The sequence below is a fragment of the Anoplopoma fimbria genome, chromosome 11 (assembly GCF_027596085.1).
Source record: "Anoplopoma fimbria isolate UVic2021 breed Golden Eagle Sablefish chromosome 11, Afim_UVic_2022, whole genome shotgun sequence".
Taxonomy (NCBI): Eukaryota; Metazoa; Chordata; class Actinopteri; order Perciformes; family Anoplopomatidae; genus Anoplopoma; species Anoplopoma fimbria.
This window is the reverse complement of record NC_072459.1, coordinates 15,342,069-15,484,715: the sequence shown is the minus strand read 5'-3', so window position 1 is coordinate 15,484,715 and position 142,647 is coordinate 15,342,069. Positions and strand designations below refer to the sequence as shown.

Here is a 142,647-nt window from a genome sequence, read left to right as displayed (position 1 = left end):
CTTTATTAGTGGATTTTGCACTCACAGGACGATCCATGTCAGTGCATCATATGTGTGATGCAGAGTTGCAGTGCATGTATGTATCTGACAATACACCTTTAAAAGACTTATATTTTCTTCTTAATTACCATTCGTCCTTCAAAGCTATATCCGTGATGGCTGATTGTTGTTGAATGTGTTTTAACAAGCGGGACTTTTATGTGATTTTACATTAACATCCGTATTCCCATAACGCTCACACACTTGCTCTTACGCTCTCTTTCAAACATAAATGTGTGGCTCAGTTTCTGCGTTGCTATAAATAATCCCTATGATCAAATGATGATGGAAGTGTGTGGAGGAGAGAGAGAGAGCGGTAAGGGTGAAGGGATGGAGAGAGTGGGCCTGGCCTGATATGACCCAACAGAGATCTGACAACACACTGTTTTTCCTGTGTGTGGTTGTTTTTCTTGTGTTAATCTCCCTTTGCTTTGTGAGGAGGCAAAAATGTGTCATGTGTGGATGTGTTTTCTGTGAGAAACAGAAAGTGAGAAGGAGGAGAGGGAGATCATTTGCATTTCTTTTCATGGACTTCCATCTCTCATTTTCCTTTTGATTTGTGCATATTTTGTGTGTGTGTTTGTGTAAGTGTATGTTTGTGTAATGTGAGCCTCCTCTAGTCTCTTCATCATGGTCCCTGTCTGACTCCATCTCTCTGGCTCTGTTTTAATAAAGCGTGAGAGATTGGATTAAAGGCAAGGATTTTCTGCTTGAATGCATTTGCGCATATGCGTTTTATTTTTGTGCTGCCTCGCCGTTTTCCAATTTTCTTCCCCAGCGGAGTGAAATGACTTCCCCCTCCTTTGGACATACATGTGCATACGTTGACTGTGAGTGGTGTTATCACACAAGCGGCCTTATCTTGATCTTTGTAAATCATGGAATGTTTACTGCCTCAGGTTGGTCTATTTGGTCTGTTTTCATAATTTTTTTTTACGGAGAATTATTATGCAGCTTATGGTTTTCTGCTTTATCTAACTCCAGAAATCACTTTGGCAAACATTTAAATCCCCACAAACTAGTAAATTATCAAAACGATAAGAATAATAAAATGAATATGAACATGTACAGTAAATTAAAATCACAATGAGGACATACAGGTGATTTTAGTGGCATATTTTCTATCTGCATGAGTTAACCACACATTCAAATTATTTTAGAGAATTTTAGCAACTCTTTCCCTCTGTGTCTTTTCCTGCTGATGGCAATTGTGTAATCCTACGGACATGCTATGTGGCTGTGGAGTCTTGCACTTTGTTCTCACCCCTCCACCTCCGACCCCTCCACTCGCCGTCCTTCCCTCGTCCTCCTCTCTGTTTCGCCGCGGGGTGCGCCCCCTCCATGTGACGGCAGTTCAAACTCTGGAAAAAGGTCGGCGGGTATACCGGGTCAACACACAGGGCCCAGTGGAGCGAGAAACATGAGGAGCGGTGCTTATAAGGCCACGGGAAGAGGGGCGCATCTCTCAGAAATTATCCGACGTCTGTGTTTACCCGGGTTCTGACAGGTCGACCAGCTCTGTCTGCGGATAAGGCCAAACGAATCTGACTATGAGCCCTTATCTTGCCTGTCTGATACACAAACCCATATTGCGACATCTGCCACCGACATATCTGCTAAATTAATTGAACCGTTTGCCAGTTTGCTAAATGTCAGAAAATATCAGTCAGTTTCAACAGTATTTTGTCAATTCGGTCACCTTACACGACCCCATCTTTCTCTTCCTCACTCACTGTTGCCTTTGTTCCCTCTCACTGTGTCCTTTTTATTCTCAAGCTGCAAATATAGTTTTACTCATTTGGGCTTTTTATTGGCAACAAAGTGTTGTATCAGATCCTCCAACAGACACCGAGCCTCAGTAGATATGTTGTATATTTGATATAGACACAACAAAGGTACAATGTGACCTGATGAGCCTCTCTCTTTCTCCCTCGCTGTGTCTTTCTCTCTAGGCCAATTTTGCCCTCTTCCCTCAGTGGATCATTGTAAAAAAGACCCATGAAAGGCTTTCTTTCTGGGCAGAGACGAGTCCTTTTAACCCCCCCTCATCTCGCCCTCCACCTTAGCCTTCCTCTGAGCCCCATCATTACAGGCCTTTAGAAGGGCAAAATGACAGCAGAGTGACTTATTACCAGCTGCATCCAGGGACAGAGATGGAGGTTAGAGAGGGAGAAGGTAGGCATGAATTAAGGGGAGATGGAGAGTGATGAAGCAGATGAGGGAGAGGAACAAGGAAGATGGAAGTTCTGAGGGGGAAGGATCACATTGAAGAGATGGCGAGAAGGGGCATAGATTAGAAAGGAGATTGAGAGGCTGGCTCAAAGAGAGAGAGTAGGTGGTGTGTGGGAGAGAGTGCGAGTCGCAGACGTAAACAAACACTGTCATTTACCGAGCGAGGCAAAGCTGTCTGCTAATGGACACATGATATATAGCCCCTGAAAGTTTGCTATGCCTCATAGTTCAGAAAGTTCACACGAACCTCCCATCCCTCACATCCAGTGCCTTGCCAACGAAGCAATGCACTATGGGATGTAAGAACCAGCTTTGGGGCGTTAGAGCATAATTTTGGGAGAATTTGATCTGATCTCATGAGAGCGGTTGTTTCACATTTTGTTAGTGAAACCGGCGGCAAAGTAGTTTGACAGTGTCAGAGCATTTGTTAGCGCGTGGACCTCCAGAGACCCACGCTGTGTCGTACACGAAACTGAAGGAGACAAGCTTTAGTAAACAGATGTAAACTAGGTGGAATGGGATGCGAATTAAAGTGGGAGGGCATGTATGGTGCACTAACAAACACAGAAATAAGACATCTCACTGGTGTTCATGCACGTGGCTTTTTTGCCTAACAAAGCCACAAAGGAAAACACACTTGCATCCTCTTATCTTTATTTCACACCGACAAACAAACTCTTTTTTTAAAATCTGTGTTTGTACCTACATCAAATTGAATCACAGGATAACACTTACTTAACAAAGTGTGAACACATACCTTTTATGGAGTAGGATACACAGAGATGCATTAGGGAAGCCAAATGCTGTAAGCTAAAAAAATAGGCAGGTTTTTTGTAAGGCACAGTTTAAACTGAGCTACTGCAACACCCAAATTTCAATAAAGGAATATCTATATATCTAAACACAAGGGCAACTCAACTTTAGGTAAAGCATAGAAATATGTTAGAAAACCATTTAAACTGCGTGTATTTTATAAAATTTACTATTGACATTTTTAATGAATAAAGAGAAGAACAAAAAGGTATTTGAGGAAATATCAGACATTTTCCTCTTAGCTAGCAGGCTGACAAACAAACTAATCAAACTTGCACTGAAGCCTACATGGGCAGACAGTGTGTAGTTATTAGTGTTGAGGAGTAAGGACCTCACCAGCATCTAAATGGACTGCAGTGATATTTGCAGGTACTTTTACTTGATGTTTGATGTGGTGCAGCTGAACAGCTAATTAGCCCAATCCAGCCTTCCCCTGTGAGTGTTTGTTTGGATACCTGTTCAACAAGCTAAATTGTAGGACAAGATGCATGTTCATGTTTGTAAGTAAGAAGAAGGGGGCTTTAGCAGGAAAGCTAATGTGAGTAGTTCAAGGTCTGTGACTCTCGTGTTGCATACAAACTATCTACGTAGACAACTGCATTCCTACAAACTAATGCTAAGATAAGGACCTGCCAACATTACACCAAAAAATATTAGATATACCATTCTCCCTTTTTCTCAAAGGAGAACAAAGCAAATGTGATTTCAATGGCTGATATGTAAGGCTCAGCAGGATCATTTATATAATTTATCTCAGACAGTTTCCCAAAATCTTCAACATACAGCTAATATAGTAATCGTAATAGATTTGGAGAACAAAAAAACTGAAGAAATTCTTAAACAGGAGAAAAAAGTACAAAAATAAACAAATGAAATAGAAGAAATAGTTTTAGCTTAAGCGGTGCCTAATTTACACAATTACAGAAATTACAAAAAAATATGTAATTCCCTCAATAAATGCGCAGGGAACAGCAAGAGAGATTTAACAGAAAAGACACTCAACAAACTTTCTTGGAAAAAGCTGATTTTGGTTTGAATTGAATGATGATGATCTTAAACACTGCACAGGATGTGATGTTTCTAAGGACAGGACTGAACTCGACTCAGTTTTTCTCCCAACATTCATGCACCTGACTTGTGATCTGGGCTACTGTACTGTAGGTATGCCAGTTCTTAGAGGTTTTATGCAAATACCATAAGCTCCCTGGTGAGCATGACCAAAAGAGACAACTACAGCTCCTCCTGACTCCCACACACAAACATGCATTCACACACATGCAATGCCATTTAGAGAGCAAGCGAGGCAACTCATGGATGATTTTCATTGTTATTCATGTATTAATTTATTCGGTCATGGCAGATGTGAAACAGGGCTGTAATATGCAGATGTGGGTTTGTTTCTCGATGGGAATTTTCCGGTCCACTGCCTCTAGCTGCCACTAATAATAAAGACAGGCAAGGAAGGTGGAGGAGGAAATGGGGAGGGGGAGAGAGAGAGAGAGAGAGAGAGAGAGAGAGAGAGAGAGAGAGAGAGAGAGAGAGAGAGAGAGAGAGAGAGAGAGAGAGAGAGAGAGAGAGAGAGAGAGAGAGAGAGAGAGAGAGAGAGAGAGAGAGAGAGAGAGAAGGTTGGAGTTGTCAAGATGCCTCCAGTCATACACCAGCTCTCAAACAACTCGCCTACTCCCTTTTATACACACACACGCACGCACATGCACACACACAGTCACACACATGCAAGCAGTGACCAGGTGTGATCTAGCTGTGAATGGGCTTGTCCTTGACATGAAGGTGAGAATGTAGAGTTGTGCTCTCTATTGTTGACAAGACGCCTGAACAGCTGCACATTGTTACTCCTCTGTCTTTAGTTCAGCCGTAGAAACTGATGTTAAACTGGCAACGTTTAATGTAACAACACATTAAATAGGTTTTTATAGCCTGCTACGCTCAGGAAAATGAAGACTCAAGATGTGGCTGAAAAAAAACCCCACAGCCAACTTCTTTTCAACCCTCATCAACATCAACCTTTTTTTGCATTTTTATGTGCTGCTTTTGTTGAAATGTTTTCTGTGAGTAGTGCAAGTCTTTGTAAGAAAATAAGCAGTTGAATAAACTGACTGTGTCACTGCCTGAGACATAAATAGCCAAGGACTGTAAGACACCCTGTAGGCAATTGGCTGTGAGACACGTTGTTTTCCGCGTGTGTTGTTGTGGTATGGCATCGCAGTTAGTTCCTGCGGGAGGGTCATAAGCAGGGAACATTGCCACGCCGGAGAAGTAATGATGTCAAAGGCGAGATGCTAACAGGCAGCGAAGGATTCACTCTATTTTTCTCTTCCCTGCTGCATTTATTACAGATATTAACCCCCTACTGTCTGTGTGATTGAGTGGTGAATGGCACCTAGAGGAGAGGAACGAGAAAGAGGCCCTGGAAGAGTTCATGTGAAAATGGATGAAAGACAAAGCCAATCAAACAGCAGTATTACTCAGATGTTGAGCTATTAAGTATTAAAGAGGGACATGTGACTTCAAAAGTGACAGGCTAATGGAAGCACAGCTTAGACAAAAATAAAATATATACAGTGGGTACGGAAAGTATTCAGACCCCTTTAAATTTTTCACTCTTTGTTTCATTGCAGCCATTTGCTAAAATCGAAAAAGTTCATTTTTTTTCACATTAATGTACACTCAGCAACCCATCTTGACAGGAAAAAACAGAAATGTAGAAATTTTTGCAAATTTATTAAAAAAGAAAAACTGAAATATCACATGGTCATAAGTATTCAGACCCTTTGCTCAGTATTGAGGAGAAGCACCCTTTTGAGCTAGTACAGCCATGAGTCTTCTTGGGAATGATGCAACAAGTTTCTCACACCTGGATTTGGGGATCCTCTGCCATTCTTCCTTGCAGATCCTCTCCAGTTCTGTCAGGTTGGATGGTGAACGTTGGTGGACAGCCATTTTCAGGTCTCTCCAGAGATGCTCAATTGGGTTTAGGTCAGGGCTCTGGCTGGGCCAGTCAAGAATGGTCACAGACTTGTTCCGAAGCCACTCCTTTGTTATTTTAGCTGTGTGCTTCGGGTCATTGTCTTGTTGGAAGGTGAACCTTCGGCCCAGTCTGAGGTCCTGAGCACTCTGGAGGAGGTTTTCTTCCAGGATATCTCTGTACTTGGCCGCATTCATCTTTCCTTCAATTGCAACCAGTCGTCCTGTCCCTGCAGCTGAAAAACACCCCCATAGCATGATGCTGCCACCACCATGTTTCACTGTTGGGATTGTATTGGGCAGGTGATGAGCAGTGCCTGGTTTTCTCCACACATACCGCTTAGAATTAATGCCAAAAGTTCAATCTTGGTCTCATCAGACCAGAGAATCTTATTTCTCATAGTTTGGGAGTCCTCCATGTGTTTTTTGGCAAACTCTATGCGGGCTTTCATATGTCTTGCACTGAGGAGAGGCTTCCGTCGGGCCACTCTGCCATAAAGCCCCGACTGGTGGAGGGCTGCAGTGATAGTTGACTTTGTGGAACTTTCTCCCATCTCCCTACTGCATCTCTGGAGCTCAGCCACAGTGATCTTTGGGCTCTTCTCCCACGATTGCTCAGTTTGGCTGGACGGCCAGGTCTAGGAAGAGTTCTGGTCATCCCATACTTCTTCCATTTAAGGATTATGGAGGCCACTGTGCTCTTAGGAACCTTGAGTGCTGCAGAAATTCTTTTGTAACCTTGGCCAGATCTGTGCCTTGCCACAATTCTGTCTCTGAGCTCCTTGGGCAGTTCCTTCGACCTCATGATTCTCATTTGTTCTGACATGCACTGTGAGCTGTAAGGTCTTATATAGACAGGTGTGTGCCTTTCCTAATCAAGTCCAATCAGTTTAATTAAACACAGCTGGACTCCAATGAAGGAGTAGAACCATCTCAAGGAGGATCAGAAGAAATGGACAGCATGTGAGTTAAATATGAGTGTCACAGCAAAGGGTCTGAATACTTATGACCATGTGATATTTCAGTTTTTCTTTTTTAATAAATTTGCAAAAATTTCTACATTTCTGTTTTTTTCTGTCAAGATGGGTTGCTGAGTGTACATTAATGCGAAAAATGAACTTTTTCGATTTTAGCAAATGGCTGCAATGAAACAAAGAGTGAAAAATTTAAAGGGGTCTGAATACTTTCCGTACCCACTGTAAGCATCATGTTAATCAACAATGCAAATAAAATGCTTACAAAATTATTAATTTGTAACTATTTTTCTATATAATACTATCAAAAAAAAGATAATAATAAGTAATATATTTATACAGTTTTGATACAGGTACTTTTATCCATTCTGAATTTACAATGAAAAATAATAAAATACCAACTTCAATAAAAAGGGAAATAATGACAAATCTGTAGCAACACTGTCATGTCAAATTGATCAGCTAATCAACAGCATTGTCAGCTGTATTAGCCAACTGGCAATAGAAACGTTAACATGTGAGTTTTCAAAAATAGCATGAGACCACAAACAGCTTCAAAGAGGCTTAAAAAGCAAAATGCAAACAAATCAAAATGACTTATATGTCAAAAGAGATGAGAAATATCAAGAACACAGTCAATACATTTTGTTTATTATTTCTTTTATGTTTTGGCTTGCAAAATGTTTTGGTATATGGGTTGTAGATAGGTTTACTCTTATGCAGCTAATACAAATAAAATAAACCAGTAGTATTTAGATATTTTCCCGGTAGTTAGTGGCATGTAGCAGTCCTCTTCGTCAGTGTTGGGGCACTGATAGATTTTTTTTGTGCATTACCACTGCCAGTCAGGCTGCACAACCAGCTCTGCTCCCAGCAGACCACATGACACATGACAATAAAAACACTGTGCAATAATAGTTAAAATAGTTTTTTTCTGTCTGTAAATATTATATTTCAGTTATTGTGTTTTTCTACTGTTTTTATTGCTTATTTATAATACTTGTTTTTTGAGAAAATTAAAGGCTTTTAAGTATTTTTATTTTTATTTTTCATTTTTTTATTTTTATCTTGTCTTTCTTTACTATGTCTCTTGTGTGCACTTTAACTCTATGCTGCTGTAAGCCTGCAAATTTCCCCGCTGCGGGACTAATAAAGGATTATCTTATCTTATCTTATCTTATCTTAATTGTTGATCAGTAAAATAGCGTAAAACTGGCAGCAGGACTGTGTCCCAGGTGTTCATGTGTGTTCATGTTTGTCCTTGTGCATGTCTGTGGCAAATAAAATGGGTGGGGCCCACTGTAAAAACATCACTACTATCTTGAGCCTGACTGACCCACTACCAGGTCCTTCCCTGTGGTGTGGTGGTAACAAAAAGTTGCGATGGAAGACGTTCTATTTATAGAAGAAATATGCATATCTGCCATATGGTTGAGGAGCTATTCTTGATTCGTTTTGGATGTTATTTTTAGTTTTTTTTCCTAGGGCTATAGCACAAAAGGTTACCACAGGGTAACTTTTACATGAAAGTTGAAATGTATTAACAGTGTCAAAAGTAAATGTACTCATAATGTAGTCGACTGACCAATGTTGTCCTATATTATCATATATTACATTGGATAAGTTTTAGTAACGCATAAAAATGCAAGAGGCATTTTAATGTTGCAGCTGTTTTTGGATCAATCTGCAAAGTATCTATTAACTAAAGCTGCCAGATTTTGTTATGAAATACAAAAAATTTAATTTAATGGAATAGAAGTATACAGTGCCAGAAAATGGTTAGAATCAAGTTAAGTTCTTCAAAAATTGTACTTCATTACTTGTAAATGGACTTGGTTACATTCCACTGCTGCTATAAACACAAACCTCACAGCATCCATCATGCATGCTGACATCTTGTTCCCCTCTGATTTGTAGACACACACGCGCATGGCTATCTAGAGCTGAAGCCCACAGGCATGCACCCAGGCCGGAGTCCAAGCTGTGTCAAATCAGCGGAGTCTTCACCAGAGGCCAAATCTGTAGCGTATAATTAGCTTTTAATCAGCACCCTCATTCAGTCGGGCAGTAAAGATTAGCCCGGCTTGGGCTCTGCTTAAAATAAGCATTCATAAATGCGTGTGAAAGCCTCTGACCTATCGCATCCAATCATACACACACAATACCGAGCTCCCTCCCGGCTGTCCTCTCTCTTCCCGCTTGCCCTGCTCAAGCCTATAAAGCTTCTCTTTATTTTATTCCCTCTCTTCTCCTGACCCCCCATTAGAATTTGTTAACATTTTCTAGGGATGTTGGTCCGCCCGTCCTCTTTTCTTTTTTTATAGGAAATATACAGCAACCTCTGCCGCTGAAATACAGTTCATTGTTTGCCAATGTGCAAGGGCATGAAGACGCACACTTGCACACAAGCTATACGTAACACAGCAGGACTGACCTTCATGACACTTTCTGCGCCTGTAGGGTCTGTTTGGATAATCCAATATGGAGAATTTAAAGTGAGTGTCTTTATTTAAAAAGCTGCTGGGGTTCGAGAGCGTAACATTTTAGATGAGCTTGTCGCGTCTAATCCCTGCCTCTCTCTGGGGTGAGCCGCAGCATTTATGCCAGTAATGAAGTGCAGTGAGATGAAAGCCTTTTTAATGGGATTTAGTTAAACTGGGACACAAACCAGAAAGTCATGGAGAAGGGAGGAACACACTTCCTCATCATCACAGCCACCGTCATTGTTATTTCTGCTCTCATGCATTACTGGCTCACCCGCTGTGATTATTTAATGAATATGTGTGTCACCACTCATTTCTTTTAGCTATGATAAATGTCACTCACAGAGATCCTGTTGTAAAATTGTAATCATATTGCTCGTGTTTTTTGTTTTTTTTCCTCCTGTTAAATTTTCCAATCAACTCGGTAATTGTCCTCCGACTTTGCTCTTAAACCCGCACAACTCATCTTCTGTTGGTCAAAAGTGAACTAGGAGGGACTTCAGTATATGTCGCAGGATGAGTCGGCACATTGTGTGAGTATTTAAGTCTATGGATGACAGGTTCCGTCTCTAACAGCCACATTTACAGACACACAAGCACACAGCTTTAAGCACCAAATGACACAAATTAGCGTAAAAGTTACAACATTTTTTACACAAAATTACATAAATGTTGCTGTTCTAAAAATGGAAATGATTTTGGGAAAATACATTCGATTTTACAATACAATTTTAGTACATAAGATTTTGGGGCTGGTTATATTTAGGGCTGATTGCACCAAATATAACTTGAGTCCGTGGTGTGAGCCAGTTGCAGTGGATGGTTGGGAGAAAACCGTGTGTCATGTCCAAAGATTCAAATCATCTAGTCAACTCATTGCTGCTTGTTACAGTGTGATTGTTTGTGCGGAGCAGGATAAATAACAATTTAAAAAGCCTGAAATCTGAAAAAATGTGTTGTTGTGCCAAGAGAAGGGTTTTATAATCCATTTGATCTGGTTTGCAGTGCAGAAAAAAACTGCAGAGGTGAGATCTACCTTGGTCATACACAGTTCACTAACCTTCAGCTCTTTGCAGAGTTACAAACCTGGTTGCACACTTAAATCCATTTACCATTTCGCCTAAATTTGCCCTTTTCTATTGCTAATTCACATTTTCTTCACAATTTGCAATGTAAATGAGCAAACGTCTTTTTGTGTTTTGGTCAAGTATTACTCAAAATGTAATGTTTTGCAAGATTATGAGGATTGCCTAGATGCAGACTTGTAATTGTAGTCTAAAGTTGCTTGTATTTTCTAATGTAATTACCTTTTTGACCATCCAGACTATACGCATTGGTGGTTGTCAGTGGTTTTGTGTGGGACGTCTGGGCTTTCTACATATATTTTAGCATTCTTCAGCTCAGTTCACAGCTTAACAGTCTTTGCACAATAAGTCTGTATTTTTCATATCCTTTTATATCATTAGATCAAAATCGTTATGCAAGAAAACTTTGCACACTGAATCTGATGCATTTTCATTCGTTGCCAAAATTTGCAATTCAATACAAAACTGAATTAATTACACATGTGCAGTGGATTGCGCTAGTCCCAAAAAAGGCTAATGAGTGAATGACATTAGCAACACGTTATCGTTCAACTGCTTAGAGCACAGTCACTAGTGTGTCATACATAGTGTCGCTATTTTTCATACAACCTTTGTTTTGCATCCATCCATTAAATGTGTGCTTTTTGCTGGGAGATGAATGAACAAATTGAATCAGTTTATCAGATGCCATTTTGGATGAGGACGTTTGCACAACTTGCTTTGGCTCTAAATGGTCAAACAACTCTGACGGATACGAAAAAAAAAAAAAAAAATCCAAGTGAAACAAAATCGAATTTTATAGACGGACAAAAGAGTTGGAGTTGGTGTGTCGATGCTATTTAACACAACATGAGGTTGTATTTGTTTTTAAACAATCAACCATTTTTGAAGAAAATGACGGACTTGGTGTGCAAAGGCCTTCAGACGTGTTCATATACACCCTCTGACACTGCAGACAAAGCTAAACTGAATTTGTAGGAAACAAATCATTGTGAAATGGCTGTTGCGGTGAAGCGTTAAGCCTGGGAGAGCCAGTGTGTGTGACGAGGGGTGAGTCCAGCTCGCTCCAGCCAGCCAGCAATCCTGCTGCTGCTGTGATGAGTTTGGCTCATGACCTCTTCGGGGCCGCGCTGCCTTACTGGCCCCCTGCCTATTGTTCTGTCAACAGCATCTGTTGGGCCTGATAACAGGATTAGACCAGCCCCCTATAGGCCGGCTGGAGCTAGCCTGGATTAGCCAGCAAGGCCTATGTTTTCATACATGTGTGTCTGTGCTTGTGTGTGTGTGTGTGTGTGCGTGTGCGTGTGCGTGTGGATGTGATATTAACTCATTACAATCCCTTATATCCTGTCAGAGAACTTACACCACAGAAAAAGCCAGCTGAAACAGATTTCTCTCATCCAGCAGATAAAACCTGATTTCATTTTTCCTACCATATTGTTCCTATTATCAATATGATACCGTCCAGATCTCTTCCAGCACAGAGAGCATATATTTTATGGGTTCACTGCAAGGATGGACATTGGTATAAAGAATGGGCTCTGAAGTGCAAAGTAAATCGTGCATTATTATCCCAACCAATGGATTGAAGGTCGTGTCAAGGTCCAGGACTGTGTTGCTTATGAATATTACATGTTCCTCTCCAACATCATTACACGCCACCCTGGTTTTCCAGGTAAACGGTTTCCCAGCTGAGAGAAGCAGACGTACTAGTAAATCCCTGTATTTGAATCGCATGGAAGGTAAAGCAGTCTGATAATGATCTCTTTCAAACCATTGTCTTCTTTGTTGAGGCGTCTTCCAGAGTCATTTATCAGAAAATCGGTGCAAAAGACAAGCCAACAAAGGCTCTTAACGTCAGGGAGACAAACACACGGGTCGATAATGGCCTTGGCACCTTGTAGGGATGTGAGATTCACACAGGAAGGGTGCGATCACAGAGTACACAGTGGGAATCTCCCGGGAGCATGGCAACCACAGTCCCCAGGCTCCTCCACTTCCCCCCTGGGATACACAAATCCCACTTTACCCTCACCATGTTTTTGCCCCACTGAGGGTATACCTGCCATAGTGGTCGTGATCCTGTGACATTCCTGCAAAGACCCACAGCTGCTGAAATGTTTGGTTCCACTTGACGCAAGAATTTAGCTGTATTTTAGATTAAGGTGAAATAAAAGTTCCCAGTTGCTTGTAAGTCCTGGTTTACTGTGTGTGCTTTTTCCATGTCTGTGTGTTTCTGTGTCAAACAAACAGATGAAACATTTTGCGAAAAGACATCAGAGCAATACCCTCAGTGGCTCAGAACAGAGTAGTGACTATGCAAGAGAAGCTGAAGAGAAGAGTAAATAAAGTAGTTGTCAGTCACGTACCACTACGAATCCTCTCTTCTAAACTCTGTCTCTCTAATCTGCATGCCTCTCTCCTTCCAGAGCTGTAATCAGGGAAAGGACCTCCAGCTGCTAAAAAAGATGAAGCTATTGTGCGGCTTCGTGTCATGACACACAATACATATCCACAGTTGTTGCTCTCCTTTAACGCCATTTCTCTCCCTGCTCAGAATGACATGCACGTTGCCAGGAAAATGATGCCGGACACATTACACAGAAATATAGCTTTTATCTGTTTCCTCCTCCATCACAGCTCGTCAAGAACTGCATTTCAAAATGGCTGGCAGATGCCACGCTGCTGTGTGGTGATTATTGGCGTGTAGCCCATGTCACCGCGACTCGCTATGTCAGACTGCACCAATCATTTTTCCCACCAGTCAGATTAATCAGACACTCTTCAGAGGAGGCCACTGGTCACTGTGCAGAGCTGATGAATGAGCCTCAGAAGCTGCTGGAGAGATGCAGTTTAAATCTCTCCTGGCCGCCCGATTCCCCCTCAGGCCAACCGGTCGCTCCACACATCGCACATTCTCACACATTCTCAGTATACTGCTTGCACAATATACAGCATGTTTTTTTTTTTTTCATTTATAAAATATCAATCTTCAGTGTGATGAAAGATGCACAGTGTGTACATTCTGAGTTCACAGACATATTCAGGTCGAAACTCAAATAAATTCACATAGCTCATGTTTCAATGATGATATTCTGTCTGAAGGATCTCCAACTGAGAACATTGTTGTTGTGGAAACCCTTTTAATACACACCTTTGTTTAGGTCTAGGCTAGATATATCTTTGCAATTGCACTTCTGACAATTCTGCAGTTCACGATTTACGTCCACTGCCAACGTAAAGTGCCAATGCAGAAAGAATTTTGTGCAGAAGATCGCTGTTACAAATTAACTTAATTCAAGTGTTACCACAACCTCATCTCTTTACCAACGCATGAGTTGAGAAGCTCCAGTAGCTGCAACCCTGAGCAGGTTTGAGCCCTGCTTTAAATTTGCTGATATTAGTATTCAGGGCCCTTAAGCACTCATTGACATGGTGAAAACACTCAGAGTTTAGTAGTCACTCGGGGTGGGAAATTGTAAGGTGCCCTTTTAGACAACCTAGAGCTCCTAACACACTTAACTAGTTTTGACATTGCAAACTACCTTAGGCTAATTTAAATGCTGTGGTTTTTAGCATTGGACAATCCCTTTCTGAGTCAATTTTATTTGAATTAATAGAAAAGGGTTAACAGTGTATGAAATTAAGATATCGAGTGAGGGCCTAGGTCGTGGCCCGCCTACATAAGAAAATGATTTCTTCCTCAGCCTGAGAGGCTGTACTCAGGGCATGAAATGGTCTGAGGTGAGAGACGGAGAGAAAACTAATCAATCCAAACACTCCAACATCATTGTCTGACTGCCCTCTCTTCAAGCCCATTAATAAATAATCAAAAATAGTGAATTAATATTGTGAGAGGGTGGTGTGATTACAGACTAATCTGAGCCTGAGTATCTCCCTCTCCTTTCTGGTGTGAAGAGATAGAGGGAGAGCGCTGTGAGGGCAGGCAGAGAGCTTCAGACGCTCCGTTTTGCAGCGTTGAACAAAAAGGCGATGTTTCCCTCCGACTTCTACCCCCCCCCCGACAGAGCCCCGTCTATCTGTCTATTGTCTCGCCATCACATTGACTCCCTGTCACTGCCTCTATCTATTATTCGAACTCTTCTGTCTGTCAGTCTCTCCCGCGCTCTCTTCCTCTCCACACTGTTAGCCCGGTTCTGTCACTTTCTCATTCTGTGTCTTCTCCCCCCCCCACCTGCTCTTTATCCCGACACTTGCTACGTCTCATTTTAACAGTCATTTTATCATATGTAACGTCGTCTGTCTCTGTGTGTGCACACACCCCAGGCATGTGTCTGTCCTGGGCCTTCTAGATGAGAAAGTGCAAAGCGCACACACTAACACACACACGCACACACAGGTCCACGTCAGCGTGAACACACACACATGCTCGTAGTTACACACACATACAGATGGTGTGCAGGTGTAAGATGTGGTATAGTCCAGATAACAGGCCACTGCCTCCTCCAGTCCACATTGCAATATGATACAGATGAGGCTGGATTCCAATGAACCAGCTCATTCTCTCACTGTTTTTTCCCCTTGTCCTTCCTTCGATATATTTGATTTGTGTCTATCTGCTAGTGTGCATGTGTTGTCTAAGGTGACAGTCAGTTGTGTTTTATTGTTGTTTTTTTGACCCGTAGCAAGGCAACTAGACAGTCTGCACCATCCAAATAATGAAAATGAAATACAGTGCTTTTACCGGTTTTATGTTTGTTGGTTAGTCTGCAATTATATATGATTATTTTTATGATAACAGTCATAATTCATAACTCCTACCACAGAAATACAGCCAGCTTAATGCACCATTATGTTCTCTGATATGACTCATACTTGTACTGTAGTGACACAGTTACGCATGCATACACACTGGATTCGCACAGTGGTGCTCACACACCGTTGACGTGGTTTGTTCTCTACAGTATGTGTGTTAGTTTGTTTGTGTGTGTGTTCCACTGCGGAGGAGGGGGGTGGAGGGTTGCAGATTGTGCTCGGTCCAGTAGACCCCTCCCAGTCAGAGCGGAGCTGTCTCAGCTCGTCAGCATTAGACTCGCGTGGCACCCTCATCTGCCCCGACAGTCAGCCAAAGGAAATGATGGGACGTAAAGCAGCCCACAGCACCCATGTGACCCGGCTTGCAGGGACGAGCGGGCAGTTCGGAGGGGGGGAGGGGGGTGGTTGGATGTGATGGGGAAAAAACAGGAAGGCAGCAGTGTGATGTGTCCTCACAATAGCAGAGGCAGAAACCATCAGATAGGACGCACGACACCTTTGCACACACACATGCACAGACAGACAAATATCGCACATATGTACGCAAAGCCACACACATATACACACACACACACACACACACACACAGTGACATTGGGTGCAGGCCACGACTGCTGTGATATTTTATCCAGTTGAATGGCAATGAAATGAATCCCAGCATGCCTGGCTCTAGACCTTTAGGATCGTGCCGTTGTCTTTAACAACACATGCTTCTGCTGCCACGTCCACCAAACACAAGCACACACACAAACATGGACCCACACACAAATGCACACTGGTGGGTCCAATCAGATTATGGCACAGACAAAGAAAGCAGCCTCGACTGCAAGAAGACTGTAAATAAATAGACGGTGTAAAAAGCTGTTTAGTCTATTATTATGCCTACCAACTAAATTAGTAACTGTTGTTAGCGAATGCTTTATTGTTCGATGAATGCAGGCAATATTCTATTCAAAAGAAAAAATATCAAGACATATTGAAATGATTCAATACAAGAACAGACATTTTAATAAATGCGCTTATATGTGTGTATAAAAAGGCTTTTTATTAACACAATACTTAATTCAGTTTTGAATTAAAAAAAAACCTAATGCAGCTGGTCTGATTAACTGTTCAGTGATGTGTTTGATTATTTTTTCTGTATGTGTTATTGAGTTAAATCTCAAAACAAAATGTGCCAAACCAAGATTACATTTTTTACCAAAGGTGCCTCTCAGCCTGTACTGCAAAAATGAAGATTTATTGATTTATTAAGAGGGCTTCTTTTTTTGGTTCTCCACAGACAGGGCAGAGTGAGGTTACGATCCGGGTGGGGCTCTTGCACTGTCTTGGTGGGAAGGGAGGGAACAGGGCAGAAAGCACATACAGGGTTTTTCCAAGGCCCAAAACCCTATAGCCTCTCACATTTATGGCCCCTTTTTTACAGATTTTCCAGGCCTACTATCAGGTGCGTCAGACTTTGTAATATTTCCAGGGCAGAGTGAAACTCCAGTGTTTCCACTGGGCCATCCGTGGCTCAGTGCATACCTCCCCTCTCACCTTCAATCTCCCCTCTCATCGCTTTAAACTGAACCGCATCTCAAATCATAGCTGTTTCTCCTCTCTGTGCTTCTCTTTCCGTCAGCTGTCTGAAGGTCTGTTTCCATAATGTCACATTGTGTAAATCTGAAGGAAAATGCCTTTGCGTCATTTTTTGCAGCAGTTTTCATGTGGAGGCACACAGTACCCACACTACGACTGTGATGTCTCTCTGTGGCGGTTTCAAGTGTACAATGTTTGCACAGATGATCCTCTAAGGCACAAAGCTTTGATAAAAAAAACGGCACCTTCAAACCATGTCGATGTAACGCTCACCCTTACATTAAACAGATACACATGGTTAACACATGCAGGGGTTAAGCTGTCAATGTTTACTGTCTAAGTGGCCTCATATGGCCCCTTCTTTGCTTTCACTTTACCTAAATAAATGCTAAGTTGACCTTGCTGAATTTGAGGACGGTCACTAGCCAAATTTATTATGTCTGTCAACTCTGAATAGGCTTATCTTCAGTGTACAAAGCAGCATTCTGCCACTGCAACGACTCTGCTTTCCTTTATCTGAGTCAACGTGCACACTCGCTGCCTTATTGTATTATTTATTGGACCCGAAGACACCGGCTCTTCAAGGTGAATACCAAGAAATGTAAATATATGTTGGTGAGTCCTGTATATATTCACTAAATCTGACAACCAATGTGTATAAACCCAAATTATTAGCCCTTTGTTTTGACCTTGATTTTACTTCTTAACATATCAAAATTGAATTGAAAAATTGGTTAAGCAGTTTTTCATTTGTTGCCTTAAGGAAAGAAAAGCTACAAAATTTTAAGCATGTGAAGTCATTTACCTATTTTGTTTTCTTCTTGGTTATACTTTATAGACCAGGGAACACTCATCAGTATGTGTGAACATGAGTAAACCTGGAAAAAACTGAGAGAAAGAGTCTGTGGTAACTTACAGCCTGGAGCCATTCCACTGATAATAAATAAGAGATTGATCTTTGGCCTCATACAATGTTGCAACGTACTCTTTTCTGTATTTTCCAAATGACTCACATAGGAGCTCCACAGCAACCTGACAATACAGAGTAAAGCAGTCTTCCATTTCTGCCTTTAATAATTACTAATGAATGTACTCTAAGATAGTCTGAACCATACTAAAACAATAATGCATTTCAAGGCTAATATTTAAGAAAATAAAGGAAAACAAGGGACATACTTAAGGTGGATGTATAGTTGTGCATTTAAGGGCAGCAGCAAGGGACCCCTTACCACTTTAACTCAAAGAGTGACCGTGGCAGTGGTTAAAAAAGGGTCAAGAATAGGACAATGATATCCATGACACATGCCATGCCAAACTGACAAGTAGTTGTGTTGGACAGTGGGACTATCATTCTCTGAAAGAGCCTTGGAAAATTATAGAAATACTCATACTGTGTTACAGCTATGCAGAACTATAACGTTTCAGGCCGATATCAGCGATGATTTGTTTTCCTGCAACATTTCAGAGATGGCAAAGCAAGAGGGTCAGCTTCAACATCCATTTTTCACTGTGCAATACCTAATTTTGTGCGTGAGTTTTCACACGGATCTTCCATTCAGCCGAAGCGTCCGGTTATTCTTGGCAGCAGTTACGTCAGTATGAGTGAAGACGCCCTTGTGTTTCCTTTTCCACTTGAAGCACGAAGCAGACATTAGGATTCCCACCTGCCTTTCGTTCCCCTCAGCCAGCAGTTAACCCCCTCTCCACTTGATCTGTTTCGCTCTCCCTCACGTCCTCCTCCCGCTCCCCTCCTTCATCTTCTACTTGTGAAAGCCAGCCAAGGCAACGAACACATTGATGATTTATTTATGTTAGGGAATCCATCTTCCCCTCTTTCCTTACAACTTTCTCTCTCTCTCTCTCTCTCCACACTTTTGCTCTCTTCTCGTTGTTGTCTGTCTGTGAAACCATATGTGACAGTGATGCTAAATGGGGCATCCTCTCTCCTGTTGTGATCAGATGAGGAATGTGCAGGTGGAAGAGTACACAAACACACACACACACACACACACACACACACACACACACACACACACACCTCTCCTCTGCAGTGTCATGCTGAGATGACAGCTATGGCGTTAACTCACATGATCATGGTACTTGACACTATCCGTAGCACTTTTTATAAAGAAACCCTATGTGTAGGTGACAACATTTTAGTAACAGACATATGTTAGTGCTTAAAAGTGCATTAGATCAATACTTTCAAATATCATCAACTCAACATATCTGCTGTAGCCAGGGTTATTTTTAGAACAGTTTACTGCACAGCGACTGTTGGCAGCATACAGTCTCGCCAACTATCACCCACAACTTTCACGTCTAGTGTTAACAGGGGAAGCCTGGTGAATCACAACCTTATGTTAAGTATTCATATTAAATCTTACTCATGAGCCAAACTGACAGGCCTGGGCCTGGCCATGTATCATTTATGGTTCCTTACAATATTATGGTTTCCAAGTCAGCATACTTCACAAGGAGTTTAATAAGTTATATGTAACGCTTTCATTAATGGCTCATAAATAATTAATCTTTACTGCTTTATAGATCAAGCATTAGCCATATTAAAGAACAATGTCTGGGTTACCAGGTTGTTTAAAATGCCCAGCATAACTTTCCTTTTCATTTAATCCAGCTCTATAATTCAGCAGTCACATCACCACTTACATTCTATAAAACAACACAAGAGCATCACAACCAAATCCATGTATTAACAAGTTATTACTTGAACACTCCAGATGTGATGGATTATTACAACTTTCTAAAAAGACAAAAGAGGGAGTTGTACACCTGAGTTGTAAATGTTGCTTTAATAACTTTTTATTAAATGTGCTCTGCAGCACCTTTTACAGAAGGTAATGGAGGTGAATTAAATAATGGCGGAGGACAACAGCCAAATGGATTTTTCACAAACAAAAATCTGTTCTTAGAAATAGGCTGTTTCTAAATTATAAATCAATGATAAATTATTTATTGAACATTTTGAGTTTGTTTAGAGAGACTTTCTCTTGGGATCCAATTGACCTAAACCCTACATATTGTTACTTTGTAGGCTAACATACTGTATGTAGGGAGGGAGATACTCAGGCTCAAAATCCAAATATATATTTGAAAGATGCATTTTTTTTAATAATAACAAGGCTTTATGGTCAGCTATGTATTTTATAACCTTTTTTTCAAATGTGTCCCCTTTGTGGCACCGTTAAGGTAACAATTCAAAAATTGTCTACATATACAGTTTAAATAGGTTAAAAAGGTCAGAAGATGAGAAAAAATCTAGTTAAAGAAAAAAAAAAAACAATCTCGATAAAACACAGGGGTGAAGTGAACTCATTTTCTCTTCTGAAATAATGTTTGTTGCAACAGAGTAATACATATTTCAGGGGCACATGAATATCATTTTCATGTGCATGTTGACCAACAACGTAATCACCTAAAACACACACTGTTAGAGTTGCCCTCAGGTGCGGTTATATGACTGCGCATCTTACACTGTCAACCATAATCATCTGTCTTTCTTGTCCACCCATCTTCAAATTACTTTCGCTGCTCACAGTCACCCCTCTAAATCCTCCTCCAACCTCCTGTCAGTCTTTCTGTCACTTAGTTAGTTAGTCTCTCTGTCAGTCAGTCAGCGGGCCAAGCCGTTACGCTCCGAGGGTGTTCCCTCCCAATGCTCTTCAATTAATTTGTTTGTTTGTAGGAGAAAGATGGTGAGAGAAGTGTGTGGAGGTTTTGGTCTAGTGAGAGAGAAAAAATATGCCAATGAAGTAAGCAAATTGCTGGAGGGACAGAGAGAAAGGGAGATAGATGGAGAGAGATGTCAATTTAGAGAGTGAGAGCTCAGCCTAGTGTCAGATTTTAAAAAAGAAGAGTGTGAGAAAGCGAAGAAAGAATTTCCAGAGTTTACTTTAGACAAAGATGTTATATTACAGCGAGAGAGAAAGAGAGAGAGAGCTGATAGTTTCGATAGAAAGGGGGGAGACTGAAAGATGTTAGTTTAGAGAGGGGTGGGACTGAGAGAGCGAGAAAAGAAAGATTGTTAGTTTAGAGCAAGAGAGTCGGGGAGAAAGATAGATGGCTGTTCCCCTCATGCTGCTGCCAGTCATTACCTTGCCGGGCCTCAGCGGCAGGTTGGCAGCGCCAGCTCTAATTGAGGAGGCCGGTGGCTTGGAACAGCAGAGAAAGAGGCAGGGCGAGCTTTCTTGTTTGATGGCTCATAAATTAGCCTGTCACTCATTACACCCTGGCATGTGGCTGGGATCAGAAAACACCATTTCCAAAGACATTTGCATTTGTCACAAGTTCCTGTACATAAAGCCTGGCTGTGTGCACGTTGAATATTTTGTTGTATATATGGTGAACACCACGCTCGTACACTGTGAAATGTCCAGATGACATCTGTACAATGGGGGGAAAAAAAACCATAATCTTCAGCTTTACATCAATATCCATTAAACCCAGAGGAGTGGCAACAGCATGCGTCTTGTTTAGTGAACCACACAACTCCCAAACACACACTCCTGCACTCCCATACGCACAAGCTCATCAAACACAGCTGTGTCACTTTCATCACGCTCTTACTTTTCAAGCCGCATATTGGAAAACAAAAAAGGTGGACATTGGGAGGCTGTCACGGCATGACAGGTATTGATCAGGCTGCTCCTGAGAGACAGCGAGATGAACTGAACATCAGCGCCGGGGGACAGGGCTTCTCGGGATTTGTTGCCATCTGTTAATGACTAACGCAAGTTGGAATATGTGAGGAGAATGTGGACAAAAGAGGGAGGGGAGATGGGTGGGAGGATGTCGTAGAGATGCCCAGATGCCACCGCTAAAAAGATGTCACATGGCATTAGGCTCGCACGGCGCTGTCATCGTCTCAGGTGACAGCAGCTATCTCCATATTTCACGCTTCCTCTTCCTTCCTCCTCTCAGGTCTTGTGTCCTCGCTGTCATGCTGTAGCGGAGCACCCAACCAACACCCCCCGACCACCACACTCTCCCACCCATCTATAACCCACCGCACCCCACAGCCCATCCACCCCGAACCGACTGTGGTGACAGCGCCGGCACGCAACAGCGGACACACACACTGCATGATAATGACAAGACGCTCACCTCTTCTGTAGTTTCCACCTTACCCTCCCATCCTCAAAATCACACATGCAATGTAAACAGACATCTACATTTCTGTCACATTTATCACAAATCTTTCTCGTATTGAATCCAGCATTAAATCCTGTTGGTGTTTGCAGACATAAAAGAAAAAGCACAGTGTGGTTGAAAGAAGACACAATTTAGTAAGACTTGAGTGTGACTGCTTGACCTTCTCTACTCTCCAGGGTCTGGCCCTCGTCACCATAGATACTCTGCTCTCAGCAACTCAGTAAATACCATTAGTTATAACAAAGTTCACAAGCGTTAACTGAAGATTCGCTTTCAACATCCTCTCATGAAGAGAAACAATCAAGCTGAAGATTATTTGTGTTGACTTGACATGCATTACAGTACTTGCACCATGGCAACTTGAAATGAGGGAGTAAAGTAAAAACATCTATTTTACCATGACACAGTTTTAAAGTGTGTCAAACTATCACAGTCTCTCACCTGGCTGAACAGTGTGAACAATATGAACATTACTAAACAGTTTTCTTCCTTCTTGGCTCTGCAGTTTTAAGAAGAATACAATTTTAGTCTAAATTTTAGTTGGAAGTGGGACATTTATGCACTGCTTGTGAGTGGGACCAAGGTGCGCATGCAAAATGCAGGACTTTGACACCAGAGGCTTCCACTTGTGGCTAAGTTTAGGCAACAAAAGCACCTTTGGTTAAGGTTACAGAAAGATTGTGGTAACCCAGTTGCATTACGATTTACTCAAAACATATTTGCTGGAGGACACGTTTGTAAAATGAATAATGGTGTATAGACTTAAGAGATGTAGCCATGTATTCAGACTCCACTGGAGTATCCGTATTTTAACATAGGAGAAATCGGTTGTAACAAATCATCTTGGCTGAGGCTGACTGATATAAAGCTTGGAGCCAATCCCGTGTTTCTAATTAGCCACGGCTCTGGTGTGCCAGCCAGCAGACCGACGGTTGGCATGAGGCAGCAGGACAGCTGCACCAGTGTCCTCCACTCTATCCCAGGGGAGAGTCTCTGGGTCTCCTGCTGCCTCTGTGAATGGCAAGAAACAGAAACCTGGATCGGAGGGGAATGGTAGCTCACACCCCACATAACACTCTGTCAAGAGCAATATTTCCTGTTTAAAGGGAACTCTCCATCAGAAATCTGATCTCTACCACCCCTCACTGCCGCCACACTCCACTTCCACACTCGCAGTGTAACCCTGTGGAGCAGCACTTTCACTTCACAATAACAACCTGACTGATAAACAGCATAATGAGCAGGTTATTGGTATGCAAGTATGGAATTAGAACATTCCAATGCACAATAGAGACAGCAGATGAACCTGCATTAATTCTGCTTGCACAGTGCATGTCATGAACAATCGAGGCACATTTTTGAAGGCCTTTTTTTTCCCACAACGATAACATGAACACAGCAGCACCAGCAGGCGTTTTCGCCAAACCAGCGAGAGGGGGAAAGAGAGCAACAAGAGATAAAGGCCGAGAAAGGCAGATTGAGAGCCAAGTGTACGATTAGATGGATACGCAGTTTGAGGAGAGAGAGAGAGGAGGAAGAAGAAGAAATGGGGAAAGAAGGGGAAATAAACTAAGAGCTGGAGAGAGGCAGAGAGGGAGCAATTTAATGCTGTAATGAAGTTCCTGATAGCGCCCTGGGAGATGTGCTTTGGAGTAGCTCCAGGACAGCTTAGCATTGCACCAAGGCTCTTAAACCCACTATCTATGTTTCCACACACACAAACACGCACCGACACACACGAACCTTTCGAACAAACAGAAATTTAATACGAGCAGGCTCTCTGTACTCTCGAGCCAATTCTGAATCCCCGAATATGTGTCGGCTCCACCGAATTATGCATCGACAAGAAGAGACACAAAGGAGGAGCAGACTGGCAAGAGAGATGGCTGTGAGTAACCATCACTTGCAGTCACTCTCCCGTCGCTCTCGCTCACACACTGACGTGCACACGCGCAAGCTGCCTTGACAAGTGCACACAAATCATCCTTACGAGAGCACGGAAACGGAAACCTGTCTCAGAAAAATATTCTTTTCTCTCCCTTTATGTTTACAGTGCTGCTATCACGCTCCTGCCACCTGAAGCTGCTCGATGCTTCCCACTGCACCTGGTGTTTTTCTTTTCCCCACTCTCTTTCTTTGGGCTGCATGGCAGGACAAACATATGTTACAGTGCTGACCTGTGAGACAGTACGTTTGACAAGAGGGCTAACGTAGTGCCAAGTTGTACAGGTATGAAGACTGTGGGGGGGGGGGGGATTGCAGCTAATTTTCCCATCTGTGCATTCCTGTCAAGATAAAAAAAAAAGGTGCCCACTGAGAGTAGGAGGAAGAAGGAGGTAAGACTACAGAGAGGAAGGGATGACAAGGAGAGAGAGAGAGAGAGAGAGAGAGAGAGAGAGAGAGAGAGAGAGAGAGAGAGAGAGAGAGAGAGAATGAACAGGCAATTACACCCAGCCCCTCTCCAGCAGACCCATTCCTCGCCTCCTTCAGGCAAAGCGGAGCAGCAGCAGGAGCAATAGGATTTAACTGAGGATAACGCGCATCAATAGGAGCTGAGATTTCTCGGGGATTGGTCGCCAAAGACGGAGGGGGAAGAAAAAAAAAAGGATACAGTGTCGCAAACAAATAGTTGTCATTACAAGAGACAAGAGAGAGAGAGGGGAACAAGTCCAATCTGAATCAACTCCCATAGATTCCGTGGCTCTTTACAACTCCAGGACGCCTCCGGGTCGCACCTGTGCGTCGTGCATGTCCTCTCTCTCTCTCTCTGAGGATAAAAGTGCGTAAAATTGATCCCGTTGTTTACGCACGGTGACACGCCGAGCTGGAGAGACGCGTATTCGGACCTGGACTCGCGATGCTGATCGGTAAGTGTTCAGTTCTCCACTTCTTTACCGGTGATGATGTGGCTGCGCTGACTGTAGTTATCCCTGTGACAAATATATGAAGGGTTTCTAGAAATATCACGGCAGATGTCCATGTGGATGTTGAAGAAATGTTTCAGCGGTAGTATTTGAAGTAAAAAAAAATAAAAAAAAATAAATCCTATTCGGTCACCCAAAACTAAATAAAGTATCTGACATTAAAACACATCACTAAAAGGAACAGGCAGTCTGAAAGTCGTTGTGAGGAATATTAGAACTGATGATGATGATGAAGTAATTAATCGGACGCGCATGCTGAGTCGTTTTCTGATGGGATTTCGAGCGGAATGTATCAGTTGTTTCGGTCATGTAGTCGTTTACACGTCACTGTAATGGTCACTGCAGAATTGAAACTGTATCGATCAAGTTTTATGGAGCTCAAAATAGATCCCGAAATCCAAATGTGCGCGTCCTGACTGGTGCGGAGTTACGGACACCTGAGCCGCCTCATTCCTCCTTATTCCCCCACAGCTGGAAGTTTATCCTTATAAATGGGAAAATAGAGCACGTGGATTTTTGGCACATTTATAATAAGAATGTTGAATTTGTCTCCTCTGAAAAGTGAGAAAGTCCGAAAGCGTCCGGACTGTCCATAGTAGGCCTACATAAATCTGACCTGCATGTCGCCTGTTCTCTAAATGGAAATGAACGACTACCTCGATTAGCAAATAATCAGCAAATACATTTTCGTTAAAAACTGATAATTCTTCATTTATTGTCTATTTGTTAAGAAGAACTGATTTTTGTGAAACAGGGTTATGGGAGTTTATGTGCAGTGGATGACTGAACAGCACGGTGTATAAAGGATATTTCTTTACTGGAATATTTTTGCATCTTTCTTGATAATATACAGTCAAAGACATGCTTCTAAACTAATGGTTAAAGACTTACTTTCATATTTCACAGAGACACTTCAGACAATTACTTGTTCATTTGTTTTTATTAATTAGAATGATCGACATGCCTTGACTTATTAAAGTAATGAGATTTCCTAACGGTGGAAAAAAAAGTCTTGACTATATTTGATACTTTTAATTGGATTCATTGGGCATAGCTGACAATGAGAAAAAAACAAAACACTATATCCAGATAAGAGAACTTCTTCACTTTGTTTGCATAATTAACTCCACCTCATTTCTGGTTATATAAGAGAATGAAGGCATACATTAATTTACTTAACCTTATCTTTCTTTCTCCCAACCAAAATGTACCTATTCTCACATATCGGGCATTGAGCATTGAGCCGTTTCTTACATTTCAGAGTAGAAAAAAATAGAAGACAGAAAAGTATTTGAAAGTGAAAATTATGTGAATATTAAACAGGTCTCAAGGGAATATGCTGATAGTCTTGTTTACTGGTTTGAATGTAATGGGGTGTATACTGACTCGCACACAAACACACAAGTACACCAGGCCGCTGTGATGGATCTGGCTATAGGTGGGATTGAGGGGCGCTTTGAGAGATCTTGGTGCTCTTAAAATGGCTTCGGTACATGGGCCAATGACTCATGCAAATGGATGCCACATTAGCATTTCTCCAGATATTTACTCCTCCCAACACGCCACTTCCCAATCCCTCCGCCAGTGAGCATAGATGTACGCTGCTTACCAAAGCCTTCGGTGTCGAGGTGTTTCATGAAATGTCCTCATCCCTCTCATGTCAGTGTTTTCTCCCTTTCGCCTTTTTAGTCAGCTCATAAAAGTGCAGCGTTAATGTCAACTGGAGCCCAAACTACTCAGACCTTTGTCTTGTGCTGATTTCAGCTTGGCCATTATGTCGTCTTAAAAGGCACTTGGTGGCTCACAGGGGAGCTATGTGGCTGCATCAGCCTCTTCTCAGTACCAGATAACCGTTACTTGACGACGGCGGGCATGATAACCCACAGTGTTGTTGCCCTCTGATAGGCAGGGCTCCGTTCCTATTCAGTATTGACTTTAGGTGGAAAAAGAGCTTGTGGTCGGGGATCAACCTTGTCTCGCTTTACCCTTCCGTCCATGACCCCCCGCCGTCCCCCCAGGCAGGAGACAGGTTGTGGAGCTGTGGGAGGGCTGATTATAGCCCTGTCCCTCTGGGAGTGGGTGCCATTCTTCCTCTTCCACCCCTTTTTTTTATCTGCAGGATCTGAGGTGGGGGGTTGTGGGTGGGAATGCACGGGAGACAGGGTTAATCTCCGCTAAACAGGGTCCCGAGCTTGATGAGGACTAATTACAGGGGGTTAGGGTTACAGTCAGAGACCGTAGGGGGCTGGGCACATCCTGAAAGCAGGGAGAGAGATTGATGAAAATAACTAGAACGGCATTGAAAATCAGTGTCTTTTCTTAGAGATAGACAAGCGTAATGATAGCATACGTATAGCCCAAACGGGCAGTTTCTCGACCTTGTACCGTCTCTGTCCGCGTGCCCTTGGTTCCAGCTTTAATGTGTAGAAGCTGGAGGGGTTACCAAGCAGTGGGCAGCAATAGCTCGTCTGTTTGAAGTGGTTGTGCAGGTGGAGGGGGTGTAAATAAGGGGGTTAATTAAAAGGCCGTACTGTTGTACTGTGGGTTTTGCTCACATCTGCACCATCAGCCTCTCAGACGAGAAAGCTCTTCCTCGAGTGTGTGATTTGCTTGATCTCTCGGGTTAAAGCAGCTGTGGTTCCTGCTGTGTGTGTTTCTGTGTGTGTTTCTGTGCACATGCATGCAAAAGCAAAGTGTGAGAGGCAATGAGACATTATGATGAATGGATCTCCTGAGCCTCCTGTTTCTTTGTTCATCCCCTGTGAGCCAGAGGGATGAAGGTGGCAGCTCTCCAACTCCTGCTCAACCCATTTCAACCTTCTCCCTCTCGCTCAAACACACACGCATACACACACACACACACACACACACACACACACACACACACACACACACACACACACACACACACACACACACACACACACACACACACACACACACACACACACACACACACTCACAGCAGAGACAAATAACCCACTGCTCTATTAGCTCAGCAAACACCTCACCCCAAATGACAAATATGTAGTCACACTGACTTTTTTATTTTTCATTAGCTCTGCTCCTATTAGTCTGCGTCATCTCAGTAAAGACTCCTGTGAGAGGAATGCCTCGTACTAACACTAACTGTATAATATATTATTTCATATTTATTGTTTCTCATCTTCCTGCATTTTATATGCTGTCCCACTGGTGTATAGTTCTATCCCACTTTATGCAGTAGTCGATGCATGTGTGTGGCTCTTTTTCACTTTAATGTGCCAGTCAGCCAGTGGTTCCAGGAAACATGAACAGTGGGACGTGTTATCACTCCAAAAGTCCATTTTTTTTAAAAAAATCCTGCTGTAGTCACTGTTCTTGATCTTGTTTCATCTATCCCTGTAGAGATCAGTCGAGGAAGTAATGTGAGCTTAAAGGAGCATTCTATTCAAAGAAGCTCTCACAATGTTGCATATCATGAACCTCTGACGCTGAGTGATTTTCAGGAGTCGCTTTGTAATTAAGTGCTGGTATTAGAGCATGAGTCTAACCTTCTATACTCATAATACAAAGTGTCTTATGGAAGCACATTGTCTTTTGAGGATGTTGCGGAAAAATAACCATATCTGACTCTGTTCTGATTGATTTCTTTCTGTATGATTGCAGTATGTTAAATGGGAACTCCACCGATCTTACACATCCAAGTCTGTTTGCAGGTCTTGGGGAGTACCACTGCACATGATAAACAAAGTTGCCTGTAGCCTGCACAAAAGAGGAATCTGCACAAAAATCGAATGCATTTCGCCGAAGTATGAAAATGAAAGAAATCCGGGGGAGTGGAGTTAAAGAGAAACTTGCTTTCCAGACCTCTTTCGCATGCTCCTTATCTCGTTTGTAGGTGGCAGGTTTTGATAAGTGTCGAATAGAAAAAGGCAATATCTCTGGTTCTGCTGCATCAAATTGGCCAAAGCAACAATGTTACAGGAGTGAAATGCTAAGTTGGTGGAGTTTTATTTTAAATATGGAAAAATGTTTTACGTTTTAATTATTTCCATTATTTTAGTGTTTGGGTTTTATCCCTGAAAATGTGGAAATACCCTGAATGAGTTTCTGGACTTGGCTTTATCTTTTTACCAAACGCCGCTGTTACTGGTACAACATCTACGTTCAGCTGGATATCTACAGGAATAGAACATGAATATGTCAAGCTGAATGTGTTTGAGTGTTGAGGGTTGGCTTTTTTTGCATGATTTCTTTTTCCGAAGGGCTTGGAGAGCATTGTGAGTGGGTGGACTGATGCAGTGACAATAATTAGACCTGTCTTCATGGATCTGCAGGCGCTATTCAGACAGGTCAAAGGTCAGCAAAGAGTAAGGTCACAAGTTAATGAAATTACCGAAACATGACCTATTCCATGCTAGTTTTCCCTGACCACCATAGATATTCATGAAATCCTTTTCTTTGATTTCATTCACACATTTGTATATTCTTTGTAGTGGAGGCCATTGTTGTAGTCAAAACCACCTTAACAGAGACCAAGTCATGACCAGGACAAGAGTGTAGGAGACAGAGACAAGACCAAGACTCTAAGGGGTTGGGATCGAGTCAAGACCAAGAACAAGGCAGGGCAAGGCCGAGTCGCGACCAGACCAGACCAGACCAGACCAGACCAGACCAGTGCGAGTCCCACACTGCATGACACTAGGATAAATTTGTGTCATGTAGGAACTCCTCAAGTTGATCTTAAAAATCCACAATCCCATAAAGACACTCTTAGACAACACACTACCATTCCTCTTTATTTACCTCTTTATTTCCATATATACTATATATATATATTTGTGGAAGTATTACTGTACCATGAGGAATGTGTTGATAAAATAATCAAAAGGCATTGAAGGGGTGAATTTTGTGTTTGGTAATTTCCCTTTGTTCGAATGAACATCACTGTTATGATGTACCAAAATAATCAGACATTGCAGAGACAGTTAAGTGATATTACCACAGTTTTGGTCTTGACTGGTCTTGAAAAAAATACCTCACACATCCTCTTTGTCTAAGACAGAGACGAGACCAGGTAAAAATGCAGTTGATTCCAAGAATAGATCGAGTCCATGTCACGAGACCAAGACTGATTTTGAGTACTACAACACTGATGGAGGCTATTAATATGTAAGTGTGCAATTTGTATTTTGATAAAAATTACCTGCGTCTGCTTTTTGTATGCACAGTTTGTATGTGTCCCTTTCTGGCCTCGGGGGGGGGGCCCTGTGTGTGAGTGACAGTTCAAGTCATTTCACTGAAGTGACAGCGTGGGTTTGATTGGCCCGCCTGCTGGAGTGATGGCTTCTGGATGCTGAGAGCTGCAGGCATATGTGAGGCCCAGCAGGAGCTCTGACAACATGAGAAATGGTCCAGCGCTTCACTCGGCACCAAAACCTCACCACTTAGCCTCTTGTTCCTCGGGTGCTAAGGCTAAAGATGGAGACCTTGAAGGGTAGCAGCAGTGCTGCATGTGTTGTTTGTGTGTTTTTCTTGCACTTGTGCAGTCATTGGTCTTTAGCAGGTAAGGCAGCTTCTAACTGAAGTGGGCGACTTCTCCTCCACTGCATTCTCTGACCTCCACCTAAATGAGCGAGAGAAGAGTTAAAGGCTGTTGAGCGCTACATACCAGACAGAAGGATTAAAAGTAGCGCATAAAGAAAAGAGAGAGCCCGCTAGAAACTGAGACAGGTGGAAATAGAAAGGATTGAATCTTAAAGGGAATATAACTTGAAAAGGATTGCTCCTTCTTATTCTCTCTTGTAGTTTCTCAGTTCTCGCACCTTCTCAAGTGCATTTGTAAGTCATCATACCTGACTCTCTATGTAACCATTCTAGCTCTCCAAGCAGGAGGAGTATCAGCAGCTGAGAAAGTAGCAAACATCAATGATTTTACAGTCAGCTCTAGCCATCAGAACCTGGTGCCCTGACCAGCGCTCTGCTATACTCCAGGGTCCACTGTGCATAATAGAGTGCAGCTAGTGTGTAAATGGTGGTAAGTGTAAACAGAAGACTCGGTGATCCAGCTCTAATGGCTGTCTTTGCTGCAGCTCTTTGTTAGCCATCGGGATGCTGACCTACGCCTGTACTGCACACCATCTCAGGAGCGTTTAACAGCTCACTGCTCGCCGGATTAATTACACTGGCTGGGAATTAATGTCAGATCTTTGTAGTACTGCTGTACACACAAGCGAAATTAGATGGAAAGTATTGGAAACATACTAAAGGCTGTATTTACACATAAAAGACAAACTAAAGAGATGCTCTACCACCAGAAATCATAATTTGTTATCTATCATAAATTGATCAACAGCCCTTTTAATATACATATATATACTTAACAAATAAATGTAGGTTATTCATGTTTTCTGTAAAAAACAACAGTAAAAACATTTTTTTAAAAAGTCAAAAGATCCTAGGTCTTAAATAATGTATGTAATAAGACTTAACATTTTATATGGGCAAAGAAATTAAGGCTTGTACAAAATCTATAATTAATTGGAAAAACGCAATCACAATACATAAATTATAGTATACATTTTTTGGAGCCTAAACAAAAAATAAATATACATAAATCAATTGACAAATTGAAACCACCGAAACATATGGTTTGCATTTTGCAAGTCCCAATATAAATAGTAAGCATTTTCTGTAAACACACACACACACACACACACACACACACACACACACACACACACACACACACACACACACACACACACACACACACACACACACACAAATACACACACACACACACACACACAGACAAACACACGTACAGGGACACATACGAATTGGCAGAGCTTGTGCACAGCAGAATACTTTGCCAATTTATGATACACATAAATCAAATAAAAAAACACAAATGCAAATATAGAAATTCTGGCTGGCTTTTCTTTTTTGTTCACACAGACACACATTTAAATGCAATCAGTGGTATAAATTTGTAATGGGACTGCGATGAGTACACATAAACAGAATATGAATATACCTAAATGAGTTTGGTGGAAAATAAACCTGGTTGCAAGTACATAAATACGGTGGGTGTTTTTGGGTGTGCAAACATAATTATACATGAAACACGTCGAATATGTACAAGCTTTGTACATAAATACATCTCATGTCACCTGCTGTTTAGTTCAGCTGTCTTACTTCTTTTGCACTACAAAGGTGTGTGTGTGTGTGTGTGTGTGTGTGTGTGTGTGTGTGTGTGTGTGTGTGTGTGTGTGTGTGTGTGTGTGTGTGTGTGTGTGTGTGTGTGTGTGTGTGTGTGTGTGTGTGTGTGTGTGTGTGTTTCTGATTGTGTCTGTGTGTTGGCTTACATCTCCTTCAGAAATTGGCATTCGCTTCTTGTCGTTAGTACTGAGCCGTTGTGGAGAGAGCCTGACTGGGAATGATCAGCTCTAATGATTTTATGAGAGTCTACATGATTAATGTTGGCACAGCAGTGAGTTTGCGAACAAATCCTTTCTCTCTCTCTTTCTTTCTCTCTCTCTTTCTCTCTCTCTCTCCCTCCCTGCTCTTCATCCCCTCCCACGCCACTATTCCTCCCCCATCTCGGAGGGAATATCCAGTCTCAGTGTGTGCCGCTTTCCGTGGCGCTAGCTGCCGTTTGCCACATTAGTGTGTGACAATGGGTCTCTTTGAAGTGGGTTATTCTAGCGCGGCTCACAGCCCAGCACAGCAGAGAAGATGTGCCAGCTCTCTGTGCAGACTGGGCCAGCTATACGAGCACGGGGATAGACAGAAGGCACAGACGCACTCGTGCACGCCAACACAGACAAAATACCGGGGTCAACACAATAGCTTTCACTCCCACATCCTCTAAATACGCTTTATGAAAGCACTTCCATGGCAGACAAAAGCCACGCACTCCTCCTGTGTAGGCATGCATCCGCCTCAAAGCTCAGCACAGCAACAAATAAGAGCCGACACCATCCTCCCGTCACTTCATCAACAATCTACCCATCTTTCATTCCATCCATCCGTCCAGTTTGTTTTTTCCCCCCATCCTCCTCTGTTCCTTCTGCAGGCCCAGTCCAATCTGAAAGCTTAGTTGAGCTTGGTCTCTCTCGGCTTATCTCCAAAGGCTGCCTTTCATTTGAGTAAATGCCTTCATTCCCAGCTCCTCTATGAGGAAGCTGATAAGGGGATGTCTTTTATCCACAGCAGATAGCCCCCCCCACCACCAGCAGAGTGTGGGTGCTTAGCTATTTAAACACCTGCACATCATATGCAAAATTATGTGTGAGATTATATTTGTGAGTCTTGTGTGAATATACTGCGGTTAAATAAAGTATTGAACACGTCACCTTTTTTCTCAGTAAATATATTTCTAAAGGTGCTATTGACACGAAATTTTCACCAGATGTCGGTAACAACCCAAGTAATCCATACATACAAACAAAACAAAACAAATAAGTTCAGAAATGAAGTTATGTGTAATAAAATGGAATGACACAGGGGGAAAGTATTGAACACGCTTACTGAAATTTATTTAATACTCCGTACAAAAGCCTCTGTTGGTAATGACAGCTTCAAGACGCCTCCTGTATGGAGAAACTAGTCGCATGCATTGCTCAGGTGTGATTTTGGCCCATTCTTCCACACAAACAGTCTTCAAATCTTGAAGGTTCCGTGGGCCTCTTCTATGAACTCTGATCTTTAGTTCTTTCCATAGGTTTTCTATTGGATTCAAGTCAGGTGATTGGCTGGGCCATTTTAGCAGCTTTATTTTCTTTCTCTGAAACCAATTGAGAGTTTCCTTGGCTGTGTGTTTGGGATCATTGTCTTGCTGAAATGTCCACGCTCGTTTCATCTTCATCATCCTGGAAGATGGCAGCAGATTTTTATCAAGAATGTCTTGGTACATTTTTCCATTCATCCTTCCTTCAATTATATGAAGTTTGCCAGTGCCATATGCTGAAAAACAGCCCCACACCATGATGTTCCCACCTCCAAACTTCACTGTTGGTATGGTGTTTTTGGGGTGATGTGCAATGCCATTTGACCTCCAAACATGGTGTGTATTATGGCATCCAAAGAGTTCAATTTTGGTCTCATCTGACCAGACTATATTCTCCCAGTATTTCACAGGCTTGTCTAAATGTTGTGCAGCAAACTTTAAACGAGCTTCAACATGCTTTTTCTTCAGAAATGGAGTCTTGCGTGGTGAGCGTGCATACAGGCCACGGCGGTTGAGTGCATTACTTATTGTTTTCTTTGAAACAATTGTACCTGCTAATTCCAGGTCTTTCTGAAGCTCTCCACAAGTGGTCCTTGGCTCTTGGAAAACTCTTCTGATAATTATTTTCACTCCTCTGTCAGAAATCTTGCGAGGAGCACCTGGTCATGGCCGGTTTATGGTGAAATGATGTTCTTTCCACTTCTGGATTATGCCCCCAACAGTGCTCACTGGAACATTCAGAAGTTTAGAAATCCTTCTGTAACCAATGTCATCAGTATGTTTTGCAACAATAAGGTTGCGAAGGTCTTGAGAGAGCTCTTTGCTTTTACCCATCATGAGATGTTTCTTGAGTGACACCTTGGTAATGAGACACCTTTTTATAGGCCATCAGTTGGGACTGAACCAGCTGATATTAATTTGCACTGACAAGGGGCAGGATTGCTTTCTAATTACTGATGGATTTCAGCTGGTGTCTTGGCTTTCCATGCCTTTTTGCACCTCCCTTTCTTCATGTGTTCAATACTTTTTCCCTGTGTCATTCCATTTTATTACACATAACTTAATTACTGAACTTATTTGTTTGGTTTTCTTTGTATGTATGGATTACTTGGATTGTTACCGACATCTGGTGAAAAGAAATGGTGACGTGTTCAATACTTATTTTACCCGCTGTATATATATATATATATATATATATATATATATATATATATATATAAATATACTTAAATGAATAGTTTTTCCTATGCATGAGAATAGTCTGTGATTCTATGGTGTGCTTACAGCCGTCTTCCCGTGCTACTTATCATTCGAATGTGACATTTCTATGATTGCACATAATCACACAAGACTGCTGAAACCTTGCAGGTGTCTCTAATAGGAAGTGATTAAGTGGGACAAGCTAATCATCACAGTGCCTCACGCTTCTGTGTGTGTGTGTACGTGCTTGTATGTGTTCAAGAAGAGGCTGTCTGACGAATTGATTGGGGCTGCGGGGCGGATTCGTTGCCAGGCATGGAGAGATAAGTTTTGTCTGCGTTTGACTCGGTCTAAGTCGTTGCTCAATAAATGCTACTGTCCCGCTTTGACACAACAAATACATTGATTGGCCTTTGATGCCGCAAAGGACACGGCGTCATTGAAGACATTTTCAAGTGTTCAGAATGAGACTTGAGGCAGGAGTCTGTGTCCATCTCATTTTCTGGTTCGTTTAATTCTCATGTCTCCGATGAGAGTCCCAGTGGACAAACCCTGCTGTGTCTTGGACATTGGCAGTTGGTAGTAATGGTGTTACACTGCGTTTCTCTGATCTGGGTGAAACCTTCTCTTAGTTTGGGGCCAAAGGAGTGGCCCCTGTTCTCTTTTAGCCTCTGTGAAAGACACAGCTTGTCGTCTCAGATCTGCATTTTCCAACATCGCCCTGCCCGGTTGGAGCTCCTGCCCTCCCCTCAGGCATAAGCTCACTGCAGTCAGTTCTCTTGAGGGACATATGAATACAATTTGTAAAGCTGGCAAAAAAAAATAAAAAATACGCCTCATTGCTCCCCGCTGAACCCCAACTTCATTGATTTGGGTTTGTTTGCTTGGGGCCAACAATCGTGTTCAGGCTGATCTTAACGGAAAAGCGAGTCCTGCATCAATGAGAGCGACGCATTAGCAGCTCTGCATCTATTAAAGCTGCGTGCTTAGGTTGAAGCCACACACCACTTTGAAGGGATTTATCAAGCCGCTAACCAAAGAGAGGTGATTGAATTCATTTGCTTACTAATGAGGAGGGATTGCGAATTATACACTTCCCCAGCTACACTTCCACCTGTTAAAGCCATTTCCTCATCACTGCAATCAAATCCAACATTTGCTCTGTATTACAATCAGACCTTTTTGTCAGCTCATCAGCCGCCTTTGTGCAATTTTGGTACTCCAACTCGTTGTGCTGCTTTCTGTTGGCTCGTGTCATTAAGGGTGAGAGCTACCTTCTGGGGATGGCTGAGCAGCAGAATTTGAACCTTGTGCAAATCTATCAGTATCAACCCACGTTTTGGGTCAACAATACTGATTTATGTTGTTTGAAATAAGAATTAGCTCATGTCAGGGTCATATTTTTAAACTCCAAGATACTTTCAATCTTTTTTTTTGTTCTTATGTGTTATCCTACAAAAACACTCAAGTGTAATCAAATCTAATCAAATAACTGTCTGCTCTGGATCTCTCTCTGGTTCTCTCAGTCAATCAGCAAAATTGATTTTATTAGTGGTAATTGTTCCCACTTGATAATCATGATTAGCTCTATTCTCTGGAGTGTTGTCGTGGAGAATGCTCTACTGCTGTTGTTAAGGCCAGATTAGCGGTAAATCCTCTTTGTCTCAGCAGACAGACACAGACAGACTGAAGTGGGTTAGCTTAAACGGGTTTACAGTGTTATAGCCTAAGATCAACAAATCTCTCCAGAGTTTTGTCAACTTAATAGAGATGACTCCCTTCGATGCTGCCTTGTAAATATGGGATTGATCCCCATGATGTTAGGGCTGATCAAACTGTGTGGTAAGATCTCTTCCCAGACCACTCCACCATGGTAACATGCCAACCTGATGTTATATCTGCAACTCAAATTTTATGTTACATTCATTTCTGTTCAAAGTCTTTTTTAAATACACATTTATAAGAGGTTAAAAAAATGATATTATAAATTTGATAGATTTGTATTACTAACAAGATTTCTTTTTTTATTATTTAAAATGTATTTAAAATGGACTAATTAATCATTACAAAGACAATAGATGTATACATTAAATAATGCCTTTTAAAAAAGTAGCATAACCAATACAAATAAACAAATGTATAGTTTTCAAAACTGAAAAACATCTTGTCAATGAGAAATTAATAATATTTTCACATCATAAAGGATACTAACAGGAAAAAAAATAACCAAGATGACAACAATCACAAATAATATTAATTTTTATATTAACTAATGATGAGATTAAAAAAATGTATTTAGCAGCAAACAACTATTTAAAGATATAGTGGATTAACGTATACCTCTGCAGAGAATGAAGTCACAATCTTAAACCTGGCAAGCCGCATGTCAATCCCTCCTTTTGAAACGGTTGGCGCCCTCATTTGTGACTTCTCACACAGCTTTGCTAAGTGCAGTTTGAGGCATTCAGCTAAAGGCAGCCCTTCAGATGATCCTTTAGAAAGAATACACATTCTTTGGCTAAAAAGGCCTCTGACAAAGAGAGAGTTAAGACCAGAGTCGACATTGGTCTGGCGATAGAGAGTCCTACGAGCTGCTAAAGGTCTCCAACTCTCACATTTGTTTTGGTCAGAGATGCTGCTGCTTTAGTGCTACAACTCGTGATTCTCAATGGTGTGAACCTGTAAATATTAAAATGCCACTTGCTGCAGTAATATTTTGGCTCATTTTAAAGGCCCTGTAAATTATCAAAAAGATTCTAAATGTGAGTGATGGGATCCACATGATGAGCACATGCACTATTATGTCCTATTCTCACTGCTTTGAAGTGGGTGGCAATCAGTTAGACAAGGGTGATGTCATGAACTTCTGTGCACCAATCAGGATTCAATATTTGAATCAGAATCTGTTGACAGTTGGTGGGTTGATCAAACCACACCCACACAGTCTTCATGAAGCACATTAGTTGAGGATTGAACTCTGCTATAAATAATCCCTAAAAACATTTTCATCAACAGCTGGAGGCATTTAGTTTTTTGCTTTGTCCATCCGCCTGTCTTGTGAATGCAATATCACTGCCACTGTTAGCTCTGTCAGCACTTTTGCCGTAGTTTGTACTGTTAGATCTGTTACAACTGTTAGCTGCAAGCCGCCAGCTCAGCCGCTAATAAAATGCTCCCAATCCTGTATATTGCACTTACAGTATATACGATTTTACGCCAATCTTTCTGAGGCTTTATACTTAAATGATATAGATTGCGGGCATAACATATCAAACACTCAAGTTGCTGTTAAAAAAGCTATCCTCAAGTTGCTGGTTCAACTTCAAAACAAGTTTTCCTGCTGCCTTAAAATAATGTTTAAAGTCATATCATACTGTGAGTCATGATGATGTAAAACCAGCGGAGTTAATTGTACTAAGTCTGCTACTATGCTAATTATGTGTTTTTCATCTACCGAATAGAACATTCACTGAAGTCATTACTTAAAAGTCAAAAGACTTCAAAAATATAAAATCTATTATCACTAAGTAAATGACAAGATATTAGTAGATTCCACTAAATATGGTGTTTTACAGTGTGGTGTTTCAAAAATAAACATCTACTCATCGCTCTGTTTCCCTCTAGTGACCCCTGACCCCACGATTTCATGTGAGAGTAAGAGTTTTCTTTAGCAGCCCGAACTGTGGTACTAATGCTGGACTGCGTGGTGGAAACATGAAATCCATGCAGTTCCAACAGCAGCAGTCCAAGGCTTTCCCCAGACAGACTGTCCGCTAGATCAAAATTTCACACGATGAGGGCTTAATCTGGTCTGTTCGCACTTTACAGTACTGCTCGCTTTGTGGGTGTTCGTCCATCCCAAATGACCTCAGAGCTTATTTTCAGTCTTTTCATTTGATCGTCTCCACTATGCTCTCCCGCGATAAGTAGCAACGCTTTGACGCTTGAGGACACTTCAGCAACTTTTCAATCGAGATTAATCTGTCTTTGAGATCTGCCAAGGTCTCTGTGGATGCACAGCTGAGAGAACAAGAGAGAGAAAGAGAAGGCGGTTATAGAGACGGGCCATTTGTAGCTGCCGTCTCGGAGATGTGGTTCCTTTTCCCACTTTGCAACCAGAAGGGACAGCTCACTATATCATTCAGCCGTTTGTTATTTTTGTCTGAAGAAGTAGAGGGCCGAATGGGAGAAATGTCTGTCTCTTTCCCCAGTTGCCTGAAGGTGAAACCTATGTATCATACAGAGAGCAGGTGTTTGCTTTCGAATGCATTCTTTTGTGTGTGTGTGTGTGTGTGTGTGTGTGTGTGTGTGTGTGTGTGTGTGTGTGTGTGTGTGTGTGTGTGTGTGTGTGTGTGTGTGTGTGTGTGTGTGTGTGTGTGTGTGTGTGTGTGTGTGTGTGTGTGTGTGTGTGTGTCCATGCAGATGTCCACATCAATACATGTGAATAAAGGGGAGGCTTATTCTTGAGCTATCAGGTGTCAGATACTATTGTTCAGGCTGAGTGAACCAGATTGAATTCCTGATTCAGTTTGGTATTTCTTTGGTGTTAACCTAAACAAACCAGACGGGTTGCCTGTGTTTTTTGACAGCATCCGCTTATTTCCAGGCTCTACCCTCTTTGTCTATCTATCTATCTCTGTTTCTTTGGCTTTCAGCGGTGCTCCTTTTCTTTTCGTATCTGCCATACCTTTATTACATCTCATTTGTGCTCGCATACTGATAATAAAGTTTTCATTGAGCAGAAAGCGGGTTAGTTTTCGACTTCATGGTCCTCTCTGGGTGTCTATTGGGTCCGTGTGGCCACAGCAGCGGGAGGTACGTTCGCAATTCCCAGGCGTCCACTGTGAATCGCAGTGATCCGTGTTTCTGCTGTTTCTGCGACAGTTATTAAAAGCCAGGGGAAAGGTTACAGTAAATGCCACTCAGCTTATGTGCAGCTCAAGCTTGGCAGACCTCCTCAACTCCCCCGCCACCCTTGGTTTCACTCTAACATTTTAGGGGAAATTCACCTTACTTGCTTTTTTACCCCCTGCTACAACCCCCATCAAAAAAGCTTCCATGCAGCCAAAGCTAAAAGGCTGCTAAAGCTGTATTTCCTGCCACAGAATTAAAATGAAAAACATGAAAATGAAAGCAAAAGTAGCCCCAAGGCTAAACCGAGAACCTAAGTCTGACAAATTGTCAGTTTCCTCTGAATCTTCCCCCTTCTCCTCCACGTCTCCAGTACTGTCCCTCCGAGGCTTCCTCCCCCCTCCTCCCCTTCCCTTGTCACCACTTCTCCCAGACACCCTGGGCACTCATCACAGAGGTCACGCACCTGTCGCCTGCCGTAAACAGGAAATGAATAATTCAGGAGCCGGCGCTGGTTGACTGCAACAGCTGATGGTCCCTCCGTGACGAGCGAAGATTTATCCCAAGGATTCGCATAATAATCCTGAGCGGGAATCACACTAATGAGAAACGCTCTCTAGAGAGTCTGAGGACCCACTCGCAGCCAGACCACATGTCCTTGACCTCTGTGGGTAATGAAGTTAGTTTGAAATGGCAGCCTGTAGTTGAACGAAGAACTTCCTCAACACACACTGCTTTGCATTTTTTAGATTTGCAGGAGGATCGTGCTGATACAGTTGGACCACATACACTCTTAACTGGTACAACTTCTCATCTCCTCTCGCAGAGGGAGCTGACCTATAACAGAAAGGCAGTTATGTATGAGAGAAATACCCAAGTAGCAGGTTGAGAGGCAGCAAGATGCCAGTCGTGGCTGCCGGCTAGCTGGAGTGATTGCTTTTCGCTCCTTATCGCCACACCAGCAGGTGTCGGAGACGCGCTGTACTGCGGCACTCTCAGGGGATTCACAATTATAGCACCCTGGCCAACAGCTCACCCGCAACACCACACACACACACAACTCCCATCCCCACTTTCACCCATTCATCCCTCTGCTCTTACTCTCTTCACATCGAGTGAAATCCTGCTGGCCAATAGCAATCCTGTTATGGCCTCACTCCTTCAAACACCTGCACAGGCTCTGATAAAAATCCTTATCTGCTTAGCCCCATGTCTCTTCTCTGCACCCCGGCAGAGCAGGAGGGCCTTACAGCTGGAGTGGAGGGTATATGATATAACAACACCATGGGTGGTCACATATTGTGTCTGGTGCGTCATTTCGGAAGCACGACGAAGTAAACAGCTGCAGACCGACGTGTTAAATGTTTAAATCATTTGCTGTGGTGAAGTTTTCCTATTTAAAGACATGCCGGCTGCCTGGCTCGGGTGTGCCGCCTACAGTACAATGTCTCATATGTAGACTGATCCCTTCATGCCGTTCTCCCATCTTTGTAATTACTCATGAGGAATGAGAGGAGACATCTGCATGCCAGCACTGTGAGGAGAGGAGGAAGGAGATAACAAAGGGCTGAGCGGCTTCTCTCAAAGACTTTCCAATTTGCAGCTTGCAGCTGTTTCTCTTCAGAGAGCTTGTCGAACGGCCCGTCCTCTCTCAGCCTGAAAGTGGCTCACAATCCAAATTTCTTAGCCGCCGCTGATTAGGGACCAGCGTTTGGCAAATGATGACACTTTTCCTCCTGGTGTAAAAATGTCTTCTCCTCCATTAACAGGTGTTTAGACGTCGACGTGATAACAGACCGATCATTTGGGGCAGCTTTTCACAGCTGTACTCTCACACACACATAACCTTCTGTTCACGAACACGGGTCTTTCGGCCTCTGTTTTTATCAGCACTATGCGCATGTAAGTGTTACAAACTGTGCATGTGAATATTGAGCAGTTTGTGTATAATTATTTCTGTCTGTTTCTTGACATTCCCCCCCCCCCATTGTTTTACCTTTGTTTAGCTATATACACTGTACATGATTGAAAACCAAATGAGCCTAATGAATCCACAAGGCATGGCACTGCAAACCCGTAAATTAAGTCCCACATATGTGCTTCTGTAGATTAATCTTCACGCTCTTGAGCAATCATTCTGGCAGTGACGCTGACGCATGAGGTTGATTTGAAACAATTACAATCCAGGTTGGGCAAAATTATCTCTGTTACTTCACAAGGCGGCTGCTGATTGAGAGTGAGGGCATTTTAAAGAGCAACCCGGGGGTAATTGTTTTTTAATATCGACATCATTTTTCAGCCAACCTTTTCCCTGAGCACTGTCATTTTGAGGGTTAGATTCTTTCAGTAAATTGTCCCTCAGCTTTGCTTTTAGTCAACAAAGATTTTATATCTTGTAAGCACATTTGGCTAATTAGAATGATCTTTTAATTATCTTTGAATTGCTACTGTGTTAGTTTTCTTGAGGTGTTATCTACATTATAGAATGTGAGCTAATTTATGCATTACCACTCTACTAACCTTCACAGCTGGAGGACTTTTATTACCACAGTCATATCCCTGTGTCATAATTCTCATGTAACTGCATTTCTGTTCCTCAAATAATATGAGAGCTGTCTTCCACTTCCATGCTATGAGTTAAAAGGTAGAAAAAAAGTATTAGCCCTACAGCTAGGACTAAAAAAGAACAGGAAAGCTTTGCCTTTCGATAACCGGTACACATTTCCATTAAGAGTTTTAATTGGCTGTAGACACACGCCTGAAAGCGTAATTCAAATTAGCTGAGAAACGTCTAAAACAAAGAACCTGGAAAGATGGAATGAATGAGGAAAACAAGCTCAGGTGGAATTGGAGTAGATAATCAGCGGGGCCATTTGATAGAAAGAAAAAAAGATCTGCTCTATAAAGGCAATTTACTGGCTTGCTGCAAATATAACTTGCTAAGCAGGAGTTCTTTTGCATAAAAATGAATGTAATAATGCAAAAATAATGCACAGTGCATTGCTCTCTGCAAGCAGTTTTCTAGTGTCGTTTATACAAATAAAGGGAATGTTCTCGCCTGCAATCCGTAAGAGTGTGAGTGTAAATGATCCATTAATTGTAAGGAGCTCTTGTTGTTGTTGTTTATGTTGTGATACACTATTCGAAGAAATTCAGAAGAGGATAGTACCACTGTGTTCATCTCACATTCTTCACATCCCCGTAACCAGCTTAGTGTCTGAGTGAGTGTTTTTTCATCTCTCGCTCCTCTCTACTCATCAGCTCAGGATTTAAAATTAGAAAGCAACCTCTGTCTTGTGATTATTCTCTCCTGTTCACCACTTCCCCCTCTCTCAAAGATCCTGCCAGCCCAGCTCGCCCACCATATCTAATCAATTTATAATGACCTGTCACAGTTGGCATGATGGCTGTGTGATGCTTGGTCGACCAGCCTGATATTTATTCATGTAAAAAACGATGTTGCACTTAATGCCACTTCCACAAATGACTCAATTTGTTGAGGAAATGAACCACATCTGAGTTCCTGTCACTCCTGCAGAATTCCTGCAGCCCTGGGTTGTTGCATATGTGTTGGCATGGCTTTGAATTCGTTTATTTGTCTTTTCACATGCCACAGCAAGATGGAAGTGTTAGTTAGCATAATGAAATAAGGATGATGCCAACGTTGACTCACTCAGACAGATGTTAAAACTGTCATAGTTTTCTGGCTTTGATCATCTCCCACCTTTTCAACAGAGTGTTATAAAAGTTTGTTCTTACCCAGAGGGAAAGGTCCGACAGCTGTCATTATCTTTACAAAGCAAAAGGGAGGAGATTAAGAAAGTGTGGGTGAATAATAAAGCTGCTCACCCTAAGGCTTGAAAGCAAATACAAATTTATTTTTCTTATTTCCTATCTTTTTTCTTCTTCCTTTGCTGTTTATTGTCACATTGAAGTTCTGTGTACAGCTGCTGCTTCTGCAGAGCAATGGCTGGCCATCGGCGCCATCTGCATAGATTAATGCGTTTGATATTTCCCTTCTCGTCCTCTTTTTTTCCTGTGTAGCATCAGGAGTAAGGAGCATCTCTGTTGCCCGCCCGTGGCCGTCTGCCTCGCAGGGCTTCACAGTGGGGAAGCTGAGCAATTTGTTTCTGGGTGGCTCTGGGCTTATCGTCTCAGCTTGACAGATGGGCTTTGCCTCTGCTCAGGTTGGGTTCGGTAGCGACGCGCTGTTCGCTGCTTGCCTGACAGAACTCATTATAGACACTCCCCGGGAGAAGAAGCATCTCTATGAGGTCCCGCTACCACCGCCGGACTGCCACGACTCACTGCTGAGCAAAACAATGTAGACCCAAACATACAGCTGAATTCCTTTCTGTAGTTTTAGGTAAAATGGCGAATTTAGGAATTATTTGTTCGAATCTTATCTTTTCATGTCAAAAGACCAACTATTAATGTCAATGTGTTACATTGAGAAACATTAGAAAACAGACAGTGATTTCAGGGTCATTTTGATCTACCACTCTCAGTGTACAGTACTTCCAATAATTACATTTTAACCTTGTTGTTTATCAATGCGGGTAACAGGCAAAGGTTGATATCTTCCTCTGATGAGGAAGCGTCACAGCTGAAGCCGGAGGCTGAATATCGATCCCATTTTAACTTCAATGTCAGGTCATATTTGATTTATAAGCTGTAAACCAGCCTCTATAGAGTTTTATCCACTCTGTGATGGAGCTGCATGAGGGCTCTGCTGGGCTCTTATCGCACTTCTTCTCATTGTGTCATCTGTGATTAACAAAGCATTAGAATGATGATGTAAATTTACCCGACTCAGCAAGAGAGCAGAAGCCTGCCCGAGTAGAGGTGAGATTTTGGGGGTGACTGAGAGCTAAACTCGACAGATTCAGTGTCTGACTTTGTATAATTCCTCTAAAGCTGCATGTGAAAGAAAAGTTATGAAGTCATCTCCCTTCCTAAGAGCGCTCTATTCTCAGTCGGGGGGGCAAACTGTGCTTAGCCATGCATATAATCAGGCCACATGGAGCAATCTGCCACCTCCTGCAAACCTGGGAAAAGGAAGAGAAAGGAGGGCACAACTACATATGGGAGATTTTTTAAAGAGCAGATTACCTTGAAAAAGGGTCGCAAAAAGGAAGTCCTATGATTAAATATAATCCTCATAAGAAAAATCCTCACAATGTTATTAGAGATTGACTCCAGTATCTGCTGGAAAATAGCTCAGCCAACATTTTTACCATTTGGATTATAATTATTATAAATTCTTCTCCCCACGTTCTGCTCAAATATTCCTCGCACATATTTAGCGAATAAACTGTATCTGTCTGCTGCACACAGATCGGAATACAAACTGCCATGTGCAGCACACACAGTCATTAACTTACACACCCCAGTACACAACATACAGTCACAGTGCTGCTAGCACGGCATGTTGAGTGACCCAGAAAAAAAAAAGAAAAAATATGATTCAAATAAACAACTTTAAAGGCTTTACGGTGAGGAAACGAGAGAGGGAAAGGAGGGAGGGTAAAATGAAAGGGCTCTTTGTGGAAATTCTAAATTGCATGCCTTTGAGAATAGTTAACATTTCTCTACTGGAAACAGGAAAGTGGCTCGCAGACAAAAGAAATTCCAAAAAGCTCCATTTGAATGCAAAAGCAGCTTGAGTGATATATTTATTTAGCCACTTTCCAGGTTTGACTCTCCTATTTAGAATAACTGTATGCATCATGATCAGATCATAACTGCAGTTGGAGAGAAATATATAATTCTTGCATGTTTCATGCAACTGAACCAATCAAATTGGTTTAATTGGGGGCTAATTGAAGTTCTTTCATTATCTCTGCACTGTTTCATCTAATCGGTCCTGTAGCACCCTAGTTTATTAAACTCAGGTCTTCAGATTATTAGGAGCAGTGGAGAGAAAGAACTGAGGTAGGTACGGCTGGGGACGGAGCGGAATAAAAAGCTGCAGTTTTAATTAAAACTGATTGTGCCTAATGTTCTCCCTCCATGCTATAATGGTTCCCACGGTGGCCCTCACACCACCTCCTGATCAAGGGGAAGCTAATTGGCTGTTAAGAGTCACTTTTCTCTCCCTCCCTCTTTGTCTGTCTCTGTGTCTCTCAGTGGAGTACATTTGGACATCCAGAGGCAGTGCGATGTCATTTCATGCCCTCAAACGGCTGTGAGTCTTTAATACACCATGAGGTCAATTTACAATTTCCAGGCGCAGCGCGTGTGAGGAAGCCATTTGTATGCATAGCATGTCTTGGGTTATTTCATACCTCGGTCGAAAAAAAAGCCTCTGTTGGTCAGGTTATTGTTACTAAAAGGCTCCAGTTCTATATTTATGCATAGGGTTGTAGTTGCCGGCTCTTCCTGCTCTGTCAGATCCAGTCCCATCAGAGGCAGGGCAGCGGCTGCTGGGAAGTTCGTGGGGTGGCTGGGGGATGGTGAAACAACGTGGCAACAGTGCGGCAGATGCACAATGAGCATCATCGTGTTATGACCCTTGAGTGTGCGTGTCAGGACTCATGTGTATGCACATTTGGTACTGGCATATGAGGACTGCACTAAACATCATCAGAAAGAGAGGTTATTATGTGTACTTGGCAACTGATGAAAGGATCATCCACATGGTGCAGAGTAATTATGCTCACATTGTGCCTGCACTTAGTGCTCATCATTTCACCGGTCAGCAATTTTCCTTGCACATTTCCCTGTTCAACATATTCAAGTTTAGATGTGCAGATATTCATTATCACAGCTGGATAATCAGATCAGAGGCCTGATGGCGAAGGTCTGTCTGACAGTCCAACTGTTACCCAGCAGGCAGGCACTCACAGCTGAGCAGCAGAGATGTGGTGAATAATGACCTTAAATTTTGCGATAATCAACAGCTTTTCGACCCGCAATCACTTTACCAAGAAACAAAAAAACACATAATCTAGATGAGACAGCCAACTCCTCTGTTGTATAATTTTAAAACCACACAAAGGATTTCACCATTAAACAAAAGTTTCCTCTCTCTGTTGTGGTTTGTTTAAGGACTTGGTCTTGCATGTTATTCTACCTCAACACAGCAGCCTTACTTTTTTTTATAAGAACAGTATAGCCAAAGCCATGCTTGTCCTCAGGGATCCACAAGGGCGCATCGCTAGCAGCAATACAGTGTCCTTGATTTTTCAATGATGTTTCATTCTCTGTGCACCACGGATGACGACAAAGAGAGTTCTGTCATACTGAAGTCTACAACTATTGAAACTAGGTGTTGAAAAATAAGCTGAAGCATTTTTTTTAGGTGAACATTTTTGAAGAAAAGACCTGAGCCCAAAGAACAGGAAATGAATAGCCGTCCACCAACCCCGACCTTCTCTCTAAGTCGACTTCGTTGCTCCATAATAACTTCACCTAAGTCCCTCCTTTCCTCTCGTCATAATAACTTAGGCCACTAGAGGACTTTGTAACTCGAACCAGGGGGCAAGTTCTGCTTCTGAAAAGTAAAGCCAATGTGGAAGTGCCTTAAACTAACATTTTTTCAAATGGCCATCAAAAGTTTATGAGGAAATGATCGTTCTTCTCACTTGATTTATTACCTCATTAAACATTGTCAACATGAGTTTATGGTCTCAATTGCTAGTTTAAAAACGTATTCAAAACAGCATGGTGCTCATTTAGTAAATAGCAGTCCCATTTAGAGTAAAATAGAACATAAAGCAAATTATGCTTTAGGGCAGGGCTACCTTGTGATTGACAGGTCGCTACAACGGCATTGTGCGGTCTGGGAGTTTCTCGTGTTTTAGTCTCAGAAATTTTTATCCTTTTAATAGTGGTTTTTTTTTCAGTTCATGAAAGATGATTGTAACATTTTGGACAATTATTTTTCAGCATTTAGTTGTACACACTCATTTGTCACTTCTGGTTACCAAAAAAACACAAGGTGACGGCCAAAATGCCATACTCAAGGCTTCAAAGCTGTAGTCCACAAACCAATGGGTGCCATCAAGCTGACTATGTCCACTTTGCATATACAGTCAATAATTGAGCGTAAATAATTGTCGTATTCGGGCTCTTGCCCAAACAACTGATACCGGTCTTTTTTTTGAGGACTCGAATTCTCGAAATGGCATCTACTTTAAGCAATATCGGAACCGTGGTACATCTTTTGAGAGGCTATAACAGTCATAAGGAAAATGAAGGTGGAGATCAACTCTACCAACTCCAAGACCCTGCTGTGCCACCATCTATCCCACATAATTATACTGGGCCACAAATAGAAAGGCAGTTTTCTCTCCTACCCGACCCTCTCCTTTCCTCCTTCCTGTGCCGTTCAGCAGCACTTTGCAGGGATACGCAGAGCACGGAGGCAGGGCGGAGGTATTTAGATGTGAGAAAAGGCAATTTGTCAGAAACCTAAGGGAGCACTGGAGCGATGACAAGAGAATTACAGTAGAAGGCCTAAATGTTGAATGGCTAATTCTGTGAGAGGAGAAGAGGAATGAAGAGGGAAGGCTCAGTATGTTTGCTTGTGTACGTTGGAATCCATTATTTTCTCATATTTGCAAGAAGAAAATAATTGAAATTCTATGGCTCAGATGCACCACACAAACATTTGAATAGATGCGATGTGACGGTGGCTGTTGTGTAACCAAGCCCAGTGAGTCATGAGAAGGAGGAATGCGTTGTTGTGATGGTTGGAGGAGGAGTAGGACGAGGCCTGCCTGGGGAGAGACTGGCGGAGACAGTAAGATCTGTTAGCAAAGTCATCTGGAAGAGAGAGAGAATGAGGCTGGACATTTGGTTTCAGGCCTTGCCTCAACTGCTAGTGGTTGTCTGGACCTTGGACCACAACTGAGGCGTAAATAAACCTGAGCCTAGACGCTGACATGGCTCTGGACAGAAAAAGCATACGTGCACATAACCACATGCGCATACACATGTGCAGACACACACACACATTAATGAGTGTAAAATGACGCACTGTGAGAGAAGGAGGTTATCAGGGGCTGCAGGCTGAAATAAGTCATCCTTCCTCCTTGCACATACACACACATGTATGTTGCTTTGCTTTAAAGTGTACTCCTACCAGAATCACACACAATATGTGCCAAGTGTGTGTGCATGTTATGTGACGGTGTTTATATTGTCTTCTTTCTTGCCCTGGGAGCTATTTGTTTGAAAAGGTGCGTAGGCAGTTCTGTTTGTATGCGTTTATGTGATACTGGTCTAGTACATGCAAGCCAAGCGTAAACACACACGCCTTTGCTCGCTGCTGAACATGCCTGGATTCGGGCTGTGCCTCCGTGGCAATGTTATTATCCAAAAAGGCAAACAGCCAGCACCTGATTTAATAAGCTGCCTAGGGAGTCACAGAGAGGTGGGGAAGCACTATCAGCTGATAACCGTCCTCCCTGCGAGCCCAGCTTTTCTCTCTGATAGCCCTGCCAAGAGAAGACTCGGCTGCTCCTTGTTTTCTGTGTGAATGTGTATGTGCGCTGAGTGTGAGAGCGATCTCCCGCCGGCTGCTGCCCACGTGTCTGTAGGCTGCCTGCGTCCAACCTTTGCTGCATCTCTCTGGGTGTCAGACATACAGCAGAGGAGAGCCGCACATGGCAAAGGCAGGCCTGAGCCCAGCACTGAGGAGCATATGCTCAGAGCTCGAGTTGTTCAGCCCATCCACCCCATACAGCTTGCGTCATGGCTGCCAATCCTGCCAAGCCGCAGAAAGCCATGGGCCAGACTACTGACAGATTTTCCCATCTATCACTCTGTTTGCACTTCACACAGGCCATACAGCAGTATCGTCATCCCACCACAACCTTGAAACCAATGCTAAGAAAAAAAAAATTCTATTAATATGCCAAACAAACAAAAATACACCACAAAATGTTATAGTTATATATGTTAGTTATTTTGTTGACTGGGCTCCATCAGCTCTATATTTCATCCAGTCCATGCAGTCTTTCTAAGTATTATGCTAAGAGCCAATGGAGAGAAGAGTGTGTCCTGGAGGACAAAAGAGTATGTGTTGGTGGATGGGTGCATAGTGCACTTGGTTTCCATGGTCCTTACAACAGAAAAGTTGGCTTTTTTTTAAACCAGTATCTTTTCATAACCTTAAAGGAGACATATCATCCTAATGTTCAGGTGAATACTTGTATTTTGGGCTCGTTGTGGAACATATTCACATGCTTTAGTGTTCAAAAGACATTATATTTCCATACTGTCTGTCTGATTATACCCTCTCTTTGGAATGCTAGGTTTTAGTGCCTGTCTCTTTAAACCCACCTACCGAAAAACCCCGGTCTGCTCTGTTTGGCTTGTGTGAGAAATATGGTGCTACTTCGGAAAGGTAGATCTCAAGTCTTTGGGTAGAGATACTAAGATGGGGGCAGTATATTCTAATGAGCCTGCATGTGACATGAAGAAAAAAATAAATCTGAATGCCTTGTTGAATCACAACTGATAAACAACTGACTTCGTTGTCTTTTTTCTAAATTTGTGGGTTGGAAGGCCAGATACCCAAATGTACGTGCAAAAGCAGTGAAAAAGAGTTATTTATGATATGTCTGCCGCAACAAAGTGTCTCAATTTATTAATCTCAAAATGAATGAAAAAGCATTGGCATTCAACATAATCCAGGGTTTATCAAAATCGAGTTGTATTTGTGAACAGGTTTTTACATGGAAAATGCATTTATTTCCATTAATAAAATAGACAAAATCTATTTCCATGTGCAACACAGCTGGCCATTTGACATTAAACATTTCTAAAACATTTCTAAAACATTTCTAAAACATTTCTAAAACTATTTCAACAAAGGAAAGTAGTATCGTACATGATGCACTCCTATGCTATTTATATATTACCAGTTTCATGAACACCATTGTTTCTGTCTTTACCTTTACCTTTTTTTATCCAACCATCTGTCTCTGAAATCTCCCTCCTCTTTCCTGAGAAGAAGCTCTTTTTGTCCAATCTTCTGTATTTCTAAGCCGCTGGTATTATTGTAGGGTCAGTGATTGCTTTTTTGTCTGCGGTGTGCGTTATCACGTCAAGTATCAAGTATTACCACCTCACTGTGTGCGTGCGTGCGTGCGTGCGTGCGTGCGTGCGTGTGCGTGCGTGCGTGCGTGCGTGCGTGCGTGGGCGTTGCAGGGGGCTCACATGATAGGCATACTTTGGTGTGGCCACGGTGACCTGCAGCTGACACTGATGATTGATCCTGGTGCTGGGATAAGTGCCTGTGCACCGGTGAGCACACTGGTCCACTGAAACGCAGCCAAGCGGAAAATTAGAAATCTCTTCATCCCTGGTCGATTTGAAATCCGATATCTCCCATCTTCCCCTCGCACAGGCACCTTTCCTTAGCCAATAAATCAGTAATTAAATGATGTGTTTGTGTGTGTGTGTGTGTGTGTGTGTGTGTGTGTGTGTGTGTGTGTGTGTGTGTGTGTGTGTGTGTGTGTGTGTGTGTGTGTGTGTGTGTGTGTGTGTGTACATGAGAACTGGTGGCTTGTCCTTGGGGGATCAGCCAGGGCAATTGGGGTGATGGGAGTCTCCAGCAAAACTGCCCGTGTACACCTTCTATTGTCTGCATTATAAGAGAAACACACACACCGTATTGTCCCGGATACATGCTCATGCACACTCGTAACCACACGCACACACATTTGATTGTACAATGTGTGTTGGATGTCAGCTGGAGGTGTAATGGTGCCTCTGGTACCAAATAAATCAAAGTCAGGCCTCCTCTGAGCACAGCACCTGACCTTTTGCAAGCTATCATCGCAGTTCTACTTCTACAATCACACTGGGACAGAAAAAGGCCCCCTGTGTTAAAATGTCCCGTTTGTTTTTCAACTTCTCACATCTATCTCTTTTGTGTTGTCCAGGTACGTCGGCCCAGGGCAGCCCCCTTCTGGCTTCCCTCCCCGTCCCGGGACGGCCTCTGCAGCCTCAGCTCGACCTCAAACACCTCCTGCCCTTCAGACTCAATGGATCCTCTCCCCTCAGCCTCTTCCCGAACTTTAACACGGTGAGTGCGATAGCTCTTTGGCACCTGAAATCATGGAAAATAGCGATAAGATAAAGTGGAGCAAGTTAATCTATCCACAAGGAATTTCAACAACTAAGGTCTCAAGCAGAGACGGACAAAATATCTTTTAACATTTTATCTTTTCTCATCTTGCTCCAGGTTGCATCTGCATCGATTAAAAATCATGTGAACCCCCAACAAACATGTTAACACTTTTTGTACTGTGTGCGATGAACAACCTTAATTTAATGGGTCGGGGTTGTGACCCACGTACTTCATAAATTTTATGTCAATATTCAACATCATGATCAGTGATGTATACAAAATGTATAAAGACAAACTGGGCTATAAAACCATGTCTTTAACGCTATTCTGCCAGACCTTAGCCTCAAATACTGCCCGTTAACTCTCCCGCTTTCTCTGCAGGGGCTTTTCCTTCAGTTTGGGATGCTGATATTTATTCAAGCAGCGTTTCACCTCTGAGCAGTCCAGTTGCCAGCTCAGTATCAGCATCTCAACAGATGAGACGCTTATAACTTTGTCTCAAGCGTCAGCAGCAAACTGTTCGGTGCTTACCTTGCCTCTGTGCCTGGAATTAAAAGCCTGTATCTTTGATCCTTTACCTACCAGCGCTTTATCCATTGTCGTTTTGTGTGTGTATGCGTGTGTGTGTGTGTAGGCACTTCTGATTTCTTTGATCCTAGTTTTATGTGTGTGTGCTTGTGCATGAGGGTTCGTGTGTGTTTGTGTAACTCATCGCACGCTGTGAAACCATCGCACGTTCCGTGGTCTGAAAATGAAACATAAGCCTCAGCTTTCTTTGCAGCCTACACTTTACACCTTTTCAAACCAGGCGAAGAAAAGTATAAAGAGAGAGAGGTAGGGCCACACAGACAACTGGCTGGCTGCATGTGTGAGGGGGTGGATAGACGTGGGCTGTATGACGTGAATGTGTGTATGTAGGGGGTCTCCAACCTGCTCTATGAAAGGCAGTTTATTCATCTGTTCTGCCGCCCTGCCCTGTGGAGGACTGAGCATGCCTGGCAGCAAAAGGCAACATTCTTTTCTCTAACAGCCTCATGTATTTATATAAGTGGTGGAGGTCAGTGTTTTGTCTGTCTAATGCTTATGTTTCAGTGATGAAATTGCTGTTTTTATTCTCAGACCAACGTCTTGGCCGTGCAGTTCTGTTCTAGCCGTTATCTTGTCTGATATAAACAATCTGTGGCAACCCACAGCTAATATATTGTTATTGTACCGTTTTTTGGGGGGCATCATGTTACCTTTATTAGAAAAAAAATGAAAGCAGTCATATTAGAAACCTTTATTGTAGAAGAATATTCATGAATGCAGAAAATCATACCCGCAGAGTTGCAATGATATTCAGTCTTTCAGCCATTATTATATAGAATACAACTCGCAGCAGGACGTGAAATCCACCGAAACCAGAATGCAGAAATTATGATAACTGTGAAAATAACATCAAATCAGTGTCGCTTCAGTCCCGGGAGGAGATGATTACCCTCCATAACACACAGTCTGATGGCGCAGCTGTTGCATTAATCACATAGTCCATTCAACAGAGAGCCCCAGGTTCTCCTAGCCCTGATAAGGCACATGTTGTCTCTTACGTGTGCGGGGGGGGGAAGATAAATGCACCTGTCTCCAAAACTAAATATCCTCCGGTTCCCCTGGTGTCCCTTCTTAAATCCCCCTACCCCCTCCCCCTCCACTCTCTGTGTGTCTCTTTCTCCCTCTTTCCTTCTACCTACCATGAAACCCCATCACGGTCTCAGCCGCCTGGGCGCAGGATAAGTTCTGTCTGCACCAGGAGGGAGACGGAGGGCTTGGACAAAAGACTCATTTATAGCAGTCGGTTCAGGATGGCTGCGGACGGACAATGGGCACATTCTTCAGTTCCTAAAACAAATAGCTGTGTGCAGGCCGCCCTGCTAAGGTGGGCGGAGGGCAGCAGGAGTGGGAGAGCTAGGTTTCAACGGTCAGGCTTTGGCTGGTGAAGGGAAAAGTCAGTTGCTCCCAGAGGTGGCTTTGAGTCACGCAGAAGAGGTCAAAATAAAGCAACAAAGGCAAAGATAGCCGTTAGGGAGAGGTATACCTTCAGCAGGAAGGTTTCATTGTCAGGTGTGTTTATATTCCCTCCCACACCTGGCCTACTTGTAGTAAACAGACTCCATTCTTGCAGAGGAGGCAGCTGCCTTGGACATGGCAGAACTCTTTGTGTGGTTCGAAGGGTTCTGATGTTGTTCAGGCTTGTGTATCAGAAACAAGGCAGCGGGCCATCCTGACTACCATCAATACACCAACACTCCTTGATCTCTGGGCAACTGAGGCTGTCTTCAGTGCCCCCGGTGCGGAGCCAGTGAGCGGTCTAACTCTGTGTGAGAACTTCTCTCTCTGTGGTCAGCGTTCTGCTAAGCGAGCAGAGGAATGGACTGGGCCAGGCCCTGGGCCAGCCTGGGGAGAGATCCAAGATGATTGTTATATATGATACCACACTGAAGGGTGCCACAATGAAATCAGCTGTCATTGTGGCATGCAGTCATTCTAATGAAGCCTCGGCTTTCACTCGACTGTTTATAGTATGCCGTTCTGGGACTGTCTGGAGTCTATTCACAGACAGTTAAAATTGAATTAGTCTGCCCAAAACCCTCTCTAAACACTTCCCTCTGGGCTATACTGACTCATGAAGTATTAGACAGTCACATAACTGGGATACAATGAACTCTAACTACGTTTAAGTACAAGCTGTAGCGTGGCCTGTGGTGTAGGTACAGCTGATATCACCACACCATGTATGATACATGATCACGCTTGAATAATATTCCCCACAGTTACCGTTAAAAATCTAAAACGTTGATTAGAAAATACAAGCAACCTTAGCTGACCAAACAGAATTATTTTAGTCCCTACCATTGCCGCTTGTAGCCCTGAGGTGTAGTTACATTTTGGGCAGAGCATGTGCACAGGTACAGTGTAACCCCTTCATGCAGAAGTATAACATCTCAACAGCATTGTTAAAGCAGCAAAGATCATAGGCACCAGAAGATCTCTGAATATTCCTTAAACTTACAGAAATTCCTGCGTTCTGGGTGGGTGCAACTCTCTATTGAACAATTCAATTGAATTTCATTTTGGAGGAACAATTTTTAGAAGCCATGTTTTCAGTATTGTTACCATTTCTATCCTGGACACCAGTGCATTGTAAGCATGGGGCCCATCTTGGCTCGGCCCCATTTTTGAGTTCTGGATGCTAATTAAAAAAGGTGGAGCTCTATTAATACATTCAACCCTGTGAGAGCAGGGACAACCCTGATGATTACTTGCCTGCAATGCATGAGTGAAGAGTGAATCTGACACACATCTCAATTACTATCGAAACACAGTGACCAGTCACACACAGCAAAAAGGATCCCACACCAGCAGAATGTCTCCTGTCTTTACTGTGTCTGCAATTAAGAGCCAACAGCTAACAGCCAGAGATTTGCACGTCTGAAATTTAAAATGTTTTTGTTCCAATTTTATTGCATCACACAAAAGTACTCAGGTGCACAATAAAGTGACATTAAAACCAATAGTCCCTCAGACATGCATAGGTGCTTATAAAGTCATGCTCTCAGGCCACTCAAATATAGCAGGCACAGATGCTATCCATCAGTTCACTTGAGTAGAATCAGGAACTGTTGCAACAGCACACGTACAATAAATATATTTTATACAAAACAATACTGAGTATGCAACTGTCATATGAGTAAAGCTCTTCCCAGGTTAAAATTGGGCTATGTCCCAACTAACAGGTGCAACTAAATACTGAGGGAGATGGTCATCAAGCACATTGTGCACAAACCCCCATTGTCCTGAGAAGAGGTCTAATTAAACTAATAAGAGGAAACATCTGTGGGTGTTGGACCATAGGTGTTAAATGTCAATGCATTGACATTGTAAATAAATGTTTTCAAAGCAAAAAAAAAGATATATATAATATATATATATATATATATATATTATTATTATCATTATAAAAATTATAAAAAACCTTTTGAAACATCAAACATTTCCTATCGAAATAGGATAGAAATGTTTGACGAATAATGAAGAAATTGTGTGGGAGCAGTAATATCATCAGTGTTATTGCCATTAAACTGCAGACCTTCTCAAGCGAGGCCTTCTTTATGTGAGATGTCGATGTATAAACTGATGACTGATCATCTTTAGGCAATGGGCCACACAGTGTTTGTGTTTTTCTTTATATTGGTCAAGGATTATCTAAGTCATGTGTAAATGTTGAAGTATTTTTGCTTTTTTCTACTGAATTTAATTGATGGCTTGTTGATTGCACCTGTTGATGTTTCTGTCTGCCTGCTCACTGTTATACTAATTTACTACAATAAAGCAGAAAAGAGTAGAAGCAGTTGGAAAGCAGCCATCCTTTGTTGAAAACCATTACAATCAGCGTGAATATACATACATTTGTACTTATTCCAGTCACATTATTTCCGATTGCTGGGACAGCTAACTATAGCAACACTATTTTTAATATATAAAGTAGGCCTCTCCACTCCTCTATGAGCTGGTTATTTCTTCTAGCTGGTTATTCCTCTAGTGTGTCATAAGAAGTGTGTCAGCGGCACTCTAAATGCACTTCTGATTTTTCTCTTTTATAATAAGTAACAAAATAAAACACGCCCACTGATCAAGTTACTCCATGCACGCACAAAGCTCTGAGTTTCGCACATTGTCCTTGAAACTGAGATATTCCCCTCACATCACAGGGTCATGCAACCTCATGCTAATTTACTGGGTGATGTTTTCATTTGTTCCAGATTCATGCAATAAACCTGCTCAGCTGTCACAGGTAGACAGACACTCTGTTGTATTAGACTGCATTAGTTTTAGCTAGCCAACTTTCATCCCTGAAAAGTAATTGGCCATCTATCCTCAATATATTTCTCAACACCGGTGCCAAATGTGGGATCATGAACGATACGATTCCTCTTTTATTCTGAGGGACTGACACCATTTATCACAAAAAACTGAATGATTTCTTCATAACATTCTGCTGTAGCTAAATCATTTAGGTGTGCCATGAACAAAAAACAATATTTGCCTATTTTTGCTAACTGGTTAAAAACTACACATTCACTGTTGTTTGGCCTGTGACTCCTTTTATTTTTCTTTATATGGCCAAAATATCAAAAAAGGATGGCCACACTGAAGATTTAATCTTGTCCATCTGGGGAATTGCTTTACCTCTGAGTTGTCAGCTGCACAGACATTTCTCATTTGGGAAAATAAAATCTTAAAGAACTGATGTGGTTTGTACTGATCTTTTCTTTCTGTCCCCCAGATGGACCCTGTCCAGAAGGCAGTGATCAACCACACATTTGGTGTCCCTCAGCCCCTCAAGAAGAAACAGATTATCTCCTGCAACATTTGCCACCTGCGCTTTAACTCAACGGTAAGAAATGTTTTAGTGGCATTATGCCTTTGTGTTTAAGATAAGATAAGATAAGATAAGATAAGATAATCCTTTATTAGTCCCGCAGCGGGGAAATTTGCAGGCTTACAACAGCGTAGAGTAAAGTGCACACAAGAGACATAGTAGAAGAAGACAAGCTAAAAAATAAAAAATAAAAAATGAAAAATAAAAATAAAACAAGTATTATAAATAAGCAATAAAAAAAAAACAGTAGAAAAAACAACAATAACTGAAATATTATATTTACAGACAGAGAAAAAAAAAAACTATTTCAACTATTTTTAACTTTTTTAACTATTATTGCACAGTGTAATGTGTAATGTATTGCACAGGTTTTTATTGTCATGTTATTATTGTCATGTGGTCATGTGGTCTGCTGGGAGCAGTTTATGAGAAATATAGAGAGTTTATAGAAGTATAGAGAGTTTGTGCGACGAGAAGAAAGAGAAAGAGACAGAATGCCGGACTGTGTGATTTACAACATAAATGCAATGTGTACCAAAAAGAGTGTCTAGCCTCAGAGAACATAATTGCTTTGTTTTGTGCTTCTGCTATTTTCTTGAATGTTGCTTTTTTAAAATATGGCCGCCCCTCATTTACCTAAGCCCTTATCATTCCCACTGACTTTATGTTTGTCTGTGTGTGAATAAGCAAATCGTTGTGTCTGTATGCAAAACAAAAATCTCAGAGTGGAGCCCTTTCTGTAAGTTTATGTAAAAGTTCAAGTTGGTAATTTAGTTTTTCTTGCTAGTTATGTAAACATAAAAGTTTGTTCAGTTTTCCTTTCAGGGAAATCTGTATGTGTGTGTTGTTTTGGTATGAGGGATTAGACAGCAGGGAGAGCTGTCGTTTATCAGAGAAGAGCAGAGACAATCAGCAGCCACAGCAGGAAGCAGCATTCTCGGCTCCTCGTTCCATTTCTCCCATCCTCGCCACCCCTAGCACACGCACACAAATACTAACATACTATATGCTGGCAAACATGCGCACTAGAGCACACACACACATACATACACTGAGACACACAGGCAAACATCCCATGACATTTCATGCATATTCACATAAACAAATAGATAATAGTCCAGAAAGCCTTAAGACATCTCGTCTCGGCACTGTAAAGTACACACACACACACAGACACACTTTTTTTTTTACTCCATCTTCAAAGAAGGGCTGAGGCTCAGGGGACAGGGAGCTGAGGGGGGAGCGGAGACTCAGATGTGCTCCTCACCCACTATAGAGAAAATCCCATTCTCTGCCGCTGCTCACCGACTTAAGGAGGAGTGTCAAGTCTGACTGTAGCTTTATCTGTCTCTCCGAGACCATGAATACTTTCCTAACACTTCCATGTACCCTCCTCAGACTTTTCTAACATATTACACCAAGTTATCCTCATGCATAATACTCAAAGGGGGGAAAAGTAAGCTTGCTCAGTATAGCACAAATTTACCTTAAAGAGCAACTGAACAGCAGCTGAAAATCTTGTTTTTGCTGACCTCCTGTGGTTACACTTCTCACCTGCCTGCAGTGCTGTAAAGGTGTACTTCAGGGTGTGTCAGTGCACTGTGATATCACTGTTGGGTGTGGTTACAGGCGCAAAAGAGAACATTTCTGGCGACACGTATGTGTTGTCTAATGACACTTTTGACGTATCAGGAAATACTCTTGTTCACTTTTTTGCAGAGAGTGAGATGAGAGATCAATACCACTGTCATATCTGTATGTTAAATAAACTGGAGTCAGCAGATGGTTTCAGCTAGCTTAGCACAGAGACTGAAAACACAGGAAGCTAGCCTAGCTCTGTCCAAAGGTGACAAAATATTTCAAAGTGCACCTTTAAACTAATGTGGTTTCATAGGGGGTCGTGTGCCGGACTATTTCTTGGTCAGATAAAGTAACTTAGAGACTTGTCATCACTATCACCATATGTCATTATGATTGACATAGGACTCTCTGCAAGAAAGCCAATAAGCATATTTCCCAAAATGGCAAATTATTCCTTTAATTTTACACCAGAGGAACACCTGAGTAGCCAAGTGCCCACTGGTTGCTTTGGGCCTTTCTGCTGTGAAGTTAAGATCCCCTTTTCAACCCCAAAAAGGAAATGGTTTCAGGACATGTTGCATATTTTTGCAAGTTAATGTTTGTTAGGTATTTCTCTTGAATATGTTTTTTTAAAATTTGCATAAACAGTCAAGGATATGAGAGGGATTTCGGCTGTCAATGGCTTCTGAAAAGGGCTAGAGGTTGTTTGAATGGTGTTTCACGCAGTTTGTGTGCGTGCGTGTGTGTGCGTGCGTGTGTGTGGAAGGGGAGTTTTCAGTTTGTCTTTGACTCTTGTACCTGCAAACATTTTTAATTTGATGTCTTCCCTCTTGTTCATCATATTTCAAATTCTTACATTGTGATAACATAATGGAACATAATAAGGCTACATGTAGTTATAGCGCAGTGCAGCAAAAATGATCACAGAGACAACAGTGACTGGCAAATTTATTAAAGGCAATATATGATTACCAAAAATCCTACACTTTTTAGTGACTTGTGGGGAAACATGCACTTCAACAAGCAAATTGAATTAAGCAAACAAACTGGCGGATCTGTTTTGTTTCATGTCTTTGTTATATATTTGCTACAAGCAAGTCAATATTAATAATAATAATTAAGCCTTTATTAGTCCCACAATGGGGAAATTACAATTCTCTGCATTTAACCCATCCCAGAGGAATTGGGAGAGATGATTCAGCACCATTTCATAGCTACGGGGGGACATGTTCCACGCCCACTAAACATAATACTATGCACCAGATATAGTCCAATGTTTAGTCTTAGCCGAAGGAATGCTTAATCACCGGACAATGAAGAATCCCTTAAATGAGTGCTGTATCCTGCTGGCTGGGATGGTGATATAAAAACCAAAGCTCATTTCACACCTTGTCCCTCTGCCTCCACTGAGACTCAATTGGACGGAGAACTGGTGGTGGAGAAGGCGCTGGCTGAATTCGCAACAGCACGCTAATCTGCGAAGCATTTTCACGGCAGATCAGTCACAAGATGCGCTGAAGTATTCAAGTTGTTTCTCGCACACTTTGACCGACACGGTATTCATAGGCCGACACTATATCACACCATTGGGCGCGATAATGTAAAGTGTACATTCTCAACTCCATGTCCAGGCTGCTGGTGTTCACATTAGAGCTAACACATGGGACTGGTGGCTTAGGTGGCGTATGTTTGTGAACCTTGGATCTGTGCACAGCAGGCAATAATGTTATTTATTACTTACCGGACTTAATGTATTGTTGATGCTCAGGTAATCAGAGAAATACACATTTTTCTCCTACTGAAAAGGGTTTTTTTTGTATTTTCTGCATGTATTTATTCTTCACTTAGGAGCCCTTCAAAATATAATGCAAACTCTTTACTCAACTTGTTTTGTACTTGAGGATTTGCATGATTTATTTCTTTGAATAATTAAATCTGGATGAGAGTTTGGAATGAAGCATTGCAGCAGTGGAGGAAAGACTTACCTAGCTCCACATGTCAAAACACCATTCCGAAAAAAACCTGGGTATTTTATACTTAATCCTTCACCCTTAATCCATTTATCACCCAAGTATTGCGGGTATGAAAATATCCATATAGCTCAGTAGTCTCTATGTTTTTTGTTATTTGGGGACAGTTACGTTTTTCACACTTTGGATTTAATTCAGACAAAACGGGTTCTGGTTCTAGTTCTTCCATCTATAACTATGTCCTATCCGGGCCAGAGGCTGATGAGAGCTGATCCCCCCGGAGGTTGTTTCAGCTTTTTAATGAGTGATCTGTGAATTGATTTCTCTGCTATTCCTATGTATCCACGCTTGCTCTGACAACAGGGGCTTTGTTCTCGGCTTGAACAGGGCCGTGGGAATGAGAAGGTAAATCTCGATCCACCCGGAGGGAAATTTGTGTGAACGTGTTTAGTGCTGCATCGCAGTCAGTCAGAATGTGTTTTGCGTCTGATTTGTATTGGTGGGTTTGTGTGCTGGCGAAGTGCTCAGATGTGTGTATGTGTTGCCATGTGTCTAGGATTTGCAGAGGCTGACTCTCACAGTGCACATTAATAGGGTATTTGAGGAGATGGGATCCTCGCTCTTGTTGCATATTACGCATGCAATTATACCTCTGGCCTCCCAATGTGCCAGCGCCGTTATCAGGTTGAAACAGACTTGCATCCTTGCAGCCTGTGTATGCCTGCAAGAGAGCGAATATTCAGCTGTGCATTCTTAACATTTATTGCACGTGCTCCAGTCCTTCCAGCACACAATGCATTGAGTCAAACACTCCTCTCTGCTTTTCCCTCCTCACCTGGTTTTCTCCCATTTTCCCTGCAGAACCAAGCAGAGGCCCACTATAAGGGCCACAAGCATGCCCGGAAGCTCAAAGCCATGGAGGCCCAGAAGAACAGGCAGCGACGAGCTGGGGATGCCTCATCCACAGGAAGGGAGAGAGACAGAGACAGAGACCGGGAACGAGATCGGGACAGGAGCAAGGCCTCCAAGTCCGAGGAAGCTCTTCCCGCGCTCATGGATACAAGCTTAGCGGAGGGCGCAAGTACGTAAACAGAAAGCATCCCTTGATGATTACTCCATCGCACTTTGGTTCCTCCTTCTGCTCCATGTTTTCTCTCTAAACCCCCTCCACCCATCCTCCTCCTCCTCACATCATTAACAGATTCCATCCTCCTCCTCCTCCTCCATATGTTGGCCTCCCTTATCTCTGTCCCTTCGCTCATCCACTACTCGGTGAGATTACATCTTCTGTACATCTTATCCTTCACCCTCTCGCCCTCCTATCCCCTCTGTGTTTCTGTGCATTCACACCTCAGCAATTTCAACCCACACTATACCCTCCTAAAACCTCCCTGACCCGGGCCCTATGTCCCTGGTCCTCGTGATGGATGGTGGACTCCAAAGCTCTCGGATTGTGGGATGTCTGGGAGCAAGAGATGTTGTGTAAATAAAGTGGCTGGCTGAGATCGATTGAAGCCTCACCAGGCTTGTTTTGACCCCCTTTGCTTCTTAATTTCCACTGCTTGAATCCCCTGTTCTCTCCTATCTATCTCGGTTGGATAGAGAGGGTAGTTTTAGAACCAGAATTGGTGTATTTGTGCAGCATGAAAAGAACGACACACAGTGTTGGCTGAGTCGAGAGCAAGCGAAATAGTGGAGAGAGTTTTCAGGGGCTGACAAAATCGAAACTAAAGTTGAAAGAAATCAAAAGCACTTATCTTCTTTTACAAACTTCTTTTACAAACTTTGTAAATATAGACATTTTAACTTTTGATGAAGAAAGAAAAGTGCATTGGTTTTCTTTTAACAGAATACAAATTTTAACTTTTCCACACAGCCTAGCTGCAACTTTTACTTGGAGAGCACAAATTGCTCCGATGTCATTTTTGACTGCGAGGTGAGCCCATTACCTTCTCATGTTGCACTCGTCTGGGTCCACACTTTTCATTTTATCTATCCAAGGTGATGGGAGAGGAGAGCGGTTTTTCCTCCCTCTCTTCTACTTTCCTTCTTCTCCTCTCCTCCACTTCCCCTGCCCCGCAGAAGATCACTATCTGAGCAGCATTTCAAAATGCACTTAGATGCTAGATGGAATATCAGAGAGGAGATATGAAGGTGCTGGGAGCAGAGGGAGACAGTTTGTACTTTACAACCCCCCCCCATAGACAGGCTCATGTGCACATGGATATCACACACACACTTGCACACACTTTCGCTTTGAGCACCAACAGTCCCCTTCAGAAAGGAGAAAGTGGACAAAAGACTTGGAGCCTGATAACACTCTCATCAAATCTCATTTTAATATTCCGCCGTTGCAAAGGAGAGCTCTGAAAGAGGGAAGCACCACTGGAGACGAAACGAAATGATGAGTGGAAAATGAAAGATAAGATGAAATGAGAGAGAAAGAGAGAGAAAACATGGAGGGAAAGGGGGGTCAGACGAAAGAGAAAGTAGATAAGTCATAGCTAGTTTTTTATGCTGTGAATAATTTTACAGCTCCAAGGCAATTTTGTGAGGAGGAACACTTTTTAATAAGCCCAATTGTGTGATTGGCCTAATGTGAAATTGAAATGCAGCAGTGCGAGCCAGTGGTGACGTGCACCACAATGCCAACCTGTAATGGAATAGCGCTCCAAATTAACATTCTATGAAATGAGTTATGTCTGCCATGAAGCTGAAGGCTGGCGGAGCCGTCTGAGGGTAATGCCCACATTGTCTCCCATCAGGAACCAATAACACAACTGCTGGCTGTTCCTCTCTGTCTGGCTCTCAATAAACAGACCCAGACCCACAAGGGCAGCCTGTTCAGCTGCATTAAAATATCTACCGATGCACATTGAGACGTAGGAGGCCATTCATATACCACCTTTTGACTGAGAGTTGCTGGAGGGAGTTCAAAGAGCACTTTTTCTAAGGTACACAAGAATGAATTATGAATCACATACTTGCAAGTCTATTTGGGCAAGTGCCAGAGTGGAATAGACCTGGTAATTAAGATTAGGCTCTGTCACAGTGAAATAGCAGAACACATATAATATAATATAAATGTAATTACAGGGCCTCAGTGCAGAACCTTGAAGTGCTCAAGTACCAACACAACCTCGACATCAATGGGGATGGCCTTTATATTGTCAGTTTAGTTTTAACTACCAACAGCCTCTCTTACTTCCTACAATTATTCTGTCATTAAGGTTACCGCAACAATTCATACATACAGGAGGGGAAGACGAGAAAGAGGAGAGACGACGTCCTCAGACGTACAAAGGGACTATCGATGCTTATAAATCATGTCCCTGACCAACAAAAGAGTGACTGAGCACACAGCAAGGGAGCAAGTGAGAGAGCAGCCGGCTGGTGCCCAGAGACAGAAGGGGGGCCTGCATCAGTCGTGACAAGCATCAATCACCCTCTGCTTTGATTGACTCCTCTGTTGAAACCGTCTTCTCTGGGACTCGGTCTGTCACCGAAGTAATGATGATTTAAAGCAAGGATTCTTTTTGTCCCCCGGGAAGTTGTTTATGTTCTGAGGCTGCCTTGGATCAGCACTCGCCTGCTAAACCGAGTGCGCGCTGTCTGAATGCGTATGTGAGCGTTTGCATAATGAGTCCCATATTCATATTCATTTGCTGTTTGGCTTTGGTTTAAGTTCTCAACGGATCAATCTGCTGAATTGAGATCTCTTCATATGTGTTTACACTCTAAAAGCCTGTCGTATTTAATTGGACTGTTAAAACATGGATTTGATTCTTTTCAAGTTAAAGAAAACTAATGATTGCCTGCATAACATTGACCCAAATATCCATAATTTTCAGCTGTGTAGTTCTACCCCGCAGAGGCCCTGCTGGCACTGCCAATATGCTGGCCTTTGGTCTGACAGTTTGCCAATTTTGGTGGCAGTTTCTCTCATCATGTAGATGGTCAGGGAGCAAGTTGGTCAACTAACAAATGGACAAACAAGCTTTTGTAAGGGGGGATGTCTAACAGTCTTGGTATTTATCAAACCTTTTTCAGTTCCGCTAGATGTTTGCCCTTCAGGGCCACAATTTACTATTTCCTTAATTGATTCATGTGTGGATTATTTTTCAATGAATCAATGAATCTTTCTGCCCATCACAATTTCTCAGAGTTGTTTGTTTGTCCAAACAACAACAATCCAGAACCCAAAGATTAGATTTAACTAACAATGGAGCTGTCACAATATCAGATTTCCACTAAACGGTTATTGTGGTTTAAAAAAATAAATAAAATAAGGATAACCAAATTATTGCAAAATCTGGGCCATACAAATTTGAGAAAAAAGAAAGATGTACAAATAATGCTATCAGTCAACTTCATCCTCAACTTTCGCTATTGTGCGCTTTGTCTCTTTATTTGCACACAAAATACAAATATATGGAAGTGGGGAGACATCTGTAACTAAATATATTATGATTTAGGAGGCGCTAGATTATTTACACACTATCAATATATTTGTATTATTAAAATGTATTTCATATTTAAATATCATGGTTAAAGTCAATACTGGAAATTGCAACATCCTTAATTTCCGATCATATAAAAAGGGAATAGTAGCAAATCCTTTGATTAGGGAATCCATAACCGAGGGAAGGCCATTTTTAACATGAAAATAAAAAAAGATAATGAAACCTTCAGGATCTGAGTCTTTGGGTTCTTGAGGGTTTGACTCCTACCAGCATCCATGTCTTACTCTGTAAGGTTCCAGCTAAATCACACGATCAATATCATTCCCCTCCAGAGACTTCTGAGGAGGCCCTGTCTTTCACATAAGCTCAGGATCCCCCAACAGAGGAGCTCAAATCCCTCAGGGGTCACTCTCATTACAGCAAAGGGGACTGTCTAATCTTGCTCTTTTTCTTTAACGGGAATGAGAGAGGAAGACCCTTATCTACAATGATGAATTTACTCTTGAGTCGTAAAAGGGAAAATCAATGGAGCGGAGTTGCATGGAGGAGGGTTGTGAATGTGTGCGGGGAAAGCACCCGAAATGAAATGGAGATATTCAGCGAAGGTAAAGCCAAGTGCTCTGGGGTGAAGTGTGTGACTCCCTCGGGAGGGCGATGGGGTGAAGGGGAGATGTGTAATGGAACTCCAGTGACTTATCGGCCCGGGCACGGCAGTCGATGGGTTTGTTTATATTGACTGAGACTCCTGGTCCACTTGATATTTGAATGGTGAGGGAGACCAGAAGGAGGTAGAAGGCTGATGGCATTTATTTGCCCACACTTATCTAGTCTGTGCCACATTGTTTAAAACAAAGGCTGATGGCTCGTATCAGAAAATGCCACAAAGCGAGCACTTGAAAAGCACTCTTAATGTTGGCTACAATATTGTAAAAAGAGAAATGGTTAATTGAAGATTATAAAAACGACTTTATATTTGCCCTTGAAATGTTCAGTCAATCTAAAGAGCGTTTTGCTGATTAAACATGCTAGGGGATTTATTCAGGTTCATGGTTTGTTTGCAGACATCATGCTGAGTTGATATTATATTAACTGCAATGAAAAAAGCTCATAATCAGTGTTGGGCAAGTTTCTTGATAATATAATCAACTATGTATTCTATATTGAGGGAAAGTTATTAAATTACCACAAATTACAAAAAAAACTCAAAAACGATCTAGTTAAATAACTTGTTACATTATTTTGTCGTTACCCATACTTCAGAGCAAGTTACAGATAATTGTTTAGCTATCCGGGACATAAATTTACTGTTTTGGTTTACTCCCACTTTTTTAGCGTAATTTTCAACCTCAGCAGGCAGCAGTGTTCAGATTAAAAGTTTTAAAAACCCATTCTAAACTACCTGCCCAGCACCGAACAGCAAACAGACACAGTTAGCGACCAGGTGAACATAGTGGAGCATGTGGCTGCTAAAGAGCCAGGCACCTCCCTCAGGAGTCGGTTGGTACCAAAAACAGAGCTAAAAGGGAGTGAATATTGGAGGGTCCATAGCAATAAAATAAAAATAGAAATAACATACAAGATAAAACCAAAACAATTCATCATTCAATTAAGAGAGAAAAACATTCACGTCTTGCCAGTTTTTTCTGAGCCTGGATGAGTATGAAAGCAGCTCTTCTTAGGGCTGGTTTAAGCCTCTATGATGCTGTTCTGTTGCGACACATAAAGATGTCTTAGAAGATGTTTTAGAAGTGTCTCACATGTAGGAACACCGGAGAACAAAACTGTTAACTGGCATGATGCAATGATCTGGGAACCCTGAAGAAATAACCTCACTGCATCACTGTAGACCACTATGAGCTTTGCATACTTTTCCTGTAGCTACACCAAAGATGAGCTAACATATTTAATAACATATTTGCCTAAGCACTCGAATCATCTTTGAATAATGGCAAAGGTATTTTCATTCCTTGCATGTCATGAGAGGAAATAAACAATAGCTAACAAGTTCCCCATATCAGTTTAAAAGGTGATAAGTATATCAGTGCTGCGTTCACAGCTTGTTTCCGTTGGCCAAACAAATAAACTATTGCAGGTTTAAATGAACCGCAGCTTGCTAATAATCCTTTATTTTAACCTTTTATGCAGGTCTTCAGTCTGACCAAGAACAAGCCAACCTGGAGGAAAAGCTTGAAGAGAGTCCCGGGAGCTCAGTTATGCTGACACCAGTGTCCGAGGTTTCCTCAGTGGAGTTGGTCACCCTTTCCCCTCCACAGATATCGCCTTCCTCACACCTCTCAGAGACTGCCTCGGACACCAGCGCCCCCGAAGTCCCTGAGGCTATCGAGGCCGTGGGCCCCATCACTGAGTCAGGCAGCAATGCAGACACGTCCAGCATAAAGGAGGAGCCAGGGACAGATGATGACAAGGACCCCAAAAAGAGCAAGGCTCACCTCCATTGTCCTGTCTGCAAAGTCACAGTCAACTCCATCTCCCAACTGGACGCACACAACAGTGGTAAAATAAACGTTATTAATAATATGTAATATGTAATATTATTTAATGTGAACCATAACAAACCTGGCAGCTCTCTAATCTCTCCACCAGGTACAAAGCACAAGCTGATGCTGGAAGGTCACAGTGTTCTGCCTCGGCGCAGGGGGAAGGTGGTGTCAGCTCGTGCAGGCTTGAAGAGCAAGAGGCTGGCTAGCAAAGGCAGCATCGGGGTGCCCAGCAAGAACTTCCAGTGTGAAGTGTGTGAGATCTTTGTGAACTCTGAGACGCAGCTCAGCCAGGTAAGTGTCAAAAGAAACACGGAGATTAGGGTTATATTGCATATTTATGTCTAGTTCACCATTTAATGTTTCATTATCTACATTGTGGGTTTTGTCAGAGGTCTTTGTAAAAGAAAAACTGGTCAGCTTTGAGACTAGAGTTAGTACAAACTGATGTGGAGTCATTCCTCACATAATAGGTGGTATGATGTGATAAGGACACGGACAGAAATGTGTATGTAAAAGCACTGGCAACATACCAAACTTATGACCTTACTTTTTAGTGCAACAAAAGAGATCTGAACTTTTTTCACTATTAAAGTATTTGAAAAGGAGGATAAAACGGCAAGAGCTACCACTCTGGGACTTTCCTCTCCCTTCTGCACTGTATGAAATGAAAGATGAGGAGGAAAGCAGGGCTTGGAGAAGTCGTGCAGATTTGTCAAGGCATACTAAGTAGAAGTGTCGCTTACCAAATATGATTTTGTTCAAAGGCGCATTGAAGCACTGTTGACTCTGTAGGGGGAAAGCACTCTTGCCCAATCACATCAGGCAGTGGAGAAAATGTTGCATATAATTACCTCACCTCCACAGAGAGATGTTGTAGTCACATAACTTCCTGCACATGGTTAGCAATTACCTTCGGATGAAGAGATAGTACACAGTGATCTAAGACCAGACTGACCTTTAATGTTACACTTATAAAAGCTATCAAAAACGCTGTGTATTCACTGATAGATTTGTATGATTGGGGTTTGGGGAAGACCTTACTTAATCCAAAATAATATTTTAACATCACTTCGACGAAGGAAGGCTTGACTCAAACAGCACTTCCATTTACAGCCATGTGAATGAAACCATTGAAAGCAGGGTGCAAGTGTTGAGTACATTCAAGCAGCAGCTATTTTTCTACATTAGACAGATAACATCTGATGCTATGACTAACTGCAAAGCCCTTTAGTGAGCAGGCATTCATTTACCACTCAATATTTTGAGCTACTAATGCTGCCTGTATTTCATTTTCTGGTTATGTTGGCATCAAACCAGGTAGGGGAGGCAATTCCTCCCCTTTTGATGTTCATTAAATAATACATCTGAGTGAAGGGATTGTCTTGGAAACTTTGCCTGCGCTGCAGTGGAATGATGGAAAGATACAGGATATGCTGGCATGTGTGAGCAAACGAGGCTGCTTTAGCCTTTAAATGCATTCCTTACATAAACAACCTCTATCCCAGGAGGACATAAGCCTGTTAGCACTGCAGCCACAGAAGATTGTGTGCCAGACCTAGAAAGTAAAGTGATGTCATTTCTGTGGACTTCAGTCATACTCGATGTGTAATGTATCCATTATTAATCAGCAGATTACATTGGAAGTTGTTCCACTGTGGTACGACAGATGCTTGTTAGCTCGCTGATGGTATTTTCGCTGGTCTCTGCAGCACATGAATAGCAGAAGGCACAAGGATAGGCTGGCCGGAAAACCACCCAAACCCAAATTTACCCCCCACAGCAAGAGCCAGCCAAGCACCAGCTTAGCGGTAAGTCTCAGCATAAAGACACAGACAAACAAAACACTGTCACACACATATGCACAGTGCACACACACACACTCGACGGAAGACAAGCAAAACATTATTGCCTTTCTCCGACTGCAGATATACACAAACATGCTGTCCACATGTGCCAACATTGGAATAAATTCAGTCCAGTTTGTAAATTAATGCATTTTTAAACCCCAGTTTTAATTCATCCCCAGTTACAGTTAACTGGTTTGACCCCAGTTTAAGCAGACACACAGTGGAGAAACACACACAGATCTTGTTACATTGAGCTCAGGGGCCCAGCATGCATGTGTGTCTGTACTGTCATAGAGGTTAAGCACACTGTTGTACTCGGTGAGTCCCCTACCCATTACATTACATTACATTACAGTCATTTAGCAGACGCTTTTACCCCCGAGACAAGTCTAGAATAGTCCTGCTCTCCCTGACTGACCAGCTCTGACATCAGCAGCCTGAATCAGCACTCCAGATTAATCCATTTTCTGCTCCTGTCATATACACACCTCCCCATCTTTCCTTCTCCCCATTCTCCTCCTTCTCCTCCTCCATCCTACAGAACGTGAGATGGAGTGGCTATGCAGGCATGGCTGTGTCTGCCATGAAGAAAGCGTTCAGCCAGTACAATCTCACCTCCCTCTCCACGCAGGTCAGTGGCAGGAGAGGCTGAGTCTGGGGTTGGATTACGGGGCATCTGATGGCTGAACTTCAGGCTTGGCCACGGGGCCCCCTGGCCAAGTGGTTAAATCAAATGAAAGTTACAAGGCTGAGGATGTAAAAATTTCAGAGCAAAACAACGACTCCTACGGTTCTTTGAGTAAAAACATCCACCTTAAAATTCTGTTGTGTATGCTGATAAAAAGAGGAGGAAGTTTAAGATTACCTTGTTGAGAAATCTGATGATTCAATCTGCCACTTGAATCAATTTGCTTTCGGGTTCATGGTCCATTTTTAATTCAGTAACTATGGCATTGTGTTTTGTCCACAAATTCAAGGATGAAGGATTTTGAATTTGCTGCTCTCTAGCAATGGCTACTGAGGCTCATTGTAAACTGACGGACAAAACAAGATTTATCAGAAAAGAAACATTAAAATAATTAAAACTGGGACCCATGACATAAACTAACTTGATTGTTAAAGGGGAGATTTCATGCTCATTTTCAGGTTCATACTTGTATTTTGTTTACATGCTTTAATGTTAAAAAAAAACATAATTTTTCTCCTACTGTCTGTCTGAATATCCCTGTATTCACCCTCAGTCATAGGCCATGTCCACATTAACTCAAATGAAAACGGAGTTTAAAAAACTAAAACGATCTCCGTCCACACTGACCCTGAAAACGAATATCATGTGACTATTCACGTACACTGGGCATGCGCGTGCCGGTGTAAACAGGAAGTACATTGGTTGCTTGGTTACAGATAATACGATTACACTACTCTTGATACTCGTCGTGCTTGATACTTAAGAACTTCCTCTAAAATCTTCCTCCATAAACTCAAACGGACACATTTCGTGGAAGTTTTTAGAAGTTTTATTTTTCAAGCTTAGTTACAACACTGCAGGTCTAACTCTATCTCTCCCACACAGACATCAAATTTACTTTAAATGAACAGTTATTAAACAAAGTTTACTAGATTATGGGTCCATACATTTGGTCAACACAAGTCCGTCAGAAGTCTGTTCCGTAGGGCTGATAACGCTGCTGGACACACCGCTCGCTAATCGCTCCAATAACAGCTGATTACAGCTGAAGCCAAAGAACCACATCCCCTCCAGGTTGCCATGGGTCACCTGTGTTCCCCTGGGTCCTAAGTCCCTATATGCAAGACTTCTTGTTGTCAATCAACCATACCTTGAACATGTATGTACAAACATTTGTAACAAATACCTCACTATCCATGATGAATTAACCTGGTAGTCGATCGGTATCAAGGCTGTTGTTGTTGTTCTCTTGTTGTTGTTCTCCTACGTCATCGTTTTCGGACTTCTTCGTTTTCAGTCATCCACACTATCAGGAAAACGCAGCGTTTTCAAACTTATCCTTCCTCGGGAGCGTTTTCGAACTCCTCCGTTTTCGGTGCCCTAAAACGCCGTATAGTGTGGACGCTCGGTGCAAACGCAGCAAAAGATATGCGGATTCATTTGAAAACGGGTTAGTGTGGATGTGGCCTTAAACACCCCGATTTACCACCTGTTTCTTTAAGTTACCCTCCCCCAAAAGACCAATCTGCTGTGATTGGCTTGTGAGAGAAATATGGTGTACCTTTGCAAAGGTAGTTCTCAAGTCGCTGGTGGAGGTACTCATATGGGGGCGGTATATTCGAATGAGCCTGCATGTGACATAAGAAGGGGAGCCATATCTGACTGGCTGGTTGAATCACATGTTTTCTGATCTAGGCAGCCCAAAAAGAACTGACTACTTCACAGTTTGTGGGTTGGTAGGCACTCCAGACATCCAAATGTATGTGCACAAACACTGAAAACTGAGTTGTCATGATATGTCCCCTTTAAATTATTCTGGAGAATCCCATGTTTCTATTTTAATTAATATTGATGGTCAAGTTTAAATAAAAATTTGAAATGAGAGTAAAGAACGGGAAAAAACACTTACCTTCCACTTTCAAACTCTATGGATGGACATTAAGTTAGTCTGCTGATTATGGTAATTTCTGATGCTTGAACCTCTTCTCAGACTCTTTGTATCATGAAACTATTTTGTTTGTTCCATGATAGAAAGGATGCAACAAGCCATCAGGAGTCGAGTTGTGTATGGTATTTAGTGTGGAGTAATGTATTAAAAATGCATTCCTCTATGTTTGGGCCAGTTTGCTGAACATGTTTGCCCTCACTGTGTTCTTCTCTCACTTCTCACCGTTCTCCCTCCTGTCCTCTCCAGACCAAACTGGCCTTGCAGAAGCAGCTGACCAAGAGCTTGACAACTGGCTTCTTGCCCAGCCCCCTCACCCAGCCAACTCTGTGCACCATGGCAACTAACCCACTGGCTCTGCGCCACCCAGTGGGCACCACCACCTTCATCCAGTCCCCCTTCCTGGGCCCTGCACTGTTTCGGCCCGCCCCGGGGCCGCTGCGGGCCACGCACACACCCATCATCTTCTCCCCCTACTAAAGACTTGACCCACTTCCTGAATGAGCTCCACCCTTGTCCCTTTACCAAAACCCAGGCCCTCCTTTAGTGACAAAGGCCACACGCAAACTATGCAGCCCGCCTGACTTACAATGGAAAGAGTGCACAAGTCCTGATGCTCAGTAGGCCATTGGGCCTGAGAGCTGTTCCTATCATAAAGGCCAAGATCCCCCATCATGCCTTCTTTCTGCTCCTCTTATCATGACCTAAGGAGCTGAACAGGCCTCCAGATAGTGACTGGTGCACAGAGGCCGCTTTTATAGCCATTTCATGGGTCAACATGGTTTGGATTATGGATATTATTGTGTAATTTATTAGAGAAAAATATAGACATGTCTAGATGTATGTTTAGTGTGGTTGCCACAAAATAAGGTCCCTTTACTTGATGCTCTTTTAAAACGTTTTTAACTTATTGGTTTGGGGGTTTCATGAAAGGGGGGAGGGTCATAGGTCATTAAAGCAGCTGTACCTGAGGCCTCCTCATATGGCTGGACAAACCTCTCTCATTGATCAGTGTTTCCAATTAACAATCTTAAAGGACTGTCTGAGGTCAATTGCTGTCACGTTTCATGTTGGTTATGACGATTATCAAACAGTCCTGTCAGTGGTATGTAAAACTGCATATATTAAAACTCTGCCTCATCTCGTAACTTTACTTTTCTGAGTAACAGCCATCGTCATAGCCCTCCAGTTTTTTTTTTTACTTTCCTGTATCCGCAGGATTAAGCGCTCATTATGGTCCAGAAAAGGTCGGCTTGTCAACTTGACTTTGTTTCAATTTGCAAATCTGTCTCGGGAGTCATTTTTTCAGGGAATCATTCATGCAATGCAGCTTGAACACTATGTTCTTGCCAAGCTAGCGTCACGAAAAAACGCAGCTATGGATGTCTTACATTGCAAAATGACATCATTTAATTTCCGATGTGACTGCTGTTTTTCTTTCCCATCCTCCTTCACCACGCTGACATCTCGCTGTTTGCCCTGGATTATCTGTGGCGTGATCTCAGCATGAGATGATGATGATGAAAATGATGATGATGATGATGAGGAGGAGGGAAAGACACACACACACACACACACACACACACACACACACACACACACACACACACACACACACACACACACACACACACACACACACACACACACATTATCACACACATAATGAAAACACAATGGATAACTTGAAGACTTGATGGGATTTTTAGAGCTCAGTGAAAAGTTTGGATGACAGTGGGTGGGGAGGCTGCTCAGCCAGTCCTTGATTGACGTCCTGTTGCAGTGTCTGCGCACAGCGTGGGAGGGAACAAAGCACAGTGCCATGGCAACCACATTATAAGCACCTTAAAACTGATTTTACTTACAAAAGCAATGAAAATTGTGTTGATATTCGCCTTTGTTGTGCCCTCGGTGTATGTTTTTACATGTCAGTTTAATTTGAAAGAAAAAATAACAATCAGGTGGGATTGATCACATTATGGTTTATCCATAACTAAGACAAGTCTCCCATTCAAAGCAATACGTTCAGTATGTTCATGTTTATGATGTGTTTTCAGTGTGTCGATGGCTTTATCTACTCTATACTGTACACACCTGTAACAATGTATTATGTACTCCAACACAGCCAAGGGCCAACTCTGAATTACCGGTCATTTGAAACGAGGGGGTCGTCCTGTCGGTGCTGCCCTTGATGCTCGATGCTCATGGTCCGTCTCCACGCGTTGTGACTCTTGGCTGAGCCGTTCCATTTATAGCTGCTCTTGCGCTGCAGAGAGGGTGCTTCAGCGCCATATGACATTGCTGTTTCACTTTATAGTGGAGCGGGAGAACTTTTGTATGACTTCCACTGAGCAAAACAATGTTATGTCAGAGACAAGTGTTTGGGATAAGTGTCACAAGTGCAGCATCAACTGTCATATTGCTGTCCATGCCCGCGTGCTGTCTCCCCCCCAGGATATCTTCTAACGGTCAGCCCTCCCTCTGCCAAAAATGGACTGTTGGCAAGGTCTCATAAGGACACTGAGCATAAACATCATCCTTCCTCAACACTCATACCAAATCATGTACTCTTACATTACAGGAGCAAATCCTATGCATTTTTCATTGTGCAATATGTATAGTCGTCTGTGATGCAGCAGTGCCATCTGTCGTAAAAACCCTGTAATTGCCATCCAGTGCTAGTGCTTCTACAAAAATCTTTGATCATACAGTATGTGTATTTCTGTTTAAGGACCCCCAAGTCTTTCTGGGTAAGCGAGGCCATACTGATGTGATTCTCCCCAGTCGCACTACTCAGTGAACCAGCCAGCCTTTAATCTTCACTGTTTGTTTGTTTCTATCGCTCAGTGGGAACTCTGACCTAAAGAACTGAAACTTTCTTAAATAAAGAATCTAGAGAAGGCAAATTATATATAGAAATCATAGAGGAACTATAGAGATTTTATCAGAGTTGCTATTGTTATCTGTGTTATAATGAACTGCTATCATAGAGGAGAGTAGATAATGTTATTGTAGGCTCTGTACAGCAAACAGGGAAAGGAAAAATGCTTTGCTTTCTTTTGTTCTTTGTTTGCATATTTACATGGTTTTGCCAACATGATTTTTCTTTTTTAAAGAACAGAAAATATTTAAAACAAAAGTTTTTTGGGTGAGCTTTTTTTTTTTCCTCCTTATGACTGAATTAATAATGTAATTCAAGGCCTTTTTAGACAATATCCTAAAGTCACATTAGCCAGGCCTTCTCAGGGGTTACAGGTTGAGCAAATGCTAACATGACCATCCATTCAGGGTATCCCTCCATAGCTCTATAGAGCAGGAAACACTGTACGCATGGATGGATTGACAACAAAAAAAAAAACATTATATACAGTGCTGTACCATAGAGAGGACAAAGGATGGATTTTGGAAAATAAAGCTTTTAGAACTTGTAAAAAAAATGTTTTTTAATGACTGTGAGTGTGTGTGTTCCTGCATCATGGGTAAAAACGTCCCAGGTTGCTATTTGAGCAGTAACAATCTGTGTGTTGGTGTGTGAAAAAACATAACAAGAGAAAACTAAGCCAGATGATTGCCAATGAATAAACAATGACAACATCAATGCTCAGATTTTCGGAGATGCTCAAAAAGGCATTTTCTTTGATTGAATTAGGTTTGGTTAAATTGAATCAGGCAGGGAAAAGAGAAAAAAACGTAACTGATACAAAATACTATTGATTAATCAGTCAGTTGAACCTGAGAAAGTCCAGCTTTGAGAGTCAGGAAAGGAAAAACTGATGGTGTATGTGTTCCTGAGTTTGCAGGTGCAGACGGTGCTGGCTCCTCTAAAACTGTGCAACAGCCTTACAGCATCTGTTCATGTGGCAACCCACAGCTACTAATTTTCCAACCATTTTCAGGAAACAACTTGTGACAGCAGGGCTAGGTGTTTAGCCAAAATATGACTGTGAATGCAAATGGAAGCAAGCGTCTGAGCCCTGTTGCATCTGTGGCACTCAGAGGAGCGATAGAATAATACACCTGCGGGGCTGATGTGGTATTGAGACAGGCTAATCTCCTTTATCTACAGATGATTCTCCACAGATGGCAATTCCAGAGTGCGTTGTTCTCTTGAATGGCTTTAGCGGCTGCAAGAAGATTTTGGAACCAGACAATGAATCCACTTGGATTGTGGAACAGCAGCTGTTTGTTTGCCTAGATGCCACAGTGTTGCCTGTCTCTGCTCATCCCTCAAGACAGCTTCAACACAGTGAAACAGAGCACAGGAGCGTCTTCATAGTGATTAACTGTGACTTTTATCTCTCTTACTGGATAATCATGTATTTTGCTCAGCTAGCTCTGTAATCATTTTCCAGTTCTCTTGTTTATTTGAAGGAAAGCCCTTGGATTATTTATGGACGTTGTGCTCTACGCCTCAGGCCGTCATGCCAGCCCGTCCTTTGTGGAAACGGGAGATAAGCACAACATTGAAGTCTTACCCCTCCTGTGGTGTCAATCAAAGGAAAGTCATCAGATCCCCAGCACCTACCAAAGCCAGCGATAGGGCAGAAGGACACGATGACCTTGCTAAGCTGTGCCAATGGTGTGTATCCACTGTATTGATCAATTACCTTATCTGACTCTACTCCATGGAGTGAGTGACAACCCCATCTCCTGTTGTGGTGGTCAGCCACCACTCCTCAACTCAAGGGTCACCACTTATAAACATAGATTCTGTGTGTGTGTGTGTGTGTGTGTGTGTGTGTGTGTGTGTGTGTGTGTGTGTGTGTGTGTGTGTGTGTGTGTGTGTGTGTGTGTGTGTGTGTGTGTGTGTGTGTGTGTGTGTGTGTGTGTTGTGTTTAATTGAAAGTGAATGGATGATTATGAAAGATTTATAAGATAGAAGAAAATACACGGTAGACACGTTGCCAGTTTTTTGGTGCCACATTTAGCTTGATATTCATTGTGTGTCAATTATCATCACTAATAATGTAACATAATGTCTAGTAGAAAATCAATATAACAGTAGCACTTTATTTTACAGGGCAGTAATCAGCAGTAACATAATCATTAACGTATCAAAGTAATTATGTTTGGTATCATGAACATATGTCCTTACTTTAATAACATATATTTATAATTTGTTGGTTCTAAGATGCTTAGTTATGATTATATACAGTAATTGTCAAGAAAGTATTAACTTCTGTAGTTATTGTTTTTTAAATATAAAAGTAATCAACCACATAAATTAGACAATAATCTACTCATATAAAGGAATTACACAGTCGATGCTGTGATTGTGATGAAAACATAATTACTATAAATAATGAGTAACATGATGTGACATCACTTACCCGCTATTTCAGAATATGAATAGAAATGTTAGTTTCAATAAAAAAATAAAAGTAAATAAACAGTCATAAAGACTGTAGAAGACTTCTTAGTATTTTCAAATTCTTCTGCTGATTTCAGTTTTAGCTTTGCTGTACATATTGGATAAATGGCAATGTTTTAATTAGTTTGTTAAAACATAAAGTGCGTAATTACACATTGTGCCTATTGTGCCTAGTTATTTTATTTTGGTTATTCATACCCACAGTACAATTATGCATCGAATACAATTATCAAATATGTTACAGTATTCCATAGTAGTCACTAAATACAGAGCCATCAATGATGTAAACTTTGTACTTCAGGTTAAAAAAAAAGCCAAAGACAAATGAGAGAAGGAGGCAGTTTGTTGTAATAGATCAATTTGTTTTTCACACTCCACAGTTACTTAATTAAGTCCTTTATTGATCTTAAATTGACTGGTGGGAGACAATGTGACAATTTGTCCACATGTCCTCGTGGATCATTCTCTTTCAACATACTCACCGATTGCACAAACTATAAGCGGGATCCAAATGTTGCATGATTCAGAATGCCTTATGCCAGATTAAATCACCCTGTGCTTTCAGCATAATGATCTGTCTCAGAGGTTTGTGGGTAGCCAGCATGACGACTAACATTTGACATAAGTGATGGCTTAAGGGCAGTTGGTATTTCCAGCCCACACTGACGGACCAGAGAATAAGGGGCACTGCCGTTTAGACCATATGTGTTCACTGCAGTGTGGAATTGTTTTGTTAATCTGACACCTCATGATGGGTACTGTGGAAAGAGGGTCAATGAAGAAGCTCCCAGGGAGATAAAGTCTATTTGCTCTTCACAAAAAAAAACAAGGGAGGGATAAAAGGTTATCTATTTCATGCGTCCCCTGGGAGAGCTGGATGCTCAGCTGCAGTCATGTGAGACAATGTCATGCAACAGTAAAAGGGTATTACTGGTAGCAACACAAGGGCGTCGCCTGGCTGCTCTGTGACTATGACAAGCAAGTGTGAATTTCTCTTTTGTGGTCAGTGTAGTCTGAAGGAAGAAGAAGAAGGTTCATAAATCACACAAGCAAGTGACAAATCGATCCCTCGCTCTGGCACGCCGTGTATTTCACATTTTGTGTTGTGAATCTCCTGGGTAATTTTTTTATGTGGGTCAATACAGACGTGGAGACATTACACAGAAAAACAGGAGATCATATTGACATCTCACAGGAGTCTCTTCCTCTCTGCTAGATCTTGGGGACATAAAATGAACACCCCTGTGTACTGTCACAGTCCAAATGCGCGATGGAATAACCAATTTTGAGTGAAGTAACATCAGCGCACCGGCTCTAGTCATTAAAAAGAACATGATTGAAATGAGATGGTACATGATAGCACCCTCTGGGGAAACTAAGGTGAGTGTAATATAATTTCATAAATGTTCCACTTGAGGTTTTCTCATTATCTTGCCTTAACCTCTCCAGGCAGCATGGCCGTGTGGGACTAGCAGGTTACTTCCTCTGCCTAAACATCTCTGACCTTGTCTGACCCACATTGTTTTTACTGCCAGGAAAGCCAATGCAACAATTAGATGATTTGACCTTTATTGACAGATATAGAATGCTAAATTAATTAAGGATCCAGTAACAACGATTTCAAGCAATTTCCTTCAGATTATGCATTGAAAATGTGTTTCAGTTGCAGTACAGAGATCATGATGATACCTGAACACAAAACTGGTTCAGTTTTATAGGACTCTATTGATTTTTTAAGTTTTAGTTTAGGGGTACGAAAATAATAAGGATCAATCTACAGCACAGATTGCATGCCGTCAATTCCAGTAATCAGTGACTTGCTGGCACACTTGGGGATATTTTCTCCTGAATAATGTTTGTCAAAAATATTTCACTTTTGTACACTCCATATATTTATTGGCATCAAAAGTCATCAGGTACGCTGATGACTGTCATGCATGACAGCTGACAATTTTGCCTGCTCCTGTTTGAGGTTTAATTAATCAGTTAGTATCTATCAATCTGGGTATTCCCTTTAAGGGAGATAAAACACGACATTTTGAATAAAATACTAACACCTGCGTTTCCTTGAAAAAACAGTCCTTAAATCCTCCCACAGGAAAATAAGTATTAATAAAACATGGTGAAGCCAGAGGAACAAATGGACAGATGACATGTAACAACTCATTAATTTGGCTGATTGTTTCAGGGAGTGAAGTAATGGGGTGTTGATGTGGGTTATCACCTAGTGGCAATAAAACAGATTTTTATAGTGATTGTTATTATTCTTTAAATTAATATAAATGATATCAATAGGCATGTAAGCACACATGTTAATCTTTATTAATAATGTACACTTCATTATCAGATACCCTTGCATGGTGTAATGCATTTCAATACAAAGCTATGTGATGATGTGGATGTTTTGCCTTTATATACGCACTTGCTACTTGACGCTAGTATGTAATGTTGCAGTTCCTAACTTTGACCACTGGAGGGCAGTTATGATTCTCAATACATTCAAGCCAACTAGTAGCACCTTGGCAATATCAATAAATCGTCATTATTATCAGTATTTGCTGCTAATTATTAGAGCGATTATTACACATAGTATCAGTGATATCAGTATTTTTAATTCTTGTGTTGGAAAAGAGTTGTTTCCATAACCGATTTAAATTATTGCTGACATTTGATGCAACTCAAATCAGTGCACTTCTTTAAAGATTGTTGTAAACACAGATACTTTACAGCCTGGTGCAGAGATCCCAAGGTTACTCAGTTGCATACATGTAGATATTTCCCTTCAAGCTAAACTGAGGGACACTATATCCTTTAAAACAGCATGATGGCACCCACATTGTTTTACTGGAAGATCAGAGACAGCTACTGGCCATGAAACATACTATAACATATATAAACTGAAAGTTGGGGATTGGGGTTGGGTACATTTTTTACTTTTTAACCTGGATATGAGTTTTTCTTCTATCAAACATCAATTTTTTCTTGCCCTTCACATTTGTGAAGGTCACAAGTCACTAAGACAATTCAACTAATCTCTCCTTGTCAGGTCACAACAATTACAGAAACTTTCAAATGCCTAATAATAATAATAATAATAAATAATAATAATAATAATCCCCATGATGAATTAAAAGTTGCGCTGTATCAAATACTTCATTAATTTAATCACCACCACAAATTCTAGTTAGGCACAGAAAAAAAAAATTCTTTAATTTGTTTACAAAACATGCAAACAAATATCAAGTGAACACATTTTCTGGATATTAATTCATAAAAGCTTGATATTCACAAAGACTTGCCTGTATGATACACAGTGTTGATAGCCTGAGGCATGGACACATGAAAAAAGACTTCATCAATAGATTTCCTCTTTTCAAATTAAACAAACATTAATAGGTGTGTTTGACTTGAAGAAACAGTTCAATGGTCCGCTAATGAATACTTTTGAGTTTTTACAGCTTAGTAAAAAATATAACAGCTTCAACTTCAGCACTGACTGTAACTGATTATATGATGAGTCATGGAGATAATGCCAAGGCGTTTTACTATATAGAGTGCTCTATGTCTTTCATGTGTCACAACCAGAAAAAAAGTAGCACCTGAGCCTGCAGAAACCACCCTTCATCTGAACATTTTTATCTCTTTAGATTTCTAAATCCTGTACAGAAGGCAATATGTGGTAAGGAATGTCAATCATTCACTGCACGACCTCCAGCAGTGAATCTCAGCAAAAATCAAACATAGTGTAACACATCTCCAGATCAAAAAAACTGCAGTTAATGTACATCATCAATAATGTAACAATAAAAAACCTTCACCCATCAAATCTTTTACATGTTCAGCATTTGTGTGATGCAATTATGACGTCACATGAGTAACTGCGGACATTTCTGATTTAGTCTGTGTTTAAATGTAGTGTAGATGTAAATTAAATAGCGGCCAGTGTATATGTGTGCTGGGTCCCGATTTACCTGTACAGTGAGCACCATAAGCCTCAGATATGTTGACACACAGGACTATTGAGGTATAAACTGAGAGCAAAATGTTTGTCAGTAGTTTAAGAACTACATTGTGTAGGTTAAAATATGACTGCTGATATTAACAGCTGTGATTGTAAAGAATGTGGATGAATAGTTTGACCATAATCCAGACAAATAAAAATGGGAAATACAAACAAAAACACTTTGCATCCTTCAATTTCTTAGCTGATAAAAGATCAGAATGTTTTTTCATTTCGAATTAAAGTAGTTTGTATTTCAACAAAACATAAAATATGGATGCTATACCAATACCAGCAGTACTCACTGTATATAAATATACATACAATCATTCTGCATTTTCTCATCATCGCTTCGCCACATTCTCCAAAACAGCTCTTTCTACCTCAATCCTTCATAATATCAAAATAGTTTTTAGCCAAACTAAGTTCCCTTTAATACACCTCCTCTCCCTTTTTTCTCCCTCTTGAACATAACGACAGAGTTTGGTCATTCAGCTGTCTGCAGAACCACTGCCCTTATTCTTATTGCGACTGAGAGGGAAAGTGGATTTGCTTTGTGGTTGGGTCATTTTGCTGGCCAGGTAGACGAAGGGTTCGATCAGCGTGCGCCGGTCCACCACGGACACCTCCCACAGACGCACCTTCTCATTCTTTGCCCAGTTCTGTGCCATGTTAGAGTCAACTCTCCTCTCATCCTGCTTATCCAGCTTGTTACCCAGCACAACAATGGTCACCTGTGGATCAGAATCATCAGGTTAGCCCCACGTCAGAGCAATCTCAAGCTCAGTCCACATCAGCGCGCTTCACTACATCAGCTACAATATTAACAAGGCAACAGCTATGGTGGGTTGTCTTTTGGGACTAAGAGAATCAGGAGGAAATAACATTCAAATTAATCATTTATGGATCTCATTCCAATAATTTGAATTGAATTGGAGAAAACTGTAGACATATTCATTGCCATTCTGTTGCTAGGGCTTCTGTCCAGGTTTACTTCCTGTCAGCTACTGCATTAACAAAGTAAGTAAGTAAGTAAGTAAATAAATTGTATTTCTTAAGTGGAAGGAACAAGATCTAGACATCTGCTTAACATGGGGGGTCAAACGACAAGGTTTGGTCAGATAATACCCCAAATTACAAAGGTTTGAGTGGGCAGCAGAGGGAACATATCAACAGGAAATATAAAGCAGCCCATTTAGAATGTTTATGTTGTCAAGTTTGAAAACGTGTCTATTGTGAGTTATCGAGATTGTTAGCCTCTCAATTAACTCTGCTTTATTGAAGTAGCATCAAATGAACCTTTCCAAGCATATAAACGAGTTCAGTCCTCACCTCTTTCTTGTCTCTGTGGCGGTCGATGTCCTTCTTGAGGGCCTCCATCCGCTTAAAGGACTCTTTACTGTCAACGCTGTAGACGAGAACAAAGCCATCTGCAAAAGTGTAGTAATGTCGAGGAAACTCCATCCCGTCACGGAGTCCACGGGTGTCATAGAAGCGAACCTGCTCTCGTGTGCCACGGTCAGTTTCTATGGAGCCGATGTATATATCCTCCAGGGTCTCCATGGGCTCTGAACCTAACCGTGGACAGACAAAGACAAGTACGTATTGTGTGATATACATATACTGCATAAGAATGTAAAATTGCTTGTAATAAATACATTGTAAGTGAGCACTTTTGCATTTTGTAACTTAGCAATATACTTTACATAACTGGGTGTCAGTAGAAAAAAACCGTTGCAGGAAATCTGTTCAACATTAAACATGAGTCATTTTTAGGGAACAGAAATCTAATTTGGACGCTATCATTTCAGTAATGGTTGAGTTAATTCCATTCCATTTTCCGTAACCTGCTTATCCAGTTAAGGGTCGCAGGGGTGCTGGAGCCTATCTCAGCTGTCGCCAGTCTGTCGCAGGGCTGGTTGAGTTAATGCCAAATGAAATTTTCTTCCAAGAAAACTTTATAAAATGGTTTGAAGTAAGATGTTACTGCGTGATAATATATTATGCTCTTCAATTGCTATTCCCACAAGATTTACAGAGTGCATTTCTTATTAAAGAACCGTAAATGCACCAGTACATCAGCAAAAAAATAATGGCAATCAAGCTTAACATTTCAATCAAAATCAGAAGTTTATTTCCAATCATGTTTTTCAAATTGCCCTGGTGTCTGGTGCATGCAGTAAACTTGTCAAGAGGAAATAAAAGTACTGGCAGTACTGCAAACATTAAACATTAAAAAGTAGACAACCGAAAATTACAATACAAATATGAAGATATTCTAGAAGAAATACTATAACAAGAACATATATACATACATATATACATACATACATATATACATATATATATATATATATATATATATATATATATATATATACATATATATATATACATACATATACATACATACATATATATACATACATATACATATATATATACATACATATATATATATATATATATATATATACATATACATATATATACATATATACATATATATATACATATACATATATATACACATATATACATATATATGCATTATTACTGGTTTTACACATTTCTACTATATATATATATATACATATATATATATATACTATATATATATATATAAATATATATATGTATATATATATATATATATATATATATATATATATATATATATATATATATATACATATATATATATATATATATGTATATAGTAGAAATGTGTAAAACCAGTAATGACACAGAAAATGTACAGTGCATCACAGACAGCTAAATGGTGTTATTTGCACAAATTACTGGAATATCGTATTGCTATAAAGCAAAAGGTATACCTGCATCATGATTAGCATACAGCAGTTGTTCCAATACAGCCGTTTTGCCGACTGCCGCCTGGCCACAGACAACCACCTTACAGCTTTTGCCCATGACTCTCAGGTCAGTCCACGTTAATCTGTTTTTCGGACAAGATACACAAAGGGAGACTGTCAAAATATAATTGATTACACGTTACAACGTCATTACATAGCATAGCACCGTACTACGCATGTGTTTTGGGTAACAACATTGCACGAATGATGTTATTACTGGAACTTGCTAGCATTAGCAGATTAAGCTAACAGTTCTCCAATCTATGACATCAAGACATAGCTTAGCATTAGCTTCCGCTTGAAAGACAGAGCCACGATAACACATACCAGGTAGCTAATGTTATCTGAAATTGACTAACCCGAGTACCAGCCGTGTCTTCAAAGTGTACACGCTGATATAAACTGTCAGCAGCTGGATGTGTAATCGCTACGATAATAAGTCTCTCTCGTCTTGCCCGACTGTCTACTTCCTGTTTACTTCCTGTTTACAGTGTACGTATGGACTGCAGTGAGTGGCCCCGCCCCCCTCCATTGACGGCAAAATGGCGTCGGAGAGCTGTGATGCTGTGAACATGGACCCTGACATGGAACTGCTCAGTGACGAAGAATTAGAAAGGTAAAACAAATGAAGTCGATGTTGTCATTTGCAGGAATACAACCACAGTGACGGGTCTTACTCTAATGTGTACTCAGAAGTCCTTCACGTGTTCATTTTCTTCGCACTTCACTCAATGGAGGCTAACTAGCGCGCCACCGCTGTGTAGCTCTGCTTGGTTAGCTTGGTTAGCTTGGCTAGCCTGGTGGTTCAGCCTCTAAGCTAGCTCCTGTGCTGCATTTCTGAGTTACAGTCAGGAGCTGTGATTTCTACAGCTTTCACATTATGACGATGTTCCCAATAACAGTATATCTGCATAACTAGTTGATGACACCATTCACTGACTGTGTGGTCGTGTTGTAAAACATGTCAGACTTCCAAAAAAAGTAACGCCAGTGGCCCACGGCATGGTGTCATATATTCCTGGCTCAGCACCCCGTCAGCTTCACAAAATAGCTACGTGTTTGATTGTAGTAGGCACTTCTGCCTTGCTGGTTTAGCTCTTTCTATGTTTAGCTAAGCGAGCTCTCTGATGCACTGTCAGTCACATTCCTGGACATGCTCTCTTTACACATGATTATGAATGTGATGCTCACACTTAACTGCCCTGCAGTTTAAAGGGGCAGTGTGCAAGATCTGGCCACATGCTCCAAACAAATAGGGGGCAGCATTTCACCTCTACCACCTGGGCCCTTTTTCAGGAAGCAGGCTTGACAAACTCTGAGACTCACCCTGAGCTCTGAGTTGACAAACCCTGTGATGGGTCCAGAACAACTGATCAGAGTCAGTTCAATCAACTCTGAGTCTGCTCAGACTGAGTAAAGCGGGTATGAGGTGAATGAAAAAAGCCATCATCAATGGAACTTCCGTCACCTTGGCAAAAAGTTTTTAAAAAAAAAAGACAGAGCCTCCATTTTCATACAGTTGACATAGAGGTATAAATTAATTTATATGCGAGCGTGCACATTTTTATTTTTCTGAGTCAGAGTGGGGAAAAGTGTCAGTAAGTTAACACAATTAAGTTTTATTCAGGGTTATCCATTAGTTCCTCGTTTACCCGACTTACACAATTATAATGGATAATAAAGTGGTGGAATCTGAGTGGGGTTTTCATTTGCTGACTTTGAGAAACTGGAGGTCCAGTTCCGGAGCTGCCGCCCACTATCCTCCTGGAGAAGCAGTCTCCTGGCGGCAAGGAGAAAGAAACGGAAATACAAGTCGTTTTCTCTTTTTTGCCACTTTGGATTTTATCCAATAAACAAAATATAAAATTGTTGGCAGATCGTACAGCGGCTGGTTAGTTGTGCAAACACACAGATAGCCAACATTAACTATAGGCGAAAGCAACATGTAAAGATAATGGGATAACAGTGTTATTTTGGAGTCTCAGAGTTAAAGCAGTTTGGTCTCATTTTTCCTATTCTTTTCCGGCTTTTAGTTAGTATTTGGCTTCTTTGATAACTGATGACTGCATTTACATTGTATGGATCCAGTAGTAGAGGTGAAATGCTGACTCCTGTTTGTTTGGAGCAAGTAGTCAGATATTTCAGAGTGCACCTTTTTAAAGATTAACAGTCTTGCAGTTTAACAATTTTTTTTGCAGACAAGAAGTTTGGTAATCTGTTAAACAAAACCAGCCAGTTGACCACGTACATGTATAATCATGCTCTGTCCATAACTCACCTGAGTCTTGTGTTTCTTCTACTTGTACAAAGGGAAGCGGAGGGCTTCAAAGAGCAAGGCAATGCCTTTTATATCAAGAAGGATTACGCAGAAGCATTCAATTATTACACCAAGGCCATAGGTAATTATCACAACATCATTTGAGTCAGTCTTCTTGTTAGTCGATGGGATTATGTTGATTTCCTGTTTGGATAACAAATAAAAGTTTGAACTCTGTCTGTCCTTGATAGGATGTCAATAACTTGTTTGTTATACAGACATGTGTCCGAAGAATGCAAGTTACTATGGAAACCGGGCAGCCACGCTTATGATGTTGTGTCGGTACAGAGAGGCTTTAGAGGATTCCCAGCAAGCAGTACGACTAGATAACGACTTCATGAAGGTAGATTGTGGGAAACAAACCACTTATAGATTTAAATATAAGAAAACATCAAAGGGAAAATCTACTCTCATAATAAACACTTTTCATCAGTCTATAGGTACTAATGCTTTTCTAAATGATTTGTAATATTTTCCAGAATGCTTTGGACATTGCCTAGAGAAGGGGCATGCTGTTTGGATTGGATTTAGCAGTAACATGTGTAAAAAGCACTTTCTTCATAATAGGGAAAAATGAACTTGGAATGTGATTTTGGAAAGGCCACAGAAACGTTGGACCTTTATCTTGTATTGTAGTTTTTTTTACTGCATGGCAGAGTTATGTGCCTGGTCAATGAAGGAATGACCAGTTGTATGCATGTATACATTCATTTATAGAGCGATTTATGTGCTATAGCCCTAAGGCTATAGCACATAATAGTAGTTCAGTGGGTAACTAGCATGCTTTTGCCAGAGTGATAAAAGGTGTCTTACATAACAAATATGTATGTTAGTAATGGTTTAGTTTTTGGTACACAGTGCCCAGCTGCTTTCAACCAGGTAATTGAGAGACGTTATCACTTCAGTAAGTGAACTGTGAGTCTTTTACCCACAGGGCCATCTGCGAGAGGGCAAATGCCACCTGTCCCTTGGCAACGCTATGGCTGCAAGCCGCTGTTTCCAGAGGGTTCTGGAGCTGGAGCATGACAACAGCCAGGCCCAGCAGGAGGTTTGTTGGCCCCCAGTTTGACAGAGCATGATGTGACAACTTGGACATGATTATCCACTCTCAGATGAGCTTTGACCAAGCTAGTGCAAATAAAGTGGGAAAATGTTGATACTTTAGCGTTTTAAGAGGGGATCAACTAGAGTTACTGTTAATTCTCAATGACAAAGCCAGGAGGCAAGTTTTAGGTTATTCACAGGGGTAATGCTGCTTGCATTGACCTAGTTTTAAAAGCACTAAGCATGGCACAGAATAAAGGTCAGTAGTAGCTGTGAAGCTACTCATCTACTACGAGTCTTTGAAATTGTCATTGAACGCCACAAATTCCTTTCAGCTGAAGAATGCAGAATCAATCCTTGAATATGAGAGGATGGCAGAGATTGGATTTGAGAAGAGAGACTTCAGGATGGTAAGCTACACAGTGGTTTCAGTTTATTTGATTTTGACAGTTGTGTTAGTATGTCACCAGCAACCGGCACGTTAAGCATCACAGACGTCTGTTGTGCTGTGGTTGTCTCCAGGTTGTTTTTTGCATGGACCGTGCCTTGGAGGCTGCTGCAGCCTGTCACAGGTTCAAGATACTGAAGGCCGAGTGCTTAGCTCTGCTGGGACGCTACCCTGAGGCTCAGTCTGTCGCCAGGTAAGACAGCATATTTGAAAAATACTTGGTGACCCACTTCTGTAATTTACATTACACAATAGTATATGTATATGTCTGTTACCCCATTTTTACCAAAATGTGCTGCTACACCACTGCATCCTTGTAAACTGTCTCATCTCTCCAGGGAAGCATATATTATAGCAGTTTACTGCAGTTTTCAGATGTGAACTATACCTTTACAAATGATTACCAAAAAAACGCCATATTTTGTGATTTCTCTCTTTTTTTTCACAAGTATGTCTTAATATTGCTATTCAATATTTGTTCCTGTTTAGTGATATTCTGCGGATGGACTCTACTAATGCAGATGCCCTGTACGTGCGTGGTCTCTGTCTGTATTATGAGGACTGCATTGACAAGGCTGTCCAGTTCTTTGTCCAGGCCTTGCGCATGGCCCCTGACCACGACAAGGCTCGGCTCGCATGCAGAGTGAGCACTTTAGTTAAAAAGATTTTTAGAGATAAAATAAATGTTTCTGAATTCCTATAAATGAAACCATTACATTACCGTTATTCTTATTGGGAGCCTTTCTCCATCTAAAGTCTGATTGACAATGCTGTTGAGGTAGCCCAGAGCAGCTGTTTAAGATTGCCCTATATTTAAATTGTCTTTCCAGGATGCCAAAGCACTAAAAGCCAAGAAGGAGGAGGGGAACAAGGCGTTCAAGGAGGGAAACTTTCAGGCAGCCTATGAACTGTACTCTGAGGCACTGACAATAGACCCCAACAACATCAAGACTAATGCCAAGCTGTTCTGTAATAGAGCCACTGTTGGATCTAAGGTGAGGAGCATACACATCAGAGACGCCACTGGTGCATCAACTTCTGACAAGTAAAGGGACTCTAGCTTGTTAGATGAAGGACAGGAACACAAACAAAACTACAACCTGAGAATGAATCTTGATATTGGTAGATGAATCAGGCGTTCATTGATATATTATCATACCCCATGGATAATATATACACACACACACACATTCAGTTATTCAAAGGTAAGGTTCTCATTCAGTCCCTCTGACAGTATAGTGTGTTTAGGTGTTTTTGCCATATTGTACTTTCTTCTGTCACATCAAGAGAACTAGGCCACTACTCGTCTCTCGCTGTCTCCGCCTCACATGGTCACAGTTTGTTTTTTTTGTTTTTTCTTTGAAAGCTGAAGAAACTAGAGCAGGCCGTTGAAGACTGCACGAAGGCCATTAAACTGGATGAGACCTACATCAAAGCCTATTTACGGAGAGCGCAGTGGTATGTCCCAGGATTTCTAAATTGGTTGTTAATAGAGGCAGTACATTCTTTTGTATTTGGTTTTCAGACCTGCACAAAACAGAGAACATTGTCATTATCTGCACATCTCGTATTTTATCGTACAAACTGGGTAGAGAAACAAAAACAGACTTGTTCATTCTGTGCTGCAGCTACATGGACACAGAGCAATATGAAGAGGCAGTGCGGGATTATGAGAAGGTGTACCAGACAGAGAAGACAAAAGGTGAGTACAAGGTGCAATACATTACATTACATTACAGTCATTTAGCAGACGCTTTTATCCAAAGCGACTTACAATCAGTAGTATATTACATATCATTCACCCATTCACCCACTGATGACAGGCTACCATGCAAGGTTTCACCATCAGACTCTAACTAACATTCATCATCCAGTCCACACCGATGGCAAGCCTTCGGGAGCAACTTGGGGTTAAGTGTCTTGCCCAAGGACACATCGACTGCCGAAGCCGGGTATCGAACCACATTACACTGTGCAATAATAGTTAAAATAGTTTTTTCTGTCTGTAAATATTATATTTCAGTTATTGTTGTGTTTACTACTGTTTTTATTGCTTATTTATAATACTTTTTTTTTTTTTTCATTTTTTTTTTTTTTTTTTATCTTGTCTTTCTTTACTATGTCTCATGTGTGCACTTTACTCTACGCTGCTGTAAGCATTTCCCCGCTGCGGGACTAATAAAGTATTATCTAATCTTATCTTATCTTATCAGACTCCTCTACTGTGGCTGAGCTGACACAGCTTTCAGCACAGATATTTCCTCCTTATTAGGCCTCATGTTTGTTAACCGGTCCTGTCCTTTTTTTCTCTAGAACACAAGCACCTTCTGAAACATGCCCAGCTGGAGTTGAAGAAAAGCAAGCGGAAAGATTACTACAAAGTGCTTGGGGTGAATAAGAACGCCACAGAAGATGAGATCAAGAAAGCTTACCGGAAAAGGGCGCTTTTACATCACCCAGGTGCTTAATTGAACAGAAATTTTCCTCTTAACATTCCACTTTTTTTACTTCTTTATTTTGCAATTCCACGTAATACTATACAGTTTATCCTCTGCCCAAATAACTTTTTTACCCCATTTACCTCCCGTCAGATCGTCACAGCGGAGCTAGTCCTGAGCTGCAGAAGGAAGAGGAGAAAAAGTTCAAAGAGGTGGGCGAGGCTTTCAGCGTGCTTTCGGATCCAAAGAAGAAGTCTCGCTATGACAGCGGTCAGGATCTGGAGGATGACGGCATGAACATGGGAGGTCAGCAGCTGGGCAAGCCTTGGGGGTGGGAGGGTCTCAGGGGTGAACGGATTAAAGTACAAGTCACATTTTAGCTGATGAACACCTAAAAAGCTGTTGTTTTTATGGTGAGAGTCTGTCTGAAAAGTTCTGTGTTGATGTTGATTCTTACTTGTATTTTGTCTCCACCAGATTTTGATGCCAACAACATTTTCAAGGCTTTCTTTGGGGGTCCAGGAGGTTTTAGTTTTGAAGGTAATTTCTGTACTGTATGTATACAAAAAGCTGTGAGACAACATATTGTATGACATTTTTTTAATACGCCACTTATTTACCTATTTGTTGTTTGTTTCAGCATCTGGACCAGGAAATTTCTTCTTCCAGTTTGGTTAAGGAAGGAGGATTTGTCTACCTAAACAGTTACTACATCAGGACTTTTCAACCCCCAAACCCACCATCCATATTTAATGACAGATTGCAAGTCAGATTCCTGTCTATATCATTGACCGAATGAACCCAATGACCACATGCAACCAATGTGTTAAAGCCCGTTTAGCAAGGACACCAAGATGGCGCAGACTGAGTTGATACTGTTACTGGTTTTGGATTTGGTTTTCTTCCTTTCAGAATGAAACAAACTTTGAAGTCAGTAATGGCTAGCAACGGTGTTCCAAATATTATCTGGATTTTTGAGATAGCAGAGACTGCGCAGCTATTATATCAGATCTTTTAGGGATCCCCGCAGGAAGCGACATCCTTGGGAAATTCTTGAGATGCAACTGTGCATTGAGCAAGCTATTATCCGCCTCGTCTCAACTTGCTGCTGAGGGGGTATTCTCTGCATGAAAGTTAATAACTTGCTTAATGACTTCAGAAGAAATTTGCACCTTCCTCTTTTCAAAAATCTGTCAGACAGACAGTTGGCTGCTACACACTGATAACTGCCTCCTTGTCATTCGCCAATATGAGCACTTGAGCATTTTTTTAAATTCACAGCTGGAGGCTGGAGCCTAGACCCACACTTACACTACAGCTGAAGCACATTAGGAAGATGGCAGTGGAGACAGCTGTGCTGGCTTTGTTGCCAGCAAAGTCCCCCTCACCTCTCTTTGTCACACGTTTTGTGTTTGATGTTGCCATTCACAGATTGCTGCATTGTACATTTAACTGGAATGTAAAGTGTTGATTTGTGATGATATAGTTTTTTTTTTCCCATTCTTATTTTTTAATTTTATATGTATATTTATTGTAAATTTGCTGTCTCTTAGAGAACCATCTGTGTAAGATGAGGACGCCTTTCTGTTATTTTAAAGTTTGAAAAAGACACCAATGATGAGCATCCTTTGACACAAATTCAGGAAGATAATTGTTCTGCTTGGTCTGCATGAAATGTTGTGCAGAAAAAGATTATGCTTTATATGTTCCTTGACTGTGATGCAAGCTGTCTAGTTTAACTCAATGCAACAGATAAGTAAAATAATATAACAATCATTGGGTGATGGATACGTGGCTATGTTCAGTTTGCTTCCTGATAAGTGTGTTGTTCTGTTGGTGGACTAAAAGAAAAGCATCTTCATCTTCGCTCTCGTTGTTTTTGCCCTTATGGTGAAACCATCCTCTATTTATCCTTGACAAGTACCAGCCATGTCAATAAAGTTGGCCTCCTCTGGGTTTCCCCTAAATTGTGTGTTGTTGTTGTTGTTGTTGTTGTTGTTGTAATAGCATAGAATGCGAAGGATTCGATGTAACACCATCTTGTACAGTACCAGTCAAAAGTTTGGACACACCTTCTCATTCAACTACTTTGAAGAATCTAAAATATAAAACATATTCTGGTTTGTTGAGCATTTGTTTGTTTACCACATAATTCCATATGTGTTTCTTCATAGTTTGGATGTCTTCAATATTAATCTACAATGTAGAAAAAAAATAAAAATAAAGAAAAACCATTGGATGAGAAGGTGTGTCCAAACTTTTGACTGGTGCTGTAAGTGTACCCTAGTAAAATATAATATTCCGCTGGGGAATATTCACTACAGAAGCTAAAGACGCTCTAAAATACGTTTAACTGGGATTTAACGTTTCTGTCAATATTAATAGTTAATTAATAGATAATTATGTTATCAAAAACAAATACATGGTCATACTGGAAACATTTTATTATTTTTGCTGCATTAAACCAGCGAATGGATAGTTGCGGTATGCGCATCGAGCAGAAGATGGCGCTGTCTCTCGCTCTTAGTTTGTCAGTGTGGTTGCTAGGATACCAGTTGCCCGTAGATGTTGACATGTTTCGTTAGCTCTGTACAACATCCCAAAGTTAGATTATCTGCAAGCGTTATCAAACAAAAGTTTGCCTAGAAAATGTCAGACACAGACGAAGATCAGAATGGCCAAAAGCCAAAGGGCGTGTTCTCCACTTTGATGGCCGATGGGGACTGGATGTACACCAAGGGAGAGTATAAGAAGGCTATCATCAGCTACACCACGGTAGGTTACCTAAAGATGAACAAAAAACAGATCTTTTACGATCCACCCTCAAAAATACACTGGATCACTTCAATAACATCATACTGTAGTTAGATCAGACAAGATCTTCTCCAGGGTAAAGGAAAAGACCCACAATGTTGCAATGAGTCATTCAAAAATATGTGTGTGTGTTGGGGGTGGGGTTGTCTTTTTGTGTATCAGTGGTTTTGTGCATTATACTTTATTTCTTGTGCATTACTGTTTTTCTCTTTTTCCTTCCTCCAATGTGTGTATTTTGATTTATTGTATATGATTGATCATCAGAGTGACTGTTCTGTCTTTTCAAAGCATGTAGGAATGACTTGCTTTTGGACTTTGTTTAGGCACTGAATCTAAAGCCCTTTTTCAAGATGCACCGTTTTTCCTAACTACCCTTTGTCTGTCTGCTGACAAAGTTTGGCTGTAGTAATTTGTGGCCTTGCTTATGTGTCTGTACCACTGGCATATTGTTTTAATGTTATTAACAAATGGAAATTAGGATGCGCTCTTATGCCAAAATGTTGGCAACAACCCTTCTGCATGCACTGGAGTACAACACCCCTACTGAACATAAATGGACGCCATAGCTTGAAGTTTTTGTATTTGATGGCATCAGATTGCACATGATCTAGTCTGCACTTCCTGCACATCCAACATTTGTAATGTACCAAACAGATCCGACCACTAAAACACATTCTCTCTCTCTCTCTCTCTCTCTCTCTCTCTCTCTCTCTCTCTCTCTCTCTCTCTCTCTCTCTCTCTTAAATCATGGATATTGAGTAACTTCCCGTTGGAGACATATTGACCACAATCTTATAACACTTGATTTTAGGCACTGAATCTAAAGCCTGATGACAAGACTTGCTTTGTTGGCCGATCCAAATGTTACCTGAAGATGGGGCAATCTGAAAGCGCATTACAAGATGCAGAGGCTTCACTCAAAGAGGACAAGACCTTTTTCGAGGTAATCTACAGAAATGCTGATGCCTGTCTCTGTTAAAAATATATATATATATTTAAAAAAACATTTTGTCTTTCTTATACTAAATAACAGCCCTGAAGTCAGCAGCTAATTTAAATATAAGATAATTTATATAAAGAGAAGCGTATTAACATTTATTTTATCTTGATTTTCTTAGGGATTGTACCAGAAGGCAGAGGCCTTGTACTACATGGGAGAATTTGAATTTGCCCTGGTGTTTTACCACAGAGGACAAAAGTTACGTCCACAAATACAGGAGTTCAGACTGGGTATCCAGAAAGCACAAGAGTCTATAGAAAACTCTGTTGGAAGTAAGTCATTATTTTGTTACTTCCACTTAATTATAGTCACAACATATGAACCCCCTCCTCACACCTAAACTGTGTTCCTCTCTGGCATCATCTAGGCCCTTCCTCTGTGAAACTGAAGATTAAAGGAGACTTGTCATTTCTCCAAAAAGATGAGGAGGTGAGTCTTTCCTGTGTTCCCCTTTAATATCCCAGTATTTATCAGGATAACTTAGAGTTAGACGTTTTGTAAGAATAATTGTAAACAGAAAAACATAAATCTTGTACAGGAAAAAGACCTGGTGAGAATAGATTACTTCCCTAGATTGTACAGTAATCTGTGTATAAAGTTAAATCCTGGCCTCCTTTCTGGTCCCTAATATTATGTTTCTGAATGACCGACGGGTAAAGAGGGCACAACCAATTGCTGCTATTGAGCATCTGAAGAATAAGAAAAAACAGCAGACCCAGAAGACCCCCAAGAGTGAGAAGACAGCCAAGCAACTGCTGGGAGAGTTTTATAGTGACAAGAAATATCTAGAAAACCTGCTTAAAGATGAAGGTATTATTTTACTTCACCTCATGTTTTGTGATTCCGTGCATCATTCATTCACTGGCAGATTTAGTACACTCTAACTTCAAATGTTAGATATAAGTTACTCCTCCAGTCCTTACAGTTTATTAAAACCCAGTTGACTAACATTTATAATGGAAACACAATGCTCTGCAGATTTGGTTAAAGGGAAGACAAAAGGAGGGGAACGACTGCAGGACGTCATTCAGGGATGCCTCACATACCTCGACTCTTGCACCGAGTTCTGGACCCAGGATAAACCTCTCTGTGCACAGGAGAAGGAGCGTAAACTAAGGCAGGAAAAATGTAGCAAGCCCCGTCATGGTGCACCCTCTGAACCTGCTCAGTTTCTGCTGAAGAGCCTGGAGGACATTGACGCGGGTGAGGCAGTCCTCTGGCTGAACCACTTTCCTTTTTTATAGCCTAGAAAATATTCACTGTGTGTTTGTCGTCATAGAGTTGACATCTGGAAATGCAGAAGGTAGTCTAAAGAAGGCAGAAGACGTCATGAAGATAGTGCAGGGCTGGTCGGAGAGAGAGGTGCCTAATAAAAAAGAACTTTTGGGCAGCCTGCACAGCTGTATTGGGAACGCCTTGATGGACCTGGGAGACATGGACAAAGCTTTAGACCATCATCAGAAAGACTTGGAGTTGGCCGAACAGTGGTGAGAATTTAAACAAATGACACAATAGTAGTGAATGTGTTTTACAACAATAGATCAAATGTTCAGCTATTTTTTCTTATCGACAGCAAACTCCCAAATGCAATGTCCAGGGCTCTGGACAACATTGGTCGGGTGTATGCTCAAGTTGGACACTTCACACAGGCCATTGAGTTGTAAGTCCATACTGGAATAACAGATTTACTTGTGTTACATATGATATTGCTGTTCTTTGCAAAAAACTTTATTTTGATGGCAATCTCAGACACATCCCTGCTCTCTTAACGAGCACTTTTTTATATCGAAATGTGACCATTGGTTTATTGATATTTTATTTTCTTGTCTCTGTATGTTTTCGATTCAGCTGGGAGAAGAATATTCCTTTGGCCCATGGTGGTTTGGAGAAGACCTGGTTGTTTCATGAGATTGGTTGGTGTTACCTGGAGCTCAATCACCACAAAGAAGCCAGAGACTATGGCGTGCGTTCAGTTGCTGCAGCCGATGAAATTGCTGATGAGAAATGGCAGATAAATGCCAATGTGCTAGTGGCACAATCAGAATGTAATTATTTATCTTTCTTATATTTACAAAATCAGTGACTGTGACATGTCAGCTTATTTGCTAGATATCTAACTTGTTAAACTATTTAGATTCACGGTGCCTGCTCTCTGATGAATTCCCTTCTGTTTCATCTCAGTGAAACTAGGAAACTTTGAATCCTGTGTCTCCCACTTTGAGAGAGCCTTGGCCCTGGCCAAACTGCAAGATGACGACTCTGCGGTGAACGTCATTCAGAAGGTCCACTCTCTGTTGTCATATGCTTCCCTTCACCATTGTTTCAGTTCAAGTTAAAGATATTTTTTTATCGCTGACATTCATCATTCTGCTTTCAGGCCCTTGACGAGGCAAAGCAGCACCTACCGCAGTGAGGAGGACCTCAGTCAAGATTGATGGTGCCTCAGAGTGCTGATTGAGAAAAAGACCTTCAGAAGACAACAATCCTCAAATAAAAGTAGAACAAAAAGTGACCAATAAAAGTCATCTCCCACACTGATGAATGAGACCCAGTATCTGTTTCTTTTAATTTATCAAAGGTTGAAATATAAACAGTCCAGTATGAAACACAAATATGAACCAGGCCCTGGATTTCAGGCTGTTATTTTAAGATCTTACTGTGAAATTCATATTGGGAACATTGGTCTCATCATACAAAGTAGTGAATTATGCAAAGGTATACTGTTCTCTGAAATAAAACAATATGTAAATGGAGAAGTGTTTCAAAGCTCAATACTCTACTTGGTGCAGGGAACTTCCCCATTCCTATCTTTATTACATCTGTCACCAGGCTCACGTGGTTTCATTTGCTTACAGATGGTTGCTTCCTGCAAGGTTTATACTAATGTCAGCAGTGTATGGTTTGTGTGCAGTTCACAGACAGTAGAAGTACATATAATGGTCATTGCCTCTTCACCAGAATGTCTAGATTGAGCCAGTGTGGTTCTTATGAAGCCAGCTGTTGTTTACCAGTCATCCTTGGAGATGGAGCGTTCAGTTAATGCTTTAAGTTAGACAAGTCTGGCCTTGTGTCTCAGTAACACTGTGTTGTGTTACCTAACTTTCAGGGGAGAGACTGAAATTCCAGCTGTCTTTTTTTTTTTTTTTTCAGATTTGTCTTAAATTTTCATAAGGAATGTGAAACAAAGCACAGTATTATTTTGGACATGTTATTTCTCAAAAAAAAATTGGTAACTAATCAATTTCGTCGAATTGGTATCACAGGGTTGTATCACACACTTATTCCTTTTTTGCAATCTTCTCCAGTGGCGTCCTTCCGGTCCACAGGGGCGTGTCTGTGACCCCGCCCAGTTGCGCGTTCCCGTGAATTTCCGTTTTCCTCCGTGAAGAGTGGAGCGGGTGCACGTCTGTGCCAAGCTTTGCCTTGTCATTGTATCCAGAGAGAAACGCGTGGTCAGCGGCACTACTGAGGGCTCCACTGCAGCGTTACTGGTAAGCTGGCATCTTAGCAGACAAAAGCCCTTCACACAGGGCGCCACATCTTTCGTCCGTAGTTAATTATTTTTGCACCAACAGCCTAGACAAGTTGCTCCAACTACAGTGCATTTTTGTAAACATGAGCTCGTTAAGACGTGGCGCTGTAGCTGGTGATGTTGTAGCCAGATGCTCTGCCTGCCTGGTTTTTGTCTGGCGTGCTAGCGTTAGGTGCACGCCACTCCCCGCCTTGCCACATTGTGCAGTCAATAAAATCAAGAATGTACAACGTCTATCGATCTATCTGTTTTTAAAAACAACATTTGAGGACGCATGATTGGACGCATGCTTAAACACACACACACACGCACAAAAAAAATAATCATATTCTTAATCAAGTAAAGGTGTGATTTATTTAGTCCAAACTTGCAATAAACAAAATGATGATCACATCACTGCGCCATTTACTGCTACAGCACTTCACCTTGTTTTCTAACGTTATATCGAGTAACTAGAAGTTTTAATATATCTTTAAAAAAACGTTATTGTTTACAAAACTGCATCTGTTCACTTTCGTTTACTTAATAATCCCCTAGCTTTCAAAACACGGTGACTAATGTTTGTCTTTGTTGCTGCTGGGTTGGGTAGTGTTGTGAGAGCTTCCCCTTCTGTCTCATGACTCGATGTGGTTTCGCACGTCTGTCAAATCCAGCCTAAAGTAACAAATGTCTTTTAAAAAAAAAATGACCCTGCTTATACGGTGGAGGTTGCAATTCTATGATGAAAGAGAACACTTTTTCAAGATGCACCGTTTTTCCTAACTACCCTTTGTCTGTCTGCTGACAAAGTTTGGCTGTAGTAATTTGTGGCCTTGCTTATGTGTCTGTCTGTACCACTGGCATATTGTTTTAATGTTATTAACAAATTGAAATTAGGATGCGCTCTTATGCCAAAATGTTGGCAACAACCCTTCTGCATGCACTGGAGCACAACACCCCTACTGAACATAAATGGACGCCATAGCTTGAAGTTTTTGTATTTGATGGCATCAGATTGCACATGATCTAGTCTGCACTTCCTGCACATCCAACATTTGTAATGTACCAAACAGATCCGACCACTAAAACACATTCTCTCTCTCTCTCTCTCTCTCTCTCTCTCTCTCTCTCTAAATCATGGATATTGAGTAACTTCCCGTTGGAGACATATTGACCACAATCTTATAAAACTTGATTTTGGCCCCTATAAGTGCATGTGAAATGCACTCCGAACTGCCGGTATTTAAGAGCAGTTAAAACAAGCCTTTACGTCTGAATTTTTTTATATAAATAATAATATTGCTGGTTAAAGAACCTATTCTACTGAAATTAAAGCCATTTGTCAGATTTGATTTAGAAAAAATATGTTGTAGCACAGAGCAAAAGTTGCTGAAGCTTGTATGTTTTTTTGCGATTCCAGTCATCATTGATCTAAATACACAACCGTTTTCTTTCTTTTTAATTGTGTATTTAAGGTACATGGTGGTGTGTAAAGTCAGACTTCAAGCCAGACATGGACACAGAAAAGAATGCAGAGGTTTTAGATTCACCAGAGTCTCCACAGCAAGAGGAGACTGAAATGGAAAAAGAGGTTGTGTCAAAAGTGGAGGCACCAGAGGAATTCACGGAGCCTGAGAAACCACCAGCTGCTGACGAGAAGACTGAGCAGCTGGCAGTGAACGGTCAAGATACAGAAGTCACTAACTTAAAAGAAACAGAAGAGTTGATTGTCGGGCTGTCTGAGGAAATGAAGGAAATGGAGATTGAGGATAGCTTGCCCATAGAAAAGTCTGACACAGAGTCAGTGCCTGCTGCGGTGGCACCACCAGATCGAGATGAGTCATCTGAAAAGATCTCTGACCCAGTTGCAGCGTTAGACACAGAACCAGAAAACATGCAGCCGGTGCCAGAGAATGACCCAGAAACATCGCCTGTGCAAACACCTCTGGCCGAGAATGCCCCTGAACCAGAGCCAGAGAAACTGGCAGAATCAGTTCCACAAGCTGAACTGCAAGAGCAAACATTACCTGAACCAACAGCGCTGCAGCAGGCAGTAGATACACAATCACCCAGCCAAGAGGAGAAAGAGTTGGAACAAGTGGAAACTGAGACAGAATTGCCAACTCTAATGGATACTGGGGCAGAAGAAGTTTCCAAAGAGGAGGTGGCAGAAAAAGATGTTGCAGCTGAGCCTGCAATGGAGGTGGAAGAAGAAAAAGCAGCAGAAATAGAAAAACCAGCAGTGTTGGTGACAGAGGTTTCTCCAGTAAAGCCAACAGAGGCTGAGACATTAAAGGAGGAGGCATCAGCTGAAAGCGTGCAACCTGCAGAGGCCAAGAAGGAAATGTCCGATACTCTGAAGGAAACTGAAGTAGCAGCAGCAGCAGCAGGAGCAGAAGTTGTTGAATCTGAGAAGATTGATGCTGAGCCTCAAAAGGAAGAGGACACTGTCCCTGCACCTGGCTCCCTGTCCTTTGCCCTCCTGGAACGAGAGCAGACCAAAGACGCCCTGCGAACATCTCGTACCCTTGTTGTCCTCAGAGGCCTTCCAGGAAGCGGTAAGAGCTTCCTAGCACGGGCCATAGCCGACGCCTACAAAGGCCACTGCTCCATCTTCTGTGCCGACGACCATGGTGTGAAGCCGGAGGATCCAGAATCCTCTGTGGAAGGATACCGGGCTCTGGATGAGGCTGTGGAGGCCTGCTGCAGTGCCGGAACAGCGTCCTCTGGGCTGGTGGTGGTGGATGACACCAACCACACCCAGGATCGGCTGGCCCGTCTGGGGGAGATCGCCATGCAACACCACCTCGTTGTGGTCTTTTTGGAGCCACGTACTGAATGGAGCAGAGATCCAGCACTGCTGACCAAGAAGACCGGGCGTGGACTGGAGGTGGCCCAACTGGAAGCCATGAGAGTTTCCCTTGAGGAAATGTCCATTCCTCTTTTCTTTGGCTGGCTTCTTCTCTCCTCCGTCCAGGAGAAGGTGAGGTGCACATCCATGGACTTCCTGAAAACTCTGGACACCTTGGAGGCCTTCAAGAAGCACTTGATTGACTGTGAGTGAATTTTAAATGTCATTTATTTAAAACCAAGGCAATGGATTCTACAAATATTTAGTCTTTAAAGCAGGTTAGTACTTAAAATCTTTGTCATAACTAAGATGCAACTGATCTTGCGTTGTGTTTACAGTCACTGGGAAAGCTGAGAAGGAGGTGGATTTGGAGCAATACTTTCAAGCTAAAGGAACCCTCCATTGCACTACAAAGTTCTGTGACTATGGAAAAGTAGAGGGTGCCAAGGAGTATGCACAGAATCCAGTAAGAAAACATTTATTTGTTTGCCTTAAGAATTTTTTTTGCAGTACATAATTGGATAAATATAAATCTGATGGCTACATATTGGTATATATTTTTTCATGCATCGTTGAGTGAACATTTAAAAGAGCAACCTCCCAGCATAGTAATGTTTGACTATATTAAAAAGTTAATGTTGTGATATTTCCATTTTTCCTCTCCAGGCTGTTAATGATTTCTATGGTTCCACATTCGAGCTGTCACTGAGTGCTCTTTTTGTGACTCCTCGCACTGTTGGTGCCAGAGTGTCCCTCTCCGAGGAGCAGCTTTTGCTGTGGCCAGCTGAAGCCGAAAAAGAGGCAGGGTCTGACTCCCTGCCTCTGGGAAGCCGCGCCCACGTTACTCTAGGATGTGCCGAGGGTGTTGAGCCGGTTCAAACAGGTCTGGATCTGCTGGAAATCCTGGCCCTGCCACAGGGGGAGCTCATCGAGGAGATGGAGCTCGGCACGCTGACCTATTACGGCGAGGGAAGGTGGCTGCTCAGCCTCAGAGAGCCCATCTGCGCCCCGGCCTGCTTCTCCAGCTTCTACGGGCACAAGATGCTCGAGCCGACCAAAAAAGAACCGGAGAAGAAAAAGAAGCAAAAGTGCACCATACTGTAAACGGCAAACACCAGGATGTGTGTCCAGGATGACTGGTGGTTTAAAATGTAGGCTTACTCTGTGCAAGGTTTGTGTGTTTGTGCAGCATTTAGGGTTCAGTTATAGCCACCCTAAATCCACAAGCTGTGTGCCTTTTTTATTACTGTTGATTTGCACCACAACCCAAGATGCCTTCAATCCAGTTAGGCTAGTTGACAACGTTGTTCAGTATCTTGTTTCACATATCGGTGCCAGAGTTGCGGTAGTTGGCTGTTTGCTGAGGTGTTAGCTGCACTTTTAGAAGGTAGTTCAGACTCCTACCACTGCTCCATAGTTATCTAATAGTTAGATTTCCTCCTCTACACATGTCAGTGTCTGTTAGTAGTCAGATGTGAATGATTAGGTACTTTTCTTGCATGCATCAAAGAAAGAGAGAAAAAAAAAAAAAAAAAACTTAAAAACAACAACATATTTTATTTGTCACGTACAATACAAACATGATATTTGGATTTTAAGCATAGCATATTCAATCAATTAAGCATAGTAACACATTTCTGCCCTGCTAAAAGTAACTTTTCCCCCTTCAACAGAATTTGTTTTGCCTTTCCTTTTGGTTTAGTTGTAAGTGGGAAAAAATTAGCTGTAATTTCTGTGTGTGTGTCTATGTCCACTGCCTATTGAGTGGTTGTTACCGTAGCATATGGGCCAAAGTTATCTATTTGATTAAGTGTATTATAATGACTGTCATTTATAGAGGTCCTTCCTTGTTAAATCTTTGCACTGTGCATAGTTTGAAAGGGAGAATGCTTATGATGTTGGCATTTGTTTCAGCAGCTTGCACTTAATACTTATCCAATGCTGTGAACCCAACTTCATGTTTTGCAACCTTTTTTCTACGGTGCAAGACTGCACCCTTGATCCCTTTTTATTCTCTTTGAACGGCACTTCATGTATTGAATTTTGGATTTGTATCCCCTGTGACTGTAATTTTTGAAGGGTAATTCCTACTTTGTGTAGCTCTTATGAATCACTATTTTTGCACTTGTTTTGTACACTTAATAAAAAAGATCATGCTTTGCTCCAGTTATGCAATTTCCTGTGTGTTCAGTATTGCTAATGCAGTTTGGTGCACGCACTTCACTTTATCTGCACATGATCAATCTTTCATTGCATGCAGTTGTAGTTGGCTGTATAAACCAGCAGAGGGCACTCATCCTTTGTGCAGTGTGTAGACCTCAGTGGCGAGATGTTTGATACGTTTAACCTCTAATAGCTTCTAATACATTGAGTAAGAATTGGCTTGAACAGGGACAACAACCTCAGAACTATCGAAATACTATTTTTTTATTTATTTTTTAAACATCGAACCACAGACTGGATTGCACAATTTGTCTGATCTCCCTTCAGTTTGCCCTTGCATAAGAATCTGGCACAGTAAAAATGCTGCAAAACTTATCATAGAACATATATATACATATATTTCCCGGTAGCTTGTGAATTTCAACAACGGGTCATGTATCTTAATCTACCCTAACCCTAAGTAACTTTCCACCAATGTATACAAATCCATTAAATTCTAATTCATTTGATTAATTTATAGTCTATAAACTACCATTAAAAACGTTTTTTTTTATCATATCCCAATCCACATACAATATAATGAAATGTGTTTGCTACTAATTACCATACTTAAACTAATGTATACCACAAACGCTAATTTACTGAAATGTGAAGAAATCTCAAGAATGACTAAAGAGGCAACAAGCACCTTTACTCTCCACTGCATCCTTGAAACAAAAAATAACTGGTATTTGTTTAGGTCAAGGACAGGTTAAAGACCATAAACTGGTGCTTGGATGGTCCGTGTAACACTTGATCTGCTGGTTGTGTGCAAGGTGAAGTAATTCCCTCATTGGTAGCTGTGTACATAAAGAACAATGTCAGCCAATCAACATCAGCCCTGTTTTCTCCATGAGTGGTGTGTGCGGGAAAGAGAGCTTGCGCTTTGACAGGACACTAATGATACCTTCACGTACTCTCCGGAATCCCTTTTTTTGATTTTGTCCAATTCTCATACATGAAGTTTACTGAAAACCAAACTGCTTTTGATATAACATAATTCGATATAGCCTACTTACACTGCACCACTGCAAAACTGTATGTTCCAGCGGCAAAATGAAGTGGGAAAAAATGTACATTAGGCATTTAATCGATGTTTAATTTTGAAGCTGCTATGAGTATCAGCTACAAAAGCAAAGAATAACAATTATTTACTGCCTTTGATTATTAATTTATATATTTAATCATATTATAGAATTCCTGAAACCTTGGAGATACATGAAAATCATGTATCTTCAAATTAGGGGATTTTGAATTTTAAATGTTCTGATAAACTGAAAGATGAAGTGTTTTTCTGAGTAGGTAGCTAAAATTAGCACATCCTTACACATCTACAGCAGTAAAATGCTACATACACACTAATGCACCGAGTGCATTTTGCTTATAATAGTTACAAGGACAAGGCTGTGCATATATTATTTATTTATTTATTTAAATGCGATATATTTCACTTTCAACATACAATTAATATTACATATTTTTTTATATATTTTGAATGCAGGACTTTTACTTGTAGTGGAGCATTTTTACAGTGTAGAATCAGCACTTTAGCCAAGGAGCTGACCAGAGCATCTACCACTGCTTGTTTGCCCGTTAGAATCACTTGCTCTGCTCGTGTGCGTCCCACCTCGAGGTTCCGATAATTCCCAGTGTCCCTGAAGGCATCAATAAAGCATGGTGTGGGATGAACCAATCAGAAGCTAGGAAACATCAGCCTAGCCTATCTGCAGATGGGCGACGGAGACAAAACTCCCAGGAAGCCCTGATCTGTGGCACCTTACATATCCACCGACTGCAGGAGGGAAGCAAAATTGACGAGCAAATTTACACTTACATCCGCCAACATACTTCTAGAACCGTCAAAGGAAGAAAATACACAAGGTAATATACATATTGTTGTTAAATATGCATTCACTTTTTTGCTGTATCCCTTAACTCTGTCTCTTTCTGTCTCTATCATCTGACAAAAAAAGTTAACCTGCTCTGTCAACCCACGTCAAACCTGCCACATGATGGTTATCAAGAAATTCGAGTTATGAAAGTATTATTCAAATGCTGGATACTTGCCAAATCATTGCTGTCTGACCGGTTTGTCAATGAATGAAACAGTGAGTCATTTCTCTATTTGGTCTATGAACTTTGCTGAGCCAGGCAGGATTTGTTGTCATGTTATAATGAAATATGAAGCACCAACTTTCATCTTTTTTTTTTTTTTTTTTTTTACCTCACTGTCTGTTTGATTCATCACGGTTACACTGGTTCTGGGTCAGATTTGTGCCTGATATTGCCTCCTCCTCCTCCAGTCATCCATCATCGCCACTTATCTAAATGTTATTGTGCGTCATCTGAATCAGTGTTATCGCTGATGTGGCGCAGTGATATTTAATACCTCTGACAGTTCAGTTTCACAGAGAAAGTAGATGATATATTGAACCTGCGTGTGCTTTGAGTAAACCGTGATCGCCTGGCCTGGAGCCAGCGCCGTGGTGACTCAGGGACAGGGACCATGATCAATAATGAGAAGGGACCATGACAGTCCCATTAATCCAATTTAAGAAATGGTTAGCCAGGGCCGGAGTGTAGAGAAAGGAGTCCTGTTTGAGCCGACGTCAGGGCTTTCAGCTCGATAAACCACGTACAACAAAACAAATACGCCAGGATATGTTGCATGATGCACAGACAGTGACTCTGATTTAGGAGAGATGGTAATAAGTGAAAACATCTGTGTGTTTTAGCTTTAATAAGCCAGATTTCTCAATATTGATGCACATTTGATTTTGAGGTAAACGCAGTGATAACAGTTACCTCCTCAGCAAGTGCAGTTGGTCCAGTGTGTGTCATCAATAAACCAAAAAAAAACCAGACTTTTTATTGAGCTCTGATTTGTTTGATCAAATATAAACCAAAACACTTTTTAGGTCAGGTGAAAAGATGCGTTTCTGCAAGATGTTCAATATATTCTTGCTGATCGTAAAGCAACAACAAGCTGCTAGATTTCAGGATGGAGTTTAATATCTAGTTTAATATCTAGACGTGGGAATGTCAAACATCAGGGATGGGTTCAGTGAGGTAGCAGCCTTACTGGCAACACCATATTATTGCACATAATATAAAACTATATTACAGTGTAATACATTTTCATGTTTTTCCTGAATTTGGTCCGATCATTGATGAAAAATGATTCCGGGTTGCGTCTTCTGTGTCTCCTCTAAAATGACAAAAAAAACAAACTCTGTACAGTAAAAAGACAAACAATAGCTCTAAAGATTTTCTATCACATTTTGATTTATATGAGAGCTCTCGTCTGGTTGTTGGAATTCACCTTTTTAAAAGTCTTTAGTCTCATACTAATATTATGTATGGTTATATCGGTGCATCCTTGTAAGGAGAATTGATTTAATATCACTGGTTTTAAAAGAAAAACGTCCTGATGTCCTGCTGTGAGCTGTGTGTGTTGGTCCTGGTGGAGATGACCTCATCGAGTGAAGCTTGTGGCCAAAGTGTAAAGGTCATAACTCCGCTATTTTGTAATAACATTTATGGATGCTACTACAAGTCATTGAGTCAGAATGTGCAGGAAGTAGAGCAAGGAATTCAGAGTTCATGCACCAGAAAAACAAGTTTCTTTCTATGCTGCTTTCAGGCACTGCTTATACTTGTTCAGATCAGCATGTCACTGGATTACTTTTGCAGTTGTAGAATGGTGGAGAGAGACAAGTTACTACACTCGGCACACTCTCTCTAGTAGGGACCTGATTGTTAGAGTTGCAAATAAGAGCACATTACCTCATTAGTGTGCAGATCAAACAAACTAAGGCCATTCCTGCTGTATTTAGCTTCACTGTCTTCACTGTCTGCGTCATGCTGGGTTCAGCAAACTAAAAAATCTATGTAATCTAATTTTCTATCAGTCTCTCTTAATTCTGTGCAGTTAAACTGCATTATGTCTTTCATTTCATTGAATATATAAATTAGGATGCTGTCTTTAACCTGGTTACGAGAACATGTCTTGACTGTTCTGACAGCAGAGGATGTCTGACAGGTTGTTTTTGTGTTTCTCATTCATAAAGGAGATCTTGGATGAATTCTGAAAGCAGTAAAAAAAAACTATTAACTCCTGTGCTCATTCCATGTCTCTGTCCATCGTGTATGTCCGCTTTTTTGCATCTATCCGTCTCACCACATCTCTATATCTGCATCTCAATCTGTTTGTATACCTCTCCTCTATGTCCAGTCCAGCCTAAGCAGTGATGTCGGCCAAAGCCATCTCTGAGCAGACGGGAAAGGAGTTCCTCTACAAGCACATCTGCACATCGGCAGCTGTCCAGAACAGATTCCGCTATGCCAACGTGACGGCCGAGACGGACTTTGAGCGACTGGCGCTAGAGCACCCATGGCTGCTCACAGAGGTGAGGCAGAACATCCAGTTGTGACAGACTGAAATATGGATGATGACGTAAGAGTGTCTTAAGCTAAATGAACAGTGAGTTTGTGTTATCACTAATTTATAACCCATAAATGCCGAAAGCACAGTCCTCCTTAACTGTGGAAAATGATCTCCTCTTTATGGAGACAATTACTTAGGCTGGCAGCAGAGTGCTCTCTTGGTGCTTGTTAGCTGACGCCTCAGACAGCAGAGCGATCCGGCAGCTCTGTGGAAATGAAGCGTGAATGCAGTAGAGAAATTCCCAGAAAAATGTCCTTCTCTATTAAATTCTTTGCTGGTAAACAGAAATTTCTCTCGCTCTTTCAACAGGTAGGTCAGAACTCAGCCAGGGAACGATTTCTTACACAAACGGTTCTCTAGGTACAGGACGGCTGCATCGCCTTGCGTTCAGATCAGCTCTCAATGTTCTTCATAGCAGAGCACTAGCAGATAGATGGGCTGTAATAGAAGTTAATTGTATTACACCGTGACTCATCTTGCAGGATGAGATGACATTCCCCCCCCTGTGTCTCCCTCCCTCCCTCACTGCTGAAGGTTTTTTTTTTTATCTGGAAGGTACGTGGAGGATGTAGAGGGCAGATACATGGAGATATGTGCAGTAGAATTGATTAGGAAATTGCATTAACTTTGTCCCTCGACCCTCTCTTTCTTTGCTCACTGGCGAGCACCCAGATGCTAATGGGTCCACTGTCATAAGTTATTCTCTTTATCTGTCTTCCCAGTGAGAGGAATTGGCTCAGTCGGTGGGGGTTGGATGTCATTTTGGATTTGTGTGAGAAGGGAGAGATTCTTACTAAAGTAATGTTCTCCTCAACTTCCAGGTGATCAAATTGTTTGTGAATCTGGGATTTGCTGATCCCAGATAACCCTGAATAATAACAAAACCTTACTGGTAACTAAATACCTGCTCTTACATGTTGGAAGTTAAGGTAAACAGAATTAAGTTGTTATGTGTCATTTTCTAATGATTTCATGGAACACATTTCGAGATTGGATTCCTGTGTTATGATGTTTGTGAAAAGAACGTCCGTTGGATCTAGGGCTGCAACTGACTTATCTTTTCATTTAATTTGCCAGTTACTTTTTGATTGATTGCCGTATCATTTCCTCTATCAATTGTAAAAAAAAAAGTAAATAACCTCTGATAGCTTGTTTTGTCGGCACAATAATAAAAACAACCAAATCACTTCTTGGGTTACACTATTTGGGTTAGGGTTACATTTGAAAAGTTGTATCTAATCAGGAGTAGCAATCAGTCTTTGTGAAATGTCATTAACAGAATTTTACATTTTAATAACTGTGTATTTATTACCATGTCCAGCTTGTTGCTTTCAACAAATATGTTTTCTGTTGACATGTGAATACAACACAGCAGCTTTAGATATTTTCCAGATTTACTTCCTTAAATATATTTTTATTCAAATTACAGATCTGCAATCTACCTGAAATACATAACCATGATATCGACTGCAGACTCTCTGCAAAAGCTTAAAAAAAAGTAAATGTCAGTTTAATGCCTTTTTAGTTGAGGCTGAACGTAGGTATATTTTGCTAAAACCGACCATTATTCATCCTCCTCCTGCAGAGGCTGGTGGTGAAGCCGGACCAGCTGATCAAGAGGCGAGGGAAGCTGGGCCTGGTCGGCGTCAACCTGGACCTGAGCGGCGTCAGAGAGTGGCTGAAGTCCCGCCTCATGAGAGAGACGACAGTACGTCATCCACCCTCTGCCTCTCTGCTCTGTCTGAGAGCGTGCACCTTGCTGAACACTCCATCAATCAATATTATCCCAGTGCTTTAATCAGACACTCCTCCGGCTGCCCTCTCCTTCACCCCCTTCCTTGTTTTTCCACTGATGCATTTGGTTTGTGTGTGTTTTGAATGTTGTATGTTGGCTCAAACAGCTGCCCAGATCAATGAGGGGTTCAGTATCAATCCACCGGTATTAAATCAGTCCAGTCAGCTGAAGCGCTCATGAATAAACGGTCAGTCATTCTAAAAACAATCCCTCACGGTGCCACTGGGATGTTGCTTTGCCTCATAAACCAAGGAGCTATGGTTATGGAGGGACGGGGATGGCTCATAAAGCATTGAGCGTCGGCGTGTGTTTTGCAGCACTGAAATTGCGTCGATGTATCTCTTCACAGTTGAGATGAAAAAATAAATGAAGCCACAGCTGTTTTGTGGGCAGCTTTTCCGCCTGTATGTTATCTTCATTGTCCTCTTAAGAGAAGAGAAGAGAGTTAAAGTAAAGCAGATTAACTACTATCAGATGTATGTTGTGACAGACTTTTATTTTAAATTTTGGAGCCTTTTTAAGATAAGTAGGGTGCATTAAAAAGAGAAGCAATTTAACCTAATGCAACCATTTTGGTCTTATAATGGTACATAAAAAGCTTTCTTCTAGCATGCTGCCACTTAAATAGAAGTGTCTGCTGCTTGTTTAGTTTAGCTGGCCTGTGAGCAAATCTTAGAGAAACCATCAGAGTAGTTCTGTTAAGAGGGAACAAGTAAGAATATATACCAGTAGCTGTGACTAACTTCATTTAGTGGAGACACTTTTACACTGTACAGATCCTTTTCACTCCCTTTCTTTCTATTTTAGGTTAAATTGAATCATTCATATTCAAAGTGCATTCACAACATGAATGGCTCTTCTTTTCTTTTTTTTACTCTGTAAGACGGTAAAAGCCCTTTGTGGGGTTTTTTTTTTCAGATAGGCTTTCCTTTTTTCTCTACCCGTCAACAGCCTTTTTCTTAGCACACTTCAAAATGGCAACTCCCTCTCCGCCCTTTTTATTATTTTGTCCCGCTGTCTCCGGCTGGCTGCTCTCAGCCGGTTGGCCTTTAACAGACGAACGATGACAGCCCAACCAAATGAGCCTTGGCTGTGTTAGTGGGGCTTTTCCCCGCTAACACAGCCACAGCTCATTTTACCCGCTTAGTAATACATTGCATTTTCTTCCTCCTTTTCTCAACCTGCCTCTTTTTTTTTTTTTCTTTTAAAATATCAATTGACCCAGGTATTTTTTTTTTATCATTTCTGATTTAATATACCTTTTGTCACCTCCTCCCACCATCCCAGGAAGCATGTCTGAAAATAAATGCGGGGACTGATGCATAAATATGGAAACACCCACAATCTGAAGACTGCAGATGCTATAGAGTCTTTTTTAACCCATGGGAGTTCATGCTTAACATTGTTTTTCTCCTAAATGTTTCTATATCTACTAAGCATTTCATCTTCTTATAATTATTTTGTTGATGATCCTTAGGTGGGAAAAGCCAAGGGCGTTCTCAAGAACTTCCTGATCGAGCCTTTTGTCCCCCATAAGCAGGTAAAGCTCTCCTTACACATCTACCATCTTAGTTTTTACAAGACTTAATTACACGTTATTACTTCTACCAGCAGACATTAATAGCAGTGATTAATACAAAATGTCTGGTCAAGAAAAATTTACTAACTGACGTCTGTTTCATTTTAACGGCCTATTTCTTCAGGAGGAGGAGTTCTACGTGTGCATCTACGCCTCCCGCGAGGGCGACTATGTGCTGTTTCACCATGAGGGAGGGGTGGATGTGGGAGATGTGGATGCCAAGGCGAAGAAGCTGCTAATTGGAGTGGATGAAAAGATCAGTGAAGACTCTGTGAAGAAAGAGCTGCTGACTCAAGTCCCCAACGACAAGAAAGTGTGAGTTTAATGGAAGAAGTATTTGTTGTGCATATGCAAAACTTCAGCTTTGTGTAAATGATGAGAGTCAAAAAAATTATGTCAGTTGACTATACAGTACATGTAGAATCTAAAGCCATACAACAGCCTGAAGCTTACAGTGTGTCAGAGAAGGATTTCATCAACTCTTGCAATTTACGGGGCTATAGTTTGTGTTTGCGTTGTTTGCATCCTTTGGTAAGGTGGACATAGACTTTAAAAGAAATAAAGACATTATGGCATCAAACTATATAATTAAACCAAGAGCTTCAGCATAACATTCCTAACTAAAATTACATTTTACAGGCTTAATTTTTAATAGATTTAGTTTTTTTTGTACAACATGTTGAACGGTATTAACCTGTTTTTCTATTACTGTGTCAGCCTGGTGCATAGTTGTCCTTGAAAGACATTGATGCTCATGCAGAAATCATGTCTTAAAGCATGTTAGTGTATATTCATACTCCCAACTTTAGCAGTTGATTTTCAAAGCTCATATGTGATGCATTGTTTTGCAAAGAACCCTACAAAAAATGCATAATTTCCATGTTATTTCCAACAGATTTTGGAAAATGACAAATAAAATATATTTTACTCTGCGGCAGCAACTCTGTGCTGTAAAAACAAAAGCACTCTATTTAGGTAGCTCAACACCAAACTACTAAAAAAGGACCCAAAATAGGGAACATTTTGCGTTAGGTAATTAAACCAAAAAAAAGGCGTCACACATATGGTGTAGGAGAAAGCACTTTGATATTGGCAGTAAAAGCGGGGGGAGAAGGAGGAGGTGGACGGAGGATTTCCATTAGACAAATTACAAACTCTCCTCTGCTTCGCCTTTCTTCGATCAGCCTCCACCACCAGCCATTTATTTTTTTTTAAACTACAGCCACATTCAGAGCACGTCCGTTTATCTTGATGGGTATGATACCGTGGCTCAGCCCCCCCCATCCATCTCTCCAGCAGTGCTCTTGTGACAGCATATACTGGCCAGACTCACTGTCTTGGCTGACATTGAAGAAGCTGCCCCAGAAATCACTCTGCCAACCCCAGCTCACCTCCTCAGCCCCCCCCACGCACTCCTCACACTCTTGATTTAAAAACAAAAGTGGCACTTGGCCAGTTTTCTTGCCCTCCCATCAGACGCAGACATGAGAAGCTGAGACACTCGGGGTTTCGGTCACAGTTTTTCCCCACAGGCCAGTCGGAGTCCTGACAACAAGCTGACGTGGTTACAAAGGCTCCGAGCTGCTGCACAACTGACAGGCAGGAGAGCAAAATACAGCCTCCCCCCACCTCCTCCTCCTGCTCCTCAGGCAACCCCCCACTCCTTACTGCTCTGTTTTGACATGTGAAGGAGGAAGTCAATTAGATTTTCCTTCTCTACAGCAGCTAATTTACAGGTGGACTGTTTCCTTTCCAGCTCAGCCTTAATAATCCACCAGCGAGATTGCCTGTAGTTTGTCATGGTTTGAATAACGTGGATATAATATGATATCATTTTAATATAATTCTATATTAATGTATAATGGCCATGCTTTCTTTTTAAATCACCAGGCATAGGTTGTACGGGGACATTTTATTGCATAGCCCAGTATTAAAGAATTAAGAATGAATTACCTTTTACTTAAAAATATAAAGTATGATTAACTCCAATGCAAACTGTAAAACTAGTACATGTGTTATTAAGAGTTTTGCATTGCAATGTTGTGAATGTTTAGCAAGTCAGGAGATTATTAAATGTCTTCTTCTTAAAGTGAAAGTGATTCTACACCTATAGCGCTGCAACTAATGATTCTTTTATGTGTCAAAAAAACCTACAAATGATTTTCTAGACTCGTCAATTGTTTTGTCTACATATTGCCCAAGATGACCACTTGAAATTGCTTGTTTTGTCTGACCAACAGCCCAAAACTCAAACATATTCTATTTACAATAATGTAAGCCAGAGAGAAGCAGAATATACTCACATTTAAGAAGCTGATCCCAGTAACTGTTTGCACTTCTGCTTAATAAGTGATTCAAATGAGTAGTCCATTATCAAAATAGGTTATCAACTAATTATTTCCACTGTAACGTGATTGTGACCCCATTTAATATTATAACATGATAAACAGGACATCCTCAGTCAGTTTTTCGTGATGCAGCAACAGATCAGAGTTGCAAACATGAGAGTTGAATGAGTTGAATGTCGTCTCTCTGCAGGGTCCTGGCCAGCTTCATTGTTGGGCTCTTCAACCTGTATGAGGACCTGTTCTTCACATACCTGGAGATCAATCCACTGGGTAGGTTGTTTTTATTTTTTATTTTATTTTTTCTCAAATACATTGATTTGCTATGTCTGAATAAGCAATCATGATGGCATTAAGTTTTTGTTCCAATGCAGATTCATAAATACGTTATCAGATTATGAAATTGGAAAGGGGACATCAAAAGGAAATTAGCGAGGAAAACATCAATGCATAATAAAACATCTTCTTAAAGCCAAGAGTCATAAGTTTATTCTTGCACATTTTTAACACTCAGGGAGGAAACCATTAAATAATTCATGCACTTCTTGTTTGATGAAGGCAGCCCGTATTTATAATAGAATAATTGGGCACCAGTATTTGCCTTCTGGCAGCTGTTCCTGTGATGAAGCAGAGCTGCTGAGTCCAACTCTCCCTGCTTTGATTTCATACCACTTCCTCCCCATCTTCACTGTCCTTCCACCTCCTGCAGGGACAGCAGGAGGGTTGTGGTCACCTGTGCCTGAGGCATGGTCCTCCCAGGCTGACATAATGAAACTCAGTGGGTGGGTGTTTGTTGACTTTGTAGCAGTATAGATCTCTTTTTCCCCCTCATTCTCAGTGGTCACAAAAGATGGAGTTTACGTCCTGGACATGGCAGCCAAGATCGATGCCACAGCTGACTATATCTGCAAGGCCAAGTGGGGAGACGTGGAGTTCCCTCCACCCTTCGGCAGGGAGGCTTATCCTGAGGTGAGGGAGCACTGGAGAGACTGAGCTAGCCATGTGTCAGATTACAATCTGTCTGCAAAAAAATAGCTGGTGGTGTTATCCAAAGAAAAAAAAGCTTATTTGAAGTGTTAAATAGGATGTTAATGTAGCTAATTATCAATCTTAACAGATAGTCCTGAGTTACCTCTATCATCTTTAATAGGATCATCACTAAATGTAGGGTAATAAATGAATGGACTAAACTTTGACTTAGACATCACAAAGTGCCTTTCATTAAGACTTAAATTGTTTAATTTCAAATTTGCTAGCCTCTAGAAGGGCGGTGTAACTCTCCACTTCTGCTCCGTAGCAGCCCCTGACCCATGTGGATTAATGAGGAAGGGTAGTATGAACACATAGCTGTTAATCAGCCTTCATGACTCATTCTCGAGAGGTATGGAGATGGAGACAGAGCTTTGGTAAAGGTCGTCTGGGCCTTTGGATAGAGACTCAATATGCTGACGTCATGTCCCCATACTGTAATGAGATGCATGAGATGCTTTTGTTGGAAAAAAACCTGATTTGGAGTGGTGATCTTTATTTTTATTTTTTGAAATTAGGCTTACAGTAACATTAAACACCTGTATTCTGAAGGTTTTTTGATGTCTTTTTTTAAACCCTCCATGTCTACTTTTAAACAATGTAATCTATATCACCTGGATGACAGAGCTCAATAACATGTATACAGTAGTTTTTATTTGTGGCTGATGCATGTAGGAGCTCGTTTGAGACATACTGTCTGTGCACCAGACGGGCTGGTCTAATTGGGCTGTTGTGAGACTGGAGTGGAGATGAGGGACAGCGGGTGCCTTTGATTGGAGCTTTTTTTACTCTCAGCCACCAGCTGTGGCCCCGACTGTCGCAAACAACCACTGATGCAAATCACATCCTCTATCAATCTTCATATTTCTACAATATTTCCAATTAATAGCTATTTTAAATCAATGCAAGCACAGGGAATTAATTGTGAACAAATGGAGAGGCCCTTGAGCAAGTCCTGCACTGATTAAGGCTGCAATCACACACACATCCCGCCTACTTCTGCATCATATAACGTGTCTCACAAGTCTTTGTTGACCCTTTCTTTAACATTTGCAGGAGGCCTACATTGCCGACCTTGATGCCAAGAGTGGTGCCAGCCTCAAACTGACCCTGCTCAACCCGCGAGGCAGGATCTGGACCATGGTGGCAGGAGGAGGCGCCTCAGTGGTGTACAGGTACCCAGACCCAGTGACTGAGCAGGACTACATAAAAAACAAAGCCTGAACAAATTAGACGCCACTAGCCATGTATCTGAAATAATCCAATTGGATGTTTTCTTCTGGCTGCTTAAATTGTCTCCTGACTTACATTGATTACACCACGCATAATTGAGTTCTGCAGTGTGTGCCAGTGATGCAGTAGTGAGACTGATGGTGCAGCAGCTCAGACTCTGCCCAGTCAGCTGCCTGGCAAATTGGATTCTTGACATTTTAGCGAGTCTGGAGGAATTAGCGGTCTCCCTGCACTCCCGTCTGTTGGAGGTGTAAAGCGTAACATGCAGACACATCAGCCATAACTAATTATTCCCTCTGTGCACTGTTAAGTTGTTGTGTCTGTTTACAGTTCATTTTTAATTCAGAACCCATGGAGAAAAAAATATATACTGTTTATTATTATTATTATTATTATATTCCTTTATTGATCCCCATGGGGGAAATTCGGGTGTTGCAGCAGCTCAACTACACAGAAACAGATAATAAATACACATATTATACAATAAAATAAAAAATAGAATAAAATAAAAAATAAGAATACAAATAAAAAAAATGTACAGTATATCCACATGGGGGGGGCTGGTCAGCATGATGACAGACTGTGGTCTCCGCTGTTGTTGTACAGTCTGATGGCAGTGGGCACAAATGAGCGTCTGAAGCGCTCCGTCCTGCTCTTTGGCAGAATCAGCCGATGGCTGAAAGAGCTGCCCAGCTGCCACAGTTCCTCATGGAGAGGGTGAGAGGGATTGTCCAGGATGGCTCCGAGTTTGGCCTTCATCCTCCTCTCACCCACTGACTCCAGACTGTCCAGCTCCAGACCCACCACAGAGCTGGCTTTCCTCACCAGCTTGTTGAGTTTGTTGGCATCTCCAGTCCTGATGCCACCACCCCAGCACGCTACAGCGAAGAAGAGGGCGCTGGCTACCACAGACTGGTAGAATGCCTTGAGCAGTTTATTGCACACATTGAAGGACCTCAGCCTCCTCAGGAAGAACAGCCTGCTCTGTCCTTTCCTGTAGAGGGCATCAGTGTTGTGTGTCCAGTCCAGTTTATTGTTTATGTGCATTCTCAAGTTTAGCTTTCAAGCTAAGTTGCTGATCATCTCATTTTATTTAGAATATTAACACGACTGTCCGAGCATAGGAGACACACAGCTGTTGTTGCTGTTGCCTTTTTCTCTGTGTGGGTGACTCATATAAAACTCTCCTAGTGACACAATCTGCGACCTGGGTGGCGTTAACGAGCTGGCCAATTATGGGGAGTATTCAGGAGCACCAAGCGAACAGCAGACCTATGACTACGCCAAGACTATCCTGTCTCTGATGACCAGAGAGAAGCATCCTGATGGTAGGGAAACATATCAGACTGAGCTTTTTGTGAGTACTCAAAGTGGTCTTTATTTCTCTTCTAAAATTGTGTTTCTGTAATGATGTTTTACAGGAAAAGTTTTGATCATCGGGGGAAGCATTGCAAATTTCACGAATGTTGCAGCAACATTTAAGGTACAGTATCAGACGCTTTTTGTTTACATAGTAGCCTTGATATTACTTAATTAAGTGAAGTTATTAAGGTATTCACTGAGCTTAATCCTCGTCTTCGCTAGGGGATTGTTCGAGCCATCAGAGACTTTCAGGTGCCACTGAAGGAGCATGAGGTCACCATTTTTGTCCGACGTGGAGGCCCCAACTACCAGGAAGGTCTCAGAGTGATGGGAGAAGTTGGTATGTTGTACATTCTTATTTGTCGTTCTTGATTGAGTTTCTAATCTGCAAGCACCTGCTGGTTTTCAAACACCACACTCAATTTCCCTCTGCCTGCTCTCCTCAGGCAAGACAACCGGGATCCCCATCCATGTCTTTGGCACAGAAACCCACATGACTGCCATTGTTGGCATGGCACTGGGCCGCCGGCCAATCCCCAACCAGCCTCCTGTTGCTGCCCACACTGCCAACTTCCTTCTCAACTCCAGCGGCAGCACATCGGTATGACACATACTGACCCCACAGTCAATTCCACCAATAGTGCGGTGGAGTTAAGTGATAGAGTGAGCAGAAGACCTGCATGCCACAGCCTCTGTTTCAGTCACTGTCTTGTCCTTTAAGTGAACCAGATTATTAGAAGCCCAAAGGCTCTTTTGTATAGTGGTAGCACAGCATTCTAGAATGCTCTCACTCAGCTAGTCGTCAGACCACATTCTGTAACTCACTGCGACTGCCCCAAGGCATCCATTAAGACTGTGCAGTGCATAGGCTTTTAGCTGTGTGTGCGTGTGTGTGTGTGCGTGTGTGTGTGTGTGTGTGTGTGTGTGTGTGTGTGTGTGTGTGTGTGTCTCTTTTGTTGTTTTTGAAGCTTTTGTTTTAAAAATGAATGACTTTCAAGCTTAAAGCTCTGAAATCCATTCGGTTATCCTTAACAAAAGTCTACTTGTGTAGAAGATGACATGAAAAATCAAGAACACAAAGACTCACTGTGTAACTTGTGTGCAGGCGACATCTTATAAAATTAACATGTTTGAGGCTACCCTGCTCCTTTTTATCAGGCTTCATCAAGGAACATTTTGCCTGTTTTTACAGTTAAAGCAGAGCTGTCTTCATTAGCACACACATTTTTTTTAAATGTGCATAGGAGAATAAAAAAGATGGATGAATTTGTTTTGTCATTTACAGACCCCAGTATCCAGCAGAACTGCTTCTTTCTCTGAAAACAGAGCCAAAGTTGAGGGCTCACCAGCCAAGAAGCTCAAAGATGGAGCTCCCATTGGTGAGAAAAAACACACACAACACACACACACACACACACACACACACACACACACACACACACACACACACACACACACACACACACACACACACACACACACACACACACACACACACACACTGCATAGGGAAATCTTTGCACTGTAAAAGCTGAGATTCTGATGTGTCTTCATGCATGGGTTCACCGCAGAGGAGTATGACAGGTGGAAGGAAGCCTTGTGATCACGCATGGTTGAGTTTAGGTATTATAGCTCCCCCTTTGGACAGCAGGATGACTGTAATTCAAATGTACCAATAAGGAAGTTGAGTGCACTGATAAGTAATTAGACAAATACACACCTATTCCAATACATTTTAACGTAAAAAATGTATTTTGTATTGTGTTGTATTGTTTTGTGTTATGATTATGTAAAACAACAGGAGTCCCAGACCCCTAAAGCATGCTGGGTTAATTGGCGGTGAAACACTTTATCAGTCTACTTTTATTAATCTTATTGATAGTCGAAAAGGCCTCATTGACCTCTTTTTAATCCCCATATCAGTGGTGTTATTATTTTTCTTTCAACTTAGTTCAGTTTCTATTCTGTTCATGTGTACATGTCACTTTTTGTGTGACAAATGTAATGTTTAGACCTTTTTTGTATGAAATGTAAATGCACAGGAAAAAGCCGAAGAAATAATATTCAGTTTTGTGACCTGGAATTTAGTTTTTTTTCTGAAACAGCTTTCCTTTCCCTGTAGTCAAGGCAACTACCCTCTTCAGCAAACAAACCAAGTCCATAGTGTGGGGTATGCAGACGCGGGCTGTACAGGGCATGCTGGACTTTGATTACGTCTGCTCCAGAGAGGAGCCATCTGTTGCAGCCATGGTCTACCCGTTCACGTAAGTGTGTTTGTTTTGTTCTGCTGTCAGTGTAATTGCTCATTATTATAATCACTTAGGTGTGACAAATGTTTTTCTGCATGGCTGCCTTTCAGTGGAGACCACAAACAGAAGTACTATTGGGGCCATAAAGAGATCCTCATACCAGTGTATAAGAACATGAGTGACGCCATGAAGAAGCATCCCGATGTGGACGTGCTCATCAACTTTGCCTCTTTGCGTTCAGCCTTTGATAGCACCATGGAGACCATGCAGTACACACAGGTAAGTGCAACATCATCCTTTACCATCTGCAAGGTACTTAAAAAGCTGAGATATATATATATAAAGTAAAGTCATTCTCTCATGTGCTTTCAGATTCACACCATTGCCATCATCGCTGAGGGAATCCCTGAAGCCCATACCAGGAAGATCATCAAGGCCGCAGATGGGAAGGGTGTTACAATCATTGGACCAGCAACCGTTAGTCTGCTTCACTTCTCATTGGAATTATCACAATTTTACTCTCAATCTTTTATCCGAGCAAACCAACAAATCTCTGTTTTTGACCAGGTTGGAGGAATCAAACCAGGCTGTTTCAAGATCGGAAACACGGGAGGCATGTTGGATAACATCCTCGCCTCCAAGCTCTATCGTCCGGGCAGTGTGGCCTACGTGTCCCGCTCAGGCGGCATGTCCAATGAACTCAACAACATAATCTCGCGCACCACTGACGGTGTTTTTGAAGGTGTTGCCATTGGTGGGGACAGGTATGTAACTATCTTTTATCTGCAGTATGTAAGCATGTGGGTTTGAATTGGCCTATAATATCGGACTTTCCTGCAGATACCCAGGCTCAGTGTTTACTGATCACGTGCTGCGCTACCAAGACACTCCCGGAGTAAAGATGATTGTTGTACTGGGAGAGGTAAGAATGAAATCCAAACACACTGGTGCTTGCAGCTTTTTAACAGTTATTGATTTGCTACATCCTGAATCTGTCTCTGCCTTCTATAGATTGGAGGCACAGAGGAGTACAAGATCTGCCAGGCCATCAAACAGGGCAGGATCACAAAGCCAGTGGTGTGCTGGTGTATTGGCACCTGTGCCACCATGTTCTCCTCAGAGGTGAGAGGGCAGATGTAGAGTCTTGTGCATTACAGTTTATTTCACAGTGAAATAACTGAATGTTTTAAAAACATTTCTGACCCATGTTCTACCTTCCCCCCCCCCAGGTGCAGTTCGGCCATGCAGGAGCCTGTGCCAACCAGGCCTCTGAGACGGCAGTAGCTAAGAACGAGGCTCTGGAGGAGGCTGGTGCCTTCGTCCCCAAGAGCTTTGACGAGCTGGGAGACATCATCACGTCAGTGCACATTGTCACATTCATTCCTTCAGTTCACCATGCTCAAATAAATATTCCATTTGACAAAACCTTGTTATATTTTTGTAGATTATTTCCTGTGCTTCTCTTACAGTCTTTTGGTATTTTTCATCCATGCAGTTCTGTTTATGATGACCTTGTTGCCAAAGGAGTTATCCAGCCAGCCGAAGAGATGCCTCCTCCCACTGTGCCGATGGATTACTCGTGGGCACGAGTGAGTACGCCCTCTGAACATTTAGCTATTAGAGCTTTTAGCTATCGGATGATGGCAAAACTAAAGTGAAACAAATCATGTTGTTTTAAAATGAGAGAGCTGGATCATGACACGTATGCAGTGAACTTTTTTTTCCATTTTACCTCTTGCCTTGCAGGAGCTGGGTCTGATCCGTAAGCCTGCTTCCTTCATGACAAGTATCTGTGACGAGAGGGGTCAAGAGCTCATCTACGCAGGCATGCCCATCACTGAGGTCTTCAAGTCAGAAATAGGCCTCGGAGGAACTCTGGGGCTTCTCTGGTTCCAGAGGAGGTCAGCCTGTTAACGCAGTCGTTGTGATAAAAAAACTCTTGAGAAAATCCATCAACCCTATAACCATCTTTGTTTCCCCTCCTTTGTGTGCAGGTTGCCGAGGTATGCCTGCCAGTTCATTGAGATGTGCCTTATGGTGACGGCTGATCACGGCCCTGCTGTTTCCGGGGCCCACAACACCATCGTCTGTGCTCGAGCTGGCAAAGATCTCATCTCCAGCCTCACCTCCGGCCTCCTAACCATCGTAAGACACCTGTGATTCGTGTGCTTGATTTACTGACCTGCAAAAGTCCAACATGAGCAAGAATTTTTCCGTTTTCAGGGTGACCGCTTTGGAGGTGCTCTGGATGCTGCAGCAAAGCAGTTCAGCAAGGCTTTCGACAGCGGCATGCTGCCCATGGAGTTCGTCAACAAGATGAAGAAGGATGGCAAGCTGATCATGGGCATCGGACACAGAGTCAAGTCGGTGAGTACAATGGCTGCTCAGCATGTGTGTATCCAGTGTGGACATGCCATGTAAAGGACAAGTACTAGAGATAGAGGAAAACAAAATGGATTGGAGAAGGAAGATTTTTAATGAAAGGGAATTTTCTGTGCTTCACCAGATTAACAATCCAGACATGAGAGTCCAGATCTTGAAAGACTTCGTGAAGCAGCACTTCCCCTCCACCCAGCTGCTGGACTACGCTTTAGATGTGGAGAAGATCACCACCTCTAAAGTAAGATTTATCACTTCATCCTGTCAGCCTTTACAAAACAGTGAGAAGCTGCCTTTTTTTTTTAAATAACTCAATCTTCTTCTCCCTGTGTGTTGATTTTGTTGCTTTAGAAACCCAACTTGATCCTGAATGTGGATGGCTTCATTGGTGTAGCCTTTGTGGACTTGCTCAGGACTTGTGGTGGTTTTACAAGGTGAGCCAATAAATACTGCCCATCTTTACAATATCTTTATACAGTTAACACCTTGTTACTCTTAAAAACAAAAAGGATACCTTGACTTTATGTAAGACAAAATAGAGAAACAGGCTTTCAAGTTACATTTCTTTATTGAAGTCATTGAGATCATCTTTGATTTCATTCTTCCAGACCATAATGCCTTGGAGTAATTGAGAGCCAAATATCTGAAAGACTTCTTGTACAGTTTGTCCATACTAAAAATGACCACAAAATGCAGAAATTGCTTTAAATTAAAAGCGTCCGTCTGCACCTCACACACGTCAATATGTTTGAATTTAAGTACAAAATAGGGAGTGTTATGCCTACATTGTGGGGTAGCCATCTTTTCGATTCAACAACTCTCATCCTTTTTATCCATCGTACCTGTCACAGGGATGAAGCTGATGAGTTTGTGGAAATTGGAGCTCTGAATGGCATCTTTGTCCTGGGGCGCAGCATGGGATTTATTGGTGAGTCATTTCTGTGTACAGACATACTGTCATGGTAACATTTGCAATATGGCAAACACTTGACAGTCAAGCAATCCTTTTTCATATTTTCTCAGGACACTACCTGGACCAAAAGAGGCTGAAGCAGGGTCTGTATCGCCACCCCTGGGATGACATCTCCTATGTGCTTCCAGAACACATGTCCATGTAACCAGAGGGACTGAACCACAGGGCGTCGGCCCTCTGCCCCCAACTCCCCTCCCCTGTGCCGACCAATACCCTGCCCATACTGTGATCTGTCACCCTGAAGCAGTGGAGTAATATCATACAGATGTAACTATTTATATATACCTGTGAATTGCAAATATTGAAAAGAAGAGTATGTTTTTAGTTTTAGAAATCTGTCAGTGCTGCAGCTATTTTCTTAGTCTTAGTATAACCAGCCAAACTGTGACGCTCCAGTAAAACAAAGTCGGGGTGTGACTGAGTAGGATTAGAAGAGGAGTCAGATCTACATCTAAGGGGGGAAAGTGGATTGTTCCAACAACCGACCACCACCACCCTCATGGCTAGTGAAGTGCTGTTCTTTACCCCAAATATATATATCGTCGTTGTATTAACCTGGCATGTATCACAGACTACTGTGTCTCTGTGCAGCTCTCTTCATTGTGTCACTTGAGAATCATGAGCTTGATACAAGGGGTTGAACATGTAGTGCAATAATGCCTATAATATGATAACATACTGTAGATCAGAGCTTTATTTATGTATTGATGTTATAGTTATGATTTTCTTTACTGTCTTTGACACAATGGTGGAGGAAATGAAACAGTCTGCTTACTGTGGCAAAAGGGACCATTATGAGTAATTCCTGGCAGATGCTGCCCTTCGCTGTCCCCAGGAAATATTCTCTCTCAGCTGGAGGAAAATGTTGGAGATTTTTAAAAAGGGTTTAAATGGAAGTTGCATGTTGTTAGTCATAAGGACACCAAAAATAAAAATCTCTCCCCAGTTACTTAAGAGGATTAGGGCATTTATGCCACAAGCCCCAAGATGTGGTTATAGTACAATCTTCTATGAGAAATTAGCCATGACTAGATGACATATTCACTATTTTTAAGGTATATTCTGTCTTGATATTGTTTACATAAATGCACTGGTCCCATTATAATAATCTGACCTATTATCAGAATATATTTCCATCAGCACTACAAGGAAGCCAATCATTTTAGCAGTTAAATGCTATCATTTATTTAACGTCTACACATGTGTTTTCACATAATTAATATATTAGGTCTAATACTTTTTTTAATAATTAACATTGTTTCATTTCTCTGTTAGAGTAGGATTTTAAAAGTCATTACATGCCCAGTATTTCTCCATCTATTACTCAATGACTTTTTGCATTTGAACAAAGCCAATTAATATGACACAGACAGCATACAAGTCTCAACTTGGGACATTTTACTAACTTTTCACATTGCTTGATTTGTATTCAAAGGAGAGAACCTCTATGGGCACAGTCTGCTAATCCTAAAACTCTGAGTGAAGGACAAAACTTCAATTGTATTTGAAATTTAAGAAAATTACACATTTTCCCACAACATACGAGGTCCAAAAGAAAATGTGTGTCAGCAGTGTCATCTTTTATGTGAATGTTACGAAACTAAAACAATCTTTGGACAACCAGAAACCTCACCAATGTTGTTGCAATGCTTGTTTTTAATTGTTTCGATGTGAATTTAACGTGCCTCTACTGATTTGTTGTATGTTGACAACTGTGTAATTGAGTAAAATAAATTGTAATTAACATAATGTTATGTCATAATGCAATGTGTGTGTGTGTGTGTGTGTGTGTGCAGCATTATGTTTTAAATATATTTAACCTGTGCCAAGATTAAATTGTTAACAAAGTGTATGTGTCAGGGTTTGGCGTAGGACTTTGATATTTTATTTCCCTTTGAGATCCACAACAAAGACTATAATAAAAATGAGAACATGCTTTATACACACTTTATAAAGTGCTAAATCTGTAGAAACCATGCAGAAATGTAAAAGTGCTTTTCCTGCTATTTCAATTCAAATGTTAGCAGGATGGCCTTCTGTTTTGGTTCCATTAGAATAACCTACTATAATTAAAGTAAAATGGTCTGACTTAATGGGTTTCATATTTCAGGCATTACAGCTCAGAAAATATATAGCAGTGATTGAAACACTATGATTATGCAAAGTCTGTATAAGCTGTATGTCTCTGAGCCTGCAGAGCAAACTGCATGCGTGTCAGTGCAAGTTTCTACCCATATATTAAGATGAGCTCAGTGGGAACTGCTGGCACTGACGTAAACGACGCGGTTACGCCTTTCAGCCACTGCGCATGTCAGTACTTCTGTCTGTGTTTACGCAGCTGAAGTTGGTTCCTTATTCGTTGATTCCAACCATTCCATCAACTATGCTCAATGACTGTGACACAAAAAGGTACGTTTTTTAGATCCTATATATGTTAACGTTAGGCCTATGTAAAATAATATACTAGTCGGTATTCCGTCATGAATATGTACATTTAGCTTTTTATGTGCGATGTTATACTTATTTTGTGTAACAGCCATCACTAGTTTGACATGAAATTAAAATGTACTTTTGTTTGATTTTGTACTAAAGTATGGACACTAAAATATTGCTTTTGAAACAGAAATAACCGGTATTACAGTGTTTCTCCATTGTATAAACAACAAAATAACTGTACACAAACAATCTTAAGCTCATGTATCAACACAAGACTCCAGGCTGCTTAACTCTAAACACAATGCCATTGCTTTCACTCAAATAAATGACACTTTAACAGACATCTATCTAAATGAAAACGTCGAGTTTGCCACTTTAAGCCTCGGAGATACATACAGTACACTGACATGACGCTACGAATGCTAAACGCGCTTCTCCGTCGCTGTGTGTTGTGACTCCATGTATGTGTGGCTGCGTATGTCGCCTCCTCTCCTTCACTAGTTTACTTCATTTCCCTCCACTGCTCACCTGCAGCGCCGGCGGCACGATGGCAGCGGCGGCCCCCAACCCGGAGGACTCCGCCAGGAGCAGCGGCGGCAGCAGCAGCAGCAGCGGCACCAGCACACCCAGCGCCATCGTCGGAGACGGGGACGCGGAGGAGGCCGAGGACTTCACCTCCTCCTCCCACTGCTCGGAGCTGTCTCGGCGGCAGAACGAGCAGAGGAAGCAGGGCTTGTTCTGCGACGTGACGCTGGCCTTCAGCAGCGGGGCGGCCAGCGGGAGCGTCCAGAGCTGCGAGTTTTCAGCCCACAGGTCCGTCCTGGCGGCGGCGACCGATTATTTCACCCCGCTGCTCGGGGGACAGTTTTCCGAGTCGTTGTCCGGACGGGTGGAGATGAAGGAATGGAGCTCAGAACTGGGGCCAGATCCGGATACGGTGGAGAGTGTCATCCAGTATATGTACACTGGAGAAATACGAGTTAGCACCTGCAATGTACATGAAGTGCTGGAGCTAGCTGACAGGTACGATCTGTGTACAATATCATTCCAGTGTGTGTGTCAGTGAGAGAGAGAGTGTGATTTTTGCAGGAGAGACATTAATGGCTGCCCTGTTGCATATAAGTATTGTTTATGTGAGGCCTGGACTAACCAGTCTAAACAGAGCAGTATAATGTAGTTACAAATGTAGCTCATTCTGCCTGACAGCCATCCTTTACTGTGTGTTCTCTGTTTGCTCAATAACAGATTCCTCCTGCTGCAGCTTAAGGATTTCTGCGGTGAGTTCCTTAAGAAGAAGCTGAGTCTGACCAACTGTGTGGCGGTGCACAGTCTAGCACACATGTACACCTTGGACCAGCTGGCTCTACGGGCTGCAGACATGATCCGCCGCAACTTCCACAAGGTTATCCAGGACGAGGAGTTCTACACGCTGCCCTTTCACCTGGTACGTGACTGGCTGTCTGACACAGAGATCACAGTGGATTCTGAGGAGGTGCTGTTCGAGGCTGTGGTGAAGTGGGTGCAGAAGAACCCAGACGAGAGGAGCCGCTACTTCGAGGAGCTGTTCCGTCTCCTGAGGCTGCCGCAGATCAAGCCCACCTACCTGACCAGGGTGGTGAAAACCGAGCAGCTGGTGTCCGCCAATGAGGCCTGCCTCCGGCTGGTGTCGGAGGCGGTGGAGGGCCACGCTATTCGCTTTGAGAACCTCAAGTCAACTGATATGGAGTTTTGGTCTTCCCACATGGCCTCCTTTCAGCCTCGCTTTGGCCAGAACATGGACGTTATCATGGTCGTAGGCGGCGTGTCAGAAGGAGGGGACTACCTGAGTGAGTGTGTGGGCTACTTCATTTACGAGGACCGTTGGGTCAACCTGCCGCACATCCACAACCACCTGGACGGCCACGCCATCGCAGCCACAGAGTCCCACGTCTACGTAGCCGGTTCTATGGAACCAGGCTTTGCTAAAACGGTTGAACGTTACAATCCTAATCGCAACACCTGGGAGCAGGTGAGCAACCTGACCACACGCAAGCACTCCTTTGGCCTCACCTGTATTAAGGATATACTGTACAGCATTGGTGGCCATGGAAACTTCAGTCCAGGGTTCAAAGACGTCAGTATATACGAGCCTGAGCAGGACAAATGGCACAATTTGGAATCTGCCCCCAAAATCCTGCGAGATGTGAAGGCCGTGAGTGTGGAGGACCGCTATGTGTACGTCACCGCACGCACACCTGTTGATACGGATAATGAGGATGGACTGAAGACGGTGACCACTCGCTATGACACAGATAGCCGCCAGTGGCAAGATGTTGACTCCCTGCCCCTTATTGACAACTATTGCATCTTCCAGATGGCTGTGGCCTCTACTAACTTCTACCACACGGCCTCCTGCTGCCCAAAGAGCTACACAGTACGCGAAGAGGTCGCCAAGCAGAAGATCAGCTTGCGTATCTCTGATGAGATCCTGGAGAGCCTGCCACCAGAGGTAACCAGCATCGAGGGTGCTGCCATTTGCCACTTTGATGAGGACGTCTTCATCATTGGAGGCTGGAAGAACAGTGATGATGTGGACAAGCAGTATCGCAAGGAGGCCTACCGCTACTGCGCCGAGAGGAAACGCTGGATGCTGCTGCCGCCCATGCCTCAGCCTCGCTGCCGAGCCACCGCCTGCCACGTCCGCATCCCCTATCGTTTCCTGTACGGCTGCCAGCGCTACCCCATGCCACAGAACCTGGCCCGGCAGCGGGATCGCATGCAGCAGATGCAGCAGCTTCACCGGCGCACGCTCACCTTACGTCGGCAGCTCCAGTCACAGATAGAGTGCTGAGCAAGTCGGCGTTTGCTTAAATTCGAAGAACTGCACTCTGTCAGATGAAACACTGCAAGCATCCATTCCATTGCGGCCATCTTCATCAACCCCCCACTCATACAGAACATGCTGCAGCGGGTCTTGTGTTGCTCTCATACTGGTTTTCATTAAGCTGAACTCTGTGCCATCGGCCCTCATGCTGTGTTGTGTTAATGGCTGAACGCCATTAAATGTTTGGACAGGTGTGCACTGACCCGCAGGAAGTCGGTGAAGATGGAAAAGGGGAATGTAAATATGTGAATAAGAGTGTTATATAGCAGCCAACAACTGAATATCCTTTTGTCAAGTGTGTTGGTATAGATGCTGTTTATCTGTTTGTACATAAATAGGATAAAAGTGTATATGTTAACATTTACATGGATATTTTACATTCCTTTAATGTGTGCCTCTAGTGGGGACGCTATGTGACATTACCAATAACTGCATTCCTACATTCAATCCAACTCGCTTAATGAAGTCTCATTCCTTTTTAACACTGTGACAATCTCTTGTAAGCACACCATCGGTCCAAATGTCTTTACTCTAACTTATTTCATAATTGCTCTATTAGAATGGGTCTGCTTGTTCGTGTGCCGCCTCAACAACTAAATATGAATTATTTCTGAAAGGCTGTCAATCTTAAAATCCCATAGACTAGTTTACTTTTAAATTGCAGTTTCCCTTCAACAGTATATTTAATTACAATATATTTTTCGTTGCTTATCTAACACTTGAAAACCAGACCTTTTTCTCCAGGTTTCTGGGGGGATGAAATTATGAGGGAACTGTGATGTTGAAAAGATGTGATAAGATCTAAAAAAAAAAAGATTCCTTTAAGTTATCTTAACATTGAAATATTCTATATGGCCACCGCTTTAAGAGCCAATCACTGGCAAATGCTCAATCATTCCTTTTCTTTTGCACTTTGGCAGTGTATTGCTCAGTGTATATTCCCATTCATTTAAGAAAAATACATTGAAAATGTATATGTGTGGGCGCAAAAGTGTGTATGAATTGTGTTTGCAGAGTTTCTCTACAACGGCACTTTTTGACATTTAATTGTTTGTAAAGTCTTAAAGAAGCATAAGGATTTAAGTTGCCATTGCACTCTGACTTATTTCATTTGTTTCATATCAGACAAGGTGATTGTATTTTGGAAAGGCTTGGATTTAGCCAAGTGAGTAAGTTTTGATCTTCTTTGAAAAACATGTTATCATTATTCGCGGTTTCCAACATGCAATGTCTTGTTAAACCTTGTGTTATTGTACTTAACTTCCAGCTGGGTGTATATTAGAGATCTGCTATGTTGTTCTGTGTTCTCCTCTGACCCTCCTAATAGACTTAGAAATTAGATGAAAAGGAATCTGACTTATAGGCAAAACAAACAGGATTGTTATATGAATGTGTTGTGACTGACATTCAGAAATTCCCGCTGTCTATGCAGCATAAAGGTTATGGAGCGCAGAAATGATATTCATTTCCACTTTTGACCAACATAAATAGCATTGCAAATATTAAGTGGAATAAGCTATGTAATTTGCTTTGCATGTGATAGTCTGACATTGTGTCCTCCTAATATTGGATGTAAGAAATGATAATGTCATCACTTGCAATTAAAGATGTTTTGTTAGTCAAATGGTTGCACACACAGTGTTTTATTGCTTTGTTGGACTTCAAGGAGTTACTACTGAGGAATCTTGATGTAACCTGCATCTACTAAAACACTTGAGTCTTAACTGCTTAGTCCCCACAGTTCTGTCATAATGAGAAGCTACAAATTGCACGCTCCAGTGGTTACTTGTAACTAAAGTAGATAGATGACACTGTCATCACTGGTATTGACTTTCATTATATTAAAAATGATTTAGTTTTTTAAAGTTATTTTAGTTTAATTTTAAAAACATGTTTGTGAATTTATTGTACAGAACACCGCAGAGAAAACCTGGTGCAGGAACGGAGTGGGAACCTTCTGTCAGGGCCTTTGCTTTAGAGGGAAGAATACATACCGTCCCACCTCAATTTATACAAGTTGTGGTGCTGCATTTAAGTGTAGTCTTGCACTTGTTATAATTCCAGACGAAAATAAATGTTTGGTGCCAGAGAATGCATGGCATATTCACCTTTATTATATTTTATGTAGACGGTTCCCATCCATGGTGTAAAGTAAACGTCACAATCTGTCACCGAGAAAATTATTTTAAATGAACTGTGTACCACTTTGTTTTTATCACCTAAAAACAATCCCAACGCTCTCGGCAGTACTTGAAGGCAGCATCATCGCTGAAGCTACACCCGGATGGTTCAGTCGCAACCGTAGCAACATTAACGTCACACATCAACGGAGACCGAGAGCTTATGATACTCCCTTTGTCAACCTCAGCTGAATGGCAACCAATTGCAAGAAAATGGTAATCATATTTAATAAAGTAAAGTTAAGGATTTGGGGGAGTGCAAAGCACCACAAAACGCACACTTACATGCAACATAAACACTTGCAAACTAGCTAGCTGTTAGCTAGGGGAGCTAACGTACCTAGCTTAGCTCTTCGCGTTAACGTCAGCTATTTGGCTTTCTTAGCTGTATCGTCTCAATAAATTGACTGTAAAACAAACTGCTTATTGCATGAATTATGTCCTCAATGTTTGATTCAAGCAAATGTGCGAGTAAGTTTGCTAAAACGTGTGTTTGAATATGGTGCTAGCCCCTGACTGGTAGGCTAGGTGACCTGTCCATCCAGCAGGACAACTGTGTTGTGCTTGTTTTTGCACGTGATGTTGTGTAACCACTTGTGTTTTAAGTTTCATATTTTCATTTTATAGATCCCAGAGTTATCCAACCCCTCGGTGTGTATGAGGGACCCTAAGAGGGTGGAGGAGGTCCTGCAGTCCATGGTGAAGGCTGGCTCCAACACCGTGCAGGTAACAATCTACCACAGTGTCGCCACTCCAAACATAGTATTTGCCCCAAATGGACAATATATATGAGTGTAGTTGAACAATGAAACGTTATATTTTTGTTTTCATTTTTCATCCAGGTGATCTCCGATTTTGACATGACTCTGACAAGATTTGCACACAATGGCAAAAGGTGCCCCACGTGTCACAGTAAGTCATCTGACTAGTGAGCTTTGGTGAGATGTTGTTGTGCATTTTAAGGTGGGTTTTTGGCTAATCGTTGTTTGTCATTAAGTCTGTGTATTTTATTTGCAGATATTCTTGACAACAGCAAACTCATCTCCAATGACTGTAAAGAACAGGTAATACAGTAATGAGACTGTTGTAATATAACATGTTTTTATTGTTAGGACTATTGCCTTTAAGTAAACTTACAATACATATTTTTCTCTACATCTAAACCACAACGCAGACATCATAAATGTGCTGTTCAACTTGTAACATCTTACAGGTGAGCAGTGTTGGGGAAGTAAATAAAAGTGCTAAACAAATAAATGTATCATCATTAGTTACATTTAACATAGTTGTGGAATTCAATTACAAAATAAATGTTTTATTTCATTTCAGTTGTTTATCAAAATATTGACGATGACATCTGAATATATTCTTTCCAGAAAAGAGCGCACATGTAGAATATAACGTTCATTCTGTTGCTCTGTTTCAAAGTTATATTGACAAACTTTAAATAAATGTTTGACAGTAATCATTGTTGCGTACTGTTGTGAGGTTTACACTTCCTGGTTTAAGTTGTTAGAAAAGTAATCAAATAAATAATAAAAATAGTTAGATTATAGATTACATTTTAAGCGTGTAACTCATAGTCTATATTAATCTGTTACTATATTTCAAAAGTAACCTTCCCAACACTGCAAGTGATCTACGTGCATGTATGCTTTTTTGGCAATCTTTTAGAAATGTTTATGTTCAGACCTTATCAATAGACCACCTACAAAAATACCTATTTAACTCATAATTTCATTTGGTGAATAATTTATTTATTTATTTGTGCTGTTACTTATACATTGTTTGTTCTGCCCTCTAGTGAGCTAAAGAAAGAATAAAAAAAATACAGATAAATTAGATGATGATCTGTGACTTGAATCTGTCCACCAGTAATACAGTAATGTGAAGGTTCTTGTTGAAAGTCTTCCTGCTGTTAAAACCTATTTTTCCTCAGTTCATTTTTGCATCTTTAATGTGGCATTGTTTTTAAATAAGATACATATTGCTTAATTCTTATTTTGGAAAATACATTTATAAATATTCCTAAATCCCTGGGATATATTCTGACAAGAAGTAGGAAACTTAATATCATCTCCAGGTCCAATTGAGTAGAATGTCACTTTTTTTCTAGATGTGTACAAGCCATTTAAAGTTTACTGAGTATTGTCCCTGTCTTTCAGCTGAAGGAGCTGCTCAACACATACTACCCTATAGAGATAGACTCTTCACGGTCAATAGAAGATAAACTGCCCCTTATGGTGGAGTGGTGGGTATCTAATACATCATCTTCTAACATCTGAGATATATATATATATAAAATAATAATGTAATGTGTTCATAATTTGGTGCTGCACCTGTATTTCACAGGTGGACTAAAGCTCATGAAATACTGGTACAGCAGGAGATAAAGAAAGACCTGCTGGCCACGGTGGTGGGGGAGTCTGATGCCATGCTGAGGTCAGAAAACATGCTCCCTCAGAAGACCAGACAATCTATTTGAGAGTTTAAATGTTAAAAAACATTTGGTTATGTTCTTTAATAATTGGTTTATGTTTTAACAGAGAGGGCTACCAGATTCTTTTTGACCACCTGCATGAGCACAGCATCCCTCTGCTCATCTTCTCTGCTGGAATAGGAGACATCCTAGAAGAGGTTATTCGCCAGGCTGGAGTCTTCCATCCCAACGTCAAAGTCTTCTCCAACTACATGGACTTCGATGAGTCTGTGAGTATCCACACCATGAACTTGGATTAATGTACAGTGGGGCAAAAAAGTATTTAGTCAGCCACCAATTGTGCAAGTTCTCCCACTTAAAAAGATGAGAGACGCCTGTAATTTTCATCATAGGTACACTTCAACTATGAGAGACAGAATGGGGGGAAAGAATCCAGGAAATCACATTGTAGGATTTTTAATGAATTAATTGGTAAATTCCTCGGTAAAATAAGTATTTGGTCACCTACAAACAAGCAAGATTTCTGGCTCTCACAGACCTGTAACTTCTTCTTTAAGAGGCTCCTCTGTCCTCCACTCGTTACCTGTATTAATGGCACCTGTTTGAACTTGTTATCAGTATAAAAGACACCTGTCCACAACCTCAAACAGTCACACTCCAAACTCCACTATGGCCAAGACCAAAGAGCTGTCAAAGGACACCAGAAACAAAATTGTAGACCTGCACCAGGCTGGGAAGACTGAATCTGCAATAGGTAAGCAGCTTGGTGTGAAGAAATCAACTGTGGGAGCAATTATTAGAAAATGGAAGACATACAAGACCACTGATAATCTCCCTCGATCTGGGGCTCCACGCAAGATCTCACCCCGTGGGGCCAAAATGATCACAAGAACGGTGAACAAAAATCCCAGAACCACACGGGGGACCTAGTGAATGACCTGCAGAGAGCTGGGACCAAAGTAACAAAGGCTACCATCAGTAACACACTACGCCGCCAGGGACTCAAATCCTGCAGTGCCAGACGTGTCCCCCTGCTTAAGCCAGTACATGTCCAGGCCCGTCTGAAGTTTGCTAGAGAGCATTTGGATGATCCAGAAGAGGATTGGGAGAATGTCATATGGTCAGATGAAACCAAAATAGAACTTTTTGGTAAAAACTCAACTCGTCGTGTTTGGAGGAGAAAGAATGCCGAGTTGCATCCAAAGAACACCATACCTACTGTGAAGCATGGGGGTGGAAACATCATGCTTTGGGGCTGTTTTTCTGCAAGGGGACCAGGACGACTGATCCGTGTAAAGGAAAGAATGAATGGGGCCATGTATCGTGAGATTTTGAGTGAAAACCTCCTTCCATCAGCAAGGGCATTGAAGATGAAACGTGGCTGGGTCTTTCAGCATGACAATGATCCCAAACACACCGCCCGGGCAACGAAGGAGTGGCTTCGTAAGAAGCATTTCAAGGTCCTGGAGTGGCCTAGCCAGTCTCCAGATCTCAACCCCATAGAAAATCTGTGGAGGGAGTTGAAAGTCTGTGTTGCCCAGCGACAGCCCCAAAACATCACTGCTCTAGAGGAGATCTGCATGGAGGAATGGGCCAAAATACCAGCAACAGTGTGTGAAAAGCTTGTGAAGACTTACAGAAAACGTTTGACCTCTGTCATTGCCAACAAAGGGTATATAACAAAGTATTGAGATGAACTTTTGTTATTGACCAAATACTTATTTTCCACCATCATTTGCAAATATATTCTTTAAAAATCAGACAATGTGATTTTCAGGAATACCTATGATGAAAATTACAGGCCTCTCTCATCTTTTTAAGTGGGAGAACTTGCACAATTGGTGGCTGACTAAATACTTTTTTGCCCCACTGTACACATCAGAGATTTAAATAATGTATTTGACTCTTCATCTGCTGGCACAGGGAGTGTTGAGGGCTTTCAAGGGAGAGCTGATCCACATCTACAATAAAAGGGAAGGCGCGCTGCTCAACACCGGCCATTTCCAGGAGCTGCGTACGCGGCCCAATGTGGTACTTCTGGGAGACTCTCTGGGAGATCTGACCATGGCTGACGGTGTGCAGGACATGGAAAACATCCTCAAGATTGGGTTCCTCAATGACAAGGTAAATAAAACCTCACTCTTTAATCATCAACATGACTCCATACTGATAACCAGTTTATAAATATGACCTTAACGTTAACAAGTTTATATTTATGACATTTAACCGTTAACCAGTTTACAGTCAGTGTACAATTGTTTTTTGCACCTTACTGGAAATCTTTATTGTTTATATTTTGTTAATTTGAACTCTTTCCCACTTTGTAATGCAACTGTTGCACAATCATTTTCAGTACCTTCAGTCCTAAGATAAATATCAGAGCACCAAAACATTCATATCCATCCTCTAAAAGAATAGTACTCTTCCAATTTTCACCATGTTAAAGTGTATTTTTGGTATTTTTCCAACTGGATCCCATTTCCCCATGTTTTTCTGCCTTACTGACCAATAAGGGCAACAATTTATGAAATTGCTCCAGTATTGAGTAAGAGCGCTGCAGACGGCGGCCACTCAAAGGCTGCAACGTAGTCATATCTGTGCAATTTTGCACTGTCAATTTACGTCCACTAAAAGTGCTTGTTTTTGCCACTGAAAGGCTCTGGTTGTTATAAGTGTCTGAAAACATTATGTAAAGAGTCTCGCTCAAATGAAAATCTCGTTCTGAAATCTGAAGGTGCCAGCAAGGCAGAGTTTGTTGCGTTGGAGTACAGAAATTGTAGTTTAGAGTTATCTAAAATATTTTCAATCTCATGGCTGGAATTAAGCTGATTTTGTCAATTATGATGAGGTCTTTGAATTCAATGGACACCGGTATTTATTTGAGCCAGAGCAAACGGACGGAGAGTTCCTACAAACTGAAGTGCAGACAAAGGGAGGGCATCAGGCAGAGGAGGGTGAACCAGCTGCTGCACGACGGCTAAGCTCAGGAGACTGGTGTTCCTGTGGCTGCTGTGACCCTTCAGACCCACAGGGGAGAATGCTGTAAAGAGTTAGACTTGTTGCTGCGCGATATTCAGATTTCAGAACGAGACTTCTCCTTGAGATGAAGCTTGGACACAATAATATACAGACTGGATCAAGCAAAAGGTAAGGGAAAACGTCTTATTTCTCCTTTAAATAACACTTATTTGTTTGTTTTTTCAGGTGGAGGAGAGGAAACAGTCTTACTTGGACTCATATGATATTGTGTTGGTAAAAGATGAGACCTTGGAAGTCCCTAATGCTATACTGCTCTACCTTACTGGCAATAAGTGAACTGGTAATTGAGAATACCACTGGCCATTTTGTATTGAACACTCCGGTCCCGTCATCTGAGGAGGCCCCTGCTCAGAAATTGCCAGTTAAAGGCTTTACAGCCAACAAAGAATGTTTCATGATCATTTTATTTTACAATATTATTCATTGGTCCAGTCAGCTGCAGCCCACGTACACCACATCCCCCTTTTTATATCTTTATCAATCCGCCCACCTCGTGTTTATGGGAAAACTGTATTTGCACCATACTGTATGTGATCGAAGCCAGATTTGGACCGTCTACCTACTCTGCAGCATGTGAAAGAGTGAGTGTGTGGCTATGGGTGTTTTTTGTTTGTTTGTTTTAGGGAAAGGATAAGCTTGGTTTTGGTCTTCATATAGGATGTAATGATGAAGTGAAAGAAAAACGCACAACTTAAATGGCAGCACTTGACTTGGTATCCGGTTTTGAAACTGGTTTCCAGCCTTTTACATAAAGCTCATTTCCAGCTAATTTAAACCTGAAACCTGATGTTTTTAAAAAGGTTGAATGTTTTCCTACAGTGTCTAGTCTTCCAGTTTTTGGACATATTGCCAAGCATACAACACAGGTTCTAGTTATTTTTTTTATTAAAACCATTGTTTTTCTTGAGTAACACCACAGTGCTACTAAGTGATGAACTATGACAAAAACACCTGACTTTAACAGTAAAATAAAGTTATTTGTAAGAAACTGTTACCTCAGAAATGTTGCAGTATTACAAAGAACTGGATTTTCTGAATTGCTGGTATTTAACAGGTTGTGAAAAACATTGATTCAAAAGTATGTTACTTTACACACCGTAACAAACAACATTTTTATAAAACTACAGGTTTATTTTATATTTGTGGACTTTGCCGATGTAAGGTCAGTCCTGCTTTTTTTTTGTCTCATTTTGTCCCAACTCATTACCTCTTCATATGTTCCAACTTCTCTCAAATAAAATGTGGTTCTACCTGATAGTGATCGTCATGTTTTATTACGCCTTAGCGCTGGTGACAGCTGTGGCCAGAGGCGGCATTATGTTTTCGGGTCGTCCGGCCATTCCTCCGCCCATTCTCGTTAACGTGATGTATCTCAGTCAACGCCTTGAGGAATTTTGTCATATTTGGCACAAATATCCACTTGGACTCACTGACGATTAGAATTTTGTGGTCAAAGGTCAATGTGACCTTTAAGATAAAATGATGAAGCGATGACATTTTGGACAGACATGGATGTAAACTGAAAATGAAATATGTTTTTATTAAAAATGTAGGTCACTGAACTGAAGACTACTCACTATTTTACTGGAACATGTCTGTCCATTGACAGTGTGAAAGAAATAAAGTGGGTGTTTACTATAAAACAGTTTATTTTATGTTTCACAACACACAATTTAGTTTTTCATTTTTTATAATATATTTTCCAATATTGTACAAACTAGCCTCTCCAATGGTTTCTCATCATTTTATAAAGTAAATTTTACTTTATAAAATGAGTATTCATTTTATAAAGTAATATTTTTGGAAAGGGCCCTGCCCGAATGCGTGTGTAGGTAGTTCAATGTAAATCACTCAATTTCACTACACACCATGTTTTCTTTTTCACATTTTTCAAACATTAGTTTCCTTTGCACAACATATTTTAACAGAATCTAGCAAAGCAGACTGCCTTAAATAAATGCTCAACATTGTTTCAATCTCTAAAACATTTTTTGAAATAGGTGCAGGACATCTTAAATGACAGTACAACCCCAACCACTGCATTCCGGTTCCGTACCACCAATAAAATATTGTACCTGACCCCTTTATAGCTCATCTCGTGTGGCTTGTTCAGGCCCGTCATCCCTTTTAACTTTCAGTTCATCTTCTACAATCTTCCCATCTTTATTGTAGTCCTGGTTATTGAACATGTCCTTAATGATGCTATCGGCATCAACCCCCGGCCGAAGACGACCTTTGCCCTCTTCAACTTGTAGCATGAGGAAGGCCGAAAACTAGAAGAAATGGGAGATAGGATTGCACTGTTTAAAGCATGTTCCCGGCTGAAACATTTAGCAGGAAGGTAGTTAGACTGGACCTAGCTTGTCTGCTTACCTCCTCTAGAGGTACCTCTCGGTCACCATTGAGGTCCATAGCAGGAAAGAGGGGATCTGGACTGTCTCCTAGCCAAACAAACATGTAGCCTTCAGGTACACCCTTCTGCAGCTGCACCAACTCCAGCTCAAATAAGAGCACTGCACTCCTGGGAACTTCTCCAGCTAGGGACGACAAAATAGAGGAGTGAAAACATGATTTGGGTTAAATGAAAGTGTGTTAAGAGTGCAATCTGAGCAGTGCCAATGACTGACCTCCATTTTCACCATGGCCCCAGTGTGGTGGAACGACCACCTCCCTCCTCTCGCCCACGCACATGCCGACCAAACCTTTCTCAAGACCAGCGATCACCTTGTCCGCTCCGAGAGTCGTGATGGAAGGTACATCGAACTGGTCCCTGGAAATGGACACATAACCTGTTATCGCTCTTAACAGTGGGGGTTTCAAAAACTTTTTTTTAATATAGGCATATCAGCTGTCAGAGAAGGAGCCTGCAATGATTACATGCACAGAGCAGGAGGAAGGGGATGCAGTGTAGCGGAGGGCGCTCACGAGGAGTACAGCAGGGTGCCGTCCATCAAGGAGCAGTTATAACGATACTGAATCAAATCGTCCACTTCACTGGTCTTTTTGCAATCCCCAGGCTTGTGGGTAACTTTAATATCGACTGAGTCTTTGGGGTTGTGGAAATCAATGACATGAATGTCAAAGACCAGCACAGCTGAGCCGGGAATGAGGTCTCCTACAGCGGGAGAGAAAAACAAACAAGCCTGAGTGTTTTGTTGGACCATTTCAAGTGTTTTTCTAAACCTTCATAAAAGCATGCGGAAAACTCACCGACTCCCGCTTCGCCATACGCCATGTGAGGAGGAATGGTGACCCTTCTCCTCTCTCCTATGCACAGTCCATGCAGGGCTTTGTCCATCCCTTTGATCACATATCCCATGCCGATGTAAGTGTTATAGGTGCTGTTTCGCTTGTAGCTGTCAAAGAAAACGTGAAACTCTTAAAAGGCTTCTTATGCATTTATTTCGCTTTCTGAAAATGGAGGAATCTCAGGTTTACCTTGAGTCGAAGGCGGTGCCATCCTGGAATGTGCCGTTGTAGTGGTAGCGGATGTAATCTCCAGCCAAAGTCCTGCGTTTGCAGCCTTCAGGCACCTTCTTTACCTGCACAATCAGATCATCCTTAGGGTTGAACATATCCACCAGCAGGACCTCGTACACCAGCGTAGCCTGGGGGGATCTGAGTTCCTGTTAGGAAAAGAACAAGACTGTCAGCGTTTCTAGATCTCACAGTCTCATGTCTATACCAGCCAAATATACTTAACATTAATGCAGATCATTATCCAAAGCTTACTCTAACTTTTGACATTAGTTTAGTCCCTTCAACTTTTGACTTGCAGTGACTTGCAGTGACTTGCAGTGACAGCGATTTGTTTATGACATGAGCAATCCTTTTTGTAAACTCTCCTCAAAACTAAGTGCATCCCGAAGGTAAACAATAATCAGACATGAATACTCTGAGAAGAATGTCATTCAACAGCTAAGTCTTGAGTTTCACACATGTACAAGTATTTTCTCTCAAATGTGGCCCCAGCATGCAACAATAATGTAACTTGACAATAAAAAAATAAAAATGCAAAAAGTAAAACAATAATAGATGACTTATCTAATGCCCCTTTCACACTATAATGTAAATGTTCTGGAGAATTTGCCATCATACCATACTGACATGAACAGAAACAAGTGGTTGCTTTTAGTGTGCTTTGGATAATGACCAACAGTAATTCAGTTTATTGTGTGATTTGTAGGTATTGTCCGAGCTTAAACAGTTCAAATCCAAGTCTAACAAAGTTCATTGAAACATAAATTAATATAAACACAGTAATAATTGTAAGAAAGCAAGTTTGAAATGCTAAACTTCAAAATACAATTAATCTCTGCAACTGAACGTTTTGGTATTTGAAATGATTAGATATTAACCAGAGTCATCTTGAACATTATTAGTCAGTACCATGGCCGGTCTCTCCATATGCCAGGAAGGGTGGGATGATGATGATCCTTCTCTCCCCAACGCACATGCTCTGAAGACCTTCATCTAAGCCTTGGATGAGGTCGCCCTGTCCCAAGTACGTGTCATAGGTTGCATTCTTTGAGTAACTAAATCAAACCCAAAGTTTTTTTTTTATGAGAATCACAGAAACAGACAAAGAGCTTTCTTAATGTTAAAAACCTGAGCTCACCTCACCTGGAGTCGAAAGCTGCACCAGACAGCAGGGTGCCGTTATACTGGTAGCGGACGAAATCTGATGCCTTAGTGGTGCGGTGGCACAGGGCCGGTCTGCTGAGTGTGCGAATCTGGACCTTGTCCTCTGGGCTCCATATGTCCAGTAGGAGAACATCATACACCAACACAGCGTCAGGAGGGACTACACCACCTGTGGGACAAAACAATACAGATTAGCATAAACCAGCACAGATGAAGTGTCCAACAGAGAGCCCCTGACTGTCCTGTTACATTACATTACATTACAGTCATTTAGCAGACGCTTTTATCCAAAGCGACTTACAATCAGTAGTATAGTATAGTATATATATCATTCACCCATTCACACACTGATGACAGGGCTACCATGCAGGGTGCCACCATCAGACTCTAACATCATGGAAAACTTTTTGAAATTTCTCTAACTTTTAACATTTTTGTTGCATGTTCATGAGCATAAATATGCCCGTTTGTTACGCATTCAATAGGAACCTTTGTAGAAATATATGTGCAGTTTGGATATGGTAGAGATTAGTGTAATAATACAGAATAAATGTATTTGTAAATAATTTGTGAGTTTGAGAATGGGGGTTGCTGACATGTTGTTCTACGTTTGTTTTTCTTTTGTTGTGATGTTAATCTGCACCTGTTCCGATACTTCCATAGGCCAGGTGCGGGGGGATTGTGATCCTCCTTTGTTCGTTGACACACATGCCCTGAAGACCGCGGTCCATCCCTGTGATGAGTCTGCCCAGGCCCACCTGGCTGATGAAGGCTTTGCCTCGGTCATGACTGTAAACATCAAGGGAGAGGTGGATGAGAGCAGAGTAGGTGGAAGTGTCAAAATATCAGGTCATTTAAGAAAAAAAAAAAAAAAAATGGAAACTCCATGAAAATGTTATAGTGCTAAAAAGTCAGAATCGGCAGTATAATTCAAAAGGACATTATTTCCTTTTTTGGCTTCATTATGATCAGCCACTTATTTTTCTATTCATTTGCACAACCTAGGTTGGTTGTGTGATGATTGTCATCAAATATCATCCCCCACACCCCCCCACCCCCACCCCACCACCTTAACTCTGCCTGCATTGCATTTTTGGATACTAAATCAATGCTAAACATAAGTCATGTATTCTTATAGAAACAGTGAGGGGGGGTACTCGTTCATCCATGTGCAATGGCGTTTGACACGTCTGCAGTTGTTATCTCTGCAGCAAAAAACATCAAGAAAATGGTTGTAGGATTCCTTTATTTTCTAAGTGTTGATACTTATTGACGTTACTGACTAGACAGTCTTATTTGATTTTTGCACCATTTTAACAACTGTAAATTACATTTCTGCAAGAGTTAGACCTGTATTCTCACACGCTGTATATTAGTTGTATTTTCGGTATATTGTTACTGTAGCTCGTTCTTATCTTTAAAAAATCAAAACTAACAATTCCTGTGGAGAGACAAACAAATAAGGTTAGTTTGAGCTGCGAATGAACGCAGTCTAACTTCATTGTACGTAAATGATGTGTATCGCCGTAACTTCACCTGGAGTCAAACTTTTTCCCATCTGCATGGAAGGTACCGTTAAAATGATAGCGGATAAAATCTTCTGTTTGCACTTCTCGGGAACAAACTTTAGGTATCTCGTAACGATCGACAACAACATCCACTAACGGACCCGGGTTGCAATTCACAAAAACATCATGCAGGCAAAATAAAAGCGTAAATAATGTCAGATCCATTTGGAGAGTTGTGACTATAACTGCGGAAGCTGTGCAGGTCTAACAGAGGGGCGACGATGTTTCAGGAATGGAGAGAGTAATGTTACCGAGAGGAGTCTGGTCCACAGTGGCGATGTGTCAAGTTACCTGGAGTGAGAGAGAGTACTTCCGGTTATGATTACAAAATAAATGCCTTAACTATTACAAATATTTTACATCATGCACGGTTTCAAATTCCCCAAACGGTTTTACGAGCGAAAATCTGACTGAGCACCTAAGAGTTTTCCTCATTCTGGACACTTTTATTACATTTCTGTGCCTTTTAACACTGTGACCTTTTTGTGACATACTAAACTTCTACTTTTCAATAACCTGTTTTGACATTTAAATGGCAGATTTCACTATGACATTTCATTACATAATTAGGTTTTTATTAAAAAAAAATGTTGGTGTACTATAAAATTGTATTTAGACTGTTTATATTCCAATGGCAATTTTTTATATAATATAATAATATAATATGACTTTTTCTTGTGACATTTGTTAATATGAATATTTATGACTTTATTCAAAATACTGTACTATGACTTTTTTTTTTACTTCATTCGAAAAAAAGGGTTGGTATTATAAATTTTAAAAAGTCAGTAAAAGTGGGTTAGGGTTAGGGTTAGTATTGTTACTGAACCATGACTTTTTTTAGAATAAAATAAGATGGCTTTTTTATGACTTTTTTCAACATACTATACTATGAC

The 142,647-nt window shown here is 41.5% G+C and overlaps 9 protein-coding genes across 12 annotated transcripts; 7 read left to right on the top strand and 2 right to left on the bottom strand.

Moving 5' to 3' along the window:
• Positions 1-34,847: 34,847 nt before the first annotated feature.
• On the top strand, positions 34,848-72,891 carry znf385c (zinc finger protein 385C). Its single transcript, XM_054607427.1, has 9 exons — positions 34,848-34,916; positions 51,723-51,865; positions 57,231-57,341; positions 61,739-61,958; positions 67,486-67,854; positions 67,945-68,132; positions 69,551-69,649; positions 70,230-70,319; positions 72,571-72,891. Exons 1-9 carry the CDS (start codon positions 34,874-34,876, stop codon positions 72,799-72,801), a joined length of 1,494 nt encoding a protein of 497 aa, XP_054463402.1. The 5' UTR covers positions 34,848-34,873; the 3' UTR covers positions 72,802-72,891.
• A 7,990-nt stretch (positions 72,892-80,881) lies between these two features.
• On the bottom strand, positions 80,882-85,032 carry nkiras2 (NFKB inhibitor interacting Ras-like 2). 2 transcript variants are annotated; one of them, XM_054607605.1, is made up of 4 exons: positions 84,925-85,032; positions 84,530-84,648; positions 83,025-83,266; positions 80,882-82,426 (listed from the first exon to the last, which is right to left on the bottom strand). In XM_054607605.1, exons 2-4 carry the CDS (start codon positions 84,621-84,623, stop codon positions 82,184-82,186), a joined length of 579 nt encoding a protein of 192 aa, XP_054463580.1. In that variant the 5' UTR covers positions 84,624-84,648; positions 84,925-85,032; the 3' UTR covers positions 80,882-82,183. The 2 variants fall into 2 exon arrangements, with proteins under 2 accessions (XP_054463580.1, XP_054463582.1); XM_054607607.1 differs by having other exon boundaries at positions 84,893-85,029.
• Positions 85,033-85,049: 17 nt separating this feature from the next.
• dnajc7 (DnaJ (Hsp40) homolog, subfamily C, member 7) lies at positions 85,050-92,664 on the top strand. The gene is made up of 14 exons (XM_054607604.1): positions 85,050-85,181; positions 86,876-86,964; positions 87,101-87,225; positions 87,817-87,930; positions 88,262-88,336; positions 88,449-88,567; positions 88,864-89,017; positions 89,205-89,369; positions 89,741-89,832; positions 90,003-90,076; positions 90,688-90,834; positions 90,966-91,118; positions 91,290-91,352; positions 91,453-92,664. The coding sequence occupies exons 1-14, from the start codon at positions 85,108-85,110 to the stop codon at positions 91,488-91,490; spliced, it is 1,482 nt and encodes a 493-aa protein (XP_054463579.1). The 5' UTR covers positions 85,050-85,107; the 3' UTR covers positions 91,491-92,664.
• Positions 92,665-93,385: 721 nt separating this feature from the next.
• odad4 (outer dynein arm docking complex subunit 4) lies at positions 93,386-97,153 on the top strand. Its single transcript, XM_054608161.1, has 11 exons — positions 93,386-93,587; positions 94,438-94,569; positions 94,745-94,898; positions 94,994-95,055; positions 95,286-95,436; positions 95,605-95,829; positions 95,906-96,113; positions 96,200-96,286; positions 96,475-96,671; positions 96,808-96,908; positions 97,004-97,153. The coding sequence occupies exons 1-11, from the start codon at positions 93,462-93,464 to the stop codon at positions 97,037-97,039; spliced, it is 1,479 nt and encodes a 492-aa protein (XP_054464136.1). The 5' UTR covers positions 93,386-93,461; the 3' UTR covers positions 97,040-97,153.
• Positions 97,154-97,998: 845 nt separating this feature from the next.
• On the top strand, positions 97,999-103,148 carry cnp (2',3'-cyclic nucleotide 3' phosphodiesterase). Its single transcript, XM_054607510.1, has 4 exons — positions 97,999-98,117; positions 99,613-101,193; positions 101,327-101,454; positions 101,655-103,148. Exons 2-4 carry the CDS (start codon positions 99,651-99,653, stop codon positions 102,090-102,092), a joined length of 2,109 nt encoding a protein of 702 aa, XP_054463485.1. The 5' UTR covers positions 97,999-98,117; positions 99,613-99,650; the 3' UTR covers positions 102,093-103,148.
• Positions 103,149-104,951: 1,803 nt separating this feature from the next.
• aclya (ATP citrate lyase a) lies at positions 104,952-122,735 on the top strand. Of its 3 annotated transcripts, none has more exons than XM_054607448.1 (28): positions 104,952-105,071; positions 107,439-107,599; positions 109,223-109,345; positions 110,910-110,972; positions 111,136-111,326; positions 113,550-113,629; positions 114,195-114,325; positions 115,442-115,560; positions 116,810-116,946; positions 117,040-117,101; positions 117,203-117,320; positions 117,427-117,581; positions 118,266-118,359; positions 119,103-119,244; positions 119,340-119,508; positions 119,602-119,706; positions 119,797-119,993; positions 120,070-120,151; positions 120,241-120,351; positions 120,459-120,586; positions 120,725-120,818; positions 120,976-121,130; positions 121,224-121,374; positions 121,453-121,596; positions 121,736-121,849; positions 121,960-122,042; positions 122,460-122,536; positions 122,632-122,735. In XM_054607448.1, exons 2-28 carry the CDS (start codon positions 107,441-107,443, stop codon positions 122,724-122,726), a joined length of 3,279 nt encoding a protein of 1,092 aa, XP_054463423.1. In that variant the 5' UTR covers positions 104,952-105,071; positions 107,439-107,440; the 3' UTR covers positions 122,727-122,735. The 3 variants fall into 3 exon arrangements, with proteins under 3 accessions (XP_054463423.1, XP_054463424.1, XP_054463422.1); XM_054607449.1 differs by having other exon boundaries at positions 107,430-107,599; XM_054607447.1 differs by having other exon boundaries at positions 107,425-107,599.
• A 2,027-nt stretch (positions 122,736-124,762) lies between these two features.
• Positions 124,763-129,435, top strand: LOC129098444 (kelch-like protein 11). Its single transcript, XM_054607452.1, has 3 exons — positions 124,763-124,990; positions 125,552-126,040; positions 126,263-129,435. The coding sequence occupies exons 1-3, from the start codon at positions 124,890-124,892 to the stop codon at positions 127,845-127,847; spliced, it is 2,175 nt and encodes a 724-aa protein (XP_054463427.1). The 5' UTR covers positions 124,763-124,889; the 3' UTR covers positions 127,848-129,435.
• A 583-nt stretch (positions 129,436-130,018) lies between these two features.
• Positions 130,019-137,042, top strand: LOC129098457 (cytosolic 5'-nucleotidase 3-like). Its single transcript, XM_054607468.1, has 9 exons — positions 130,019-130,276; positions 130,688-130,786; positions 130,903-130,972; positions 131,078-131,124; positions 132,226-132,311; positions 132,413-132,502; positions 132,607-132,769; positions 134,424-134,624; positions 135,705-137,042. The coding sequence occupies exons 1-9, from the start codon at positions 130,253-130,255 to the stop codon at positions 135,813-135,815; spliced, it is 891 nt and encodes a 296-aa protein (XP_054463443.1). The 5' UTR covers positions 130,019-130,252; the 3' UTR covers positions 135,816-137,042.
• Positions 137,043-137,190: 148 nt separating this feature from the next.
• LOC129098447 (peptidyl-prolyl cis-trans isomerase FKBP10-like) lies at positions 137,191-142,026 on the bottom strand. The gene is given in 11 exon segments (XM_054607457.1): positions 137,191-137,812; positions 137,913-138,076; positions 138,167-138,309; positions 138,465-138,654; positions 138,750-138,895; positions 138,978-139,148; positions 139,150-139,165; positions 139,929-140,074; positions 140,163-140,352; positions 140,827-140,972; positions 141,720-142,026. Coding segments are annotated over 11 exon segments (1,698 nt in total). The 5' UTR covers positions 141,917-142,026; the 3' UTR covers positions 137,191-137,623.
• Between the last annotated feature and the right edge of the window lie 621 nt (positions 142,027-142,647).

What these genes read in the sequence shown, in the direction of transcription:
- aclya (XM_054607448.1), top strand. Translation starts at nt 107,441, where the DNA reads ATGTCGGCCAAAGCCATCTCTGAGCAGACGGGAAAGGAGTTCCTCTAC. An exon ending in ACTCCAGCGGCAGCACATCG is followed by an intron (nt 117,582 to 118,265) that starts GTATGACACATA and finishes TGTCATTTACAG; the next exon opens with ACCCCAGTATCCAGCAGAAC. An exon ending in AGACCATGCAGTACACACAG is followed by an intron (nt 119,509 to 119,601) that starts GTAAGTGCAACA and finishes ATGTGCTTTCAG; the next exon opens with ATTCACACCATTGCCATCAT.
- znf385c (XM_054607427.1), top strand. Translation starts at nt 34,874, where the DNA reads ATGGATTACTTGGATTGTTACCGACATCTGGTGAAAAGAAATG. An exon ending in TCTTCCCGAACTTTAACACG is followed by an intron (nt 51,866 to 57,230) that starts GTGAGTGCGATA and finishes TCTGTCCCCCAG; the next exon opens with ATGGACCCTGTCCAGAAGGC. An exon ending in AGCCAAGCACCAGCTTAGCG is followed by an intron (nt 69,650 to 70,229) that starts GTAAGTCTCAGC and finishes TCCATCCTACAG; the next exon opens with AACGTGAGATGGAGTGGCTA.
- LOC129098444 (XM_054607452.1), top strand. Translation starts at nt 124,890, where the DNA reads ATGTCAGTACTTCTGTCTGTGTTTACGCAGCTGAAGTTGGTTCCTTAT. An exon ending in AATGACTGTGACACAAAAAG is followed by an intron (nt 124,991 to 125,551) that starts GTACGTTTTTTA and finishes GCTCACCTGCAG; the next exon opens with CGCCGGCGGCACGATGGCAG. An exon ending in GTGCTGGAGCTAGCTGACAG is followed by an intron (nt 126,041 to 126,262) that starts GTACGATCTGTG and finishes GCTCAATAACAG; the next exon opens with ATTCCTCCTGCTGCAGCTTA.
- dnajc7 (XM_054607604.1), top strand. Translation starts at nt 85,108, where the DNA reads ATGGCGTCGGAGAGCTGTGATGCTGTGAACATGGACCCTGACATGGAA. An exon ending in GAGCCACTGTTGGATCTAAG is followed by an intron (nt 89,370 to 89,740) that starts GTGAGGAGCATA and finishes TTTCTTTGAAAG; the next exon opens with CTGAAGAAACTAGAGCAGGC. An exon ending in GGCGCTTTTACATCACCCAG is followed by an intron (nt 90,835 to 90,965) that starts GTGCTTAATTGA and finishes ACCTCCCGTCAG; the next exon opens with ATCGTCACAGCGGAGCTAGT.
- LOC129098457 (XM_054607468.1), top strand. Translation starts at nt 130,253, where the DNA reads ATGGCAACCAATTGCAAGAAAATG. An exon ending in CTGCCCCTTATGGTGGAGTG is followed by an intron (nt 132,312 to 132,412) that starts GTGGGTATCTAA and finishes TGTATTTCACAG; the next exon opens with GTGGACTAAAGCTCATGAAA. An exon ending in TTGGGTTCCTCAATGACAAG is followed by an intron (nt 134,625 to 135,704) that starts GTAAATAAAACC and finishes TTGTTTTTTCAG; the next exon opens with GTGGAGGAGAGGAAACAGTC.
- nkiras2 (XM_054607605.1), bottom strand. Translation starts at nt 84,623, where the DNA reads ATGGGCAAAAGCTGTAAGGTGGTTGTCTGTGGCCAGGCGGCAGTCGGC. An exon ending in GTATGCTAATCATGATGCAG is followed by an intron (nt 83,267 to 84,529) that starts GTATACCTTTTG and finishes GTCCACGGTTAG; the next exon opens with GTTCAGAGCCCATGGAGACC. An exon ending in GCCACAGAGACAAGAAAGAG is followed by an intron (nt 82,427 to 83,024) that starts GTGAGGACTGAA and finishes TCTGATCCACAG; the next exon opens with GTGACCATTGTTGTGCTGGG.
- cnp (XM_054607510.1), top strand. Translation starts at nt 99,651, where the DNA reads ATGGACACAGAAAAGAATGCAGAGGTTTTAGATTCACCAGAGTCTCCA. An exon ending in CAAGAAGCACTTGATTGACT is followed by an intron (nt 101,194 to 101,326) that starts GTGAGTGAATTT and finishes TTGTGTTTACAG; the next exon opens with TCACTGGGAAAGCTGAGAAG. An exon ending in AGGAGTATGCACAGAATCCA is followed by an intron (nt 101,455 to 101,654) that starts GTAAGAAAACAT and finishes TTTCCTCTCCAG; the next exon opens with GCTGTTAATGATTTCTATGG.
- odad4 (XM_054608161.1), top strand. Translation starts at nt 93,462, where the DNA reads ATGTCAGACACAGACGAAGATCAGAATGGCCAAAAGCCAAAGGGCGTG. An exon ending in TATAGAAAACTCTGTTGGAA is followed by an intron (nt 94,899 to 94,993) that starts GTAAGTCATTAT and finishes GGCATCATCTAG; the next exon opens with GCCCTTCCTCTGTGAAACTG. An exon ending in CGGTGAACGTCATTCAGAAG is followed by an intron (nt 96,909 to 97,003) that starts GTCCACTCTCTG and finishes TTCTGCTTTCAG; the next exon opens with GCCCTTGACGAGGCAAAGCA.